Here is a 118608-nt window from a genome sequence, read left to right on the forward strand (position 1 = left end):
TTACATTATTAATAATATAGTTAAATAAATAAAGTTTTAATACAAAAATTAAATTATCAATATTGTTTTACATTTTCACTAAACTTAAATATTTTACATTTCTTGTTCATATAAAATCAAGAAATAGAAAATAGAAACTCTAAATTTGCATCTTCGTTTGTTCTTTTCTTTTATTTCATAGTTGATTATTTAGAATACTTCAAATAGGATATAAGGAGTATTTAGAAAATTTTCTTTAGATAAAACTATCTTCTTTCATTACGACTTTTGTGTGAATATACATTTGTCTATATAAATATGCATGAGTTATTTCTCTTAAGTTAAATTTTTATTTTAAACTCAAAATTTTAATATTAATAGAATAAACTATTTTTTGATAATGCAAATTAAAAAACCTTACACATGTGTTTACAAATATAGTTGTTGACTTATTAATTTTAAATTAAATTTATTGGTCTATTTAATTGTTAATACAAAATAAGTTTTTAAGTAAATTAATATACTAGGTCCATCTTTAAAAAAATGGATTAAACCTATAAAAAGAAACCTATGATAAATAATAGGTTAAACTTAAATTTTTAATTTCATAAAACAAACTCAACTTGTTTGCCAAAGCCTAACTTAATCTACCTATTTCCATTCCTAACTATGTTTAAGACAAGAGAAATCATAAGAGCTTTACGTAATAAAACCTAACTTAGATATGAATATTTTTGAAAAAAATAATAGAGATTGAATCATGCAATTTGATTAATAATTCACCAACTGAATCTTTAATTTACTGACTTAATATCTTAACCAATTAATAATCGATTTAATTTTTAAAACATTACTCTTAACTCTAGGTCTTGAATAGTGAACCCTATTAGTTAAGGGTGGTTATATCGATCGGTCATGCCTATTTAAGCTTGAAAAGCCTGCATTTTTAACAACTCAAATATTCGCTCTGTGTCATAAAATTAAATGATAAAACACCAATGGTCCCTGTTCGGTCGGTGAAAACCATGAAAAAGAAATATAAATGCATTCGTAACAAAATAAAATATTATAAATATAAAGATCAAAGCTTTAAATATATCAATGTTATATATTATAGCAAAAATATCAAAACTTTAATGTCTTAAAAATTTAAAAATTCAAATACACCAACAAAACATCAAAATCTTAATTAACATTCATATATTAAATACAAATGACTAGTTAAATATATAGTTAAAGAATTCTTAAAAAATTTTTTACCAAAAAACAAACTCTTAAAAGTTCTCGTGCAAGATAATTATTTAAGAATTAAATTTTAATATTTTTAAAATAATTTTTTAATAAATAAAAATAACCTTATACTATAATAAAAATTATTTATCATAAATTTAAAATATAATTTTTATGTTTAAAAATATCTATTTCAAAATTTAAATATAATTGATATATTCAAACATAATATTTATTTGTATACCTAATTTATTATACATTTTAGTTATATATAATGAATATTTACTCTTTATAAAAATATTAGTGCCTTGAAAATTTAAAAGGTCAAATATACCAATAAATATCAAAGTGTTAATATTTTACAAAGAAAAATGAAACATATTATTTTCAAGTAGACTAACTCATGGACTTTGTAGATTAAACCCACAAAATACACGAAATTCACAGTTTAAACAAGACAAAATCAATATGGTCAAATAGATTTAAGAATAAACGGGTCTGAATCTACGTGGGTCACGGGCTTAATGGGATAGTTCACAAATCTAGACGAATATCCACTCTTATTATTGAATTTGACACCTTTAAAGTGCAGATATTTCACTTTTAAAAAATAAAGTACAATAAAAATGATTAATTAAAAATTAACTATAAATATTATAATTAATTTTAAATTTTAATATATATAATTTTATCACAATTTTTAATCTTTAATTTTCTAATTAATAATGCGAATGTATTTTATTCTCTTTAGTTTCATGTTGGGAGAGAAATTGATTTTGGATACAAAATTTGTTGGCTAGTCTTGAAGGTAAGTAAGAGTTGGGGATTTAGCTCTTTAAATATACAAAATTTATTTAAAATCCTGTAGCCAAATATTTTAATGTGTTTGTTAATTATTTAATGCGAAATTAATCTAGCATTAAAATTAACTCAAAGACAACTATTAGTCATTGGAGATCCACATAAGAAGTGTTTAACCTATTTCCAACACACTAAGTAATTACTACTCACTTTCACGTCATTTACACAATTTAATGTGAATTTATAAATAACACTTTAATTAGTACTGTATCAAAGAAGATCCAAACGCGTCCTACATTGATTTTCCCAACATCTCATGTTGGTAATTATCTAAAGTAAATCTTCAATATAAAATTTGAACGAGGAATAAAAGAAATTCACCATTCATATTCATATAAATAAAAGGATGAAAAAATTTCATTTACTTATTTAGATAAATAAAAATAAATAGTGTTTTAAAATTATTCATACAAATTAAAAATAAATTTAACTTAAAATAACATTTTTTAAGCATTCAAACACTACAACTAAAAGAAATTTTAGCAATATTTAAAAAGATATTATCTAATTATGTATAAATATTATTAATTTATTTTTTGTGAAATATTATTAAATATTTCATATAGTTTATGTTACTCAATATTTTTAATAATATTTTATATTTTTTAAATGTTATCAAAGTGATATTTTAATAATATTACTAAATTTTATTTAAATTTATAAAATAATAATTAATTTTAATATAAATATTACTATCACTTATGCTTTACAACTCTTAATCTCCTGCTAGTCTTTAAAAATTGAAGACATCTTAAATAATTATTATCAAATCTATATTAAATATTAAAGATCATTTATCTTAATTATTATTCTATAATTATATATATTATTTATGTGATATTTATTTATTCAATATATACCTTTAATTTTAAAAATAATTAAAAAAATAATATTGATAATAACATATTTAATTTTTTTAAAATAATTTACTATTTAATCTAAAGTAATATTTTAATAAATGTAATAAGCAAATATTGATAAAGAAATAGAATGTAGTTGTGAAAAGAAATAAAATTTTATTTTTTATAGTCAACAAATAAATTAAATTTTCTTTATCTGGTCAGCAAATAAATTAAAATTTTGCAATGACGTTGCGGAAGGAGAGTCAAAGTGTTTTCCGTCCTCTTCATAGTACTATAAATGCCCTAGTCCACACCCTCACTCACTCCACTCCACTCCCTACAGCATTCAGTTTTCTCGTAAAACCAAATAACCCTAATTAACATATTCACTGACAGAGACAACCTGCACAGAAAAAGTAGCGAAAATCGACCCTCACTCGCAGGTTTCGGTTTCATCGTCTTCTCTTTTCTCTTTCTCTTTCTTTCTTTCTCTCTCTCTCTATTGTACTGTTAGTGTTAGGGTTTACTGTATTGTTTATTTCCTGTTTCTTGCGCTGCAATTTTCCTTTTCTTGATTTCAAGAAACCCTAATTTCGGTTCGATTCTTTTCGACCGTGGCTTTTTCTTTGAATTGTTTACCGCTTTGCGATTAAAGAACCGAAGCGATGTCGGTTGGACGGTGTTTGGTTGACTCCACGATGACGAGTCCAGTTTTTCAATTAATTTGTGGTTTGGTTAATTTAAAGCCAACCGTTACGATCGAGATTTAAAATGAAATCTTTGAATGCTGCATGTGCCTAGTTAAGAGTTTCTTTATCTGCGTTGAATGTAGTGAATGTTGATGGAATGTGAATCTGTTTCTGTGTTGCTTGTAGAATCTAGGGTTTTTCCTTTCTCTCTCTTTTTAGTTTGGTTAAAATGGAAGGAAATGGAATAAAGAGCAAGGTGTTGATTTAATTAAGACCGGAATTAGACTTAAATTGCTTTATTTATGGTTCTGTAACTGATTATTATTAATTGGACAATTTATATGCTGGGGTGGGGTGTTAATTAGTTTATTTATTGCATTTTAAAGTTTACGTGTTGTTGAAAGATATTTTTTTAAGATTTGTGATGATGCAACGTGTGGTATTGGATGGCGGAGGTTGAAGCTGGTGAGTTTTTTCGTGGGAAATGTGGAGTTGTTAACTGCATTACAATTTACACAGCCTCTGACATGGTAAATGTGGAGTTGGATAAGGATGAACCGGTGAATGATTTATTTATAGTTTGTAAAAGATTTTAGGGTATAGATTTCTTAGATGATATTGTGCAAAACTGCAAGTATAGAATGTTTTTTTGAAGGAAAAGAAAAATACACGGAGAGCTTCATATAATTCTTAGTGTAAGACTGAAGACAGGTTGATGAAGGTATTATTTTAAAAGTGGGGAGGGGGAGAGAATTTACAGAAACACTTTAAAAATGTTAAATAAATGTTTATTAGTATTATACTTGTAGAGCCGTGATCATTTTCACAGTAAACAGAAATGGTGGTGTCACTTTAGCTGGATAGAGTGAAAATATGTGTTTCAAAATCAAGGGAATTTTTTCTTCTTGCCCCACTTATAATGTTTTAAATAGAAGAGACAATCAGATAATTAAATGGGAAGGGAATGCTGCTCTTTATCAATTCCCGTCAATCTGTTAAAATAACGCTTGTTCAGGAGACAAAATGTTAGTCTTTAGCCGTTAGTTTTAAGTTACTGTATTAATCATGACAAGGAAGGGATAATTAATGTACTTTGAATCAATGGTGTGTGAAAGAAAGAAAGGAACCTCTATAAGTAAAATGAGCATTTTGAACATTGAAAAATAAATAGTATTTTATTGAAAGAGAATAGCATGCTGTGATCATAGTGACTTGTAATAGCTTACCTAAATGAAATCCATTGTTTTAATCGACTGCGTGAATTATTGTTAAAACTCGTTTGATTTTGAAAGTATTGTTTGATTAACAATTAGCTCTTTTTATATATCATTTACATACATGACACAGTACCAGGCTTTGTTGTACTATTCATAATTGATACTTGATTGAATTGGTTTGTCATGCTGTGCACTATTGACCTTTGTCTTTTAATACAATACAAGATTTGAAGATTTTGGTTCTCTAGCACATTCTTTTTCTTCCTTTCTGGTACTTGAATAATTTAAGAATTGACAATCCGTATTAGTGTAAACTGTCAGTAAATTGTACTTAGCAGCTAGAGTAACTTAACTTATTCCGAGGATTCACATTCACAGTTCACATGTCCTATATGTATCAGTGTCGAATAAAAACTCATTCTGCATTTCATGACCAGGCAATCATATATAGTCTAAACCGGAAGCAAATGATTAAAAACCCATTCTTTTAATGTAAAATAAAAAATGTGGAAAGCGCCTTCCTTCCTTTCTGCAGCTTGCATGGGACTACTACTCACCATTTATAAGAAGAGTTTGGAACTATAATAATTTTTCTTTAAATGATAATAATAATTTATATGCTAGAACATTCAAAGTTACATAATGATTCGTATGCTGGATTCTTGAAGGGTGTCACACAGATTAGGTAGTCATCTTAGATGTTATCATGTGTTGAATCATGAGTTTTTCTTTCTAAATTTTGACATTTGATAATCCAATTTTGTGTCTGTTTGGTTCATGCCGTTTGATGGATGTCTTTTTCGTTAAATTGTGATTTTTAGGCTATATTTTAATTGCTTTCTGTCTTCCTATTTTTAAATAAAAAAATGTATGTATGCATGCATTTTTTGTAACATTAATAATTTCTAATGGCTTATAGTGCTTGCAGAATAAATAGTTTCTGAAGTAACAAGATGTACGGCAAGGGTTCTAATCTCAGGAATACCTGCAAACAGTTACCAGGAAATTCTTCATCATTTGGTTCAAAACTTCCTTTGCAAACAGGTTTTGATTTAAGCCACCAATATAATACAAGGGATCAAGTAGGGGTCTTCCCAGACTGGCGTAAGAATATTGCAATCATTCATGAGCGTAATTTGATTAGAAATAAAATGTAAGTAATATAAATTTTTACATTAACCTGAACTTGCATAACTTTTATCTTTATAAAATACAAAAGAGGCTGAAATTATTTGTAGTGGTATAAAATTTTCATTGAACTGAGACTAACTAAATTTTATTTCAGTTTTGCAATATTCAGGTCCGGAATTCATTATAAAAAAGAACAGGCATTCGTTATTGCAAATGCTCTGGAAAACGAGCTATTTATCGAAGCTTCTTCACAGGTTTGTTTTTGGAACTGTGTCTATGCATATGAGATTTTCAATTGTTAACTAGACAATGAGAGGATCAAATGCACATTGAGTCCAAATCTTTTTAATTAAGCAACCTTTTATTTATTGATGAATTTTTTTCTACATATTTTGTAGGAAGAGTACATGAATGAGAATACATTGATAGAACGAATGGATAGTAAACTGAAAAAGTTAACAGAGACAAAATGCAGGGAACAAGCAGATAGTTATACTATTTATACATCCAAGACGCTGCCCCCTTCTGGTTTACCACAACCTGCTTTTCAGAAAGTGTACATCAATAAGTCACCTAACTTTTCTGTTTCTGCTTGGGTTAGCAATCTGGAAGCTAGGTCCAAATCAATTAATTACCATTCTCCACAGCAACAGCCAGATAATTGTACGTATATACTAGTCTTGTAATTTCTTAAGTTTCAATCCATAATACATGAGCTAGAATTATTATTATTATTATTATTATTATATAATGTATTATTTACAATTTGTAAGCAATATTTTGGTAAAATTTATATGGCCAAGCCTAATTCATGCTTTGTGAATCAAGGTGAAAATTACCATCAAATGTTGGAGCACAAAACATTGAAACAGCCAGAATATTTTACAAGAAGTCTCAATGTGGATAAACAGTTTACTTTAAGAAGCTCAGCAGCAGACCTTTTGGATTTAGATGGATCTGCTAATATGAATTCAGGCAGTAGTTCCATAGTTTCAGATACACAGAGGATCCTTCTTTTATATTTTTACTGCAACAATTTAAAAGATTTTTCACGGGATCTTGTCACGAAACATTTGCATTCAACAGTTTGTGGTGAAGGGACATGCACTTGTCAACAGTATAGAAAGCTGTTACTGCATTTTGATGACTGTCAAGATGATAACTGTCAAATTTGTTATTCCTGGAAATTGCGGGGCACTAATATTCAGAATAGCGTAATTAAGGATTATGTCGTAAGAAAAAATGTTTCTTCAAGTAGTTCTGAACACATGTTATCACCTGCTGTCAAACGAAGAAAAATAGAGTCTGCTTTTGATGTCTCTTTAATCGACAGTGCAAGTTGGGATATGTCGACTCACAAACTGGCTCAACATTATTCTTATGAAGCACTTTCAAATTTTCAGCAACAACCAGAATCTTCACTCCTGTTTAATTATTCTAATGTTTCAGAGTGCAATTTTAAACAATTTCCAATGCCTGATTCGATCAGTAATACTGAGATAAAGAACAATGTGATAGATGATGCATTTGGGAATATTTCTAAGGATGAAACAATTCTCTCTAAAGACTTAGACACTGATCACATGTCAGAAGAACCAGACCCCAAAATCAATGATGGGAAAGTCAGCAGAAACCTAGAGGAAACTGTCACTAGATCTCATTCCGTTGTGTATGCTCTCAAAGATCTTATGTCTGCAAATATAGAGGAAATTGTTCCCATTAGCGATCATGTGAAAGACATAAGAAACTTAGAGCAAGGGAAGGAAGATCATGTGAAAGACATCAGCAACTTAGAGCAAGGGAAGGAAGCGGAGTCCCCAAATCCAACAGTTAATACTGTTTCTCTAACTGATTTTTTTACATGTGATCAAATAATGGAACACATTGCAAGTCTGAGAAAGCAATTTAATCAGGTTAGTACGCCATTTTTGACTGTTTTCTGTTACCTTGATCCTGTTTTCTGTCAATAATTAAAGTTACATAATATTCTATAAAAGCACACTTGATAAAACGTTTAAGTGTTGAGGGTTGAGGCCGGATCAGTGTATGTCTTCTGTGTCCATTGCCTGTTTAAGTGTTGAAATGTACTACAATGTATAGGTGTGTTCATAAAACGTTTATAATACCTAGAGTTCTGACACTTATTTTTACTATGTATAATATTTTATTATGTAATGAAATGTATTACAATGTATTGTGCGTTCATAAAATCCAGAGCTCTAAGTGTAACCCTTATTTTTACTAATTATAATTTTAATTAAATAGGCACCAGATCATGAAATACTAATTATAATCCTAATTAAATAGGAACCAAATCATGAAATAAGAATATATGGCAATCAACTTAAGAGGTAATAAATAAATAACAAATTCTTAAGTATAATTCAAGATACGACATCGTATATTTTATATATTCAGCCAAGAAATTTCAATCACTAAACATGTCTTTCTTTTATTTAATCAAGTATTTCCTTTATTTTATATTATTTTTGTTTTAGTGAGTGCTTTAAAGGACCAACTCCCAAGTTAAATTACTAGGTGGAGGTCCTAATAATTTTCAGGTGTCTGATGTCCCCTAAATTTTTTTACCTATGATCAAATAGTCAAGAGTTCAATACTTGGTACCCTCATTCTTTATAATGAAATTAAATTTGAAGATATATCAAAGTATGTATGTGCATTGTTCATGCTTCAATTTCTAAGGGCTCTTGCATAAGGATATGTTTTTTTTGAATATTTGAATTTCTATATTTGCAAGTTTGTTTATGAATTTTTCCTGGCATATACAAATTGATAATTTTATAAACAGAGTGCAAAGATTGAAGAACAAGGAGTTGATGTTTACAAATGCCAGTTATGTGAAATTGGAACACTTCCTTTTGCCCCCGTGCCAATTTATTGCTTTTGTTGCGGCATCCGTATAAAGCGAAACTCATACTATTACTATAGAAGAGAAGAAGATGATACACAACCTTGCTTTTGCACTGTGTGTTATAGGAATTCTCGAGGGGGTAACATCACATTCAATGGGACGTCTGTTTCCAAGACAGATCTTGATAAAAAGACAAATAATGGAGAATTTGAAGAAGCAGTAAGTTTAATATCTCTCTACTATAATTGACCTTTATATAGAAAATTTAAACTCACCTTTTATGATTATTGTTTCTTCAGTGGGTTGAATGTAATAAATGCAAAAGTTGGCAGCATCAAATATGTGCACTCTATAACGATAAAAGAGATTTGGACAACAGTGTTGAGTATACGTGTCCTATATGCCGCTTAAAGGAAATTGAAAATGGAATGCATGTACCCTTACCAAAGAATGCTATGTTTGGTGCTAAGGACTTGCCAAGCACCATGCTAAGTGACCACATAGAGAGGCGACTTTTTAAGCGTCTCATGCAAGAGAGTGAAGATTGGGCAAAGGTCGAAGGGAATAAGAATCTTGACGAGGTAAGGCATACAATACAGTTCAATTAAAGATGTTGAATGCATATGTTTTTGCATTGGCATGAATGTGCATTAACTTTTTATCTTTTAACATATTCTTATCTTTTAAAATTGGATATTTTTTAGATATTAATTAAAAAGTTCATATTTTCTGATTTGACTTGTGTGACTCTAAATTGCTAGGTTTTATTAGCAGAAAATCTTTCTGTTAGAGTAGTGTTATCTGTCGAGAAACAATTGAAAGTGAAGAAACAGTTTCTGGACATATTTGTGGAGGAGAATTACCCAGCCGAGTTTCCTTATACATCAAAAGTAAGTCCAGAGGTTAATCATTGAAAATATATATATATATTTTAATTACTTGAGGAGTAAATCTCTGGCATTATATTCAGAAGTGACAGCTGTTCCATCTGTTTCAGGTTATTCTTCTGTTTCAGCAGATTGAAGGTGTAGATGTATGCCTTTTCGCAATGTATGTCCAGGAGTTTGGATCCGAATGTGGCAATCCAAATAAGCGTAGTGTGTATATTTCATATCTTGATTCTGTCAAGTATTTTCGGCCCCAAAGAGCGACCATGAATGGAGAAGCTCTTCGTACCTTCGTTTACCATGAGATATTGGTATGTTGCTTATATTTCCACTAGGGTTCATTTATTACATCAATTAACCGACACAATAAACACTTCAAACCTTCCGTTTCTTTTATTCATGTTTTTCCTTATCTATCCTCAGATTGGATATCTAGATTTTTGCAAGAAACGTGGTTTCAAAACTTGCTATATATGGGCCTGTCCACCTATAAAGGGGGAAGATTATATACTATATTGCCATCCTGACACTCAAAAAACTCCGAAGAATGATAAACTTCGGCACTGGTCTGTCTTTCTTTCTCTCCTTATATGTGTGTTTAGCTTTCATGTACTTCTATATATACATTTTGTTGGCTATATCCCAATACCGCGAGAGTACTGTACTGCTGTACAATTGTCATGTTATAGAAACAGTAATTGCTTCTTTTATTTATCATCCTTTCGCTTTGAGCACTGCCATCATGTAACCATAACCATCGAGTGTTTATATATATTGTTTGTTTAATTTATGCAGGTATCTTTCAATGCTAAGAAAGGCTGCCGAAGAAAATATCGTTGTTGGTTTAACTAACATATACGATAATTTCTTTGTTTCTACAAGAAATTGGAACTCCAAAGTAACAGCTGCTCATTTGCCTTACTTTGATGGAGACTTCTGGTCAGGTGCTGCTATGGATAAAGCCAGGATCATTGATCAAGAGTGTGGAGGAGATTATGAAAAGATGAAGAAACTAATGACGAAAAGAACTTTGAAGACTATGGGACATGTAAATCCTTCAAAAGGAACTGCCAAAGACATTCTAGTCATGCAAAAGGTATGTCTACCTTGTTTTTCACCTTCCTCCATTTGTTACATTTCTCAACCTGGGTTATATTCCTTTAGATAAATATTTAAAAGAAATGTTCCAATATTCTTATATATACGAGTTTAAGTTACGTACTTACGTTGATCCTTCATACTTATTAGGTGTTAGTTATCTAATCTTTCTGCTTTTTCTTTTTTCATGATGTTAATTAGCTGGGACAAACCATATTGCCATTCAAGGAAGATTTCATCGTAGTTCAATTACAGTATGTTTGCATGCACTGCCATGAAGTGATAATGTCTGGGAAGCGATGGTTTTGCACTGCCACTGAATGCAAGACATTTCAGGAGTGTCAAAGGTGATCATAACTTAAAAGTCAAATATTTGAACTATTTTTTCCCTCTCATGCTTTATATCTGCTTTAATTAGAATTTTGATAGTAAAACACTTTTCTTCTCTGTAGTTGGCACTTTGCACAATTTTTATGTCGTCTATGTTCTTGTAAATAGGTATAAAAAAACTGCCACTCATTCATCTGACATTTCTCTCGTTAAACAATTTATTCAAGTCATACCTTTCTCTCCTAATTTAACGCTTTCCAAACTTCAACATGTATATACCTTCCAAGTTAGGTTATACCTCTCTTTTATCTTATTTGTACACTTGAATATTTTTATCGGTCTATTTCTTCTTCTAATTTACTCTCTTATTTCTATCTTTAAATTGAATTGCAATATTTTTCTTAAGAAATTATTGATAGTTAAAAATAATTTTATATCAAAATTTAAAAAATGTTCTTATCAATCCAAACTCTAGTTTATATATTTAAATATATTTTTATTATGAATTTTAATTATAATATAACTTATATATTAAACATTATTTATTTATCATTTAAAATTTAATTTTAATTATATAAATTAAAAATTAATCTCTCGAGTATAATATAAAAATTAAAATAACACTCACATTCCTCTATATTTATTTCTTACCCTAGCTTTAGCATTTTTTTTTCTTTCCCTCTACCAAGATTTTTCCTTGTAAGATACATACGTCAAATAATTTTGATTATGAACCTCTTAATATCTTCTCTTAATATTATTCTTATTCTTTTGTGTTAATATTTCAGATGCCATACTGCTAACTCACACACCTCTCGCAACGGTGAGAAACATACACTTCGTCAGGTACCTTCCTAAACTTGAAGCTAAGTTCATATGATTTTTTGAAACTACATGCTTTAATTATTGTGTGCCTTTCCAGGTCTTCATGGATGATATCCTTTGTGATACAAAGGAGAATGATGTGATCCTTGACAATGGGTTATTTGACACCAGGCATAACCTTTTGAGTTTTTGTCAAAGGAATAGCTTACAGTTTGACTCACTCCGCCGAGCCAAGTATTCCTCAATGATGATCCTCTATTTTCTAAAGAATCCTAATTTGCTGAATGTTGGAACAATATGTCGCGTTTGCAATAAACAAAACGTATACCAGTGCCACTGGAAATGTCAGAATTGCCCAGAGTTCACTGTCTGCTCTGCATGCTATAACAAGAAAGGTGCTAATTGCCATGCACACACGTTGACTCAAACTTTTTCAACAGCACTGAGTCCTTCGGGGAATCAAGAGTTGAATCAGAACTCGGCACTGGTATGAACCTAGTTCCCACACTTGTATTGTTTTCATTCTACATTGTTTTAGTTTCTAGTAATAATATTCATGCATGCTTGCTCATGCAGATACAGGAACTGCAGGATGTTATAAAGCATGCATCTCAGTGTCACTCAACAAAAACTCAACCATGCACATATCCACATTGCCTTCAACTTAAAAAGCTGTTCTCTCATGCAAGTAGGTGCACCATTCGAGTTTCTGGGGGATGCCAATATTGTAAGAAGGTTTGGGTGGCACTATCTGTACACTCAAGGAATTGTAGAGACTCAGGATGTCAAATCCCCCGTTGCATGTATGTTACTTCATGAGCTTACAAGAACTAAAAAGTAAATTGCGTATAAATATTTATTCTTTCTTGATATATATATTTATCCAATTTGCAGGGATCTGAAGAAGCATGCAGAATGGATAGCAACGCAGTCTGAATCGCGGCGTAGAGCTGCAGTTTTGGAGGCGACAGCAAACTCTCACCCTCATTGAATAAGTTGTGAACTAGTTAATAATTTGTAAATTTATAAAGCTTTAAGGTATTGTACATACTATTTATAGAAATACATTTATAAGCTTTAAGGAATTGTATATATATTTTTATAGAAATACAATTGTGTATTTAATCCTCTTTGCTATGCAATTTTGTTCCATCTAATTGCATTACATGCATCTGGTTTCCCTAACTGTATAAATTAGGTCCATCATCTAATGTATTTTTTGGCTTGGTTGACAACTTAACATGCATTAGGAAAAACCTAAGCCCCACCTCAACAAGAGATAAAGACAAATAAAAAGTTTATAAGTGAGACATAATATTTACTTTACAAATTAATTTTATAGAGTTGAATTAAATCTATAACTTACCATTAAAATGGTATTAGAACTATCATTGGTCCTCTATTTATATATGCACTAAACTAAATAGAGTTTGACGTGTTCCACATCTATTAGAGATAAAATAAATAAAAATATTATAAGTGAGAAAACAACTCTCACCTTAAAAATTGATTTTGTAGAGTAGGTTTATATATAACTCACTATTCTAGGATAGTATTAGAGTTATCCTATATTCCCTAAAAGAGTTAACCACCATTTATACACGTATTTAGATTTTCATAAAAAAGTTATCTATCATTTATACACGTACCAAACTCAATAATATTGAGTGTGGGAGGATCCATTATGAAAAACTTCTCTCATCAACTAGATATAAGGCAAACAAAAAGTTTATATCCTAGATCATTAAAATGGGGTACTCTCCTTTTATTCAGATACAAAACCCAATAGTTCTGAATGTGAAGATGTGTACTAAGAAAAAAAATTCAAATGTCACATCGACTAGAGATAAAACAAATAAAATTTATATCCTTGATCATTAAAATGGGCTACTCACCATTTATTCACTCATCAAGCCAATAGTGTTGAATGTGAGTGAATGTATTAAGAAAAATCTAAGTCCTATATTGACTAGAGATAAGACAAACAAAAGGTTTAAAAATGAATGATAATCCTCATCTTACAATTGATTTAGTAAGATTGAATTAAACTCATAATTCACTATTTAAGAACATAAATATGGTTAATGAAATATGTAATGACACATGAGTTGCATCTATTGTAGCCATTGTTTGTCTCGTTGTAGGATTGAGAAATTTGTGAATGTGATTAGGGTTTGGAACTGGATTTTGTTCCAGAGATCCAAAAGGCTAATTGTTGGGATTCAAACAAGTCCCACATCAATAAAATAATACAACAAATAACAACTTATATAATACAAACATACTTCAATGATTAAGAGACCTTTTGGGTGATGACCAAAAACAAAACCGTGAGAGCTAAGGCCCAAAGCGGAAAATATCTCATCATTGTGGAGTATGTTTGTAATAAAATTATAAAAATAACACTCATAAAATATCCTCTCAGACGAGTACCATTAAATAACCCCATAAGTGGTATCAGAGCCGCAGGTTGGATTCAGTGACAACCAATAACCTTATAACCCCTCATAACTCATAAAATATAATGTACCATATAAAGACAGATTCCGTGGATTCAGTGACAACCAATAACCTTATAACCCCTCATAACTCATAAAATATAATGTACCATATAAAGACAGATTCCGCTGCATGAAAGGTTAGGTCCTTGTTTGAGAGGGGGATTGTTGGGATTCAAACAAGTCCCACATCGATAAAATAATACAACAAATAACAACTTATATAATACAAACATACTTCAATGATTAAGAGGCCTTTTAGGTGATGACCAAAAGCAAAACCGTGAGGGCTAAGGCCCAAAGCGGACAATATCTCATCATTGTGGAGTATGTTTGTAATAAAATTATAAAAATAACACTCATAAAATATCCTCTTAGACGAGTACCATTAAATAACCCCATAAGTGGTATCAGAGCCGTAGGTTGGATTCGGTGACAACCAATAATCCTATAACCCCTCATAACTCATAAAATATAATGTGCCATATAAAGACAGATTCCGCTGCATGAAAGGTTAGGTCCCTTGTTTGAGAGGAGGATTGTTGGGATTCAAACAAGTCCCACATCGATAAAATAATACAACAAATAACAACTTATATAATACAAACATACTTCAATGATTAAGAGGCCTTTTGGATGATGACCAAAAACAAAACCGTGAGGGCTAAGGCCCAAAGCGGACAATATCTCATCATTGTGGAGTATGTTTGTAATAAAATTATAAAAATAACACTCATAAAATATCCTCTCAGACGAGTACCATTAAATAACCCCATAAGCGTGTGTTGGGAATATGCCTAAATATCTTTAGAAGATTAAGTTAGTTTTTTATAAGAATATTTTATTTATATTTCAAATATTTAGATTTAATCAGTTATGATTATTTTAAGATTTATTTCCTTATTTTAGAATAGGATAATATCAAATATATTTGATTTTGTATAACAAATTTTCTCTATAAATAGAGACTCATGAATAAAATTATATTATGCTCCTCTGATAAAAAATAAGTCTTATTATAAAATATCCTCTCAAACAAATACCATAAAATAACCCCATCATTGGTATCTAGAGCTAAGGTTACGATCTTGGAGATGGAAGCAGAAACAAACTTTTCACAAATTTCCCCACCTATTTTTGATGGAGAAAGTTACGATCTTTGGGCAGTGAGAATGGAGGCATACCTAGAAGGTTTAGATCTCTGGGAAGCTGTAGAAGAAGATTATGATGTTTCCGCGTTGCCAGAAAATCCTACCGTAGCCTAAATGAAAATTCACAAGGAAAGGAAAATCAAGAAGGCAAAGGCAAAAAGTTGTCTCTTTGCCTGTGTTTCACAAAATGTTTTCACAAGGATCATGACTCTCAAATCGGCAAAAACAATTTGGGATTATCTAAAGGAAGAATATGCTGGAGATGAAAGGATTCAAAGCATGCAAATATTAAATTTAATGAGAGAATTTGAAATACAAAGAATGAAGGAGACAGAGACAATCAAACAATACTCTGACAAACTGCTTGGCATTGCTAATAAGGTACGATTACTAGGAACGCAATTTCTTGATTCTAGAATTGTTGAAAAAATTCTAGTAACTATACCTGAAAGATATGAAGCTTCAATAGCAGCTTTGGAAAACACAAAGGATCTGAGTAAGATCACTTTGGCAGAAGTGTTACATGCATTGCAAGCATTAGAACAAAGGAGGCTTATGAGAGAACAAGGATCCGTGGAGGGTGTATATTTAGCCAAATGGAAGAACAAAAATAGTGGCAAAAACAAGAAGAAGGAATTGTTTCAAGAAAACAATCAACATAATAAGACTCAAATTTTTTTCACCATGTCCTTATTGCAAAAAGACTAATCATCCACAACAAAGATGTTGGTGGAGACCTGATGTAAAATGTGACAATTATGGAAAATTAGGACACGTAAAACATGTATGCAAATCTCATGAGCAACAAGAAGAAGCCAACATTGTTGAAGATCAACATGAAGAGGGAGAAGAATAACTACTTTCAATGTCATGCTTTATGACCAAAAAACCCTCAAAAGCTTGGATTATTGATAGTGGTTGTACAAATCATATGACCTATGATCGAGAACTCTTCAAAGAACTCAACAAAACTGATATCTCTAAAGTTCAAATGGGGAATGGAGCACACCTTGCAGTAAAAGGCAAAGGAACACTTGCTATTAAGAGTCATTCAGGTTTTAAATTAATATATGATGTTTTATATGTTCCTGATATTAACCAAAATTTGTTGAGTGTTTCTCAATTATTAGGAAAAGGCTATAAAGTGTTATTTGAAGATAAAAATTGTGTGATTAAAGATATACACAACAAAGAAGTATTCAATGTTCATATGAAAGGCAAAAGTTTTGCTTTAAATTTGGAGGAGGAGCCAATTATAAATGAAGATACAAGTGAAGAACACAAAGATGCATGTCTTCAAAAGAAAGTTGATGATCAAGAGGAGAATGAAGATGATGAAAAATCACCTTCAAAAGAGAAGTTCGAGACAAATGTTAAAGTGGTCCCACTCAAGAAGAATTACAACAAAAATCACAAAAAGAAGAAACCAATCAAAAAGAGAAAAGGCAGATTTTGAAACTCAAATTAGGTGATAAAGATATTCAGTCAAGGAGGAGTGTTGGGAATATGCCTAAATATCTTTAGAAGATTAAGTTAGTTTTTTATAAGAATATTTTATTTATATTTCAAATATTTAGATTTAATCTGTTATGATTATTTTGAGATTTATTTCCTTATTTTAGAATAGGATAATATCAAATATATTTGATTTTGTATAACAAATTTTCTCTATAAATAGAGACTAATGAATAAAATTATATTATGCTCCTCTGATAAAAAATAAGTCTTATTATAAAATATCCTCTCAAACAAATACCATAAAATAAACACATCAAATATACAATACGTGTCTGGGTGAAGTGGAGTATACATCAAAGGATAGAACTTTGGCATAAATCATTGAGAGTGGAAGTTTCACTATCAAAGATATAGAATGCACCTCCCTAGATAATTGAGTGTGAGAGTTTCACTATCATAGGTATTGATTTTAGTTTATAGTATAAAAGGAAAGTTTTTATCTATAATTTGAGTGTGTTTATTATTTTTTTGAAAAAAAAAATAGAAGTCTATGTATTAACATATGTCAACAATCCTCTGCATATCACAATAACGTGATATGAATTTATAAATATAATTAATATATCAGAAAAAAATAACAACCAATGGAATAGTACTTATAATGACATATTTTAATTCAAATATCATACGAGATAGTTATTTTAAGGATTAAATATGTTTTTGATCTTCTCAAAATTAACTATTTAATTTTAGTCCCTAAAAAAATTCTTGATTATAGTCCTCTAAACTTGTATAATACTTATTTTTAATCATTTTTAAATACTATTAACTTTTTTAATTTAAAATATTAATTATTTTAAGATTGAGTTAAGATTTAGGATAAAAATTAATTTTACACTTAAAACTTTTACTATTCACTCTTGGACCTAGACATGAAGGTTGCAAAAGTACTCTATTTTAGTTTTTATTTTTCTATTTTTCTTTCACCGTCAAAGAGAAAGCCAAGAGTTTCTCATTTATGGAAGACAACACCTTGAAGTTTAGGGGGAGAGAAGAATGAGCGTTGTTTAGAATAATTAGTGTGTCGAGGGCTTTAAGATCTTCTTAAGGTGAAACTGTGTTGCTAAAAATTAGAAATTTGGAGCTTAGAAGGTTGCCAACGAAGGTGTGAAACTTGGCATTTATGGGCACGACAATAGTGAGAAAAAAAAAACTTTACTTTGAACTTGTGAGAAGATTTTATTAGAATTTGGTGAGAGACTCTTTATTCACGTAAAAAAGAAATTATTGAAACCTCCATACTTGTGTTTGAGAGTGAATAATGCCAAGTTTTAAGCGTAAAATTAGTCTTTATATTAAAACTTATTAACTTAATCCTTAAAAAATTAATATTTTAAATTAGAAATAATTTCATGTCAATAAAACTTATAGTGATTTGAATGCTGAGGTCACCTATTATACTAATAAAAGTTAACAATATTTAAAAAGTGATTAAAAATAAATATTATATAAATTTGAAGGACTAAAATCAAGAATTTTATTTTGAGGGACTAAAATCAAATAAAGTCAATTTTTAGAGAACCAAAACCATATTTAACCTTTATTATATATATATATACATACATGTATATATATATATACATACATACATATATATATACATACATATATATATATATATATATATTATATATATATGAGGGGTTATAATTACACCGGTGTAACTTTTACTAAGTATTACACCGCTCAATAATTTTATATTAATTGTGAATTTTGTAAATCCAACCGTTAGATTGAAAGTTTATATTATATATTTTGAATGATAATAAAGTGTTTCAAACCAAGTTTAATACTCACAATATTTTATATTTCAAAACAATTGAGGATGCATGCTAAGACGTCACTAAAGATTGTCAAGCACCACTAGCATTGTAAATTCTGTAATTTGAATGGATTGTTTTTCCCGTGGATAACAAACATGATTTGAAAATCATGGTAGAGTACAAAAATATATTTTTTTTATTGAAGAACTTAAAAGATCTGATGATGTTATGAAAATAAATATCGTTTAATACAACATTTATTTGAAGAAGAAATTTAAACAAAATTAAGAATAATCGTTATCAAAATATTTTCATGCTTTTTGTTTTAATGTAATAAAAATTTCTACTAATAAAAAGTATTTATTTTTGTTTGAGTAAACATTATTTTCAGCATATTCATTCACAATTATTTTAAGTATTAATTATATTCAACACTACATGTTGACACAGTTAAAACAATAGTACATGTTTTTGTAACAATATTTAGGTGGCGCGTTGCCGATTGCCATGTAGAAAGCTAGTAGCAATAAGCATTAATTTGTGGGTGTGTTGGGTACTTGTTATGTTATAAATTATTATAATACTTATTTGTTAAACTTTTTTTACAAAGATAAAAATGAAAATAAAAATATGTGACGAATATGCCCACCACACCCTCTTTCTTTTTATACAAATTTTGAAAGCTAACATTCGAGAAAAAAGTTTTCAAATGTAGTTTTTGAAAGAAAATTTGATTTGAAACTGGTGTAAAATTTTGTTATGAGATTTTAAAATATCTTTATTTTTAAATTGACTTTTAAATATGGGTGTCAAACCATTTTACATTCCAAAACCGATTCTTAATGTTTCAAAGCATTTTTAAACTGGTTTTAAAAATTAACAAACCGTATTTTTTTTCAAAAAAAATTAAGAGTTTGGGTCAAAGCCTAGCACACTTTCAATGCCTTTTATTTATTTATTTTATTTATATGGTAATCCAAACCATGCCCACCCCTACATCTCATGCTATTGGTTATAGATGATTTTTTATAGGAGAAATTAGTAAATTTTTTGTATTTAGTTTTTGCTCTACCCATGTTATTAAGTTCCTGGTCATTTGGTCACTGCATTAATCCTTAGTTTCAATATTAATTATCAGTTTAATTTCTCTTAAAAATTTCAACATAAAGAATTAATGAAATTACACTTATTTTAAATTAATATCATTGCAATAAAATACTTTGCACATACTAAATCTCTTCATTTTCACAGCTTATATCCATCTCTCAATCTGTAAATAAACTTAGGTTTCTCATAATAAATTTAGTTAACTAAACATATCCTCCACACCTTATTTAGAAATCAACAAAGGAACCCCATCAATGGGTTCCTATTAAATGCCTAACCCGAGTGAATCATTAATCCCAATTAAAAAATAAATGGATCCAAAACTTGAACATATTGAATTATATATCATTGTTCAAATATTGGAATTAATATGGCAAATTTAAAAGATTGGGGGAGGGGGGAATAAACGACCAGCCCATCACAGAGTGTCACGTCTTACGACTTATCATTTGCAACAACCTCGACATCTCACGCACACGCAAGGATTTCAAAAGTACAACAAGGTTGGTTTAGGCCATGCTTCTCAAGGATAAGGATTAAAGGAGTTAAAGGAAATTTCATCCATATTTGGAACGTGCTCATCCTTTCTTACATATCTTTACCACAGTTACCAACTAATAATAATTGATTCATTCGAAAATGACGACGACAAGAACAACTTTGTTATTCATTAGCTGTTATAACTTGCTAACGTTGCTATAAAACCCCCCACGTCTATTTCATCTAGGCAATAAAAAATATTGAATTTTCATACCTATTTGCAATGGGTTCCTCATCTTGGGTCGGGATTCTCTTGTTGAGCCTGGCAGCGTTACGCTCATGCTTTGCCACAGAGGTCACATATGATGCAAATGCTCTCATTATTAACGGGGAAAGGCGTCTTATTTTTTCTGGTTCTGTCCATTATCCACGAAGCACAGTGGAGATGTGGCCAGACATCATTCAAAAGGCCAAGGATGGAGGCCTTGATGCCATTGAAAGTTACGTATTTTGGGACCGTCATGAGCCTGTTCGACGTGAATACGATTTCTCAGGAAATTTGGATTTTATCAAATTTTTCAAGCTAGTCCAAGAGGCTGGTTTGTATGCCATTTTAAGGATTGGTCCTTATGTTTGTGCAGAATGGAACTATGGAGGTTTTCCATTGTGGCTCCACAATATGCCGGGGATTGAGCTAAGAACAGATAACTCGGTCTACAAGGACGAAATGCAAACCTTCACTACAAAGATTGTGGACATGATCAAAGAAGCAAATTTGTTTGCATCGCAAGGAGGACCCATTATTCTTGCTCAAATTGAGAATGAATACGGAAACATCATGTGGGGTTACGGAGATGCGGGGAAATCATATATCAAATGGTGTGCGCAAATGGCTGTAGCACAAAATATCGGTGTCCCATGGATCATGTGTCAACAACACGATGCTCCCCAACCTATGATCAATACTTGCAACGGGTACTACTGTGACAATTTTCAACCCAATAACCCCAAGAGTCCCAAAATGTTCACTGAAAATTGGATTGGATGGTTCCAAAAGTGGGGTGAGAGGGTCCCCCACAGAAGTGCTGAAGATTCAGCTTTCTCTGTTGCACGGTTCTTCCAAAATGGCGGTGTACTCAATAACTACTACATGTACCATGGAGGAACCAACTTTGGTCGCACAGCAGGAGGCCCATATATCACAACATCTTACGACTACGATGCACCACTTGATGAGTATGGGAATTTGAATCAACCCAAATGGGGACATCTTAAGCAACTTCATGCAGCAATAAAATTGGGGGAAAAAATCCTCACTAATGCAACAAGGATTGACAAGGATTTAGGAAATGCGGTCACACTGACAACATACACCGGTGCTGGCGGGGCAAGGTTTTGTTTCCTCAGCAATACAAACAGTAACACAGATGCAAATGTTGACTTACAACAGGATGGTAAATACTTTGTCCCTGCTTGGTCCGTGACCATTCTTGACGGTTGCAACAAAGAAGTTTTCAACACCGCAAAGGTTAACAGCCAGACCTCAGTAATGGTGAAAAAGAGTGATGATGCTTCTGGTAAGCTAACTTGGGGGTGGGCACCGGAGCGAAAGAAAGATGCCTTGCTTGGAAAGGGCAGTCTCAATGCAAACCAGCTTCTCGAGCAAAAGGACCTAACTTTGGATGCCAGTGACTACCTGTGGTACATGACCAACGTCGATATCAACGACACCTCCATTTGGAGCAATGCAACTCTTCGTGTGGACACCATGGGTCATACGCTCCATGCTTATGTTAATAGAAGGTATGCGGGATACAAATTTAGCCAGTGGGGAAGCAACTTCACGTACGAGAAACAAGTCTCTTTAAAGAAGGGAACAAACATCATAGCTTTGCTTAGTGCCACCGTGGGGCTTGCAAATTACGGGGCAGGGTTCGATAAGATAAAGACCGGTATAACAGGCGGTCCTGTTCAATTAATTGGGAAGAACAACGTGACTATGGATTTGTCAACCAACCTTTGGTCTTACAAGATTGGTTTGAACGGGGAAAGAAAACGTCTCTATGATCTGCAACCACACATCGGTGTATCATGGCACGCTAATTCATCCTATCCTGTTGGTAAACCCATGACTTGGTATAAAGCAGACTTTGAAGCTCCTTATGGAACAAACCCCGTGGTGGTGGACTTGCAAGGGTTGGGTAAAGGACATGCTTGGGTGAATGGTCATAGCATTGGTCGTTATTGGCCTTCTTGGATTACTGCTACCAATGGATGCACTGACACTTGTGACTACCGCGGAAGTTACGTAACAGAAAAGTGCAACACCAACTGTGGCAATCCATCACAAAGGTGGTACCATGTGCCAAGGTCGTTCTTAAACAGTGACAAGAACACATTGGTTTTGTTTGAAGAGATAGGTGGAAACCCTCAAAACGTTTCCTTCCAAACAGTCACAACAGGAACCATTTGTGCTCATGTCCATGAAGGTGCGTTGTTAGAGCTATCATGCCAAGGTGGACAAGTAATCTCACAAATCCAATTCGCTAGCTTTGGAAACCCAAAAGGAAAGTGTGGCTCTTTTGAGAAGGGCTCTTGGGAAGCTACTGATAGTCGGTCTGTGGTGGAAGCAGCGTGCATTGGAAAAAGTAGTTGCGGGTTTGCAGTGACAAAAGAAGCATTTGGTGTAGCTGGTGCTGACAACGGCCCGACTAGACTAGCCGTGCAAGCGACCTGTTGAGTCCATTTTTTTCTCTCAAGGCCAAGTTCAACCAGTCGAAACCCAAATAGGCTTACATTGCATTTATGTAACACGGACATACATTTACAATCGTCACATTTTCTGAGTCACAAATAAAAGTGTCATTAATTTCCATTCTTCCAATTCTATACAATAAAATCTACGTTATCCTGATTACAAAAAGAATTTATTCTATAGTCTAACAACATACAAGTATGGTAATTAAACCTTTGAATAAAATTAAAATTTAGAATAATGTTTGATTGTGCAGCCTAGTATATAATGTAATGTGGTCTTGGCAAGAATGTATGTTCAATTTAATTTCAGGCACACAACACCGAAATTTTAAATATTAAGAAAATATGACTACCAATGCAATAAGAATTCATTGGATCTACTCTAATTGCGTTCATAATAAGAAATAAAAAAGTGAGAAAAATAATAAATATGAAACCCTGTGGTTAAATGAGAAGAAAAAGGGAGGAAGTGTCTCAATGAGATAATAATTTTTATTTTATTATCAAAATATGTAGGATATATAAAGTACGTTACCATATAATAAGCATGCCCGCGTAAATGAAATCACATGTAGACTATACAATTATAATTTATAACACAAATATAATGCACATGCATTGTAGTTCGACTACTAACTAAATTTAAATTAAAGGCCCCAAAGGCAAAATTGAATGATAATAAAGTGTTTCAAACCAAGTTTAATACTCACAATATTTTATATTTCAAAACGATTGAGGATGCATGCTAAGACGTCACTAAAGATTGTCAAGCACCACTAGCATTGTAAATTCTGTAATTTGAATGGATTGTTTTTCCCGTGGATAACAAACATGATTTGAAAATCATGGTAGAGTACAAAAATATATTTTTTTATTGAAGAACTTAAAAGATCTGATGATGTTATGAAAATAAATATCGTTTAATACAACATTTATTAGAAGAAGAAATTTAAACAAAATTAAGAATAATCGTTATCAAAATATTTTCATGCTTTTTGTTTTAATGTAATAAAAATTTCTACTAATAAAAAGTATTTATTTTTGTTTGAGTAAACATTATTTTCAGCATATTCATTCACAATTATTTTAAGTATTAATTATATTCAACACTACATGTTGACACAGTTAAAACAATAGTACATGTTTTTGTAACAATATTTAGGTGGCGCGTTGCCGATTGCCATGTAGAAAGCTAGTAGCAATAAGCATTAATTTGTGGGTGTGTTGGGTACTTGTTATGTTATAAATTATTATAATACTTATTTGTTAAACTTTTTTTACAAAGATAAAAATGAAAATAAAAATATGTGACGAATATGCCCACCACACCCTCTTTCTTTTTATACAAATTTTGAAAGCTAACATTCGAGAAAAAAGTTTTCAAATGTAGTTTTTGAAAGAAAATTTGATTTGAAACTGGTGTAAAATTTTGTTATGAGATTTTAAAATATCTTTATTTTTAAATTGACTTTTAAATATGGGTGTCAAACCATTTTACATTCCAAAACCGATTCTTAATGTTTCAAAGCATTTTTAAACTGGTTTTAAAAATTAACAAACCGTATTTTTTTTCAAAAAAAATTAAGAGTTTGGGTCAAAGCCTAGCACACTTTCAATGCCTTTTATTTATTTATTTTATTTATATGGTAATCCAAACCATGCCCACCCCTACATCTCATGCTATTGGTTATAGATGATTTTTTATAGGAGAAATTAGTAAATTTTTTGTATTTAGTTTTTGCTCTACCCATGTTATTAAGTTCCTGGTCATTTGGTCACTGCATTAATCCTTAGTTTCAATATTAATTATCAGTTTAATTTCTCTTAAAAATTTCAACATAAAGAATTAATGAAATTACACTTATTTTAAATTAATATCATTGCAATAAAATACTTTGCACATACTAAATCTCTTCATTTTCACAGCTTATATCCATCTCTCAATCTGTAAATAAACTTAGGTTTCTCATAATAAATTTAGTTAACTAAACATATCCTCCACACCTTATTTAGAAATCAACAAAGGAACCCCATCAATGGGTTCCTATTAAATGCCTAACCCGAGTGAATCATTAATCCCAATTAAAAAATAAATGGATCCAAAACTTGAACATATTGAATTATATATCATTGTTCAAATATTGGAATTAATATGGCAAATTTAAAAGATTGGGGGAGGGGGGAATAAACGACCAGCCCATCACAGAGTGTCACGTCTTACGACTTATCATTTGCAACAACCTCGACATCTCACGCACACACAAGGATTTCAAAAGTACAACAAGGTTGGTTTAGGCCATGCTTCTCAAGGATAAGGATTAAAGGAGTTAAAGGAAATTTCATCCATATTTGGAACGTGCTCATCCTTTCTTACATATCTTTACCACAGTTACCAACTAATAATAGTTGATTCATTCGAAAATGACGACGACAAGAACAACTTTGTTATTCATTAGCTGTTATAACTTGCTAACGTTGCTATAAAACCCCCCACGTCTATTTCATCTAGGCAATAAAAAATATTGAATTTTCATACCTATTTGCAATGGGTTCCTCATCTTGGGTCGGGATTCTCTTGTTGAGCCTGGCAGCGTTACGCTCATGCTTTGCCACAGAGGTCACATATGATGCAAATGCTCTCATTATTAACGGGGAAAGGCGTCTTATTTTTTCTGGTTCTGTCCATTATCCACGAAGCACAGTGGAGATGTGGCCAGACATCATTCAAAAGGCCAAGGATGGAGGCCTTGATGCTATTGAAAGTTACGTATTTTGGGACCGTCATGAGCCTGTTCGACGTGAATACGATTTCTCAGGAAATTTGGATTTTATCAAATTTTTCAAGCTAGTCCAAGAGGCTGGTTTGTATGCCATTTTAAGGATTGGTCCTTATGTTTGTGCAGAATGGAACTATGGAGGTTTTCCATTGTGGCTCCACAATATGCCGGGGATTGAGCTAAGAACAGATAACTCGGTCTACAAGGACGAAATGCAAACCTTCACTACAAAGATTGTGGACATGATCAAAGAAGCAAATTTGTTTGCATCGCAAGGAGGACCCATTATTCTTGCTCAAATTGAGAATGAATACGGAAACATCATGTGGGGTTACGGAGATGCGGGGAAATCATATATCAAATGGTGTGCGCAAATGGCTGTAGCACAAAATATCGGTGTCCCATGGATCATGTGTCAACAACACGATGCTCCCCAGCCTATGATCAATACTTGCAACGGGTACTACTGTGACAATTTTCAACCCAATAACCCCAAGAGTCCCAAAATGTTCACTGAAAATTGGATTGGATGGTTCCAAAAGTGGGGTGAGAGGGTCCCCCACAGAAGTGCTGAAGATTCAGCTTTCTCTGTTGCACGGTTCTTCCAAAATGGCGGTGTACTCAATAACTACTACATGTACCATGGAGGAACCAACTTTGGTCGCACAGCAGGAGGCCCATATATCACAACATCTTACGACTACGATGCACCACTTGATGAGTATGGGAATTTGAATCAACCCAAATGGGGACATCTTAAGCAACTTCATGCAGCAATAAAATTGGGGGAAAAGATCCTCACTAATGCAACAAGGATTGACAAGGATTTAGGAAATGCGGTCACACTGACAACATACACCGGTGCTGGCGGGGCAAGGTTTTGTTTCCTCAGCAATACAAACAGTAACACAGATGCAAATGTTGACTTACAACAGGATGGTAAATACTTTGTCCCTGCTTGGTCCGTGACCATTCTTGACGGTTGCAACAAAGAAGTTTTCAACACCGCAAAGGTTAACAGCCAGACCTCAGTAATGGTGAAAAAGAGTGATGATGCTTCTGGTAAGCTAACTTGGGGGTGGGCACCGGAGCGAAAGAAAGATGCCTTGCTTGGAAAGGGCAGTCTCAATGCAAACCAGCTTCTCGAGCAAAAGGACCTAACTTTGGATGCCAGTGACTACCTGTGGTACATGACCAACGTCGATATCAACGACACCTCCATTTGGAGCAATGCAACTCTTCGTGTGGACACCATGGGTCATACGCTCCATGCTTATGTTAATAGAAGGTATGCGGGATACAAATTTAGCCAGTGGGGAAGCAACTTCACGTACGAGAAACAAGTCTCTTTAAAGAAGGGAACAAACATCATAGCTTTGCTTAGTGCCACCGTGGGGCTTGCAAATTACGGGGCAGGGTTCGATAAGATAAAGACCGGTATAACAGGCGGTCCTGTTCAATTAATTGGGAAGAACAACGTGACTATGGATTTGTCAACCAACCTTTGGTCTTACAAGATTGGTTTGAACGGGGAAAGAAAACGTCTCTATGATCTGCAACCACACATCGGTGTATCATGGCACGCTAATTCATCCTATCCTGTTGGTAAACCCATGACTTGGTATAAAGCAGACTTTGAAGCTCCTTATGGAACAAACCCCATGGTGGTGGACTTGCAAGGGTTGGGTAAAGGACATGCTTGGGTGAATGGTCATAGCATTGGTCGTTATTGGCCTTCTTGGATTACTGCTACCAATGGATGCACTGACACTTGTGACTACCGCGGAAGTTACGTAACAGAAAAGTGCAACACCAACTGTGGCAATCCATCACAAAGGTGGTACCATGTGCCAAGGTCGTTCTTAAACAGTGACAAGAACACATTGGTTTTGTTTGAAGAGATAGGTGGAAACCCTCAAAACGTTTCCTTCCAAACAGTCACAACAGGAACCATTTGTGCTCATGTCCATGAAGGTGCGTTGTTAGAGCTATCATGCCAAGGTGGACAAGTAATCTCACAAATCCAATTCGCTAGCTTTGGAAACCCAAAAGGAAAGTGTGGCTCTTTTGAGCAGGGCTCTTGGGAAGCTACTGATAGTCGGTCTGTGGTGGAAGCAGCGTGCATTGGAAAAAGTAGTTGCGGGTTTGCAGTGACAAAAGAAGCATTTGGTGTAGCTGGTGCTGACAACGGCCCGACTAGACTAGCCGTGCAAGCGACCTGTTGAGTCCATTTTTTTCTCTCAAGGCCAAGTTCAACCAGTCGAAACCCAAATAGGCTTACATTGCATTTATGTAACACGGACATACATTTACAATCGTCACATTTTCTGAGTCACAAATAAAAGTGTCATTAATTTCCATTCTTCCAATTCTATACAATAAAATCTACGTTATCCTGATTACAAAAAGAATTTATTCTATAGTCTAACAACATACAAGTATGGTAATTAAATTTTTGAATAAAATTAAAATTTAGAATAATGTTTGATTGTGCAGCCTAGTATATAATGTAATGTGGTCTTGGCAAGAATGTATGTTCAATTTAATTTCAGGCACACAACACCGAAATTTTAAATATTAAGAAAATATGACTACCAATGCAATAAGAATTCATTGGATCTACTCTAATTGCGTTCATAATAAGAAATAAAAAAGTGAGAAAAATAATAAATATGAAACCTTGTGGTTAAATGAGAAGAAAAAGGGAGGAAGTGTCTCAATGAGATAATAATTTTTATTTTATTATCAAAATATGTAGGATATATAAAGTACGTTACCATATAATAAGCATGCCCGCGTAAATGGAATCACATGTAGACTATACAATTATAATTTATAACACAAATATAATGCACATGCATTGTAGTTCGACTACTAACTAAATTTAAATTAAAGGCCCCAAAGGCAAAATTGAATGATAATAAAGTGTTTCAAACCAAGTTTAATACTCACAATATTTTATATTTCAAAACAATTGAGGATGCATGCTAAGACGTCACTAAAGATTGTCAAGCACCACTAGCATTGTAAATTCTGTAATTTGAATGGATTGTTTTTCCCGTGGATAACAAACATGATTTGAAAATCATGGTAGAGTACAAAAATATATTTTTTTATTGAAGAACTTAAAAGATCTGATGATGTTATGAAAATAAATATCGTTTAATACAACATTTATTAGAAGAAGAAATTTAAACAAAATTAAGAATAATCGTTATCAAAATATTTTCATGCTTTTTGTTTTAATGTAATAAAAATTTCTACTAATAAAAAGTATTTATTTTTGTTTGAGTAAACATTATTTTCAGCATATTCATTCACAATTATTTTAAGTATTAATTATATTCAACACTACATGTTGACACAGTTAAAACAATAGTACATGTTTTTGTAACAATATTTAGGTGGCGCGTTGCCGATTGCCATGTAGAAAGCTAGTAGCAATAAGCATTAATTTGTGGGTGTGTTGGGTACTTGTTATGTTATAAATTATTATAATACTTATTTGTTAAACTTTTTTTACAAAGATAAAAATGAAAATAAAAATATGTGACGAATATGCCCACCACACCCTCTTTCTTTTTATACAAATTTTGAAAGCTAACATTCGAGAAAAAAGTTTTCAAATGTAGTTTTTGAAAGAAAATTTGATTTGAAACTGGTGTAAAATTTTGTTATGAGATTTTAAAATATCTTTATTTTTAAATTGACTTTTAAATATGGGTGTCAAACCATTTTACATTCCAAAACCGATTCTTAATGTTTCAAAGCATTTTTAAACTGGTTTTAAAAATTAACAAACCGTATTTTTTTTCAAAAAAAATTAAGAGTTTGGGTCAAAGCCTAGCACACTTTCAATGCCTTTTATTTATTTATTTTATTTATATGGTAATCCAAACCATGCCCACCCCTACATCTCATGCTATTGGTTATAGATGATTTTGTATAGGAGAAATTAGTAAATTTTTTGTATTTAGTTTTTGCTCTACCCATGTTATTAAGTTCCTGGTCATTTGGTCACTGCATTAATCCTTAGTTTCAATATTAATTATCAGTTTAATTTCTCTTAAAAATTTCAACATAAAGAATTAATGAAATTACACTTATTTTAAATTAATATCATTGCAATAAAATACTTTGCACATACTAAATCTCTTCATTTTCACAGCTTATATCCATCTCTCAATCTGTAAATAAACTTAGGTTTCTCATAATAAATTTAGTTAACTAAACATATCCTCCACACCTTATTTAGAAATCAACAAAGGAACCCCATCAATGGGTTCCTATTAAATGCCTAACCCGAGTGAATCATTAATCCCAATTAAAAAATAAATGGATCCAAAACTTGAACATATTGAATTATATATCATTGTTCAAATATTGGAATTAATATGGAAAATTTAAAAGATTGGGGGGGGGGGGGGGGGGAATAAACGACCAGCCCATCACAGAGTGTCACGTCTTACGACTTATCATTTGCAACAACCTCGACATCTCACGCACACGCAAGGATTTCAAAAGTACAACAAGGTTGGTTTAGGCCATGCTTCTCAAGGATAAGGATTAAAGGAGTTAAAGGAAATTTCATCCATATTTGGAACGTGCTCATCCTTTCTTACATATCTTTACCACAGTTACCAACTAATAATAGTTGATTCATTCGAAAATGACGACGACAAGAACAACTTTGTTATTCATTAGCTGTTATAACTTGCTAACGTTGCTATAAAACCCCCCACGTCTATTTCATCTAGGCAATAAAAAATATTGAATTTTCATACCTATTTGCAATGGGTTCCTCATCTTGGGTCGGGATTCTCTTGTTGAGCCTGGCAGCGTTACGCTCATGCTTTGCCACAGAGGTCACATATGATGCAAATGCTCTCATTATTAACGGGGAAAGGCGTCTTATTTTTTCTGGTTCTGTCCATTATCCACGAAGCACAGTGGAGATGTGGCCAGACATCATTCAAAAGGCCAAGGATGGAGGCCTTGATGCCATTGAAAGTTACGTATTTTGGGACCGTCATGAGCCTGTTCGACGTGAATACGATTTCTCAGGAAATTTTGGATTTTATCAAATTTTTCAAGCTAGTCCAAGAGGCTGGTTTGTATGCCATTTTAAGGATTGGTCCTTATGTTTGTGCAGAATGGAACTATGGAGGTTTTCCATTGTGGCTCCACAATATGCCGGGGATTGAGCTAAGAACAGATAACTCGGTCTACAAGGACGAAATGCAAACCTTCACTACAAAGATTGTGGACATGATCAAAGAAGCAAATTTGTTTGCATCGCAAGGAGGACCCATTATTCTTGCTCAAATTGAGAATGAATACGGAAACATCATGTGGGGTTACGGAGATGCGGGGAAATCATATATCAAATGGTGTGCGCAAATGGCTGTAGCACAAAATATCGGTGTCCCATGGATCATGTGTCAACAACACGATGCTCCCCAACCTATGATCAATACTTGCAACGGGTACTACTGTGACAATTTTCAACCCAATAACCCCAAGAGTCCCAAAATGTTCACTGAAAATTGGATTGGATGGTTCCAAAAGTGGGGTGAGAGGGTCCCCCACAGAAGTGCTGAAGATTCAGCTTTCTCTGTTGCACGGTTCTTCCAAAATGGCGGTGTACTCAATAACTACTACATGTACCATGGAGGAACCAACTTTGGTCGCACAGCAGGAGGCCCATATATCACAACATCTTACGACTACGATGCACCACTTGATGAGTATGGGAATTTGAATCAACCCAAATGGGGACATCTTAAGCAACTTCATGCAGCAATAAAATTGGGGGAAAAGATCCTCACTAATGCAACAAGGATTGACAAGGATTTAGGAAATGCGGTCACACTGACAACATACACCGGTGCTGGCGGGGCAAGGTTTTGTTTCCTCAGCAATACAAACAGTAACACAGATGCAAATGTTGACTTACAACAGGATGGTAAATACTTTGTCCCTGCTTGGTCCGTGACCATTCTTGACGGTTGCAACAAAGAAGTTTTCAACACCGCAAAGGTTAACAGCCAGACCTCAGTAATGGTGAAAAAGAGTGATGATGCTTCTGGTAAGCTAACTTGGGGGTGGGCACCGGAGCGAAAGAAAGATGCCTTGCTTGGAAAGGGCAGTCTCAATGCAAACCAGCTTCTCGAGCAAAAGGACCTAACTTTGGATGCCAGTGACTACCTGTGGTACATGACCAACGTCGATATCAACGACACCTCCATTTGGAGCAATGCAACTCTTCGTGTGGACACCATGGGTCATACGCTCCATGCTTATGTTAATAGAAGGTATGCGGGATACAAATTTAGCCAGTGGGGAAGCAACTTCACGTACGAGAAACAAGTCTCTTTAAAGAAGGGAACAAACATCATAGCTTTGCTTAGTGCCACCGTGGGGCTTGCAAATTACGGGGCAGGGTTCGATAAGATAAAGACCGGTATAACAGGCGGTCCTGTTCAATTAATTGGGAAGAACAACGTGACTATGGATTTGTCAACCAACCTTTGGTCTTACAAGATTGGTTTGAACGGGGAAAGAAAACGTCTCTATGATCTGCAACCACACATCGGTGTATCATGGCACGCTAATTCATCCTATCCTGTTGGTAAACCCATGACTTGGTATAAAGCAGACTTTGAAGCTCCTTATGGAACAAACCCCGTGGTGGTGGACTTGCAAGGGTTGGGTAAAGGACATGCTTGGGTGAATGGTCATAGCATTGGTCGTTATTGGCCTTCTTGGATTACTGCTACCAATGGATGCACTGACACTTGTGACTACCGCGGAAGTTACGTAACAGAAAAGTGCAACACCAACTGTGGCAATCCATCACAAAGGTGGTACCATGTGCCAAGGTCGTTCTTAAACAGTGACAAGAACACATTGGTTTTGTTTGAAGAGATAGGTGGAAACCCTCAAAACGTTTCCTTCCAAACAGTCACAACAGGAACCATTTGTGCTCATGTCCATGAAGGTGCGTTGTTAGAGCTATCATGCCAAGGTGGACAAGTAATCTCACAAATCCAATTCGCTAGCTTTGGAAACCCAAAAGGAAAGTGTGGCTCTTTTGAGAAGGGCTCTTGGGAAGCTACTGATAGTCGGTCTGTGGTGGAAGCAGCGTGCATTGGAAAAAGTAGTTGCGGGTTTGCAGTGACAAAAGAAGCATTTGGTGTAGCTGGTGCTGACAACGGCCCGACTAGACTAGCCGTGCAAGCGACCTGTTGAGTCCATTTTTTTCTCTCAAGGCCAAGTTCAACCAGTCGAAACCCAAATAGGCTTACATTGCATTTATGTAACACGGACATACATTTACAATCGTCACATTTTCTGAGTCACAAATAAAAGTGTCATTAATTTCCATTCTTCCAATTCTATACAATAAAATCTACGTTATCCTGATTACAAAAAGAATTTATTCTATAGTCTAACAACATACAAGTATGGTAATTAAACCTTTGAATAAAATTAAAATTTAGAATAATGTTTGATTGTGCAGCCTAGTATATAATGTAATGTGGTCTTGGCAAGAATGTATGTTCAATTTAATTTCAGGCACACAACACCGAAATTTTAAATATTAAGAAAATATGACTACCAATGCAATAAGAATTCATTGGATCTACTCTAATTGCGTTCATAATAAGAAATAAAAAAGTGAGAAAAATAATAAATATGAAACCCTGTGGTTAAATGAGAAGAAAAAGGGAGGAAGTGTCTCAATGAGATAATAATTTTTATTTTATTATCAAAATATGTAGGATATATAAAGTACGTTACCATATAATAAGCATGCCCGCGTAAATGAAATCACATGTAGACTATACAATTATAATTTATAACACAAATATAATGCACATGCATTGTAGTTCGACTACTAACTAAATTTAAATTAAAGGCCCCAAAGGCAAAATTGAATGATAATAAAGTGTTTCAAACCAAGTTTAATACTCACAATATTTTATATTTCAAAACGATTGAGGATGCATGCTAAGACGTCACTAAAGATTGTCAAGCACCACTAGCATTGTAAATTCTGTAATTTGAATGGATTGTTTTTCCCGTGGATAACAAACATGATTTGAAAATCATGGTAGAGTACAAAAATATATTTTTTTATTGAAGAACTTAAAAGATCTGATGATGTTATGAAAATAAATATCGTTTAATACAACATTTATTAGAAGAAGAAATTTAAACAAAATTAAGAATAATCGTTATCAAAATATTTTCATGCTTTTTGTTTTAATGTAATAAAAATTTCTACTAATAAAAAGTATTTATTTTTGTTTGAGTAAACATTATTTTCAGCATATTCATTCACAATTATTTTAAGTATTAATTATATTCAACACTACATGTTGACACAGTTAAAACAATAGTACATGTTTTTGTAACAATATTTAGGTGGCGCGTTGCCGATTGCCATGTAGAAAGCTAGTAGCAATAAGCATTAATTTGTGGGTGTGTTGGGTACTTGTTATGTTATAAATTATTATAATACTTATTTGTTAAACTTTTTTTACAAAGATAAAAATGAAAATAAAAATATGTGACGAATATGCCCACCACACCCTCTTTCTTTTTATACAAATTTTGAAAGCTAACATTCGAGAAAAAAGTTTTCAAATGTAGTTTTTGAAAGAAAATTTGATTTGAAACTGGTGTAAAATTTTGTTATGAGATTTTAAAATATCTTTATTTTTAAATTGACTTTTAAATATGGGTGTCAAACCATTTTACATTCCAAAACCGATTCTTAATGTTTCAAAGCATTTTTAAACTGGTTTTAAAAATTAACAAACCGTATTTTTTTTCAAAAAAAATTAAGAGTTTGGGTCAAAGCCTAGCACACTTTCAATGCCTTTTATTTATTTATTTTATTTATATGGTAATCCAAACCATGCCCACCCCTACATCTCATGCTATTGGTTATAGATGATTTTTTATAGGAGAAATTAGTAAATTTTTTGTATTTAGTTTTTGCTCTACCCATGTTATTAAGTTCCTGGTCATTTGGTCACTGCATTAATCCTTAGTTTCAATATTAATTATCAGTTTAATTTCTCTTAAAAATTTCGACATAAAGAATTAATGAAATTACACTTATTTTAAATTAATATCATTGCAATAAAATACTTTGCACATACTAAATCTCTTCATTTTCACAGCTTATATCCATCTCTCAATCTGTAAATAAACTTAGGTTTCTCATAATAAATTTAGTTAACTAAACATATCCTCCACACCTTATTTAGAAATCAACAAAGGAACCCCATCAATGGGTTCCTATTAAATGCCTAACCCGAGTGAATCATTAATCCCAATTAAAAAATAAATGGATCCAAAACTTGAACATATTGAATTATATATCATTGTTCAAATATTGGAATTAATATGGCAAATTTAAAAGATTGGGGGAGGGGGGAATAAACGACCAGCCCATCACAGAGTGTCACGTCTTACGACTTATCATTTGCAACAACCTCGACATCTCACGCACACGCAAGGATTTCAAAAGTACAACAAGGTTGGTTTAGGCCATGCTTCTCAAGGATAAGGATTAAAGGAGTTAAAGGAAATTTCATCCATATTTGGAACGTGCTCATCCTTTCTTACATATCTTTACCACAGTTACCAACTAATAATAGTTGATTCATTCGAAAATGACGACGACAAGAACAACTTTGTTATTCATTAGCTGTTATAACTTGCTAACGTTGCTATAAAACCCCCCACGTCTATTTCATCTAGGCAATAAAAAATATTGAATTTTCATACCTATTTGCAATGGGTTCCTCATCTTGGGTCGGGATTCTCTTGTTGAGCCTGGCAGCGTTACGCTCATGCTTTGCCACAGAGGTCACATATGATGCAAATGCTCTCATTATTAACGGGGAAAGGCGTCTTATTTTTTCTGGTTCTGTCCATTATCCACGAAGCACAGTGGAGATGTGGCCAGACATCATTCAAAAGGCCAAGGATGGAGGCCTTGATGCCATTGAAAGTTACGTATTTTGGGACCGTCATGAGCCTGTTCGACGTGAATACGATTTCTCAGGAAATTTTGGATTTTATCAAATTTTTCAAGCTAGTCCAAGAGGCTGGTTTGTATGCCATTTTAAGGATTGGTCCTTATGTTTGTGCAGAATGGAACTATGGAGGTTTTCCATTGTGGCTCCACAATATGCCGGGGATTGAGCTAAGAACAGATAACTCGGTCTACAAGGACGAAATGCAAACCTTCACTACAAAGATTGTGGACATGATCAAAGAAGCAAATTTGTTTGCATCGCAAGGAGGACCCATTATTCTTGCTCAAATTGAGAATGAATACGGAAACATCATGTGGGGTTACGGAGATGCGGGGAAATCATATATCAAATGGTGTGCGCAAATGGCTGTAGCACAAAATATCGGTGTCCCATGGATCATGTGTCAACAACACGATGCTCCCCAACCTATGATCAATACTTGCAACGGGTACTACTGTGACAATTTTCAACCCAATAACCCCAAGAGTCCCAAAATGTTCACTGAAAATTGGATTGGATGGTTCCAAAAGTGGGGTGAGAGGGTCCCCCACAGAAGTGCTGAAGATTCAGCTTTCTCTGTTGCACGGTTCTTCCAAAATGGCGGTGTACTCAATAACTACTACATGTACCATGGAGGAACCAACTTTGGTCGCACAGCAGGAGGCCCATATATCACAACATCTTACGACTACGATGCACCACTTGATGAGTATGGGAATTTGAATCAACCCAAATGGGGACATCTTAAGCAACTTCATGCAGCAATAAAATTGGGGGAAAAGATCCTCACTAATGCAACAAGGATTGACAAGGATTTAGGAAATGCGGTCACACTGACAACATACACCGGTGCTGGCGGGGCAAGGTTTTGTTTCCTCAGCAATACAAACAGTAACACAGATGCAAATGTTGACTTACAACAGGATGGTAAATACTTTGTCCCTGCTTGGTCCGTGACCATTCTTGACGGTTGCAACAAAGAAGTTTTCAACACCGCAAAGGTTAACAGCCAGACCTCAGTAATGGTGAAAAAGAGTGATGATGCTTCTGGTAAGCTAACTTGGGGGTGGGCACCGGAGCGAAAGAAAGATGCCTTGCTTGGAAAGGGCAGTCTCAATGCAAACCAGCTTCTCGAGCAAAAGGACCTAACTTTGGATGCCAGTGACTACCTGTGGTACATGACCAACGTCGATATCAACGACACCTCCATTTGGAGCAATGCAACTCTTCGTGTGGACACCATGGGTCATACGCTCCATGCTTATGTTAATAGAAGGTATGCGGGATACAAATTTAGCCAGTGGGGAAGCAACTTCACGTACGAGAAACAAGTCTCTTTAAAGAAGGGAACAAACATCATAGCTTTGCTTAGTGCCACCGTGGGGCTTGCAAATTACGGGGCAGGGTTCGATAAGATAAAGACCGGTATAACAGGCGGTCCTGTTCAATTAATTGGGAAGAACAACGTGACTATGGATTTGTCAACCAACCTTTGGTCTTACAAGATTGGTTTGAACGGGGAAAGAAAACGTCTCTATGATCTGCAACCACACATCGGTGTATCATGGCACGCTAATTCATCCTATCCTGTTGGTAAACCCATGACTTGGTATAAAGCAGACTTTGAAGCTCCTTATGGAACAAACCCCGTGGTGGTGGACTTGCAAGGGTTGGGTAAAGGACATGCTTGGGTGAATGGTCATAGCATTGGTCGTTATTGGCCTTCTTGGATTACTGCTACCAATGGATGCACTGACACTTGTGACTACCGCGGAAGTTACGTAACAGAAAAGTGCAACACCAACTGTGGCAATCCATCACAAAGGTGGTACCATGTGCCAAGGTCGTTCTTAAACAGTGACAAGAACACATTGGTTTTGTTTGAAGAGATAGGTGGAAACCCTCAAAACGTTTCCTTCCAAACAGTCACAACAGGAACCATTTGTGCTCATGTCCATGAAGGTGCGTTGTTAGAGCTATCATGCCAAGGTGGACAAGTAATCTCACAAATCCAATTCGCTAGCTTTGGAAACCCAAAAGGAAAGTGTGGCTCTTTTGAGAAGGGCTCTTGGGAAGCTACTGATAGTCGGTCTGTGGTGGAAGCAGCGTGCATTGGAAAAAGTAGTTGCGGGTTTGCAGTGACAAAAGAAGCATTTGGTGTAGCTGGTGCTGACAACGGCCCGACTAGACTAGCCGTGCAAGCGACCTGTTGAGTCCATTTTTTTCTCTCAAGGCCAAGTTCAACCAGTCGAAACCCAAATAGGCTTACATTGCATTTATGTAACACGGACATACATTTACAATCGTCACATTTTCTGAGTCACAAATAAAAGTGTCATTAATTTCCATTCTTCCAATTCTATACAATAAAATCTACGTTATCCTGATTACAAAAAGAATTTATTCTATAGTCTAACAACATACAAGTATGGTAATTAAACCTTTGAATAAAATTAAAATTTAGAATAATGTTTGATTGTGCAGCCTAGTATATAATGTAATGTGGTCTTGGCAAGAATGTATGTTCAATTTAATTTCAGGCACACAACACCGAAATTTTAAATATTAAGAAAATATGACTACCAATGCAATAAGAATTCATTGGATCTACTCTAATTGCGTTCATAATAAGAAATAAAAAAGTGAGAAAAATAATAAATATGAAACCCTGTGGTTAAATGAGAAGAAAAAGGGAGGAAGTGTCTCAATGAGATAATAATTTTTATTTTATTATCAAAATATGTAGGATATATAAAGTACGTTACCATATAATAAGCATGCCCGCGTAAATGAAATCACATGTAGACTATACAATTATAATTTATAACACAAATATAATGCACATGCATTGTAGTTCGACTACTAACTAAATTTAAATTAAAGGCCCCAAAGGCAAAATTGAATGATAATAAAGTGTTTCAAACCAAGTTTAATACTCACAATATTTTATATTTCAAAACGATTGAGGATGCATGCTAAGACGTCACTAAAGATTGTCAAGCACCACTAGCATTGTAAATTCTGTAATTTGAATGGATTGTTTTTCCCGTGGATAACAAACATGATTTGAAAATCATGGTAGAGTACAAAAATATATTTTTTTATTGAAGAACTTAAAAGATCTGATGATGTTATGAAAATAAATATCGTTTAATACAACATTTATTAGAAGAAGAAATTTAAACAAAATTAAGAATAATCGTTATCAAAATATTTTCATGCTTTTTGTTTTAATGTAATAAAAATTTCTACTAATAAAAAGTATTTATTTTTGTTTGAGTAAACATTATTTTCAGCATATTCATTCACAATTATTTTAAGTATTAATTATATTCAACACTACATGTTGACACAGTTAAAACAATAGTACATGTTTTTGTAACAATATTTAGGTGGCGCGTTGCCGATTGCCATGTAGAAAGCTAGTAGCAATAAGCATTAATTTGTGGGTGTGTTGGGTACTTGTTATGTTATAAATTATTATAATACTTATTTGTTAAACTTTTTTTACAAAGATAAAAATGAAAATAAAAATATGTGACGAATATGCCCACCACACCCTCTTTCTTTTTATACAAATTTTGAAAGCTAACATTCGAGAAAAAAGTTTTCAAATGTAGTTTTTGAAAGAAAATTTGATTTGAAACTGGTGTAAAATTTTGTTATGAGATTTTAAAATATCTTTATTTTTAAATTGACTTTTAAATATGGGTGTCAAACCATTTTACATTCCAAAACCGATTCTTAATGTTTCAAAGCATTTTTAAACTGGTTTTAAAAATTAACAAACCGTATTTTTTTTCAAAAAAAATTAAGAGTTTGGGTCAAAGCCTAGCACACTTTCAATGCCTTTTATTTATTTATTTTATTTATATGGTAATCCAAACCATGCCCACCCCTACATCTCATGCTATTGGTTATAGATGATTTTTTATAGGAGAAATTAGTAAATTTTTTGTATTTAGTTTTTGCTCTACCCATGTTATTAAGTTCCTGGTCATTTGGTCACTGCATTAATCCTTAGTTTCAATATTAATTATCAGTTTAATTTCTCTTAAAAATTTCGACATAAAGAATTAATGAAATTACACTTATTTTAAATTAATATCATTGCAATAAAATACTTTGCACATACTAAATCTCTTCATTTTCACAGCTTATATCCATCTCTCAATCTGTAAATAAACTTAGGTTTCTCATAATAAATTTAGTTAACTAAACATATCCTCCACACCTTATTTAGAAATCAACAAAGGAACCCCATCAATGGGTTCCTATTAAATGCCTAACCCGAGTGAATCATTAATCCCAATTAAAAAATAAATGGATCCAAAACTTGAACATATTGAATTATATATCATTGTTCAAATATTGGAATTAATATGGCAAATTTAAAAGATTGGGGGAGGGGGGAATAAACGACCAGCCCATCACAGAGTGTCACGTCTTACGACTTATCATTTGCAACAACCTCGACATCTCACGCACACGCAAGGATTTCAAAAGTACAACAAGGTTGGTTTAGGCCATGCTTCTCAAGGATAAGGATTAAAGGAGTTAAAGGAAATTTCATCCATATTTGGAACGTGCTCATCCTTTCTTACATATCTTTACCACAGTTACCAACTAATAATAGTTGATTCATTCGAAAATGACGACGACAAGAACAACTTTGTTATTCATTAGCTGTTATAACTTGCTAACGTTGCTATAAAACCCCCCCACGTCTATTTCATCTAGGCAATAAAAAATATTGAATTTTCATACCTATTTGCAATGGGTTCCTCATCTTGGGTCGGGATTCTCTTGTTGAGCCTGGCAGCGTTACGCTCATGCTTTGCCACAGAGGTCACATATGATGCAAATGCTCTCATTATTAACGGGGAAAGGCGTCTTATTTTTTCTGGTTCTGTCCATTATCCACGAAGCACAGTGGAGATGTGGCCAGACATCATTCAAAAGGCCAAGGATGGAGGCCTTGATGCCATTGAAAGTTACGTATTTTGGGACCGTCATGAGCCTGTTCGACGTGAATACGATTTCTCAGGAAATTTGGATTTTATCAAATTTTTCAAGCTAGTCCAAGAGGCTAGTTTGTATGCCATTTTAAGGATTGGTCCTTATGTTTGTGCAGAATGGAACTATGGAGGTTTTCCATTGTGGCTCCACAATATGCCGGGGATTGAGCTAAGAACAGATAACTCGGTCTACAAGGACGAAATGCAAACCTTCACTACAAAGATTGTGGACATGATCAAAGAAGCAAATTTGTTTGCATCGCAAGGAGGACCCATTATTCTTGCTCAAATTGAGAATGAATACGGAAACATCATGTGGGGTTACGGAGATGCGGGGAAATCATATATCAAATGGTGTGCGCAAATGGCTGTAGCACAAAATATCGGTGTCCCATGGATCATGTGTCAACAACACGATGCTCCCCAACCTATGATCAATACTTGCAACGGGTACTACTGTGACAATTTTCAACCCAATAACCCCAAGAGTCCCAAAATGTTCACTGAAAATTGGATTGGATGGTTCCAAAAGTGGGGTGAGAGGGTCCCCCACAGAAGTGCTGAAGATTCAGCTTTCTCTGTTGCACGGTTCTTCCAAAATGGCGGTGTACTCAATAACTACTACATGTACCATGGAGGAACCAACTTTGGTCGCACAGCAGGAGGCCCATATATCACAACATCTTACGACTACGATGCACCACTTGATGAGTATGGGAATTTGAATCAACCCAAATGGGGACATCTTAAGCAACTTCATGCAGCAATAAAATTGGGGGAAAAGATCCTCACTAATGCAACAAGGATTGACAAGGATTTAGGAAATGCGGTCACACTGACAACATACACCGGTGCTGGCGGGGCAAGGTTTTGTTTCCTCAGCAATACAAACAGTAACACAGATGCAAATGTTGACTTACAACAGGATGGTAAATACTTTGTCCCTGCTTGGTCCGTGACCATTCTTGACGGTTGCAACAAAGAAGTTTTCAACACCGCAAAGGTTAACAGCCAGACCTCAGTAATGGTGAAAAAGAGTGATGATGCTTCTGGTAAGCTAACTTGGGGGTGGGCACCGGAGCGAAAGAAAGATGCCTTGCTTGGAAAGGGCAGTCTCAATGCAAACCAGCTTCTCGAGCAAAAGGACCTAACTTTGGATGCCAGTGACTACCTGTGGTACATGACCAACGTCGATATCAACGACACCTCCATTTGGAGCAATGCAACTCTTCGTGTGGACACCATGGGTCATACGCTCCATGCTTATGTTAATAGAAGGTATGCGGGATACAAATTTAGCCAGTGGGGAAGCAACTTCACGTACGAGAAACAAGTCTCTTTAAAGAAGGGAACAAACATCATAGCTTTGCTTAGTGCCACCGTGGGGCTTGCAAATTACGGGGCAGGGTTCGATAAGATAAAGACCGGTATAACAGGCGGTCCTGTTCAATTAATTGGGAAGAACAACGTGACTATGGATTTGTCAACCAACCTTTGGTCTTACAAGATTGGTTTGAACGGGGAAAGAAAACGTCTCTATGATCTGCAACCACACATCGGTGTATCATGGCACGCTAATTCATCCTATCCTGTTGGTAAACCCATGACTTGGTATAAAGCAGACTTTGAAGCTCCTTATGGAACAAACCCCGTGGTGGTGGACTTGCAAGGGTTGGGTAAAGGACATGCTTGGGTGAATGGTCATAGCATTGGTCGTTATTGGCCTTCTTGGATTACTGCTACCAATGGATGCACTGACACTTGTGACTACCGCGGAAGTTACGTAACAGAAAAGTGCAACACCAACTGTGGCAATCCATCACAAAGGTGGTACCATGTGCCAAGGTCGTTCTTAAACAGTGACAAGAACACATTGGTTTTGTTTGAAGAGATAGGTGGAAACCCTCAAAACGTTTCCTTCCAAACAGTCACAACAGGAACCATTTGTGCTCATGTCCATGAAGGTGCGTTGTTAGAGCTATCATGCCAAGGTGGACAAGTAATCTCACAAATCCAATTCGCTAGCTTTGGAAACCCAAAAGGAAAGTGTGGCTCTTTTGAGAAGGGCTCTTGGGAAGCTACTGATAGTCGGTCTGTGGTGGAAGCAGCGTGCATTGGAAAAAGTAGTTGCGGGTTTGCAGTGACAAAAGAAGCATTTGGTGTAGCTGGTGCTGACAACGGCCCGACTAGACTAGCCGTGCAAGCGACCTGTTGAGTCCATTTTTTTCTCTCAAGGCCAAGTTCAACCAGTCGAAACCCAAATAGGCTTACATTGCATTTATGTAACACGGACATACATTTACAATCGTCACATTTTCTGAGTCACAAATAAAAGTGTCATTAATTTCCATTCTTCCAATTCTATACAATAAAATCTACGTTATCCTGATTACAAAAAGAATTTATTCTATAGTCTAACAACATACAAGTATGGTAATTAAACCTTTGAATAAAATTAAAATTTAGAATAATGTTTGATTGTGCAGCCTAGTATATAATGTAATGTGGTCTTGGCAAGAATGTATGTTCAATTTAATTTCAGGCACACAACACCGAAATTTTAAATATTAAGAAAATATGACTACCAATGCAATAAGAATTCATTGGATCTACTCTAATTGCGTTCATAATAAGAAATAAAAAAGTGAGAAAAATAATAAATATGAAACCCTGTGGTTAAATGAGAAGAAAAAGGGAGGAAGTGTCTCAATGAGATAATAATTTTTATTTTATTATCAAAATATGTAGGATATATAAAGTACGTTACCATATAATAAGCATGCCCGCGTAAATGAAATCACATGTAGACTATACAATTATAATTTATAACACAAATATAATGCACATGCATTGTAGTTCGACTACTAACTAAATTTAAATTAAAGGCCCCAAAGGCAAAATTGAATGATAATAAAGTGTTTCAAACCAAGTTTAATACTCACAATATTTTATATTTCAAAACGATTGAGGATGCATGCTAAGACGTCACTAAAGATTGTCAAGCACCACTAGCATTGTAAATTCTGTAATTTGAATGGATTGTTTTTCCCGTGGATAACAAACATGATTTGAAAATCATGGTAGAGTACAAAAATATATTTTTTTATTGAAGAACTTAAAAGATCTGATGATGTTATGAAAATAAATATCGTTTAATACAACATTTATTAGAAGAAGAAATTTAAACAAAATTAAGAATAATCGTTATCAAAATATTTTCATGCTTTTTGTTTTAATGTAATAAAAATTTCTACTAATAAAAAGTATTTATTTTTGTTTGAGTAAACATTATTTTCAGCATATTCATTCACAATTATTTTAAGTATTAATTATATTCAACACTACATGTTGACACAGTTAAAACAATAGTACATGTTTTTGTAACAATATTTAGGTGGCGCGTTGCCGATTGCCATGTAGAAAGCTAGTAGCAATAAGCATTAATTTGTGGGTGTGTTGGGTACTTGTTATGTTATAAATTATTATAATACTTATTTGTTAAACTTTTTTTACAAAGATAAAAATGAAAATAAAAATATGTGACGAATATGCCCACCACACCCTCTTTCTTTTTATACAAATTTTGAAAGCTAACATTCGAGAAAAAAGTTTTCAAATGTAGTTTTTGAAAGAAAATTTGATTTGAAACTGGTGTAAAATTTTGTTATGAGATTTTAAAATATCTTTATTTTTAAATTGACTTTTAAATATGGGTGTCAAACCATTTTACATTCCAAAACCGATTCTTAATGTTTCAAAGCATTTTTAAACTGGTTTTAAAAATTAACAAACCGTATTTTTTTTCAAAAAAAATTAAGAGTTTGGGTCAAAGCCTAGCACACTTTCAATGCCTTTTATTTATTTATTTTATTTATATGGTAATCCAAACCATGCCCACCCCTACATCTCATGCTATTGGTTATAGATGATTTTTTATAGGAGAAATTAGTAAATTTTTTGTATTTAGTTTTTGCTCTACCCATGTTATTAAGTTCCTGGTCATTTGGTCACTGCATTAATCCTTAGTTTCAATATTAATTATCAGTTTAATTTCTCTTAAAAATTTCGACATAAAGAATTAATGAAATTACACTTATTTTAAATTAATATCATTGCAATAAAATACTTTGCACATACTAAATCTCTTCATTTTCACAGCTTATATCCATCTCTCAATCTGTAAATAAACTTAGGTTTCTCATAATAAATTTAGTTAACTAAACATATCCTCCACACCTTATTTAGAAATCAACAAAGGAACCCCATCAATGGGTTCCTATTAAATGCCTAACCCGAGTGAATCATTAATCCCAATTAAAAAATAAATGGATCCAAAACTTGAACATATTGAATTATATATCATTGTTCAAATATTGGAATTAATATGGCAAATTTAAAAGATTGGGGGAGGGGGGAATAAACGACCAGCCCATCACAGAGTGTCACGTCTTACGACTTATCATTTGCAACAACCTCGACATCTCACGCACACGCAAGGATTTCAAAAGTACAACAAGGTTGGTTTAGGCCATGCTTCTCAAGGATAAGGATTAAAGGAGTTAAAGGAAATTTCATCCATATTTGGAACGTGCTCATCCTTTCTTACATATCTTTACCACAGTTACCAACTAATAATAGTTGATTCATTCGAAAATGACGACGACAAGAACAACTTTGTTATTCATTAGCTGTTATAACTTGCTAACGTTGCTATAAAACCCCCCCACGTCTATTTCATCTAGGCAATAAAAAATATTGAATTTTCATACCTATTTGCAATGGGTTCCTCATCTTGGGTCGGGATTCTCTTGTTGAGCCTGGCAGCGTTACGCTCATGCTTTGCCACAGAGGTCACATATGATGCAAATGCTCTCATTATTAACGGGGAAAGGCGTCTTATTTTTTCTGGTTCTGTCCATTATCCACGAAGCACAGTGGAGATGTGGCCAGACATCATTCAAAAGGCCAAGGATGGAGGCCTTGATGCCATTGAAAGTTACGTATTTTGGGACCGTCATGAGCCTGTTCGACGTGAATACGATTTCTCAGGAAATTTGGATTTTATCAAATTTTTCAAGCTAGTCCAAGAGGCTGGTTTGTATGCCATTTTAAGGATTGGTCCTTATGTTTGTGCAGAATGGAACTATGGAGGTTTTCCATTGTGGCTCCACAATATGCCGGGGATTGAGCTAAGAACAGATAACTCGGTCTACAAGGACGAAATGCAAACCTTCACTACAAAGATTGTGGACATGATCAAAGAAGCAAATTTGTTTGCATCGCAAGGAGGACCCATTATTCTTGCTCAAATTGAGAATGAATACGGAAACATCATGTGGGGTTACGGAGATGCGGGGAAATCATATATCAAATGGTGTGCGCAAATGGCTGTAGCACAAAATATCGGTGTCCCATGGATCATGTGTCAACAACACGATGCTCCCCAACCTATGATCAATACTTGCAACGGGTACTACTGTGACAATTTTCAACCCAATAACCCCAAGAGTCCCAAAATGTTCACTGAAAATTGGATTGGATGGTTCCAAAAGTGGGGTGAGAGGGTCCCCCACAGAAGTGCTGAAGATTCAGCTTTCTCTGTTGCACGGTTCTTCCAAAATGGCGGTGTACTCAATAACTACTACATGTACCATGGAGGAACCAACTTTGGTCGCACAGCAGGAGGCCCATATATCACAACATCTTACGACTACGATGCACCACTTGATGAGTATGGGAATTTGAATCAACCCAAATGGGGACATCTTAAGCAACTTCATGCAGCAATAAAATTGGGGGAAAAGATCCTCACTAATGCAACAAGGATTGACAAGGATTTAGGAAATGCGGTCACACTGACAACATACACCGGTGCTGGCGGGGCAAGGTTTTGTTTCCTCAGCAATACAAACAGTAACACAGATGCAAATGTTGACTTACAACAGGATGGTAAATACTTTGTCCCTGCTTGGTCCGTGACCATTCTTGACGGTTGCAACAAAGAAGTTTTCAACACCGCAAAGGTTAACAGCCAGACCTCAGTAATGGTGAAAAAGAGTGATGATGCTTCTGGTAAGCTAACTTGGGGGTGGGCACCGGAGCGAAAGAAAGATGCCTTGCTTGGAAAGGGCAGTCTCAATGCAAACCAGCTTCTCGAGCAAAAGGACCTAACTTTGGATGCCAGTGACTACCTGTGGTACATGACCAACGTCGATATCAACGACACCTCCATTTGGAGCAATGCAACTCTTCGTGTGGACACCATGGGTCATACGCTCCATGCTTATGTTAATAGAAGGTATGCGGGATACAAATTTAGCCAGTGGGGAAGCAACTTCACGTACGAGAAACAAGTCTCTTTAAAGAAGGGAACAAACATCATAGCTTTGCTTAGTGCCACCGTGGGGCTTGCAAATTACGGGGCAGGGTTCGATAAGATAAAGACCGGTATAACAGGCGGTCCTGTTCAATTAATTGGGAAGAACAACGTGACTATGGATTTGTCAACCAACCTTTGGTCTTACAAGATTGGTTTGAACGGGGAAAGAAAACGTCTCTATGATCTGCAACCACACATCGGTGTATCATGGCACGCTAATTCATCCTATCCTGTTGGTAAACCCATGACTTGGTATAAAGCAGACTTTGAAGCTCCTTATGGAACAAACCCCGTGGTGGTGGACTTGCAAGGGTTGGGTAAAGGACATGCTTGGGTGAATGGTCATAGCATTGGTCGTTATTGGCCTTCTTGGATTACTGCTACCAATGGATGCACTGACACTTGTGACTACCGCGGAAGTTACGTAACAGAAAAGTGCAACACCAACTGTGGCAATCCATCACAAAGGTGGTACCATGTGCCAAGGTCGTTCTTAAACAGTGACAAGAACACATTGGTTTTGTTTGAAGAGATAGGTGGAAACCCTCAAAACGTTTCCTTCCAAACAGTCACAACAGGAACCATTTGTGCTCATGTCCATGAAGGTGCGTTGTTAGAGCTATCATGCCAAGGTGGACAAGTAATCTCACAAATCCAATTCGCTAGCTTTGGAAACCCAAAAGGAAAGTGTGGCTCTTTTGAGAAGGGCTCTTGGGAAGCTACTGATAGTCGGTCTGTGGTGGAAGCAGCGTGCATTGGAAAAAGTAGTTGCGGGTTTGCAGTGACAAAAGAAGCATTTGGTGTAGCTGGTGCTGACAACGGCCCGACTAGACTAGCCGTGCAAGCGACCTGTTGAGTCCATTTTTTTCTCTCAAGGCCAAGTTCAACCAGTCGAAACCCAAATAGGCTTACATTGCATTTATGTAACACGGACATACATTTACAATCGTCACATTTTCTGAGTCACAAATAAAAGTGTCATTAATTTCCATTCTTCCAATTCTATACAATAAAATCTACGTTATCCTGATTACAAAAAGAATTTATTCTATAGTCTAACAACATACAAGTATGGTAATTAAACCTTTGAATAAAATTAAAATTTAGAATAATGTTTGATTGTGCAGCCTAGTATATAATGTAATGTGGTCTTGGCAAGAATGTATGTTCAATTTAATTTCAGGCACACAACACCGAAATTTTAAATATTAAGAAAATATGACTACCAATGCAATAAGAATTCATTGGATCTACTCTAATTGCGTTCATAATAAGAAATAAAAAAGTGAGAAAAATAATAAATATGAAACCCTGTGGTTAAATGAGAAGAAAAAGGGAGGAAGTGTCTCAATGAGATAATAATTTTTATTTTATTATCAAAATATGTAGGATATATAAAGTACGTTACCATATAATAAGCATGCCCGCGTAAATGAAATCACATGTAGACTATACAATTATAATTTATAACACAAATATAATGCACATGCATTGTAGTTCGACTACTAACTAAATTTAAATTAAAGGCCCCAAAGGCAAAATTGAATGATAATAAAGTGTTTCAAACCAAGTTTAATACTCACAATATTTTATATTTCAAAACGATTGAGGATGCATGCTAAGACGTCACTAAAGATTGTCAAGCACCACTAGCATTGTAAATTCTGTAATTTGAATGGATTGTTTTTCCCGTGGATAACAAACATGATTTGAAAATCATGGTAGAGTACAAAAATATATTTTTTTATTGAAGAACTTAAAAGATCTGATGATGTTATGAAAATAAATATCGTTTAATACAACATTTATTAGAAGAAGAAATTTAAACAAAATTAAGAATAATCGTTATCAAAATATTTTCATGCTTTTTGTTTTAATGTAATAAAAATTTCTACTAATAAAAAGTATTTATTTTTGTTTGAGTAAACATTATTTTCAGCATATTCATTCACAATTATTTTAAGTATTAATTATATTCAACACTACATGTTGACACAGTTAAAACAATAGTACATGTTTTTGTAACAATATTTAGGTGGCGCGTTGCCGATTGCCATGTAGAAAGCTAGTAGCAATAAGCATTAATTTGTGGGTGTGTTGGGTACTTGTTATGTTATAAATTATTATAATACTTATTTGTTAAACTTTTTTTACAAAGATAAAAATGAAAATAAAAATATGTGACGAATATGCCCACCACACCCTCTTTCTTTTTATACAAATTTTGAAAGCTAACATTCGAGAAAAAAGTTTTCAAATGTAGTTTTTGAAAGAAAATTTGATTTGAAACTGGTGTAAAATTTTGTTATGAGATTTTAAAATATCTTTATTTTTAAATTGACTTTTAAATATGGGTGTCAAACCATTTTACATTCCAAAACCGATTCTTAATGTTTCAAAGCATTTTTAAACTGGTTTTAAAAATTAACAAACCGTATTTTTTTTCAAAAAAAATTAAGAGTTTGGGTCAAAGCCTAGCACACTTTCAATGCCTTTTATTTATTTATTTTATTTATATGGTAATCCAAACCATGCCCACCCCTACATCTCATGCTATTGGTTATAGATGATTTTTTATAGGAGAAATTAGTAAATTTTTTGTATTTAGTTTTTGCTCTACCCATGTTATTAAGTTCCTGGTCATTTGGTCACTGCATTAATCCTTAGTTTCAATATTAATTATCAGTTTAATTTCTCTTAAAAATTTCAACATAAAGAATTAATGAAATTACACTTATTTTAAATTAATATCATTGCAATAAAATACTTTGCACATACTAAATCTCTTCATTTTCACAGCTTATATCCATCTCTCAATCTGTAAATAAACTTAGGTTTCTCATAATAAATTTAGTTAACTAAACATATCCTCCACACCTTATTTAGAAATCAACAAAGGAACCCCATCAATGGGTTCCTATTAAATGCCTAACCCGAGTGAATCATTAATCCCAATTAAAAAATAAATGGATCCAAAACTTGAACATATTGAATTATATATCATTGTTCAAATATTGGAATTAATATGGCAAATTTAAAAGATTGGGGGAGGGGGGAATAAACGACCAGCCCATCACAGAGTGTCACGTCTTACGACTTATCATTTGCAACAACCTCGACATCTCACGCACACGCAAGGATTTCAAAAGTACAACAAGGTTGGTTTAGGCCATGCTTCTCAAGGATAAGGATTAAAGGAGTTAAAGGAAATTTCATCCATATTTGGAACGTGCTCATCCTTTCTTACATATCTTTACCACAGTTACCAACTAATAATAGTTGATTCATTCGAAAATGACGACGACAAGAACAACTTTGTTATTCATTAGCTGTTATAACTTGCTAACGTTGCTATAAAACCCCCCACGTCTATTTCATCTAGGCAATAAAAAATATTGAATTTTCATACCTATTTGCAATGGGTTCCTCATCTTGGGTCGGGATTCTCTTGTTGAGCCTGGCAGCGTTACGCTCATGCTTTGCCACAGAGGTCACATATGATGCAAATGCTCTCATTATTAACGGGGAAAGGCGTCTTATTTTTTCTGGTTCTGTCCATTATCCACGAAGCACAGTGGAGATGTGGCCAGACATCATTCAAAAGGCCAAGGATGGAGGCCTTGATGCCATTGAAAGTTACGTATTTTGGGACCGTCATGAGCCTGTTCGACGTGAATACGATTTCTCAGGAAATTTGGATTTTATCAAATTTTTCAAGCTAGTCCAAGAGGCTGGTTTGTATGCCATTTTAAGGATTGGTCCTTATGTTTGTGCAGAATGGAACTATGGAGGTTTTCCATTGTGGCTCCACAATATGCCGGGGATTGAGCTAAGAACAGATAACTCGGTCTACAAGGACGAAATGCAAACCTTCACTACAAAGATTGTGGACATGATCAAAGAAGCAAATTTGTTTGCATCGCAAGGAGGACCCATTATTCTTGCTCAAATTGAGAATGAATACGGAAACATCATGTGGGGTTACGGAGATGCGGGGAAATCATATATCAAATGGTGTGCGCAAATGGCTGTAGCACAAAATATCGGTGTCCCATGGATCATGTGTCAACAACACGATGCTCCCCAGCCTATGATCAATACTTGCAACGGGTACTACTGTGACAATTTTCAACCCAATAACCCCAAGAGTCCCAAAATGTTCACTGAAAATTGGATTGGATGGTTCCAAAAGTGGGGTGAGAGGGTCCCCCACAGAAGTGCTGAAGATTCAGCTTTCTCTGTTGCATGGTTCTTCCAAAATGGCGGTGTACTCAATAACTACTACATGTACCATGGAGGAACCAACTTTGGTCGCACAGCAGGAGGCCCATATATCACAACATCTTACGACTACGATGCACCACTTGATGAGTATGGGAATTTGAATCAACCCAAATGGGGACATCTTAAGCAACTTCATGCAGCAATAAAATTGGGGGAAAAGATCCTCACTAATGCAACAAGGATTGACAAGGATTTAGGAAATGCGGTCACACTGACAACATACACCGGTGCTGGCGGGGCAAGGTTTTGTTTCCTCAGCAATACAAACAGTAACACAGATGCAAATGTTGACTTACAACAGGATGGTAAATACTTTGTCCCTGCTTGGTCCGTGACCATTCTTGACGGTTGCAACAAAGAAGTTTTCAACACCGCAAAGGTTAACAGCCAGACCTCAGTAATGGTGAAAAAGAGTGATGATGCTTCTGGTAAGCTAACTTGGGGGTGGGCACCGGAGCGAAAGAAAGATGCCTTGCTTGGAAAGGGCAGTCTCAATGCAAACCAGCTTCTCGAGCAAAAGGACCTAACTTTGGATGCCAGTGACTACCTGTGGTACATGACCAACGTCGATATCAACGACACCTCCATTTGGAGCAATGCAACTCTTCGTGTGGACACCATGGGTCATACGCTCCATGCTTATGTTAATAGAAGGTATGCGGGATACAAATTTAGCCAGTGGGGAAGCAACTTCACGTACGAGAAACAAGTCTCTTTAAAGAAGGGAACAAACATCATAGCTTTGCTTAGTGCCACCGTGGGGCTTGCAAATTACGGGGCAGGGTTCGATAAGATAAAGACCGGTATAACAGGCGGTCCTGTTCAATTAATTGGGAAGAACAACGTGACTATGGATTTGTCAACCAACCTTTGGTCTTACAAGATTGGTTTGAACGGGGAAAGAAAACGTCTCTATGATCTGCAACCACACATCGGTGTATCATGGCACGCTAATTCATCCTATCCTGTTGGTAAACCCATGACTTGGTATAAAGCAGACTTTGAAGCTCCTTATGGAACAAACCCCGTGGTGGTGGACTTGCAAGGGTTGGGTAAAGGACATGCTTGGGTGAATGGTCATAGCATTGGTCGTTATTGGCCTTCTTGGATTACTGCTACCAATGGATGCACTGACACTTGTGACTACCGCGGAAGTTACGTAACAGAAAAGTGCAACACCAATTGTGGCAATCCATCACAAAGGTGGTACCATGTGCCAAGGTCGTTCTTAAACAGTGACAAGAACACATTGGTTTTGTTTGAAGAGATAGGTGGAAACCCTCAAAACGTTTCCTTCCAAACAGTCACAACAGGAACCATTTGTGCTCATGTCCATGAAGGTGCGTTGTTAGAGCTATCATGCCAAGGTGGACAAGTAATCTCACAAATCCAATTCGCTAGCTTTGGAAACCCAAAAGGAAAGTGTGGCTCTTTTGAGAAGGGCTCTTGGGAAGCTACTGATAGTCGGTCTGTGGTGGAAGCAGCGTGCATTGGAAAAAGTAGTTGCGGGTTTGCAGTGACAAAAGAAGCATTTGGTGTAGCTGGTGCTGACAACGGCCCGACTAGACTAGCCGTGCAAGCGACTTGTTGAGTCCATTTTTTTCTCTCAAGGCCAAGTTCAACCAGTCGAAACCCAAATAGGCTTACATTGCATTTATGTAACACGGACATACATTTACAATCGTCACATTTTCTGAGTCACAAATAAAAGTGTCATTAATTTCCATTCTTCCAATTCTATACAATAAAATCTACGTTATCCTGATTACAAAAAGAATTTATTCTATAGTCTAACAACATACAAGTATGGTAATTAAATTTTTGAATAAAATTAAAATTTAGAATAATGTTTGATTGTGCAGCCTAGTATATAATGTAATGTGGTCTTGGCAAGAATGTATGTTCAATTTAATTTCAGGCACACAACACCGAAATTTTAAATATTAAGAAAATATGACTACCAATGCAATAAGAATTCATTGGATCTACTCTAATTGCGTTCATAATAAGAAATAAAAAAGTGAGAAAAATAATAAATATGAAACCCTGTGGTTAAATGAGAAGAAAAAGGGAGGAAGTGTCTCAATGAGATAATAATTTTTATTTTATTATCAAAATATGTAGGATATATAAAGTACGTTACCATATAATAAGCATGCCCGCATAAATGAAATCACATGTAGACTATACAATTATAATTTATAACACAAATATAATGCACATGCATTGTAGTTCGACTACTAACTAAATTTAAATTAAAGGCCCCAAAGGCAAAATTGAATGATAATAAAGTGTTTCAAACCAAGTTTAATACTCACAATATTTTATATTTCAAAACAATTGAGGATGCATGCTAAGACGTCACTAAAGATTGTCAAGCACCACTAGCATTGTAAATTCTGTAATTTGAATGGATTGTTTTTCCCGTGGATAACAAACATGATTTGAAAATCATGGTAGAGTACAAAAATATATTTTTTTATTGAAGAACTTAAAAGATATGATGATGTTATGAAAATAAATATCGTTTAATACAACATTTATTAGAAGAAGAAATTTAAACAAAATTAAGAATAATCATTATCAAAATATTTTCATGCTTTTTGTTTTAATGTAATAAAAATTTCTACTAATAAAAAGTATTTATTTTTGTTTGAGTAAACATTATTTTCAGCATATTCATTCACAATTATTTTAAGTATTAATTATATTCAACACTACATGTTGACACAGTTAAAACAATAGTACATGTTTTTGTAACAATATTTAGGTGGCGCGTTGCCGATTGCCATGTAGAAAGCTAGTAGCAATAAGCATTAATTTGTGGGTGTGTTGGGTACTTGTTATGTTATAAATTATTATAATACTTATTTGTTAAACTTTTTTTACAAAGATAAAAATGAAAATAAAAATATGTGACGAATATGCCCACCACACCCTCTTTCTTTTTATACAAATTTTGAAAGCTAACATTCGAGAAAAAAGTTTTCAAATGTAGTTTTTGAAAGAAAATTTGATTTGAAACTGGTGTAAAATTTTGTTATGAGATTTTAAAATATCTTTATTTTTAAATTGACTTTTAAATATGGGTGTCAAACCATTTTACATTCCAAAACCGATTCTTAATGTTTCAAAGCATTTTTAAACTGGTTTTAAAAATTAACAAACCGTATTTTTTTTCAAAAAAAATTAAGAGTTTGGGTCAAAGCCTAGCACACTTTCAATGCCTTTTATTTATTTATTTTATTTATATGGTAATCCAAACCATGCCCACCCCTACATCTCATGCTATTGGTTATAGATGATTTTTTATAGGAGAAATTAGTAAATTTTTTGTATTTAGTTTTTGCTCTACCCATGTTATTAAGTTCCTGGTCATTTGGTCACTGCATTAATCCTTAGTTTCAATATTAATTATCAGTTTAATTTCTCTTAAAAATTTCAACATGAAGAATTAATGAAATTACACTTATTTTAAATTAATATCATTGCAATAAAATACTTTGCACATACTAAATCTCTTCATTTTCACAGCTTATATCCATCTCTCAATCTGTAAATAAACTTAGGTTTCTCATAATAAATTTAGTTAACTAAACATATCCTCCACACCTTATTTAGAAATCAACAAAGGAACCCCATCAATGGGTTCCTATTAAATGCCTAACCCGAGTGAATCATTAATCCCAATTAAAAAATAAATGGATCCAAAACTTGAACATATTGAATTATATATCATTGTTCAAATATTGGAATTAATATGGCAAATTTAAAAGATTGGGGGAGGGGGGAATAAACGACCAGCCCATCACAGAGTGTCACGTCTTACGACTTATCATTTGCAACAACCTCGACATCTCACGCACACGCAAGGATTTCAAAAGTACAACAAGGTTGGTTTAGGCCATGCTTCTCAAGGATAAGGATTAAAGGAGTTAAAGGAAATTTCATCCATATTTGGAACGTGCTCATCCTTTCTTACATATCTTTACCACAGTTACCAACTAATAATAGTTGATTCATTCGAAAATGACGACGACAAGAACAACTTTGTTATTCATTAGCTGTTATAACTTGCTAACGTTGCTATAAAACCCCCCACGTCTATTTCATCTAGGCAATAAAAAATATTGAATTTTCATACCTATTTGCAATGGGTTCCTCATCTTGGGTCGGGATTCTCTTGTTGAGCCTGGCAGCGTTACGCTCATGCTTTGCCACAGAGGTCACATATGATGCAAATGCTCTCATTATTAACGGGGAAAGGCGTCTTATTTTTTCTGGTTCTGTCCATTATCCACGAAGCACAGTGGATATGTGGCCAGACATCATTCAAAAGGCCAAGGATGGAGGCCTTGATGCCATTGAAAGTTACGTATTTTGGGACCGTCATGAGCCTGTTCGACATGAATACGATTTCTCAGGAAATTTGGATTTTATCAAATTTTTCAAGCTAGTCCAAGAGGCTGGTTTGTATGCCATTTTAAGGATTGGCCCTTATGTTTGTGCAGAATGGAACTATGGAGGTTTTCCATTGTGGCTCCACAATATGCCGGGGATTGAGCTAAGAACAGATAACTCGGTCTACAAGGACGAAATGCAAACCTTCACTACAAAGATTGTGGACATGATCAAAGAAGCAAATTTGTTTGCATCGCAAGGAGGACCCATTATTCTTGCTCAAATTCAGAATGAATACGGAAACATCATGTGGGGTTACGGAGATGCGGGGAAATCATATATCAAATGGTGTGCGCAAATGGCTGTAGCACAAAATATCGGTGTCCCATGGATCATGTGTCAACAACACGATGCTCCCCAGCCTATGATCAATACTTGCAACGGGTACTACTGTGACAATTTTCAACCCAATAACCCCAAGAGTCCCAAAATGTTCACTGAAAATTGGATTGGATGGTTCCAAAAGTGGGGTGAGAGGGTCCCCCACAGAAGTGCTGAAGATTCAGCTTTCTCTGTTGCACGATTCTTCCAAAATGGCGGTGTACTCAATAACTACTACATGTACCATGGAGGAACCAACTTTGGTCGCACAGCAGGAGGCCCATATATCACAACATCTTACGACTACGATGCACCACTTGATGAGTATGGGAATTTGAATCAACCCAAATGGGGACATCTTAAGCAACTTCATGCAGCAATAAAATTGGGGGAAAAGATCCTCACTAATGCAACAAGGATTGACAAGGATTTAGGAAATGCGGTCACACTGACAACATACACCGGTGCTGGCGGGGCAAGGTTTTGTTTCCTCAGCAATACAAACAGTAACACAGATGCAAATGTTGACTTACAACAGGATGGTAAATACTTTGTCCCTGCTTGGTCCGTGACCATTCTTGACGGTTGCAACAAAGAAGTTTTCAACACCGCAAAGGTTAACAGCCAGACCTCAGTAATGGTGAAAAAGAGTGATGATGCTTCTGGTAAGCTAACTTGGGGGTGGGCACCGGAGCGAAAGAAAGATGCCTTGCTTGGAAAGGGCAGTCTCAATGCAAACCAGCTTCTCGAGCAAAAGGACCTAACTTTGGATGCCAGTGACTACCTGTGGTACATGACCAACGTCGATATCAACGACACCTCCATTTGGAGCAATGCAACTCTTCGTGTGGACACCATGGGTCATACGCTCCATGCTTATGTTAATAGAAGGTATGCGGGATACAAATTTAGCTAGTGGGGAAGCAACTTCACGTACGAGAAACAAGTCTCTTTAAAGAAGGGAACAAACATCATAGCTTTGCTTAGTGCCACCGTGGGCTTGCAAATTACGGGGCAGGGTTCGATAAGATAAAGACCGGTATAACAGGCGGTCCTGTTCAATTAATTGGGAAGAACAACGTGACTATGGATTTGTCAACCAACCTTTGGTCTTACAAGATTGGTTTGAACGGGGAAAGAAAACGTCTCTATGATCTGCAACCACACATCGGTGTATCATGGCACGCTAATTCATCCTATCCTGTTGGTAAACCCATGACTTGGTATAAAGCAGACTTTGAAGCTCCTTATGGAACAAACCCCGTGGTGGTGGACTTGCAAGGGTTGGGTAAAGGACATGCTTGGGTGAATGGTCATAGCATTGGTCGTTATTGGCCTTCTTGGATTACTGCTACCAATGGATGCACTGACACTTGTGACTACCGCGGAAGTTACGTAACAGAAAAGTGCAACACCAACTGTGGCAATCCATCACAAAGGTGGTACCATGTGCCAAGGTCGTTCTTAAACAGTGACAAGAACACATTGGTTTTGTTTGAAGAGATAGGTGGAAACCCTCAAAACGTTTCCTTCCAAACAGTCACAACAGGAACCATTTGTGCTCATGTCCATGAAGGTGCGTTGTTAGAGCTATCATGCCAAGGTGGACAAGTAATCTCACAAATCCAATTCGCTAGCTTTGGAAACCCAAAAGGAAAGTGTGGCTCTTTTGAGAAGGGCTCTTGGGAAGCTACTGATAGTCGGTCTGTGGTGGAAGCAGCGTGCATTGGAAAAAGTAGTTGCGGGTTTGCAGTGACAAAAGAAGCATTTGGTGTAGCTGGTGCTGACAACGGCCCGACTAGACTAGCCGTGCAAGCGACCTGTTGAGTCCATTTTTTTCTCTCAAGGCCAAGTTCAACCAGTCGAAACCCAAATAGGCTTACATTGCATTTATGTAACACGGACATACATTTACAATCGTCACATTTTCTGAGTCACAAATAAAAGTGTCATTAATTTCCATTCTTCCAATTCTATACAATAAAATCTACGTTATCCTGATTACAAAAAGAATTTATTCTATAGTCTAACAACATACAAGTATGGTAATTAAATTTTTGAATAAAATTAAAATTTAGAATAATGTTTGATTGTGCAGCCTAGTATATAATGTAATGTGGTCTTGGCAAGAATGTATGTTCAATTTAATTTCAGGCACACAACACCGAAATTTTAAATATTAAGAAAATATGACTACCAATGCAATAAGAATTCATTGGATCTACTCTAATTGCGTTCATAATAAGAAATAAAAAAGTGAGAAAAATAATAAATATGAAACCCTGTGGTTAAATGAGAAGAAAAAGGGAGGAAGTGTCTCAATGAGATAATAATTTTTATTTTATTATCAAAATATGTAGGATATATAAAGTACGTTACCATATAATAAGCATGCCCGCATAAATGAAATCACATGTAGACTATACAATTATAATTTATAACACAAATATAATGCACATGCATTGTAGTTCGACTACTAACTAAATTTAAATTAAAGGCCCCAAAGGCAAAATTGAATGATAATAAAGTGTTTCAAACCAAGTTTAATACTCACAATATTTTATATTTCAAAACAATTGAGGATGCATGCTAAGACGTCACTAAAGATTGTCAAGCACCACTAGCATTGTAAATTCTGTAATTTGAATGGATTGTTTTTCCCGTGGATAACAAACATGATTTGAAAATCATGGTAGAGTACAAAAATATATTTTTTTATTGAAGAACTTAAAAGATCTGATGATGTTATGAAAATAAATATCGTTTAATACAACATTTATTAGAAGAAGAAATTTAAACAAAATTAAGAATAATCGTTATCAAAATATTTTCATGCTTTTTGTTTTAATGTAATAAAAATTTCTACTAATAAAAAGTATTTATTTTTGTTTGAGTAAACATTATTTTCAGCATATTCATTCACAATTATTTTAAGTATTAATTATATTCAACACTACATGTTGACACAGTTAAAACAATAGTACATGTTTTTGTAACAATATTTAGGTGGCGCGTTGCCGATTGCCATGTAGAAAGCTAGTAGCAATAAGCATTAATTTGTGGGTGTGTTGGGTACTTGTTATGTTATAAATTATTATAATACTTATTTGTTAAACTTTTTTTACAAAGATAAAAATGAAAATAAAAATATGTGACGAATATGCCCACCACACCCTCTTTCTTTTTATACAAATTTTGAAAGCTAACATTCGAGAAAAAAGTTTTCAAATGTAGTTTTTGAAAGAAAATTTGATTTGAAACTGGTGTAAAATTTTGTTATGAGATTTTAAAATATCTTTATTTTTAAATTGACTTTTAAATATGGGTGTCAAACCATTTTACATTCCAAAACCGATTCTTAATGTTTCAAAGCATTTTTAAACTGGTTTTAAAAATTAACAAACCGTATTTTTTTTCAAAAAAAATTAAGAGTTTGGGTCAAAGCCTAGCACACTTTCAATGCCTTTTATTTATTTATTTTATTTATATGGTAATCCAAACCATGCCCACCCCTACATCTCATGCTATTGGTTATAGATGATTTTTTATAGGAGAAATTAGTAAATTTTTTGTATTTAGTTTTTGCTCTACCCATGTTATTAAGTTCCTGGTCATTTGGTCACTGCATTAATCCTTAGTTTCAATATTAATTATCAGTTTAATTTCTCTTAAAAATTTCAACATAAAGAATTAATGAAATTACACTTATTTTAAATTAATATCATTGCAATAAAATACTTTGCACATACTAAATCTCTTCATTTTCACAGCTTATATCCATCTCTCAATCTGTAAATAAACTTAGGTTTCTCATAATAAATTTAGTTAACTAAACATATCCTCCACACCTTATTTAGAAATCAACAAAGGAACCCCATCAATGGGTTCCTATTAAATGCCTAACCCGAGTGAATCATTAATCCCAATTAAAAAATAAATGGATCCAAAACTTGAACATATTGAATTATATATCATTGTTCAAATATTGGAATTAATATGGCAAATTTAAAAGATTGGGGGAGGGGGGAATAAACGACCAGCCCATCACAGAGTGTCACGTCTTACGACTTATCATTTGCAACAACCTCGACATCTCACGCACACGCAAGGATTTCAAAAGTACAACAAGGTTGGTTTAGGCCATGCTTCTCAAGGATAAGGATTAAAGGAGTTAAAGGAAATTTCATCCATATTTGGAACGTGCTCATCCTTTCTTACATATCTTTACCACAGTTACCAACTAATAATAGTTGATTCATTCGAAAATGACGACGACAAGAACAACTTTGTTATTCATTAGCTGTTATAACTTGCTAACGTTGCTATAAAACCCCCCACGTCTATTTCATCTAGGCAATAAAAAATATTGAATTTTCATACCTATTTGCAATGGGTTCCTCATCTTGGGTCGGGATTCTCTTGTTGAGCCTGGCAGCGTTACGCTCATGCTTTGCCACAGAGGTCACATATGATGCAAATGCTCTCATTATTAACGGGGAAAGGCGTCTTATTTTTTCTGGTTCTGTCCATTATCCACGAAGCACAATGGAGATGTGGCCAGACATCATTCAAAAGGCCAAGGATGGAGGCCTTGATGCCATTGAAAGTTACGTATTTTGGGACCGTCATGAGCCTGTTCGACGTGAATACGATTTCTCAGGAAATTTGGATTTTATCAAATTTTTCAAGCTAGTCCAAGAGGCTGGTTTGTATGCCATTTTAAGGATTGGTCCTTATGTTTGTGCAGAATGGAACTATGGAGGTTTTCCATTGTGGCTCCACAATATGCCGGGGATTGAGCTAAGAACAGATAACTCGGTCTACAAGGACGAAATGCAAACCTTCACTACAAAGATTGTGGACATGATCAAAGAAGCAAATTTGTTTGCATCGCAAGGAGGACCCATTATTCTTGCTCAAATTGAGAATGAATACGGAAACATCATGTGGGGTTACGGAGATGCGGGGAAATCATATATCAAATGGTGTGCGCAAATGGCTGTAGCACAAAATATCGGTGTCCCATGGATCATGTGTCAACAACACGATGCTCCCCAGCCTATGATCAATACTTGCAACGGGTACTACTGTGACAATTTTCAACCCAATAACCCCAAGAGTCCCAAAATGTTCACTGAAAATTGGATTGGATGGTTCCAAAAGTGGGGTGAGAGGGTCCCCCACAGAAGTGCTGAAGATTCAGCTTTCTCTGTTGCACGGTTCTTCCAAAATGGCGGTGTACTCAATAACTACTACATGTACCATGGAGGAACCAACTTTGGTCGCACAGCAGGAGGCCCATATATCACAACATCTTACGACTACGATGCACCACTTGATGAGTATGGGAATTTGAATCAACCCAAATGGGGACATCTTAAGCAACTTCATGCAGCAATAAAATTGGGGGAAAAGATCCTCACTAATGCAACAAGGATTGACAAGGATTTAGGAAATGCGGTCACACTGACAACATACACCGGTGCTGGCGGGGCAAGGTTTTGTTTCCTCAGCAATACAAACAGTAACACAGATGCAAATGTTGACTTACAACAGGATGGTAAATACTTTGTCCCTGCTTGGTCCGTGACCATTCTTGACGGTTGCAACAAAGAAGTTTTCAACACCGCAAAGGTTAACAGCCAGACCTCAGTAATGGTGAAAAAGAGTGATGATGCTTCTGGTAAGCTAACTTGGGGGTGGGCACCGGAGCGAAAGAAAGATGCCTTGCTTGGAAAGGGCAGTCTCAATGCAAACCAGCTTCTCGAGCAAAAGGACCTAACTTTGGATGCCAGTGACTACCTGTGGTACATGACCAACGTCGATATCAACGACACCTCCATTTGGAGCAATGCAACTCTTCGTGTGGACACCATGGGTCATACGCTCCATGCTTATGTTAATAGAAGGTATGCGGGATACAAATTTAGCCAGTGGGGAAGCAACTTCACGTACGAGAAACAAGTCTCTTTAAAGAAGGGAACAAACATCATAGCTTTGCTTAGTGCCACCGTGGGGCTTGCAAATTACGGGGCAGGGTTCGATAAGATAAAGACCGGTATAACAGGCGGTCCTGTTCAATTAATTGGGAAGAACAACGTGACTATGGATTTGTCAACCAACCTTTGGTCTTACAAGATTGGTTTGAACGGGGAAAGAAAACGTCTCTATGATCTGCAACCACACATCGGTGTATCATGGCACGCTAATTCATCCTATCCTGTTGGTAAACCCATGACTTGGTATAAAGCAGACTTTGAAGCTCCTTATGGAACAAACCCCGTGGTGGTGGACTTGCAAGGGTTGGGTAAAGGACATGCTTGGGTGAATGGTCATAGCATTGGTCGTTATTGGCCTTCTTGGATTACTGCTACCAATGGATGCACTGACACTTGTGACTACCGCGGAAGTTACGTAACAGAAAAGTGCAACACCAACTGTGGCAATCCATCACAAAGGTGGTACCATGTGCCAAGGTCGTTCTTAAACAGTGACAAGAACACATTGGTTTTGTTTGAAGAGATAGGTGGAAACCCTCAAAACGTTTCCTTCCAAACAGTCACAACAGGAACCATTTGTGCTCATGTCCATGAAGGTGCGTTGTTAGAGCTATCATGCCAAGGTGGACAAGTAATCTCACAAATCCAATTCGCTAGCTTTGGAAACCCAAAAGGAAAGTGTGGCTCTTTTGAGAAGGGCTCTTGGGAAGCTACTGATAGTCGGTCTGTGGTGGAAGCAGCGTGCATTGGAAAAAGTAGTTGCGGGTTTGCAGTGACAAAAGAAGCATTTGGTGTAGCTGGTGCTGACAACGGCCCGACTAGACTAGCCGTGCAAGCGACCTGTTGAGTCCATTTTTTTCTCTCAAGGCCAAGTTCAACCAGTCGAAACCCAAATAGGCTTACATTGCATTTATGTAACACGGACATACATTTACAATCGTCACATTTTCTGAGTCACAAATAAAAGTGTCATTAATTTCCATTCTTCCAATTCTATACAATAAAATCTACGTTATCCTGATTACAAAAAGAATTTATTCTATAGTCTAACAACATACAAGTATGGTAATTAAATTTTTGAATAAAATTAAAATTTAGAATAATGTTTGATTGTGCAGCCTAGTATATAATGTAATGTGGTCTTGGCAAGAATGTATGTTCAATTTAATTTCAGGCACACAACACCGAAATTTTAAATATTAAGAAAATATGACTACCAATGCAATAAGAATTCATTGGATCTACTCTAATTGCGTTCATAATAAGAAATAAAAAAGTGAGAAAAATAATAAATATGAAACCCTGTGGTTAAATGAGAAGAAAAAGGGAGGAAGTGTCTCAATGAGATAATAATTTTTATTTTATTATCAAAATATGTAGGATATATAAAGTACGTTACCATATAATAAGCATGCCCGCGTAAATGAAATCACATGTAGACTATACAATTATAATTTATAACACAAATATAATGCACATGCATTGTAGTTCGACTACTAACTAAATTTAAATTAAAGGCCCCAAAGGCAAAATTGAATGATAATAAAGTGTTTCAAACCAAGTTTAATACTCACAATATTTTATATTTCAAAACAATTGAGGATGCATGCTAAGACGTCACTAAAGATTGTCAAGCACCACTAGCATTGTAAATTCTGTAATTTGAATGAATTGTTTTTCCCGTGGATAACAAACATGATTTGAAAATCATGGTAGAGTACAAAAATATATTTTTTTATTGAAGAACTTAAAAGATCTGATGATGTTATGAAAATAAATATCGTTTAATACAACATTTATTAGAAGAAGAAATTTAAAAAAAATTAAGAATAATCGTTATCAAAATATTTTCATGCTTTTTGTTTTAATGTAATAAAAATTTCTACTAATAAAAAGTATTTATTTTTGTTTGAGTAAACATTATTTTCAGCATATTCATTCACAATTATTTTAAGTATTAATTATATTCAACACTACATGTTGACACAGTTAAAACAATAGTACATGTTTTTGTAACAATATTTAGGTGGCGCGTTGCCGATTGCCATGTAGAAAGCTAGTAGCAATAAGCATTAATTTGTGGGTGTGTTGGGTACTTGTTATGTTATAAATTATTATAATACTTATTTGTTAAACTTTTTTTACAAAGATAAAAATGAAAATAAAAATATGTGACGAATATGCCCACCACACCCTCTTTCTTTTTATACAAATTTTGAAAGCTAACATTCGAGAAAAAAGTTTTCAAATGTAGTTTTTGAAAGAAAATTTGATTTGAAACTGGTGTAAAATTTTGTTATGAGATTTTAAAATATCTTTATTTTTAAATTGACTTTTAAATATGGGTGTCAAACCATTTTACATTCCAAAACCGATTCTTAATGTTTCAAAGCATTTTTAAACTGGTTTTAAAAATTAACAAACCGTATTTTTTTTCAAAAAAAATTAAGAGTTTGGGTCAAAGCCTAGCACACTTTCAATGCCTTTTATTTATTTATTTTATTTATATGGTAATCCAAACCATGCCCACCCCTACATCTCATGCTATTGGTTATAGATGATTTTTTATAGGAGAAATTAGTAAATTTTTTGTATTTAGTTTTTGCTCTACCCATGTTATTAAGTTCCTGGTCATTTGGTCACTGCATTAATCCTTAGTTTCAATATTAATTATCAGTTTAATTTCTCTTAAAAATTTCAACATAAAGAATTAATGAAATTACACTTATTTTAAATTAATATCATTGCAATAAAATACTTTGCACATACTAAATCTCTTCATTTTCACAGCTTATATCCATCTCTCAATCTGTAAATAAACTTAGGTTTCTCATAATAAATTTAGTTAACTAAACATATCCTCCACACCTTATTTAGAAATCAACAAAGGAACCCCATCAATGGGTTCCTATTAAATGCCTAACCCGAGTGAATCATTAATCCCAATTAAAAAATAAATGGATCCAAAACTTGAACATATTGAATTATATATCATTGTTCAAATATTGGAATTAATATGGCAAATTTAAAAGATTGGGGGAGGGGGGAATAAACGACCAGCCCATCACAGAGTGTCACGTCTTACGACTTATCATTTGCAACAACCTCGACATCTCACGCACACGCAAGGATTTCAAAAGTACAACAAGGTTGGTTTAGGCCATGCTTCTCAAGGATAAGGATTAAAGGAGTTAAAGGAAATTTCATCCATATTTGGAACGTGCTCATCCTTTCTTACATATCTTTACCACAGTTACCAATTAATAATAGTTGATTCATTCGAAAATGACGACGACAAGAACAACTTTGTTATTCATTAGCTGTTATAACTTGCTAACGTTGCTATAAAACCCCCCACGTCTATTTCATCTAGGCAATAAAAAATATTGAATTTTCATACCTATTTGCAATGGGTTCCTCATCTTGGGTCGGGATTCTCTTGTTGAGCCTGGCAGCGTTACGCTCATGCTTTGCCACAGAGGTCACATATGATGCAAATGCTCTCATTATTAACGGGGAAAGGCGTCTTATTTTTTCTGGTTCTGTCCATTATCCACGAAGCACAGTGGAGATGTGGCCAGACATCATTCAAAAGGCCAAGGATGGAGGCCTTGATGCCATTGAAAGTTACGTATTTTGGGACCGTCATGAGCCTGTTCGACGTGAATACGATTTCTCAGGAAATTTGGATTTTATCAAATTTTTCAAGCTAGTCCAAGAGGCTGGTTTGTATGCCATTTTAAGGATTGGTCCTTATGTTTGTGCAGAATGGAACTATGGAGGATTTCCATTGTGGCTCCACAATATGCCGGGGATTGAGCTAAGAACAGATAACTCGGTCTACAAGGACGAAATGCAAACCTTCACTACAAAGATTGTGGACATGATCAAAGAAGCAAATTTGTTTGCATCGCAAGGAGGACCCATTATTCTTGCTCAAATTGAGAATGAATACGGAAACATCATGTGGGGTTACGGAGATGCGGGGAAATCATATATCAAATGGTGTGCGCAAATGGCTGTAGCACAAAATATCGGTGTCCCATGGATCATGTGTCAACAACACGATGCTCCCCAGCCTATGATCAATACTTGCAACGGGTACTACTGTGACAATTTTCAACCCAATAACCCCAAGAGTCCCAAAATGTTCACTGAAAATTGGATTGGATGGTTCCAAAAGTGGGGTGAGAGGGTCCCCCACAGAAGTGCTGAAGATTCAGCTTTCTCTGTTGCACGATTCTTCCAAAATGGCGGTGTACTCAATAACTACTACATGTACCATGGAGGAACCAACTTTGGTCGCACAGCAGGAGGCCCATATATCACAACATCTTACGACTACGATGCACCACTTGATGAGTATGGGAATTTGAATCAACCCAAATGGGGACATCTTAAGCAACTTCATGCAGCAATAAAATTGGGGGAAAAGATCCTCACTAATGCAACAAGGATTGACAAGGATTTAGGAAATGCGGTCACACTGACAACATACACCGGTGCTGGCGGGGCAAGGTTTTGTTTCCTCAGCAATACAAACAGTAACACAGATGCAAATGTTGACTTACAACAGGATGGTAAATACTTTGTCCCTGCTTGGTCCGTGACCATTCTTGACGGTTGCAACAAAGAAGTTTTCAACACCGCAAAGGTTAACAGCCAGACCTCAGTAATGGTGAAAAAGAGTGATGATGCTTCTGGTAAGCTAACTTGGGGGTGGGCACCGGAGCGAAAGAAAGATGCCTTGCTTGGAAAGGGCAGTCTCAATGCAAACCAGCTTCTCGAGCAAAAGGACCTAACTTTGGATGCCAGTGACTACCTGTGGTACATGACCAACGTCGATATCAACGACACCTCCATTTGGAGCAATGCAACTCTTCGTGTGGACACCATGGGTCATACGCTCCATGCTTATGTTAATAGAAGGTATGCGGGATACAAATTTAGCCAGTGGGGAAGCAACTTCACGTACGAGAAACAAGTCTCTTTAAAGAAGGGAACAAACATCATAGCTTTGCTTAGTGCCACCGTGGGGCTTGCAAATTACGGGGCAGGGTTCGATAAGATAAAGACCGGTATAACAGGCGGTCCTGTTCAATTAATTGGGAAGAACAACGTGACTATGGATTTGTCAACCAACCTTTGGTCTTACAAGATTGGTTTGAACGGGGAAAGAAAACGTCTCTATGATCTGCAACCACACATCGGTGTATCATGGCACGCTAATTCATCCTATCCTGTTGGTAAACCCATGACTTGGTATAAAGCAGACTTTGAAGCTCCTTATGGAACAAACCCCGTGGTGGTGGACTTGCAAGGGTTGGGTAAAGGACATGCTTGGGTGAATGGTCATAGCATTGGTCGTTATTGGCCTTCTTGGATTACTGCTACCAATGGATGCACTGACACTTGTGACTACCGCGGAAGTTACGTAACAGAAAAGTGCAACACCAACTGTGGCAATCCATCACAAAGGTGGTACCATGTGCCAAGGTCGTTCTTAAACAGTGACAAGAACACATTGGTTTTGTTTGAAGAGATAGGTGGAAACCCTCAAAACGTTTCCTTCCAAACAGTCACAACAGGAACCATTTGTGCTCATGTCCATGAAGGTGCGTTGTTAGAGCTATCATGCCAAGGTGGACAAGTAATCTCACAAATCCAATTCGCTAGCTTTGGAAACCCAAAAGGAAAGTGTGGCTCTTTTGAGAAGGGCTCTTGGGAAGCTACTGATAGTCGGTCTGTGGTGGAAGCAGCGTGCATTGGAAAAAGTAGTTGCGGGTTTGCAGTGACAAAAGAAGCATTTGGTGTAGCTGGTGCTGACAACGGCCCGACTAGACTAGCCGTGCAAGCGACCTGTTGAGTCCATTTTTTTCTCTCAAGGCCAAGTTCAACCAGTCGAAACCCAAATAGGCTTACATTGCATTTATGTAACACGGACATACATTTACAATCGTCACATTTTCTGAGTCACAAATAAAAGTGTCATTAATTTCCATTCTTCCAATTCTATACAATAAAATCTACGTTATCCTGATTACAAAAAGAATTTATTCTATAGTCTAACAACATACAAGTATGGTAATTAAATTTTTGAATAAAATTAAAATTTAGAATAATGTTTGATTGTGCAGCCTAGTATATAATGTAATGTGGTCTTGGCAAGAATGTATGTTCAATTTAATTTCAGGCACACAACACCGAAATTTTAAATATTAAGAAAATATGACTACCAATGCAATAAGAATTCATTGGATCTACTCTAATTGCGTTCATAATAAGAAATAAAAAAGTGAGAAAAATAATAAATATGAAACCCTGTGGTTAAATGAGAAGAAAAAGGGAGGAAGTGTCTCAATGAGATAATAATTTTTATTTTATTATCAAAATATGTAGGATATATAAAGTACGTTACCATATAATAAGCATGCCCGCGTAAATGAAATCACATGTAGACTATACAATTATAATTTATAACACAAATATAATGCACATGCATTGTAGTTCGACTACTAACTAAATTTAAATTAAAGGCCCCAAAGGCAAAATTGAATGATAATAAAGTGTTTCAAACCAAGTTTAATACTCACAATATTTTATATTTCAAAACAATTGAGGATGCATGCTAAGACGTCACTAAAGATTGTCAAGCACCACTAGCATTGTAAATTCTGTAATTTGAATGGATTGTTTTTCCCGTGGATAACAAACATGATTTGAAAATCATGGTAGAGTACAAAAATATATTTTTTTTATTGAAGAACTTAAAAGATCTGATGATGTTATGAAAATAAATATCGTTTAATACAACATTTATTAGAAGAAGAAATTTAAACAAAATTAAGAATAATCGTTATCAAAATATTTTCATGCTTTTTGTTTTAATGTAATAAAAATTTCTACTAATAAAAAGTATTTATTTTTGTTTGAGTAAACATTATTTTCAGCATATTCATTCACAATTATTTTAAGTATTAATTATATTCAACACTACATGTTGACACAGTTAAAACAATAGTACATGTTTTTGTAACAATATTTAGGTGGCGCGTTGCCGATTACCATGTAGAAAGCTAGTAGCAATAAGCATTAATTTGTGGGTGTGTTGGGTACTTGTTATGTTATAAATTATTATAATACTTATTTGTTAAACTTTTTTTACAAAGATAAAAATGAAAATAAAAATATGTGACGAATATGCCCACCACACCCTCTTTCTTTTTATACAAATTTTGAAAGCTAACATTCGAGAAAAAAGTTTTCAAATGTAGTTTTTGAAAGAAAATTTGATTTGAAACTGGTGTAAAATTTTGTTATGAGATTTTAACATATCTTTATTTTTAAATTGACTTTTAAATATGGGTGTCAAACCATTTTACATTCCAAAACCGATTCTTAATGTTTCAAAGCATTTTTAAACTGGTTTTAAAAATTAACAAACCGTATTTTTTTTCAAAAAAAATTAAGAGTTTGGGTCAAAGCCTAGCACACTTTCAATGCCTTTTATTTATTTATTTTATTTATATGGTAATCCAAACCATGCCCACCCCTACATCTCATGTTATTGGTTATAGATGATTTTGTATAGGAGAAATTAGTAAATTTTTTGTATTTAGTTTTTGCTCTACCCATGTTATTAAGTTCCTGGTCATTTGGTCACTGCATTAATCCTTAGTTTCAATATTAATTATCAGTTTAATTTCTCTTAAAAATTTCAACATAAAGAATTAATGAAATTACACTTATTTTAAATTAATATCATTGCAATAAAATACTTTGCACATACTAAATCTCTTCATTTTCACAGCTTATATCCATCTCTCAATCTGTAAATAAACTTAGGTTTCTCATAATAAATTTAGTTAACTAAACATATCCTCCACACCTTATTTAGAAATCAACAAAGGAACCCCATCAATGGGTTCCTATTAAATGCCTAACCCGAGTGAATCATTAATCCCAATTAAAAAATAAATGGATCCAAAACTTGAACATATTGAATTATATATCATTGTTCAAATATTGGAATTAATATGGAAAATTTAAAAGATTGGGGGGGGGGGGGAATAAACGACCAGCCCATCACAGAGTGTCACGTCTTACGACTTATCATTTGCAACAACCTCGACATCTCACGCACACGCAAGGATTTCAAAAGTACAACAAGGTTGGTTTAGGCCATGCTTCTCAAGGATAAGGATTAAAGGAGTTAAAGGAAATTTCATCCATATTTGGAACGTGCTCATCCTTTCTTACATATCTTTACCACAGTTACCAACTAATAATAGTTGATTCATTCGAAAATGACGACGACAAGAACAACTTTGTTATTCATTAGCTGTTATAACTTGCTAACGTTGCTATAAAACCCCCCACGTCTATTTCATCTAGGCAATAAAAAATATTGAATTTTCATACCTATTTGCAATGGGTTCCTCATCTTGGGTCGGGATTCTCTTGTTGAGCCTGGCAGCGTTACGCTCATGCTTTGCCACAGAGGTCACATATGATGCAAATGCTCTCATTATTAACAGGGAAAGGCGTCTTATTTTTTCTGGTTCTGTCCATTATCCACGAAGCACAGTGGAGATGTGGCCAGACATCATTCAAAAGGCCAAGGATGGAGGCCTTGATGCCATTGAAAGTTACGTATTTTGGGACCGTCATGAGCCTGTTCGACGTGAATACGATTTCTCAGGAAATTTGGATTTTATCAAATTTTTCAAGCTAGTCCAAGAGGCTGGTTTGTATGCCATTTTAAGGATTGGTCCTTATGTTTGTGCAGAATGGAACTATGGAGGTTTTCCATTGTGGCTCCACAATATGCCGGGGATTGAGCTAAGAACAGATAACTCGGTCTACAAGGACGAAATGCAAACCTTCACTACAAAGATTGTGGACATGATCAAAGAAGCAAATTTGTTTGCATCGCAAGGAGGACCCATTATTCTTGCTCAAATTGAGAATGAATATGGAAACATCATGTGGGGTTACGGAGATGCGGGGAAATCATATATCAAATGGTGTGCGCAAATGGCTGTAGCACAAAATATCGGTGTCCCATGGATCATGTGTCAACAACACGATGCTCCCCAGCCTATGATCAATACTTGCAACGGGTACTACTGTGACAATTTTCAACCCAATAACCCCAAGAGTCCCAAAATGTTCACTGAAAATTGGATTGGATGGTTCCAAAAGTGGGGTGAGAGGGTCCCCCACAGAAGTGCTGAAGATTCAGCTTTCTCTGTTGCACGGTTCTTCCAAAATGGCGGTGTACTCAATAACTACTACATGTACCATGGAGGAACCAACTTTGGTCGCACAGCAGGAGGCCCATATATCACAACATCTTACGACTACGATGCACCACTTGATGAGTATGGGAATTTTAATCAACCCAAATGGGGACATCTTAAGCAACTTCATGCAGCAATAAAATTGGGGGAAAAGATCCTCACTAATGCAACAAGGATTGGCAAGGATTTAGGAAATGCGGTCACACTGACAACATACATCGGTGCTGGCGGGGCAAGGTTTTGTTTCCTCAGCAATACAAACAGTAACACAGATGCAAATGTTGACTTACAACATGATGGTAAATACTTTGTCCCTGCTTGGTCCGTGACCATTCTTGACGGTTGCAACAAAGAAGTTTTCAACACCGCAAAGGTTAACAGCCAGACCTCAGTAATGGTGAAAAAGAGTGATGATGCTTCTGGTAAGCTAACTTGGGGGTGGGCACCGGAGCGAAAGAAAGATGCCTTGCTTGGAAAGGGCAGTCTCAATGCAAACCAGCTTCTCGAGCAAAAGGACCTAACTTTGGATGCCAGTGACTACCTGTGGTACATGACCAACGTCGATATCAACGACACCTCCATTTGGAGCAATGCAACTCTTCGTGTGGACACCATGGGTCATACGCTCCATGCTTAATTTAATAGAAGGTATGCGGGATACAAATTTAGCCAGTGGGGAAGCAACTTCACGTACGAGAAACAAGTCTCTTTAAAGAAGGGAACAAACATCATAGCTTTGCTTAGTGCCACCGTGGGGCTTGCAAATTACGGGGCAGGGTTCGGTAAGATAAAGACCGGTATAACAGGCGGTCCTGTTCAATTAATTGGGAAGAACAACGTGACTATGGATTTGTCAACCAACCTTTGGTCTTACAAGATTGGTTTGAACGGGGAAAGAAAACGTCTCTATGATCTGCAACCACACATCGGTGTATCATGGCACGCTAATTGATCCTATCCTGTTGGTAAACCCATGACTTGGTATAAAGCAGACTTTGAAGCTCCTTATGGAACAAACCCCGTGGTGGTGGACTTGCAAGGGTTGGGTAAAGGACATGCTTGGGTGAATGGTCATAGCATTGGTCGTTATTGGCCTTCTTGGATTACTGCTACCAATGGATGCACTGACACTTGTGACTACCGCGGAAGTTACGTAACAGAAAAGTGCAACACCAACTGTAGCAATCCATCACAAAGGTGGTACCATGTGCCAAGGTCGTTCTTAAACAGTGACAAGAACACATTGGTTTTGTTTGAAGAGATAGGTGGAAACCCTCAAAAAGTTTCCTTCCAAACAGTCACAACAGGAACCATTTGTGCTCATGTCCATGAAGGTGCGTTGTTAGAGCTATCATGCCAAGGTGGACAAGTAATCTCACAAATCCAATTCGCTAGCTTTGGAAACCCAAAAGGAAAGTGTGGCTCTTTTGAGCAGGGCTCTTGGGAAGCTACTGATAGTCGGTCTTTGGTGGAAGCAAAGTGCATTGGAAAAAGTAGTTGCGGGTTTGCAGTGACAAAAGAAGCATTTGGTGTAGCTGGTGCTGACAACGGCCCGACTAGACTAGCCGTGCAAGCGACCTGTTGAGTCCATTTTTTTCTCTCAAGGCCAAGTTCAACCAGTCGAAACCCAAATAGGCTTATATTGCATTTATGTAACACGGACATACATTTACAATCGTCACATTTTCTGAGTCACAAATAAAAGTGTCATTAATTTCCATTCTTCCAATTCTATACAATAAAATCTACGTTATCCTGATTACAAAAAGAATTTATTCTATAGTCTAACAACATACAAGTATGGTAATTAAATTTTTGAATAAAATTAAAATTTAGAATAATGTTTGATTGTGCAGCCTAGTATATAATGTAATGTGGTCTTGGCAAGAATGTATGTTCAATTTAATTTCAGGCACACAACACCGAAATTTTAAATATTAAGAAAATATGACTACCAATGCAATAAGAATTCATTGGATCTACTCTAATTGCGTTCATAATAAGAAATAAAAAAGTGAGAAAAATAATAAATATGAAACCCTGTGGTTAAATGAGAAGAAAAAGGGAGGAAGTGTCTCAATGAGATAATAATTTTTATTTTATTATCAAAATATGTAGGATATATAAAGTACATTACCATATAATAAGCATGCCCGCGTAAATGAAATCACATGTAGACTATACAATTATAATTTATAACACAAATATAATGCACATGCATTGTAGTTCGACTGCTAACTAAATTTAAATTAAAGGCCCCAAAGGCAAAATTGAATGATAATAAAGTGTTTCAAACCAAGTTTAATACTCACAATATTTTATATTTCAAAACAATTGAGGATGCAAGCTAAGACGTCACTAAAGATTGTCAAGCACCACTAGCATTGTAAATTCTGTAATTTGAATGGATTGTTTTTCCCGTGGATAACAAACATGATTTGAAAATCATGGTAGAGTACAAAAATATATTTTTTTATTGAAGAACTTAAAAGATCTGATGATGTTATGAAAATAAATATCGTTTAATACAACATTTATTAGAAGAAGAAATTTAAACAAAATTAAGAATAATCGTTATCAAAATATTTTCATGCTTTTTGTTTTAATGTAATAAAAATTTCTACTAATAAAAAGTATTTATTTTTGTTTGAGTAAACATTATTTTCAGCATATTCATTCACAATTATTTTAAGTATTAATTATATTCAACACTACATGTTGACACAGTTAAAACAATAGTACATGTTTTTGTAACAATATTTAGGTGGCGTGTTGCCGATTGCCATGTAGAAAGCTAGTAGCAATAAGCATTAATTTGTGGGTGTGTTGGGTACTTGTTATGTTATAAATTATTATAATACTTATTTGTTAAACTTTTTTTACAAAGATAAAAATGAAAATAAAAATATGTGACGAATATGCCCACCACACCCTCTTTCTTTTTATACAAATTTTGAAAGCTAACATTCGAGAAAAAAGTTTTCAAATGTAGTTTTTGAAAGAAAATTTGATTTGAAACTGGTGTAAAATTTTGTTATGAGATTTTAAAATATCTTTATTTTTAAATTGACTTTTAAATATGGGTGTCAAACCATTTTACATTCCAAAACCGATTCTTAATGTTTCAAAGCATTTTTAAACTGGTTTTAAAAATTAACAAACCGTATTTTTTTTCAAAAAAAATTAAGAGTTTGGGTCAAAGCCTAGCACACTTTCAATGCCTTTTATTTATTTATTTTATTTATATGGTAATCCAAACCATGCCCACCCCTACATCTCATGCTATTGGTTATAGATGATTTTGTATAGGAGAAATTAGTAAATTTTTTGTATTTAGTTTTTGCTCTACCCATGTTATTAAGTTCCTGGTCATTTGGTCACTGCATTAATCCTTAGTTTCAATATTAATTATCAGTTTAATTTCTCTTAAAAATTTCAACATAAAGAATTAATGAAATTACACTTATTTTAAATTAATATCATTGCAATAAAATACTTTGCACATACTAAATCTCTTCATTTTCACAGCTTATATCCATCTCTCAATCTGTAAATAAACTTAGGTTTCTCATAATAAATTTAGTTAACTAAACATATCCTCCACACCTTATTTAGAAATCAACAAAGGAACCCCATCAATGGGTTCCTATTAAATGCCTAACCCGAGTGAATCATTAATCCCAATTAAAAAATAAATGGATCCAAAACTTGAACATATTGAATTATATATCATTGTTCAAATATTGGAATTAATATGGAAAATTTAAAAGATTGGGGGGGGGGGGGGAATAAACGACCAGCCCATCACAGAGTGTCACGTCTTACGACTTATCATTTGCAACAACCTCGACATCTCACGCACACGCAAGGATTTCAAAAGTACAACAAGGTTGGTTTAGGCCATGCTTCTCAAGGATAAGGATTAAAGGAGTTAAAGGAAATTTCATCCATATTTGGAACGTGCTCATCCTTTCTTACATATCTTTACCACAGTTACCAACTAATAATAGTTGATTCATTCGAAAATGACGACGACAAGAACAACTTTGTTATTCATTAGCTGTTATAACTTGCTAACGTTGCTATAAAACCCCCCACGTCTATTTCATCTAGGCAATAAAAAATATTGAATTTTCATACCTATTTGCAATGGGTTCCTCATCTTGGGTCGGGATTCTCTTGTTGAGCCTGGCAGCGTTACGCTCATGCTTTGCCACAGAGGTCACATATGATGCAAATGCTCTCATTATTAACGGGGAAAGGCGTCTTATTTTTTCTGGTTCTGTCCATTATCCACGAAGCACAGTGGAGATGTGGCCAGACATCATTCAAAAGGCCAAGGATGGAGGCCTTGATGCCATTGAAAGTTACGTATTTTGGGACCGTCATGAGCCTGTTCGACGTGAATACGATTTCTCAGGAAATTTGGATTTTATCAAATTTTTCAAGCTAGTCCAAGAGGCTGGTTTGTATGCCATTTTAAGGATTGGTCCTTATGTTTGTGCAGAATGGAACTATGGAGGTTTTCCATTGTGGCTCCACAATATGCCGGGGATTGAGCTAAGAACAGATAACTCGGTCTACAAGGACGAAATGCAAACCTTCACTACAAAGATTGTGGACATGATCAAAGAAGCAAATTTGTTTGCATCGCAAGGAGGACCCATTATTCTTGCTCAAATTGAGAATGAATACGGAAACATCATGTGGGGTTACGGAGATGCAGGGAAATCATATATCAAATGGTGTGCGCAAATGGCTGTAGCACAAAATATCGGTGTCCCATGGATCATGTGTCAACAACACGATGCTCCCCAGCCTATGATCAATACTTGCAACGGGTACTACTGTGACAATTTTCAACCCAATAACCCCAAGAGTCCCAAAATGTTCACTGAAAATTGGATTGGATGGTTCCAAAAGTGGGGTGAGAGGGTCCCCCACAGAAGTGCTGAAGATTCAGCTTTCTCTGTTGCACGGTTCTTCCAAAATGGCGGTGTACTCAATAACTACTACATGTACCATGGAGGAACCAACTTTGGTCGCACAGCAGGAGGCCCATATATCACAACATCTTACGACTACGATGCACCACTTGATGAGTATGGGAATTTGAATCAACCCAAATGGGGACATCTTAAGCAACTTCATGCAGCAATAAAATTAGGGGAAAAGATCCTCACTAATGCAACAAGGATTGACAAGGATTTAGGAAATGCGGTCACACTGACAACATACACCGGTGCTGGCGGGGCAAGGTTTTGTTTCCTCAGCAATACAAACAGTAACACAGATGCAAATGTTGACTTACAACAGGATGGTAAATACTTTGTCCCTGCTTGGTCCGTGACCATTCTTGACGGTTGCAACAAAGAAGTTTTCAACACCGCAAAGGTTAACAGCCAGACCTCAGTAATGGTGAAAAAGAGTGATGATGCTTCTGGTAAGCTAACTTGGGGGTGGGCACCGGAGCGAAAGAAAGATGCCTTGCTTGGAAAGGGCAGTCTCAATGCAAACCAGCTTCTCGAGCAAAAGGACCTAACTTTGGATGCCAGTGACTACCTGTGGTACATGACCAACGTCGATATCAACGACACCTCCATTTGGAGCAATGCAACTCTTCGTGTGGACACCATGGGTCATACGCTCCATGCTTATGTTAATAGAAGGTATGCGGGATACAAATTTAGCCAGTGGGGAAGCAACTTCACGTACGAGAAACAAGTCTCTTTAAAGAAGGGAACAAACATCATAGCTTTGCTTAGTGCCACCATGGGGCTTGCAAATTACGGGGCAGGGTTCGATAAGATAAAGACCGGTATAACAGGCGGTCCTGTTCAATTAATTGGGAAGAACAACGTGACTATGGATTTGTCAACCAACCTTTGGTCTTACAAGATTGGTTTGAACGGGGAAAGAAAACGTCTCTATGATCTGCAACCACACATCGGTGTATCATGGCACGCTAATTCATCCTATCCTGTTGGTAAACCCATGACTTGGTATAAAGCAGACTTTGAAGCTCCTTATGGAACAAACCCCGTGGTGGTGGACTTGCAAGGGTTGGGTAAAGGACATGCTTGGGTGAATGGTCATAGCATTGGTCGTTATTGGCCTTCTTGGATTACTGCTACCAATGGATGCACTGACACTTGTGACTACCGCGGAAGTTACGTAACAGAAAAGTGCAACACCAACTGTGGCAATCCATCACAAAGGTGGTACCATGTGCCAAGGTCGTTCTTAAACAGTGACAAGAACACATTGGTTTTGTTTGAAGAGATAGGTGGAAACCCTCAAAACGTTTCCTTCCAAACAGTCACAACAGGAACCATTTGTGCTCATGTCCATGAAGGTGCGTTGTTAGAGCTATCATGCCAAGGTGGACAAGTAATCTCACAAATCCAATTCGCTAGCTTTGGAAACCCAAAAGGAAAGTGTGGCTCTTTTGAGAAGGGCTCTTGGGAAGCTACTGATAGTCGGTCTGTGGTGGAAGCAGCGTGCATTGGAAAAAGTAGTTGCGGGTTTGCAGTGACAAAAGAAGCATTTGGTGTAGCTGGTGCTGACAACGGCCCGACTAGACTAGCCGTGCAAGCGACCTGTTGAGTCCATTTTTTTCTCTCAAGGCCAAGTTCAACCAGTCGAAACCCAAATAGGCTTACATTGCATTTATGTAACACGGACATACATTTACAATCGTCACATTTTCTGAGTCACAAATAAAAGTGTCATTAATTTCCATTCTTCCAATTCTATACAATAAAATCTACGTTATCCTGATTACAAAAAGAATTTATTCTATAGTCTAACAACATACAAGTATGGTAATTAAATTTTTGAATAAAATTAAAATTTAGAATAATGTTTGATTGTGCAGCCTAGTATATAATGTAATGTGGTCTTGGCAAGAATGTATGTTCAATTTAATTTCAGGCACACAACACCGAAATTTTAAATATTAAGAAAATATGACTACCAATGCAATAAGAATTCATTGGATCTACTCTAATTGCGTTCATAATATGAAATAAAAAAGTGAGAAAAATAATAAATATGAAACCCTGTGGTTAAATGAGAAGAAAAAGGGAGGAAGTGTCTCAATGAGATAATAATTTTTATTTTATTATCAAAATATGTAGGGTATATAAAGTACGTTACCATATAATAAGCATGCCCGCGTAAATGAAATCACATGTAGACTATACAATTATAATTTATAACACAAATATAATGCACATGCATTGTAGTTCGACTACTAACTAAATTTAAATTAAAGGCCCCAAAGGCAAAATTGAATGATAATAAAGTGTTTCAAACCAAGTTTAATACTCACAATATTTTATATTTCAAAACAATTGAGGATGCATGCTAAGACGTCACTAAAGATTGTCAAGCACCACTAGCATTGTAAATTCTGTAATTTGAATGGATTGTTTTTCCCGTGGATAACAAACATGATTTGAAAATCATGGTAGAGTACAAAAATATATTTTTTTATTGAAGAACTTAAAAGATATGATGATGTTATGAAAATAAATATCGTTTAATACAACATTTATTAGAAGAAGAAATTTAAACAAAATTAAGAATAATCATTATCAAAATATTTTCATGCTTTTTGTTTTAATGTAATAAAAATTTCTACTAATAAAAAGTATTTATTTTTGTTTGAGTAAACATTATTTTCAGCATATTCATTCACAATTATTTTAAGTATTAATTATATTCAACACTACATGTTGACACAGTTAAAACAATAGTACATGTTTTTGTAACAATATTTAGGTGGCGCGTTGCCGATTGCCATGTAGAAAGCTAGTAGCAATAAGCATTAATTTGTGGGTGTGTTGGGTACTTGTTATGTTATAAATTATTATAATACTTATTTGTTAAACTTTTTTTACAAAGATAAAAATGAAAATAAAAATATGTGACGAATATGCCCACCACACCCTCTTTCTTTTTATACAAATTTTGAAAGCTAACATTCGAGAAAAAAGTTTTCAAATGTAGTTTTTGAAAGAAAATTTGATTTGAAACTGGTGTAAAATTTTGTTATGAGATTTTAAAATATCTTTATTTTTAAATTGACTTTTAAATATGGGTGTCAAACCATTTTACATTCCAAAACCGATTCTTAATGTTTCAAAGCATTTTTAAACTGGTTTTAAAAATTAACAAACCGTATTTTTTTTCAAAAAAAATTAAGAGTTTGGGTCAAAGCCTAGCACACTTTCAATGCCTTTTATTTATTTATTTTATTTATATGGTAATCCAAACCATGCCCACCCCTACATCTCATGCTATTGGTTATAGATGATTTTGTATAGGAGAAATTAGTAAATTTTTTGTATTTAGTTTTTGCTCTACCCATGTTATTAAGTTCCTGGTCATTTGGTCACTGCATTAATCCTTAGTTTCAATATTAATTATCAGTTTAATTTCTCTTAAAAATTTCAACATAAAGAATTAATGAAATTACACTTATTTTAAATTAATATCATTGCAATAAAATACTTTGCACATACTAAATCTCTTCATTTTCACAGCTTATATCCATCTCTCAATCTGTAAATAAACTTAGGTTTCTCATAATAAATTTAGTTAACTAAACATATCCTCCACACCTTATTTAGAAATCAACAAAGGAACCCCATCAATGGGTTCCTATTAAATGCCTAACCCGAGTGAATCATTAATCCCAATTAAAAAATAAATGGATCCAAAACTTGAACATATTGAATTATATATCATTGTTCAAATATTGGAATTAATATGGAAAATTTAAAAGATTGGGGGGGGGGGGGGGAATAAACGACCAGCCCATCACAGAGTGTCACGTCTTACGACTTATCATTTGCAACAACCTCGACATCTCACGCACACGCAAGGATTTCAAAAGTACAACAAGGTTGGTTTAGGCCATGCTTCTCAAGGATAAGGATTAAAGGAGTTAAAGGAAATTTCATCCATATTTGGAACGTGCTCATCCTTTCTTACATATCTTTACCACAGTTACCAACTAATAATAGTTGATTCATTCGAAAATGACGACGACAAGAACAACTTTGTTATTCATTAGCTGTTATAACTTGCTAACGTTGCTATAAAACCCCCCACGTCTATTTCATCTAGGCAATAAAAAATATTGAATTTTCATACCTATTTGCAATGGGTTCCTCATCTTGGGTCGGGATTCTCTTGTTGAGCCTGGCAGCGTTACGCTCATGCTTTGCCACAGAGGTCACATATGATGCAAATGCTCTCATTATTAACGGGGAAAGGCGTCTTATTTTTTCTGGTTCTGTCCATTATCCACGAAGCACAGTGGAGATGTGGCCAGACATCATTCAAAAGGCCAAGGATGGAGGCCTTGATGCCATTGAAAGTTACGTATTTTGGGACCGTCATGAGCCTGTTCGACGTGAATACGATTTCTCAGGAAATTTGGATTTTATCAAATTTTTCAAGCTAGTCCAAGAGGCTGGTTTGTATGCCATTTTAAGGATTGGTCCTTATGTTTGTGCAGAATGGAACTATGGAGGTTTTCCATTGTGGCTCCACAATATGCCGGGGATTGAGCTAAGAACAGATAACTCGGTCTACAAGGACGAAATGCAAACCTTCACTACAAAGATTGTGGACATGATCAAAGAAGCAAATTTGTTTGCATCGCAAGGAGGACCCATTATTCTTGCTCAAATTGAGAATGAATACGGAAACATCATGTGGGGTTACGGAGATGCGGGGAAATCATATATCAAATGGTGTGCGCAAATGGCTGTAGCACAAAATATCGGTGTCCCATGGATCATGTGTCAACAACACGATGCTCCCCAGCCTATGATCAATACTTGCAACGGGTACTACTGTGACAATTTTCAACCCAATAACTCCAAGAGTCCCAAAATGTTCACTGAAAATTGGATTGGATGGTTCCAAAAGTGGGGTGAGAGGGTCCCCCACAGAAGTGCTGAAGATTCAGCTTTCTCTGTTGCACGATTCTTCCAAAATGGCGGTGTACTCAATAACTACTACATGTACCATGGAGGAACCAACTTTGGTCGCACAGCAGGAGGCCCATATATCACAACATCTTACGACTACGATGCACCACTTGATGAGTATGGGAATTTGAATCAACCCAAATGGGGACATCTTAAGCAACTTCATGCAGCAATAAAATTGGGGGAAAAGATCCTCACTAATGCAACAAGGATTGACAAGGATTTAGGAAATGCGGTCACACTGACAACATACACCGGTGCTGGCGGGGCAAGGTTTTGTTTCCTCAGCAATACAAACAGTAACACAGATGCAAATGTTGACTTACAACAGGATGGTAAATACTTTGTCCCTGCTTGGTCCGTGACCATTCTTGACGGTTGCAACAAAGAAGTTTTCAACACCGCAAAGGTTAACAGCCAGACCTCAGTAATGGTGAAAAAGAGTGATGATGCTTCTGGTAAGCTAACTTGGGGGTGGGCACCGGAGCGAAAGAAAGATGCCTTGCTTGGAAAGGGCAGTCTCAATGCAAACCAGCTTCTCGAGCAAAAGGACCTAACTTTGGATGCCAGTGACTACCTGTGGTACATGACCAACGTCGATATCAACGACACCTCCATTTGGAGCAATGCAACTCTTCGTGTGGACACCATGGGTCATACGCTCCATGCTTATGTTAATAGAAGGTATGCGGGATACAAATTTAGCCAGTGGGGAAGCAACTTCACGTACGAGAAACAAGTCTCTTTAAAGAAGGGAACAAACATCATAGCTTTGCTTAGTGCCACCGTGGGGCTTGCAAATTACGGGGCAGGGTTCGATAAGATAAAGACCGGTATAACAGGCGGTCCTGTTCAATTAATTGGGAAGAACAACGTGACTATGGATTTGTCAACCAACCTTTGGTCTTACAAGATTGGTTTGAACGGGGAAAGAAAACGTCTCTATGATCTGCAACCACACATCGGTGTATCATGGCACGCTAATTCATCCTATCCTGTTGGTAAACCCATGACTTGGTATAAAGCAGACTTTGAAGCTCCTTATGGAACAAACCCCGTGGTGGTGGACTTGCAAGGGTTGGGTAAAGGACATGCTTGGGTGAATGGTCATAGCATTGGTCGTTATTGGCCTTCTTGGATTACTGCTACCAATGGATGCACTGACACTTGTGACTACCGCGGAAGTTACATAACAGAAAAGTGCAACACCAACTGTGGCAATCCATCACAAAGGTGGTACCATGTGCCAAGGTCGTTCTTAAACAGTGACAAGAACACATTGGTTTTGTTTGAAGAGATAGGTGGAAACCCTCAAAACGTTTCCTTCCAAACAGTCACAACAGGAACCATTTGTGCTCATGTCCATGAAGGTGCGTTGTTAGAGCTATCATGCCAAGGTGGACAAGTAATCTCACAAATCCAATTCGCTAGCTTTGGAAACCCAAAAGGAAAGTGTGGCTCTTTTGAGAAGGGCTCTTGGGAAGCTACTGATAGTCGGTCTGTGGTGGAAGCAGCGTGCATTGGAAAAAGTAGTTGCGGGTTTGCAGTGACAAAAGAAGCATTTGGTGTAGCTGGTGCTGACAACGGCCCGACTAGACTAGCCGTGCAAGCGACCTGTTGAGTCCATTTTTTTCTCTCAAGGCCAAGTTCAACCAGTCGAAACCCAAATAGGCTTACATTGCATTTATGTAACACGGACATACATTTACAATCGTCACATTTTCTGAGTCACAAATAAAAGTGTCATTAATTTCCATTCTTCCAATTCTATACAATAAAATCTACGTTATCCTGATTACAAAAAGAATTTATTCTATAGTCTAACAACATACAAGTATGGTAATTAAATTTTTGAATAAAATTAAAATTTAGAATAATGTTTGATTGTGCAGCCTAGTATATAATGTAATGTGGTCTTGGCAAGAATGTATGTTCAATTTAATTTCAGGCACACAACACCGAAATTTTAAATATTAAGAAAATATGACTACCAATGCAATAAGAATTCATTGGATCTACTCTAATTGCGTTCATAATATGAAATAAAAAAGTGAGAAAAATAATAAATATGAAACCCTGTGGTTAAATGAGAAGAAAAAGGGAGGAAGTGTCTCAATGAGATAATAATTTTTATTTTATTATCAAAATATGTAGGGTATATAAAGTACGTTACCATATAATAAGCATGCCCGCGTAAATGAAATCACATGTAGACTATACAATTATAATTTATAACACAAATATAATGCACATGCATTGTAGTTCGACTACTAACTAAATTTAAATTAAAGGCCCCAAAGGCAAAATTGAATGATAATAAAGTGTTTCAAACCAAGTTTAATACTCACAATATTTTATATTTCAAAACAATTGAGGATGCATGCTAAGACGTCACTAAAGATTGTCAAGCACCACTAGCATTGTAAATTCTGTAATTTGAATGGATTGTTTTTCCCGTGGATAACAAACATGATTTGAAAATCATGGTAGAGTACAAAAATATATTTTTTTATTGAAGAACTTAAAAGATATGATGATGTTATGAAAATAAATATCGTTTAATACAACATTTATTAGAAGAAGAAATTTAAACAAAATTAAGAATAATCATTATCAAAATATTTTCATGCTTTTTGTTTTAATGTAATAAAAATTTCTACTAATAAAAAGTATTTATTTTTGTTTGAGTAAACATTATTTTCAGCATATTCATTCACAATTATTTTAAGTATTAATTATATTCAACACTACATGTTGACACAGTTAAAACAATAGTACATGTTTTTGTAACAATATTTAGGTGGCGCGTTGCCGATTGCCATGTAGAAAGCTAGTAGCAATAAGCATTAATTTGTGGGTGTGTTGGGTACTTGTTATGTTATAAATTATTATAATACTTATTTGTTAAACTTTTTTTACAAAGATAAAAATGAAAATAAAAATATGTGACGAATATGCCCACCACACCCTCTTTCTTTTTATACAAATTTTGAAAGCTAACATTCGAGAAAAAAGTTTTCAAATGTAGTTTTTGAAAGAAAATTTGATTTGAAACTGGTGTAAAATTTTGTTATGAGATTTTAAAATATCTTTATTTTTAAATTGACTTTTAAATATGGGTGTCAAACCATTTTACATTCCAAAACCGATTCTTAATGTTTCAAAGCATTTTTAAACTGGTTTTAAAAATTAACAAACCGTATTTTTTTTCAAAAAAAATTAAGAGTTTGGGTCAAAGCCTAGCACACTTTCAATGCCTTTTATTTATTTATTTTATTTATATGGTAATCCAAACCATGCCCACCCCTACATCTCATGCTATTGGTTATAGATGATTTTGTATAGGAGAAATTAGTAAATTTTTTGTATTTAGTTTTTGCTCTACCCATGTTATTAAGTTCCTGGTCATTTGGTCACTGCATTAATCCTTAGTTTCAATATTAATTATCAGTTTAATTTCTCTTAAAAATTTCAACATAAAGAATTAATGAAATTACACTTATTTTAAATTAATATCATTGCAATAAAATACTTTGCACATACTAAATCTCTTCATTTTCACAGCTTATATCCATCTCTCAATCTGTAAATAAACTTAGGTTTCTCATAATAAATTTAGTTAACTAAACATATCCTCCACACCTTATTTAGAAATCAACAAAGGAACCCCATCAATGGGTTCCTATTAAATGCCTAACCCGAGTGAATCATTAATCCCAATTAAAAAATAAATGGATCCAAAACTTGAACATATTGAATTATATATCATTGTTCAAATATTGGAATTAATATGGAAAATTTAAAAGATTGGGGGGGGGGGAATAAACGACCAGCCCATCACAGAGTGTCACGTCTTACGACTTATCATTTGCAACAACCTCGACATCTCACGCACACGCAAGGATTTCAAAAGTACAACAAGGTTGGTTTAGGCCATGCTTCTCAAGGATAAGGATTAAAGGAGTTAAAGAAAATTTCATCCATATTTGGAACGTGCTCATCCTTTCTTACATATCTTTACCACAGTTACCAACTAATAATAGTTGATTCATTCGAAAATGACGACGACAAGAACAACTTTGTTATTCATTAGCTGTTATAACTTGCTAACGTTGCTATAAAACCCCCCACGTCTATTTCATCTAGGCAATAAAAAATATTGAATTTTCATACCTATTTGCAATGGGTTCCTCATCTTGGGTTGGGATTCTCTTGTTGAGCCTGGCAGCGTTACGCTCATGCTTTGCCACAGAGGTCACATATGATGCAAATGCTCTCATTATTAACGGGGAAAGGCGTCTTATTTTTTCTGGTTCTGTCCATTATCCACGAAGCACAGTGGAGATGTGGCCAGACATCATTCAAAAGGCCAAGGATGGAGGCCTTGATGCCATTGAAAGTTACGTATTTTGGGACCGTCATGAGCCTGTTCGACGTGAATACGATTTCTCAGGAAATTTGGATTTTATCAAATTTTTCAAGCTAGTCCAAGAGGCTGGTTTGTATGCCATTTTAAGGATTGGTCCTTATGTTTGTGCAGAATGGAACTATGGAGGTTTTCCATTGTGGCTCCACAATATGCCGGGGATTGAGCTAAGAACAGATAACTCGGTCTACAAGGACGAAATGCAAACCTTCACTACAAAGATTGTGGACATGATCAAAGAAGCAAATTTGTTTGCATCGCAAGGAGGACCCATTATTCTTGCTCAAATTGAGAATGAATACGGAAACATCATGTGGGGTTACGGAGATGCGGGGAAATCATATATCAAATGGTGTGCGCAAATGGCTGTAGCACAAAATATCGGTGTCCCATGGATCATGTGTCAACAACACGATGCTCCCCAGCCTATGATCAATACTTGCAACGGGTACTACTGTGACAATTTTCAACCCAATAACCCCAAGAGTCCCAAAATGTTCACTGAAAATTGGATTGGATGGTTCCAAAAGTGGGGTGAGAGGGTCCCCCACAGAAGTGCTGAAGATTCAGCTTTCTCTGTTGCACGGTTCTTCCAAAATGGCGGTGTACTCAATAACTACTACATGTACCATGGAGGAACCAACTTTGGTCGCACAGCAGGAGGCCCATATATCACAACATCTTACGACTACGATGCACCACTTGATGAGTATGGGAATTTGAATCAACCCAAATGGGGACATCTTAAGCAACTTCATGCAGCAATAAAATTGGGGGAAAAGATCCTCACTAATGCAACAAGGATTGACAAGGATTTAGGAAATGCGGTCACACTGACAACATACACCGGTGCTGGCAGGGCAAGGTTTTGTTTCCTCAGCAATACAAACAGTAACACAGATGCAAATGTTGACTTACAACAGGATGGTAAATACTTTGTCCCTGCTTGGTCCGTGACCATTCTTGACGGTTGCAACAAAGAAGTTTTCAACACCGCAAAGGTTAACAGCCAGACCTCAGTAATGGTGAAAAAGAGTGATGATGCTTCTGGTAAGCTAACTTGGGGGTGGGCACCGGAGCGAAAGAAAGATGCCTTGCTTGGAAAGGGCAGTCTCAATGCAAACCAGCTTCTCGAGCAAAAGGACCTAACTTTGGATGCCAGTGACTACCTGTGGTACATGACCAACGTCGATATCAACGACACCTCCATTTGGAGCAATGCAACTCTTCGTGTGGACACCATGGGTCATACGCTCCATGCTTATGTTAATAGAAGGTATGCGGGATACAAATTTAGCTAGTGGGGAAGCAACTTCACGTACGATAAACAAGTCTCTTTAAAGAAGGGAACAAACATCATAGCTTTGCTTAGTGCCACCGTGGGGCTTGCAAATTACGGGGCAGGGTTCGATAAGATAAAGACCGGTATAACAGGCGGTCCTGTTCAATTAATTGGGAAGAACAACGTGACTATGGATTTGTCAACCAACCTTTGGTCTTACAAGATTGGTTTGAACGGGGAAAGAAAACGTCTCTATGATCTGCAACCACACATCGGTGTATCATGGCACGCTAATTCATCCTATCCTGTTGGTAAACCCATGACTTGGTATAAAGCAGACTTTGAAGCTCCTTATGGAACAAACCCCGTGGTGGTGGACTTGCAAGGGTTGGGTAAAGGACATGCTTGGGTGAATGGTCATAGCATTGGTCGTTATTGGCCTTCTTGGATTACTGCTACCAATGGATGCACTGACACTTGTGACTACCGCGGAAGTTACGTAACAGAAAAGTGCAACACCAACTGTGGCAATCCATCACAAAGGTGGTACCATGTGCCAAGGTCGTTCTTAAACAGTGACAAGAACACATTGGTTTTGTTTGAAGAGATAGGTGGAAACCCTCAAAACGTTTCCTTCCAAACAGTCACAACAGGAACCATTTGTGCTCATGTCCATGAAGGTGCGTTGTTAGAGCTATCATGCCAAGGTGGACAAGTAATCTCACAAATCCAATTCGCTAGCTTTGGAAACCCAAATGGAAAGTGTGGCTCTTTTGAGCAGGGCTCTTGGGAAGCTACTGATAGTCGGTCTGTGGTGGAAGCAGCGTGCATTGGAAAAAGTAGTTGCGGGTTTGCAGTGACAAAAGAAGCATTTGGTGTAGCTGGTGCTGACAACGGCCCTACTAGACTAGCCGTGCAAGCGACCTGTTGAGTCCATTTTTTTCTCTCAAGGCCAAGTTCAACCAGTCGAAACCCAAATAGGCTTACATTGCATTTATGTAACACGGACATACATTTACAATCGTCACATTTTCTGAGTCACAAATAAAAGTGTCATTAATTTCCATTCTTCCAATTCTATACAATAAAATCTACGTTATCCTGATTACAAAAAGAATTTATTCTATAGTCTAACAACATACAAGTATGGTAATTAAATTTTTGAATAAAATTAAAATTTAGAATAATGTTTGATTGTGCAGCCTAGTATATAATGTAATGTGGTCTTGGCAAGAATGTATGTTCAATTTAATTTCAGGCACACAACACCGAAATTTTAAATATTAAGAAAATATGACTACCAATGCAATAAGAATTCATTGGATCTACTCTAATTGCGTTCATAATATGAAATAAAAAAGTGAGAAAAATAATAAATATGAAACCCTGTGGTTAAATGAGAAGAAAAAGGGAGGAAGTGTCTCAATGAGATAATAATTTTTATTTTATTATCAAAATATGTAGGATATATAAAGTACGTTACCATATAATAAGCATGCCCGCGTAAATGAAATCACATGTAGACTATACAATTATAATTTATAACACAAATATAATGCACATGCATTGTAGTTCGACTACTAACTAAATTTAAATTAAAGGCCCCAAAGGCAAAATTGAATGATAATAAAGTGTTTCAAACCAAGTTTAATACTCACAATATTTTATATTTCAAAACAATTGAGGATGCATGCTAAGACGTCACTAAAGATTGTCAAGCACCACTAGCATTGTAAATTCTGTAATTTGAATGGATTGTTTTTCCCGTGGATAACAAACATGATTTGAAAATCATGGTAGAGTACAAAAATATATTTTTTTATTGAAGAACTTAAAAGATATGATGATGTTATGAAAATAAATATCGTTTAATACAACATTTATTAGAAGAAGAAATTTAAACAAAATTAAGAATAATCATTATCAAAATATTTTCATGCTTTTTGTTTTAATGTAATAAAAATTTCTACTAATAAAAAGTATTTATTTTTGTTTGAGTAAACATTATTTTCAGCATATTCATTCACAATTATTTTAAGTATTAATTATATTCAACACTACATGTTGACACAGTTAAAACAATAGTACATGTTTTTGTAACAATATTTAGGTGGCGCGTTGCCGATTGCCATGTAGAAAGCTAGTAGCAATAAGCATTAATTTGTGGGTGTGTTGGGTACTTGTTATGTTATAAATTATTATAATACTTATTTGTTAAACTTTTTTTACAAAGATAAAAATGAAAATAAAAATATGTGACGAATATGCCCACCACACCCTCTTTCTTTTTATACAAATTTTGAAAGCTAACATTCGAGAAAAAAGTTTTCAAATGTAGTTTTTGAAAGAAAATTTGATTTGAAACTGGTGTAAAATTTTGTTATGAGATTTTAAAATATCTTTATTTTTAAATTGACTTTTAAATATGGGTGTCAAACCATTTTACATTCCAAAACCGATTCTTAATGTTTCAAAGCATTTTTAAACTGGTTTTAAAAATTAACAAACCGTATTTTTTTTCAAAAAAAATTAAGAGTTTGGGTCAAAGCCTAGCACACTTTCAATGCCTTTTATTTATTTATTTTATTTATATGGTAATCCAAACCATGCCCACCCCTACATCTCATGCTATTGGTTATAGATGATTTTGTATAGGAGAAATTAGTAAATTTTTTGTATTTAGTTTTTGCTCTACCCATGTTATTAAGTTCCTGGTCATTTGGTCACTGCATTAATCCTTAGTTTCAATATTAATTATCAGTTTAATTTCTCTTAAAAATTTCAACATAAAGAATTAATGAAATTACACTTATTTTAAATTAATATCATTGCAATAAAATACTTTGCACATACTAAATCTCTTCATTTTCACAGCTTATATCCATCTCTCAATCTGTAAATAAACTTAGGTTTCTCATAATAAATTTAGTTAACTAAACATATCCTCCACACCTTATTTAGAAATCAACAAAGGAACCCCATCAATGGGTTCCTATTAAATGCCTAACCCGAGTGAATCATTAATCCCAATTAAAAAATAAATGGATCCAAAACTTGAACATATTGAATTATATATCATTGTTCAAATATTGGAATTAATATGGAAAATTTAAAAGATTGGGGGGGGGAATAAACGACCAGCCCATCACAGAGTGTCACGTCTTACGACTTATCATTTGCAACAACCTCGACATCTCACGCACACGCAAGGATTTCAAAAGTACAACAAGGTTGGTTTAGGCCATGCTTCTCAAGGATAAGGATTAAAGGAGTTAAAGAAAATTTCATCCATATTTGGAACGTGCTCATCCTTTCTTACATATCTTTACCACAGTTACCAACTAATAATAGTTGATTCATTCGAAAATGACGACGACAAGAACAACTTTGTTATTCATTAGCTGTTATAACTTGCTAACGTTGCTATAAAACCCCCCACTTCTATTTCATCTAGGCAATAAAAAATATTGAATTTTCATACCTATTTGCAATGGGTTCCTCATCTTGGGTCGGGATTCTCTTGTTGAGCCTGGCAGCGTTACGCTCATGCTTTGCCACAGAGGTCACATATGATGCAAATGCTCTCATTATTAACGGGGAAAGGCGTCTTATTTTTTCTGGTTCTGTCCATTATCCACGAAGCACAGTGGAGATGTGGCCAGACATCATTCAAAAGGCCAAGGATGGAGGCCTTGATGCCATTGAAAGTTACGTATTTTGGGACCGTCATGAGCCTGTTCGACGTGAATACGATTTCTCAGGAAATTTGGATTTTATCAAATTTTTCAAGCTAGTCCAAGAGGCTGGTTTGTATGCCATTTTAAGGATTGGTCCTTATGTTTGTGCAGAATGGAACTATGGAGGTTTTCCATTGTGGCTCCACAATATGCCGGGGATTGAGCTAAGAACAGATAACTCGGTCTACAAGGACGAAATGCAAACCTTCACTACAAAGATTGTGGACATGATCAAAGAAGCAAATTTGTTTGCATCGCAAGGAGGACCCATTATTCTTGCTCAAATTGAGAATGAATACGGAAACATCATGTGGGGTTACGGAGATGCGGGGAAATCATATATCAAATGGTGTGCGCAAATGGCTGTAGCACAAAATATCGGTGTCCCATGGATCATGTGTCAACAACACGATGCTCCCCAGCCTATGATCAATACTTGCAACGGGTACTACTGTGACAATTTTCAACCCAATAACCCCAAGAGTCCCAAAATGTTCACTGAAAATTGGATTGGATGGTTCCAAAAGTGGGGTGAGAGGGTCCCCCACAGAAGTGCTGAAGATTCAGCTTTCTCTGTTGCACGGTTCTTCCAAAATGGCGGTGTACTCAATAACTACTACATGTACCATGGAGGAACCAACTTTGGTCGCACAGCAGGAGGCCCATATATCACAACATCTTACGACTACGATGCACCACTTGATGAGTATGGGAATTTGAATCAACCCAAATGGGGACATCTTAAGCAACTTCATGCAGCAATAAAATTGGGGGAAAAGATCCTCACTAATGCAACAAGGATTGACAAGGATTTAGGAAATGCGGTCACACTGACAACATACACCGGTGCTGGCAGGGCAAGGTTTTGTTTCCTCAGCAATACAAACAGTAACACAGATGCAAATGTTGACTTACAACAGGATGGTAAATACTTTGTCCCTGCTTGGTCCGTGACCATTCTTGACGGTTGCAACAAAGAAGTTTTCAACACCGCAAAGGTTAACAGCCAGACCTCAGTAATGGTGAAAAAGAGTGATGATGCTTCTGGTAAGCTAACTTGGGGGTGGGCACCGGAGCGAAAGAAAGATGCCTTGCTTGGAAAGGGCAGTCTCAATGCAAACCAGCTTCTCGAGCAAAAGGACCTAACTTTGGATGCCAGTGACTACCTGTGGTACATGACCAACGTCGATATCAACGACACCTCCATTTGGAGCAATGCAACTCTTCGTGTGGACACCATGGGTCATACGCTCCATGCTTATGTTAATAGAAGGTATGCGGGATACAAATTTAGCTAGTGGGGAAGCAACTTCACGTACGATAAACAAGTCTCTTTAAAGAAGGGAACAAACATCATAGCTTTGCTTAGTGCCACCGTGGGGCTTGCAAATTACGGGGCAGGGTTCGATAAGATAAAGACCGGTATAACAGGCGGTCCTGTTCAATTAATTGGGAAGAACAACGTGACTATGGATTTGTCAACCAACCTTTGGTCTTACAAGATTGGTTTGAACGGGGAAAGAAAACGTCTCTATGATCTGCAACCACACATCGGTGTATCATGGCACGCTAATTCATCCTATCCTGTTGGTAAACCCATGACTTGGTATAAAGCAGACTTTGAAGCTCCTTATGGAACAAACCCCGTGGTGGTGGACTTGCAAGGGTTGGGTAAAGGACATGCTTGGGTGAATGGTCATAGCATTGGTCGTTATTGGCCTTCTTGGATTACTGCTACCAATGGATGCACTGACACTTGTGACTACCGCGGAAGTTACGTAACAGAAAAGTGCAACACCAACTGTGGCAATCCATCACAAAGGTGGTACCATGTGCCAAGGTCGTTCTTAAACAGTGACAAGAACACATTGGTTTTGTTTGAAGAGATAGGTGGAAACCCTCAAAACGTTTCCTTCCAAACAGTCACAACAGGAACCATTTGTGCTCATGTCCATGAAGGTGCGTTGTTAGAGCTATCATGCCAAGGTGGACAAGTAATCTCACAAATCCAATTCGCTAGCTTTGGAAACCCAAATGGAAAGTGTGGCTCTTTTGAGCAGGGCTCTTGGGAAGCTACTGATAGTCGGTCTGTGGTGGAAGCAGCGTGCATTGGAAAAAGTAGTTGCGGGTTTGCAGTGACAAAAGAAGCATTTGGTGTAGCTGGTGCTGACAACGGCCCTACTAGACTAGTCGTGCAAGCGACCTGTTGAGTCCATTTTTTTCTCTCAAGGCCAAGTTCAACCAGTCGAAACCCAAATAGGCTTACATTGCATTTATGTAACACGGACATACATTTACAATCGTCACATTTTCTGAGTCACAAATAAAAGTGTCATTAATTTCCATTCTTCCAATTCTATACAATAAAATCTACGTTATCCTGATTACAAAAAGAATTTATTCTATAGTCTAACAACATACAAGTATGGTAATTAAATTTTTGAATAAAATTAAAATTTAGAATAATGTTTGATTGTGCAGCCTAGTATATAATGTAATGTGGTCTTGGCAAGAATGTATGTTCAATTTAATTTCAGGCACACAACACCGAAATTTTAAATATTAAGAAAATATGACTACCAATGCAATAAGAATTCATTGGATCTACTCTAATTGCGTTCATAATATGAAATAAAAAAGTGAGAAAAATAATAAATATGAAACCCTGTGGTTAAATGAGAAGAAAAAGGGAGGAAGTGTCTCAATGAGATAATAATTTTTATTTTATTATCAAAATATGTAGGATATATAAAGTACGTTACCATATAATAAGCATGCCCGCGTAAATGAAATCACATGTAGACTATACAATTATAATTTATAACACAAATATAATGCACATGCATTGTAGTTCGACTACTAACTAAATTTAAATTAAAGGCCCCAAAGGCAAAATTGAATGATAATAAAGTGTTTCAAACCAAGTTTAATACTCACAATATTTTATATTTCAAAACAATTGAGGATGCATGCTAAGACGTCACTAAAGATTGTCAAGCACCACTAGCATTGTAAATTCTGTAATTTGAATGGATTGTTTTTCCCGTGGATAACAAACATGATTTGAAAATCATGGTAGAGTACAAAAATATATTTTTTTATTGAAGAACTTAAAAGATATGATGATCTTATGAAAATAAATATCGTTTAATACAACATTTATTAGAATAAGAAATTTAAACAAAATTAAGAATAATCGTTATCAAAATATTTTCATGCTTTTTGTTTTAATGTAATAAAAATTTCTACTAATAAAAAGTATTTATTTTTGTTTGAGTAAACATTATTTTCAGCATATTCATTCACAATTATTTTAAGTATTAATTATATTCAAAACTACATGTTGACACAGTTAAAACAATAGTACATGTTTTTGTAACAATATTTAGGTGGCGCGTTGCCGATTGCCATGTAGAAAGCTAGTAGCAATAAGCATTAATTTGTGGGTGTGTTGGGTACTTGTTATGTTATAAATTATTATAATACTTATTTGTTAAACTTTTTTTACAAAGATAAAAATGAAAATAAAAATATGTGACGAATATGCCCACCACACCCTCTTTCTTTTTATACAAATTTTGAAAGCTAACATTCGAGAAAAAAGTTTTCAAATGTAGTTTTTGAAAGAAAATTTGATTTGAAACTGGTGTAAAATTTTGTTATGAGATTTTAAAATATCTTTATTTTTAAATTGACTTTTAAATATGGGTGTCAAACCAATTTACATTCCAAAACCGATTCTTAATGTTTCAAAGCATTTTTAAACTGGTTTTAAAAATTAAACCGTATTTTTTTTCAAAAAAAATTAAGAGTTTGGGTCAAAGCCTAGCACACTTTCAATGCCTTTTATTTATTTATTTTATTTATATGGTAATCCAAACCATGCCCACCCCTACATCTCATGCTATTGGTTATAGATGATTTCGTATAGTAGAAATTAGTAAATTTTTTGTATTTAGTTTTTGCTCTACCCATGTTATTAAGTTCCTGGTCATTTGGTCACTGCATTAATCCTTAGTTTCAACATTAATTATCAGTTTAATTTCTCTTAAAAATTTCAACATAAAGAATTAATGAAATTACACTTATTTTAAATTAATATCATTGCAATAAAATACTTTGCACATACTAAATCTCTTCATTTTCACAGCTTATATCCATCTCTCAATCTGTAAATAAACTTAGGTTTCTCATAATAAATTTAGTTAACTAAACATTTCCTCCACACCTTATTTAGAAATCAACAAAGGAACCCCATCAATGGGTTCCTATTAAATGCCTAACCCGAGTGAATCATTAATCCCAATTAAAAAATAAATGGATCCAAAACTTGAACATATTGAATTATATATCATTGTTCAAATATTGGAATTAATATGGCAAATTTAAAAGATTGGGGGGGGGGGGGGAATAAACGACCATCGCATCACAGAGTGTCACGTCTTACGACTTATCATTTGCAACAACCTCGACATCTCACGCACACGCAAGGATTTCAAAAGTACAACAAGGTTGGTTTAGGCCATGCTTCTCAAGGATAAGGATTAAAGGAGTTAAAGGAAATTTCATCCATATTTGGAACGTGCTCATCCTTTCTTACATATCTTTACCACAGTTACCAACTAATAATAGTTGATTCATTCGAAAATGACGACGACAAGAACAACTTTGTTATTCATTAGCTGTTATAACTTGCTAACGTTGCTATAAAACCCCCCACGTCTATTTCATCTAGGCAATAAAAAATATTGAATTTTCATACCTATTTGCAATGGGTTTCTCATCTTGGGTCGGGATTCTCTTGTTGAGCCTGGCAGCGTTACGCTCATGCTTTGCCACAGAGGTCACATATGATGCAAATGCTCTCATTATTAACGGGGAAAGGCGTCTTATTTTTTCTGGTTCTGTCCATTATCCACGAAGCACAGTGGAGATGTGGCCAGACATCATTCAAAAGGCCAAGGATGGAGGCCTTGATGCCATTGAAAGTTACGTATTTTGGGACCGTCATGAGCCTGTTCGACGTGAATACGATTTCTCAGGAAATTTGGATTTTATCAAATTTTTCAAGCTAGTCCAAGAGGCTGGTTTGTATGCCATTTTAAGGATTGGTCCTTATGTTTGTGCAGAATGGAACTATGGAGGTTTTCCATTGTGGCTCCACAATATGCCGGGGATTGAGCTAAGAACAGATAACTCGGTCTACAAGGACGAAATGCAAACCTTCACTACAAAGATTGTGGACATGATCAAAGAAGCAAATTTGTTTGCATCGCAAGGAGGACCCATTATTCTTGCTCAAATTGAGAATGAATACGGAAACATCATGTGGGGTTACGGAGATGCGGGGAAATCATATATCAAATGGTGTGCGCAAATGGCTGTAGCACAAAATATCGGTGTCCCATGGATCATGTGTCAACAACACGATGCTCCCCAGCCTATGATCAATACTTGCAACGGGTAATACTGTGACAATTTTCAACCCAATAACCCCAAGAGTCCCAAAATGTTCACTGAAAATTGGATTGGATGGTTCCAAAAGTGGGGTGAGAGGGTCCCCCACAGAAGTGCTGAAGATTCAGCTTTCTCTGTTGCACGGTTCTTCCAAAATGGCGGTGTACTCAATAACTACTACATGTACCATGGAGGAACCAACTTTGGTCGCACAGCAGGAGGCCCATATATCACAACATCTTACGACTACGATGCACCACTTGATGAGTATGGGAATTTGAATCAACCCAAATGGGGACATCTTAAGCAACTTGATGCAGCAATAAAATTGGGGGAAAAGATCCTCACTAATGCAACAAGGATTGACAAGGATTTAGGAAATGCGGTCACACTGACAACATACACCGGTGCTGGCGGGGCAAGGTTTTGTTTCCTCAGCAATACAAACAGTAACACAGATGCAAATGTTGACTTACAACAGGATGGTAAATACTTTGTCCCTGCTTGGTCCGTGACCATTCTTGACGGTTGCAACAAAGAAGTTTTCAACACCGCAAAGGTTAACAGCCAGACCTCAGTAATGGTGAAAAAGAGTGATGATGCTTCTGGTAAGCTAACTTGGGGGTGGGCACCGGAGCGAAAGAAAGATGCCTTGCTTGGAAAGGGCAGTCTCAATGCAAACCAGCTTCTCGAGCAAAAGGACCTAACTTTGGATGCCAGTGACTACCTGTGGTACATGACCAACGTCGATATCAACGACACCTCCATTTGGAGCAATGCAACTCTTCGTGTGGACACCATGGGTCATACGCTCCATGCTTATGTTAATAGAAGGTATGTTGGATACAAATTTAGCCAGTGGGGAAGCAACTTCACGTACGAGAAACAAGTCTCTTTAAAGAAGGGAACAAACATCATAGCTTTGCTTAGTGCCACCGTGGGGCTTGCAAATTACGGGGCAGGGTTCGATAAGATAAAGATCGGTATAACAGGCGGTCCTGTTCAATTAATTGGGAAGAACAACGTGACTATGGATTTGTCAACCAACCTTTGGTCTTACAAGATTGGTTTGAACGGGGAAAGAAAACGTCTCTATGATCTGCAACCACACATCGGTGTATCATGGCACGCTAATTCATCCTATCCTGTTGGTAAACCCATGACTTGGTATAAAGCAGACTTTGAAGCTCCTTATGGAACAAACCCCGTGGTGGTGGACTTGTAAGGCTTGGGTAAAGGACATGCTTGGGTGAATGGTCATAGCATTGGTCGTTATTGGCCTTCTTGGATTACTGCTACCAATGGATGCACTGACACTTGTGACTACCGCGGAAGTTACGTAACAGAAAAGTGCAACACCAACTGTGGCAATCCATCACAAAGGTGGTACCATGTGCCAAGGTCGTTCTTAAACAGTGACAAGAACGCATTGGTTTTGTTTGAAGAGATAGGTGGAAACCCTCAAAACGTTTCCTTCCAAACAGTCACAACAGGAACCATTTGTGCTCATGTCCATGAAGGTGCGTTGTTAGAGCTATCATGCCAAGGTGGACAAGTAATCTCACAAATCCAATTCGCTAGCTTTGGAAACCCAAAAGGAAAGTGTGGCTCTTTTGAGCAGGGCTCTTGGGAAGCTACTGATAGTCGGTCTGTGGTGGAAGCAGCGTGCGTTGGAAAAAGTAGTTGCGGGTTTGCAGTGACAAAAGAAGCATTTGGTGTAGCTGGTGCTGACAACGGCCCGACTAGATTAGCCGTGCAAGCGACCTGTTGAGTCCATTTTTTTCTCTCAAGGCCAAGTTCAACCAGTCGAAACCCAAATAGGCTTACATTGCATTTATGTAACACGGACATACATTTACAATCGTCACATTTTCTGAGTCACAAATAAAAGTGTCATGAATTTCCATTCTTCCAATTCTATACACTAAAATCTACGTTATCCTGATTACAAAAAGAATTTATTCTATAGTCTAACAACATACAAGTATGGTAATTAAATTTTTGAATAAAATTAAAATTTAGAATAATGTTTGATTGTGCAGCCTAGTATATAATGTAATGTGGTCTTGGCAAGAATGTATGTTCAATTTAATTTCAGGCACACAACACCGAAATTTTAAATATTAAGAAAATATGACTACCAATGCAATAACAATTCATTGGATCTACTCTAATTGCGTTCATAATAAGAAATAAAAAAGTGAGAAAAATAATAAATATGAAACCATGTGGTTAAATGAGAAGAAAAAGGGAGGAAGTGTCTCAATGAGATAATAATTTTTATTTTATTATCAAAATATGTAGGATATATAAAGTACGTTACCATATAATAAGCATGCCTGCGTAAATGAAATCACATGTAGACTATACAATTATAATTTATAACACAAATATATTGCACATGCGTTGTAGTTCGACTACTAACTAAATTTAAATTAAAGGCCCCAAAGGAAAAATTGAATGATAATAAAGTGTTTAACCAAGTTTAAAACTCACAATATTTTATATTTCAAAACAATTGAGGATGCATGCTAAGACGTCACTAAAGATTGTCAAGCACCACTAGCATTGTAAATTCTGTAATTTGAATGGATTGTTTTTCCTGTGGATAACAAACATGATTTGAAAATCATGGTAGAGTACAAAAATATATTTTTTTATTAAAGAACTTAAAAGATCTGATGATGTTCTGAAAATAAATATTGTTTAATACAACATTTATTAGAAGAAGAAATTTAAACAAAATTAAGAATAATCGTTATCAAAATATTTTCATGCTTTTTGTTTTAATGTAATAAAAATTTCTACTAATAAAAAGTATTTATTTTTGTTTGAGTAAACATTATTTTCAGCATATTCATTCACAATTATTTTAAGTATTAATTATATTCAACACTACATGTTGACACAGTTAAAACAATAGTATATGTTTTTGTAACAATATTTAGGTGGCGCGTTGCCGATTGCCATGTAGAAAGCTAGTAGCAATAAGCATTAATTTGTGGGTGTGTTGGGTACTTGTTATGTTATAAATTATTATAATACTTATTTGTTAAACTTGTTTTACAAAGATAAAAATAAAAATAAAAATATGTGACGAATATGTCCACCACAACCTCTTTCTTTTTATACAAATTTTGAAAGCTAACATTCGAGAAAAAAGTTTTCAAATGTAGTTTTTGAAAGAAAATTTGATTTGAAACTGGTGTAAAATTTTGTTATGAGATTTTAAAATATCTTTATTTTTAAATTGACTTTTAAATATGGGTGTCAAACCATTTTACATTCCAAAACCGATTCTTAATGTTTCAAAGCATTTTTAAACTGGTTTTAAAAATTAACAAACTGTATTTTTTTTCAAAAAAAATTAAGAGTTTGGGTCAAAGCCTAGCACATTTTCAATGCCTTTTATTTATTTATTTTATTTATATGGTAATCCAAACCATGCCCACCCCTACATCTCATGCTATTGGTTATAGATGATTTTGTATAGGAGAAATTAGTAAATTTTTTGTATTTAGTTTTTTCTCTACCCATGTTATTAAGTTCCTGGTCATTTGGTCACTGCATTAATCCTTAGTTTCAACATTAATTATCAGTTTAATTTCTCTTAAAAATTTCAACATAAAGAATTAATGAAATTACACTTATTTTTAATTAATATCATTGCAATAAAATACTTTGCACATAGTAAATCTCTTCATTTTCACAGCTTATATCCATCTCTCAATCTGTAAATAAACTTAGGTTTCTCATAATAAATTTAGTTAACTAAACATATCCTCCACACCTTATTTAGAAATCAACAAAGGAACCCCATCAATGGGTTCCTATTAAATGCCTAACCCGAGTGAATCATTAATCCCAATTAAAAATTAAATGGATCCAAAACTTGAACATATTGAATTATATATCATTGTTCAAATATTGGAATTAATATGGCAAATTTAAAAGATTGGGGGGGGGGAATAAACGACCAGCCCATCACAGAGTGTCACGTCTTACGACTTATCATTTGCAACAACCTCGACATCTCACGCACACGCAAGGATTTCAAAAGTACAACAAGGTTGGTTTAGGCCATGCTTCTCAAGGATAAGTATTAAAGGAGTTAAAGGAAATTTCATCCATATTTGGAACGTGCTCATCCTTTCTTACATATCTTTACCACAGTTACCAACTAATAATAGTTACATCGAAATTTTAAATATTAAGAAAATATGACTACCAATGCAATAAGAATTCATTGGATCTACTCTAATTGCGTTCATAATAAGAAGTAAAAAAGTGAGAAAAATAATAAATATGAAACCCTGTGGTTAAATGAGAAGAAAAAGGGAGGAAGTGTCTCAATGAGATAATAATTTTTATTTTGTTATCAAAATATGTAGGATATATAAAGTACGTCACCATATAATAAGCATGCCCAGGTAAATGAAATCATATGTAGACTATACAATTATAATTTATAACACAAATATATTGTACATGCGTTGTAGTTCGACTACTAACTAAATTTAAATTAGAGGCCCCAAAGGCAAAATTGAATGATAATAAAGTGTTTCAAACCAAGTTTAATACTCACAATATTTTAATTTCAAAACAATTGAGGATGCATGCTAAGACATCACCAAAGATTGTCAAGCATAGCATTGTAAATTCTGTTTGAATGGATTGTTTTTCGCGTGGATAACAAACATGATTTGAAAATCATGGTAGAGTACAAAAATATATTTTTTTTATTGAAGAACTTAAAAAAATGATGATGTTATGAAAATTAATATTGTTTAAGACAAAATTTATTAGAGTATGAAATTTAAATAATAATAAGTATAATCGTTATCAAAATATTTTCATGCTCTTTGTTTTAATGTAATAAACATTTCTACTTATAAAAAGTATTTATTTTTGTTTGAGTAAACATTATTTTCAGTACATATGTTTGTAACAATATTTAGGTGGCGTGTTGCCGATTTCCATGTAGACTGCTGTTACCAATTAGCATTTGTGGGTATGTTGGGTACTTGTTATGTTTTAAATTATTATAATTCTTATTTTTTTAACTTTTTTTATGAAGTTAAAAATGAAAATAAAAATATGTGACGAATATACCCACCACATGCACCCTCATTCTTTTTAAACAAATTTCAAAAACTAAAATTGGAGAAAAAGATTTCAAATCTTGTTTTTGAAAGAAAATTTGATTTGAAACTGGTGTTAAATTTTGTTATGAGATTTGAAAATATCTTTATTTTTAATTTGACTTTAAGTATGGGTGTTAAACCATTTTACATTCCAAAACCGATTCTTAAGGTTTCAAAGCAGTTTTAAACTTGTTTTAAAAATTCACAAACCTTATTTTTTTTCTAAATAGTTAGGAGTTGGGGTCAAATCCTAGCCCACAAACCATATTTTTCAAAATGTAAGAATAATTATTTAAAATATATAAAATAATTATTTAAATGTACAAAATAATTATTTTATTAATTATCTTTTCCTCCTCCCAACTTGTCGTACACATCAAACACGTCAACTTAAGAATTCAGTTGATTAAGATAATTGAATCACACTTAATAAACCTCATAGTAACATCGATTCATCACAATTTATCCTAAACCCTCAAAATTTATGCATAACCACCCTAACCCTCGAAACACACAATTTAAATATCAATTTAATCATCCAAGAATGAAGAATCAGAACTTAAACAACAATATACACTACAAGAAAGCATTGAAATATCTACGAAAAATAAGCATCGGCCAATATCTGACGCAAATACCGTCAGTCAATCTAAGATGTAGTGTCGACTTTTTTGATACTAAATTTAAATTGTTTAGTGTCGGGAAAGCCAACACTATTATTTAAATATAGTGTCAACTTTTCAAACACTAAACTTAATTTATATTAGTATCAGAAAAGTTGAGGCTATATCTTAAAAAAATTGTGTCGGATTAAGTTTAGTGGCGAAAAGGACGATGCTATTTCTTTAGATATAGCGTCAAATTTTCTCACACTAACTTAAATTAAGTTTAATGTCGAAAAAGTGAATACTATTTTTTAAGATAAGCATCAACTTTTCTGACACTAAACTTAATATAAGTTAGTATTAGAAAAGCCGATATTATTTCTTTAAATATAGTGTCACTATTAAAAGAAGTAACATCGACTTTTTTTGACATTGACTTAAATTAAGTTTAGTGTCAAAAATATCTACGCTATTTCTTTTGTTATAGCGTCAACTTTTCTAATACGAACTTCAATTAAGTTTAGTGTCGAAAAAATAGACCCTATATCTAAAGAATAATGTTAGTTTTTTTGACGCTATACATGCTTTGAGAGAGATAAAGATAATTTTGTTCAATCTTATATAAGCATAATGTGTCATGGTACAATTGGTTATCAAGTTAGCTTAACACATTAAGGGTCTAGGTTCATGTGACACCCATTCTACCCCAACATATAATATAATATAATAATAAAGAATAATTCCTTCAACACGGGTAAAATGGTTCACATACCAAAATACTTTCAACTGTCCAAATAATTTTAAACAAAAATTAGAAAATATAAGTTTGTAAACTCAACTATCAAAGAAATATAAAATCCAATTACAATAAAATGAATAATCTAAAATTCGTTGCCCTGATGTCACATTATCAAAGCAATCCCATGACTCAACTATTGACACCTTGAATGCCACTCATGTCCAGATCTTCCTCACCTAAAAACAACCATGAAGCGTACGGTGAGAAAAGAAGACATCTATATGAAAAGCACAATAGGAAATTTCCACAAAACAATCTCAATTTACAATAATGTAATAACATGATATTCATCATTCAAACATGCTCAATGTCATCAACTAAATCAATCCATTTCACTATCTCATCACAAATCATATATCCACCGTGTCACACATCCAGCACCGTATCACGCACATGCCCCTATTGATGCATCACACATCCAACATTGTGTCATGCACATGACTGTGCCAATGCATTCCACTACCAGTGTTGTATCACGCACACAACCATACCGACACATCACACATCTAATACCGTGTCACGCATATGATCGTGCCCAAATATCACATAACTAGCACGGTATCACGCACACGCCTGTGTCAACGCATCTCACGTCCAGCACCGTGTTACGCATACGATTGTGCCAAAGCATTACACAACCAACACCGTATCACGCATATGCTTGTGCTGATGCATCACACGTCCAGCACTGTGTCATGCACATGACTGTGCCAAAGAATCATACACAACATTCTCAATTTATCTCAATGCGACACACACACACCAATATTCCCATATAAACTAATGGATCATAAGCAGATCATGCACAACATCCTCATACACATCAATTTTGTAATTCACATTTAATTACATAACATCCAACAGTCACCAAATATATATATATATATATATATATATATATCAACACATAATCAATCAACAAACATTTCATCTCAGCACAATTCCATTTCTGACTCATGCCCGGCGAGATTATAATTTCACCCAACGCTAACCTCAATCCAAGAGCTCTTGTTCTCGCCCCTGCCTGGTGTCAAGATATACCACCTGACGTTAAGGCCTGGCAGAGACCACTTTAAAGAATTACGCCTGACAAAATTACATTTTCCCTCGGTGCAAACCTTTTGGGTTCCACCTTCATCTCCATGAAGGTGCGCCCAACGCAAGGAACTAAGTCCGACGTCAACGCAATTTTCTGCAACCTAGAAACACGAACAAGATTTACAAACATTCATCAATCAATAAATAAACCATATTTTCACGTTCTAATCGGTCAAAATTCATCATTTTCATGCACGAATACATTACATAGCCTCAATTTCCCAAAAACATATATCATTTAACAAAATCCCAATTCCCTTGAACCCTAACTTACATGGTCATTTAATTGATCCAATCCATCATTCAGAACCGCAATTTTATTAATTTAACACTATAAAAACCAATATAAATCCATACAGAAATTGTTATTATTATCAAACATGCAAATAGAAAACATCATAAAATTACTAATAATCTTAGAGAGCTCTCACTCTACCTATTCCCTCCTGTGACTACGCATATGGAAATCCCCTTTTCTCTCGTACCTTGTTGCATTATTCCAAATAATTCTGATGCAATTGGAAATGGTTCCTAAGTACTCCTCTTCAAAGCTCTTTATTTTTCCTCTCCTCTTCTCTTACTCCTTCAAAATGTCAAAATGAGACCCCAAAAATGAGGGTTAATATGCTAACCCCTTCTTAGCATTCCCTCGGGTGTGGTCAATCTAACTCATTTCATAACCTGACCCATTTATCTTTTTCCCCAAATAATCAAATAAATAAATATAATATGAAATATTTTTTCCTCAACATTAATAAAATATTTCTGACCCAAAATATAATAATATAATTTTTATATCAAAATATCCTATAAAATCAACCTTTTAAATTTTATAATAAAATATACGATTAATTTAATTATAATCTTCACTCCTAAATTGTCCCTTAAAACATATAAATAATTATTTAAAATGCTAATAAAAATACTTGTTTAATACATACAAAATAATTATTTAAGACATACAAAATAATATTTCCCTATAATAATAAAAATAATTTTGACCAAATACCATATGATTGTGATAACCTTACTACCCCAACACATATATTGTAATAATGTAAATAAGCTAAAGAATAAATTTTTCAACGTTGGTAAAATGGTTCACATAAAACCTTCATAATTGTTCTTCAATATCCAAAATAATTGAAAATAAAACTTGGAAAGTAAAACTTGAGAGTTTACAAATTGTTTTCAAAATAATAAATACAATTCCAAATCCATATAAAAAATCCATGCCCTAGAAATCTTCTTCCCCGATGTCACAATATCATAGCATACCCATAATTCAACTGTTGGCATTCTAGATGTCACTCATAGCTGGATCTTCCTCACCTAAAACATTCACAAATTATACGGTGAGAGAAGAAAACATCTATATGTAAAGTACATAAGGAAAACACAACACTATCTCATCATAACCCATCACTTAATGAAATATTTACAATCATCTCTATATATCCTATTTCTATCAATCATGCATCAACTTCACATCACAATTTCACAATCACACCAATCCATCACAAATCTTGCAATTAACATTATGTCAAGGTCACGCTACCCTTGCGGCAGCCTAGGGTCGTGCTCACCCCTGACATAACACTGTGCCAAGGTCACGCTACCCTTTTAGCAACCTAGGGTCGTGCTCACCCCTAGACATAACACTGTGCCAAGGTCACGCTACCCTTTTAGCAGCCTAGTGCTCACCCTTGACATAACACTATGCCAAGGTCACGCTACCCTTTTAGCAGTCTAGGGTCGTGCTCACCGCTGGTCATCAGTATGAGTATCCACAATCACATCTCATTCACATTCCACACTGTCGCAACCCGAAAATTTTCGATCTCGCGACCTATGATTTAGACATCCTTTTTAAGATCTCATCAATTAAGAAATGCTCGGATACCAGACTAATCCCTAATTAATGATTTTGAAAATGGTTCATGGAGTCGCCACCAATGTTTTACTCAAAACATTAGGAAAAGAAAAGGTTTTTAAAGATCCAATAATGACCTTGATAACCAAAATTGGGTTCGGGGTCAATTACGTGTAGGGAAGGTATTAAGCACCCCTACAATGTCCTTAATCGGTACCCTATGATAAAGATAACGTAATAAGAATTAATAGTTTAAATATTTAATCCCCTTTATACATAAAATTTAAATTACACGATAAACTCTAAGATGTCTACATGATTGCGTTTATTATAGCAATATTTGAAATAAAAGAAGAGAAAGATGAAACAAGAGATTGATGAGTAATACCTCGTAGCAAGTTTTATTAGATCTTCAACTATGGAGATTTTAGGTGCTTTATGGCAACCTTTCACACTATACAAATATCTCACAAATATCAAGAAATACAATAGGAGAGAGAGAGAGAGAAATTTCAAGCTCTAAGGAGTCTTGGACGAAATTTTGAGGCCCTGAGAACTATGCCCAAGCTGTCTATTTATAGGCATCAGAAGGGTGCCAGAACGGCCCGTTCCAAATTTAGAACGGCCCTTATGGATCTGAACGTTATGTGTTAAATTCTTACCCTGGAACGACTTGTTCTAAAACCAGAATGGCCCGTTCTAGGGTTGAGATTAACACAAAAATGCATTGCTAGAATGACTCGTTCCAAACTAAGTTTTTTTAGGCTAATTAGCGGTTTGGAACGACCCGTTCTAGTTTAGGAATGGCCCGTTCCAGCCTAAAATTTTTAGACCTTTTGCCTGGTTTGGAACAACCCGTTCTGTTTTGGAACGGCCCGTTCCGATTTTGGAACAGCCCATTCTGGGCCACTAAAACCAATTTATTTGGGTTTTAGGCCTTCTGATGTCCTGTCCTGTTGTTTGCATGCTTCGGGAGCTCCTTCCCTTCATAACAGAGGTCCATTTCCTTGTTTGTATGCCCCCAGACGAAATTGGGTGTCTACACACATCTCATTTCATGTCAACATACTCACATCATATTATCAATTCAATAATAAGACAGTAGATATAATGTATATACGAAGGCATCACACCACATTCCATATCTAGATCATCAATTTTACTAAATAATATAACAATCATATTTATAAATTAATATAAAACTCGATGAAATCATTAATTTAGTAGAATTTTAACTCAAATAGTAAAACCCCCAATTTTTCCAAAACTAACTCACAAGCACTTTTCTACAATTTCGTTCTCTCTCCCAGATCATCATTTTTGCAAATTAAATATATATTTCTAATCCTCAATACATACAGAATCTAATGGGATCATCAATTCCTCAAACAAAAACAATTATAAAATTACCCATAATTCTAAGGGACTCTTTCTCTACCCAATTCTCTTATGTAACTTTGCATACAAATAATCCCTTTTTTTCCCGTACCTCGATAAGCAGTAGTTGAAACTCGAGCAGGATCTGGTTGGTCTCCTCCTCTGGGTTCCCCTCGGTCTTTAGAGAATGTAGAAGGAAAAGAAGTCATAACTGAAAGAAGTCAGAACTGAAAGGTGTGCTTTTTGGGAGTGCTAGAGCGCTCTATTTATAGGCATTAGGCGTCGCTAGAACAGCCCATTTCAAATCCAGAACGGCCAGTTCTGGACTCTGACAGCATGTGTAAAATTCACATCCAGAACGGTCTGTTCTCAAACTAGAACGGACCGTTCTGGAGTTGCATTTAGCCCATAATGGCTATATTTGGAACGCCCCATTCTAAACTAGGGTTACAAGCCTTTTTAGTAGTTTAGAACGGCCCGTTCTAATTTGGGAACGGCCCATTCTAGGCTACCAAAAATAAGTCTTTTTAGTAGTTTGGAACGGCCCGTTCTAGGCTACTAAATCACCCATATTAGGCTTTTCGGCCTTCGCACAATCTGTGAAAATCGGGCTGTTACAATTCTCCTCTCCTTTTAGAAATTTCGTCCCCGAAATTCCCTTGAAAACAGAAATAGGTAGGCTCCTCGCATCTTGCTTGCTAAATCGTAAGTCATACTCTCTAGTCCCCTTTCAGAAACTCTACTAGTAGGAAAATTCATATAACCTCACTACCCCACTAATGTACATCTCTATCAATCTCTCTAAAGAATATCTAATATCAATAAGGGTAAGGTGAGCCACCTTGGTGAGTCTATCCACTAACCAAATAAGATCAAATTTCTTAAGCATATCAAGCAAAACTACAACTAAGTCCATAGATATAAAATCTCACTTCCAAACTAGAACGTCTAAAGGCTATAAAAATCTTAAAGACTTCTAGTGTTCCACCTTAGACTTCTGGCATACTACACATGAGTACACAAATTCCTCTACTCCTCTCTTCATCTTAGGCCACCACGCTTCCGCTGCGCCACTCTGATACATCTTAGTAGCTCTTAAATGAATACTAAGAATACTCTTATGTCCTCCCTCTAAGATCATCTTCCTAAATTCAAGATTTCTAGGCACATAGATCCTATCATAGAACCCCAAAACACCATCAACTTCCACTCGTAAAGGGCTATCTATATCCCTACCAATCTTCTCCACTTGGTTCACTAAGAAAGGATCTAACTCCTAGTCTCCCTAATCTCATCAATTAATCTATTAGTCCTTTCTAATTTGGGAACGACCCGTTCTGGGCTACCAAAAATAGGTCTTTTTAGTAGTTTGAAACGGCCCGTTCCAGTTTGGGAACGATCCTTTCTGGGCTACTAAATAACCCATATTGGGCTTTTGGGCCTTCGCACAATCTGTGAAAATCGGGTTGTTACAATGATAATAATAGCATTTTGAAAAATGGGGTGTTATAGTTCAAGTATGGGTAATGCTAAGTTTAGGTGAATATTAAATGGTAAGTTAAAAAAAATGTGAATGCCTAAATGGTAAGTTGGAAAAAAATTTAGGAGAAAATAAAATAAATTTTGTGTCAGTTAGGCCAACAATAAAAAGATTAAAATAAATAAAATTATTAAGCTAGTGTCAACTTAGTGTCGGCTAGATCGATAATAAAAAATTAAAATAAATAAAATTATCATGCTAGTGTTAACTTAGTGTTGGCTACACCGACAATAAAAAAAATTAAAATAAATAAAATTATTATATTAGTGTTGACTTAGTGTCAACTAGATCAACAATAAAAAAATTAAATTAAATAAAATTATTAAGTTAGTGTTGGCTACACTGACAACAAAAAAAATAAATAAATAAAATTATTATGTTAGTGTTGACTTAGTGTCAACTAGATTGACAATAAAAGAATTAAAATAAATAAAAATATTAAGTTAGTGTTGGCTACACCGACAATAAAAAAATTAAAATAAATAAAATATTAAGTTAGTGTCGACTATACTGAGGATGTTCCTAAGACTGCCTTTGGGACCCGCTATGGACACTATGAGTATTTAGTTATGCCTTTTGGTGTGACTAATGCGCCTGGAGTTTCTATGGACTACATGAATAGGATCTTTCACCCTTACTTGGATAGATTTGTAGTGGTCTTCATAGATGATATCCTAGTGTATTCTAAGACCAGAGAGGAGCATGTTGAGCACCTTAGGATTGTCCTCCAAACTCTTAAGCAGAAGCATTTGTATGCTAAATTTTCAAAATGTGAGTTTTGGTTGGATAGTGTAAACTTTCTAGGACATGTGATATCTGAGGGTGGGATAGTTGTAGATCCTGCTAAGGTAGAAGCTGTGTTAGAATAGAGTGCACCTAGATTAGTATTTGAGATTAGGAGCTTTCTAGGACTAGTTGGTTACTATAGAAGGTTCATAGAGAATTTTTCTAGGCTAACCCTTCCAATGACTAGGTTGACTAAGAAGGACCAACCCTTTGTCTGGGATTCTAGGTGTGAGGAAAGTTTTTAAGAGCTTAAGAGGAGATTAACTTGTGCCCCTATGTTAGTGTTACCTGACCCTAGTAAGACCTTTGAGGTATTTTGTGATGCCTCTAAATTGAGTTTAGGAGGAGTGCTTATGCTGGAAGGTAAGGTAGTAGCCTATGCTTCCATCCCCAAACCGATGGCCAAACTCAAAGAACCATATAGTCCTTGGAAGATTTGTTAAGGGCTTGCATCTTAGAGCATAGGGGTAGTTGGGATAGTTTCCTACCTTTGATAGAGTTTACCTACAATAATAGCTACCATTCTAGTATTGGGATGGCACCCTATGAGGCTTTGTATGGTAGAAGATGTAGGACACCCTTATGTTGGTAGAGCCTGGGGAGAATGCCATATTAAGACCTGAGATCGTTCAACAAACTACCAAACAGGTTAGGATGATCCAAGAGAGGATGAGAGCAACCCAGAGTAGACAAAAGAGCTATAGTGACAAGAGAAGGAAAGACCTTGAGTTTAAAGAAGGTGATCATGTATTCCTTAAAGTCACTCCTTGGACTGGAGTAGGTAGAGCACTGAAATCCCGTAAGCTTACTCCACGTTTCATTGGTCCTTACCAATAAATTCTTAAAAGGATTAGTGAAGTGGCCTATCAAATTGCTTTACCTCCATCTCTTTCAAATCTCCATAGTGTCTTCCATGTTTCCCAACTCAGAAAGTATGTTCATGATCCTTCCCACATCATTGAGTCTGACAACATTCAGTTGAAAGATAATCTCACCTATATGAAATGGTCCCTTTGAGGACTGATGACAAGAGGGTAAAACAACTGAGAGGAAAGGAAATCCCTTTGGTTAAGGTCATTTGGGGAGGAAATATTGAAGAAAGTGCTACATGGGAATTAGAAAGCAAGATGCGAGGAGCCTACCCTTTTCTGTTTTCAGGTAAATTTCGGGGACGAAATTTTTAAAAGGAGGGGAGAATTGTAACATCCCAAATTTTCTACTAATACAATGGTTAATTATTATTTACTTTTATATTTATGGAGATTATTTTCTTATAATTATTTTAATTAATTAAATGGGTTTTATAGAATATTTTAGAGATTTTTAATAATAAATATTTACAAAAATTATTTTTTAATATTTTAAATTTTAGTAGCCCAAAACGGGCTGTTTCGAAATTGGAACGGGCCGTTCCAAACTACTAAAATACCCTATAACCCTAGTTGAGAAAGGGCTGTTCCAAATATGGTCGTTGTGGGTTAGAATGCAATCCTAGAACGGGCTGTTCTGGTTTAAGAATGGGCCATTCTGGATGTGAATTTTGAATATGACGCACGAGTCCATAACGGGCCATTTTGGATTTGAAACGGGCCGTTCTGGCCACTTTTGAAGTCTATAAATAGCAAACTCTGACACTCCCAAAAGCACACTTTTCATTTCTAACTTCTTTTTCTTCTACACTCTCTGAAGAGCAAGGGGAGCCTAGAGGAAGAGACCAGCAAGATCTAGCTTTAGCGTCATCTTCTGCTTATTCGGGTAAAGGGGGAGTGAGAAACCTCACTCGGGGGTGTGGGAATAATTGTTGGGTAGTAGGATTGGCCCCCAATCCCTTGCTTGATGCATGCTTCTAGGAACAGATAAAATATGAATGTTTTCTATTTTGATTTCTGATTCTTTTGCTGTATTCCTTGTTGAATGAGATGTATGAATATGTGATTAATTTCGGAAATAGATAAGTTTTGATATGAATTAGAGTGCTCTGTGGGGTTCCTGAGAGAACTCTATGAGAAACAGGCAAAATATGAACGTTTTCTATTTTGATTTTTGATTCTTATTCTGTTGTATTCCTTGTTGAATGAGATGTATGAATATGTGATTAATTTTGGAAATAGATAAGTTTTGATATAAATTAGAGTGCTCTATGGGTTCTTGTAGGATACCCTATGAAGAAAAATTAGGAATATGATTTGTGGATGATTTGAGACATTGTATGTAAAGTTGATGATGGCTTCATGTTTTGGATAAGTTCTTGGTATGATTTATGTACTATTTTGATGTATATAATTATTAGAAGTTTCTTGTATGAGACCATGTGAATATGATGTGAGAATGTGAAAGGTGAACATATGATCTGTGATATGACATTGTTAAATAACAAGGTGTACCTTGGGTCACTAGTGATGAAATGATGAGGAATGAGATTATGAGACACGTGACTGGCGCCACATGCATTTATGAGTCGAGTCTATGAGATCATTCCATGATGAATGACTGTACATGTGTTATTGTTGTATGTATTTGTACTTAAATAATGTGTAGCTATGATTGTGTTTGTATGATTTGTGTGTGTTGCCTAACTGTTATTTCTACATTTGGAACCGAGTGAGATGTTTCTCACTCTCTTGTTGTCCTTTGTATGTGTTTAAAATTTGTGTTGCAGGTGATCATCAACATGGGGATGTTGGTGATGAGGCTTAGGCTTTAGTTGGGCATGCTCTAATAGGATATGTGACATCGGGGCATAGTTAGGCGTAATTAGGATTTCATTATTGAATTTTGTTTTGGAAGAACTCATGTTTCATTTTTCCGCATTTGATCATGTTTTAAGTTGATGAATGTGAATTCTCTACTCTCATGTTATTGGAATTGTTATTTTAATTCTAAAGATTTTATTTAACCCAATAAGATATTTCTTTTAATTATTATATATTTATGCTAGGGTAGAGGGTGTCACACCAAACTATGTTTTCCTCAACGACCTCCTCTTCTCCTCTTGTGAACTCTTAGAATTTCAGAAAGATGCATAATTTGACCTAAACTATCTAACGCCGCTTATTTGAATTGGGCTCCTAGTTGGGCCTAAAGTCTGGCCTAAATGTTTCTTATGAGTTCTCACTTTTTATTTTATTGAAAAATATTTCTCTCTGTATTCTAATAATTCTATTTTATAATTTATTTATGTTAAAAAAAAATAAGATGTTACATTGTTGATTGTAACATCTCGAATTTTTCTACTAATACTACGAATAATTATTATTTATTTTTGTATTTATGAAGATTATTTCCTTATAATTATTTTGATTAATTAAATGAGTTTGATTGAATTTTTAAAGGTTTTTAATAATCATTTATGAAAATTATTTTGTATAATATTATTAATTATGATATTTTGTTATAATTATTATTTGAAGAAAATCATGTTTTAAATTGTATTGATATTTTATTTTAATTTGATATATATATATATATATATATATATATATATATATATGTTATTTATTTATTTATTAATTTGTAATTTCGGATTTTCATAGCCCCGGAACGGGCCGTTCCACTTTGGGAACAGGCCGTTCTAACTCGAGCAGCATGGGTAAAATTTCAACCCAGAACGGGCCGTTCCGAATGTGGTTTTAAAGAACAAAGTATTGACTCAGAACGTGCCGTTCTGGTTTTGGAACAAGTCATTCTGGGAGAGGCTTTTGTACATGTTCTATAGGCCCAGAACGGGCCGTTCCGGATTCGGAACGGGACGTTCCGGATTCAGAACGGGACGTTCCAGATTCGGAACGGGCCGTTCTGGCCAAATCCTGATGCCTATAAATGCGTTCTGGCACTCCAGAAAAAACACATTTTTCACTTTTGACCCTTTTTCTTCTACACTTTCTGGAGACCAAGGGGAACCCGGAGGAGGAGATCCTACTTCAGTTTCAACCCCTGTTTATCGAGGTAAGGGGGGAGTGAGAAACCTCGCTCTAGGTGTGGGATTGTATGCTGGGTAGTGGGATTGGCCCCCAATCCTGTGTTTGTTGTATGTCATATTTTTCTTGTATGTTCCAATTACTTAATTAATATGTGTGTATGAATAGAAACTTTGTTTAGGCTATGATTGTGGAATTTGGTGCTCCTATGGGTTCCTACGAGAAACCCTAAGGGTGTGCATTGGTGCTTGTATGAGTAAATTAATTGTGATAATAATTATATACGTGAATTGTCTTATTTTAAATGTTTATTGCATAAATTGGAACGCTCTATGAGTTCTTGAGAGAACCCTATAAGCAACAGGAAAAATAAGAATATTTCTGTTTTGCCTTCTGTCTATTCCGTTATATTCCCTATTAAAAGAGATGTGTGAATATGTGTTTAATTTTGAAAATAAATAAGTTTTGATATGAATTAGAGTGCTCTGTGGGTTCTTGAGAAAACCCTACGAGAAATAGACATTTTCAATAATTTCTGTTTTACCTTCTGATTATTCTGTTGTACTCCTTGCTGTATAAGATGTATAAATGTGTATTTAATAAAGTGCTCTGTGAAGATTGTGAATGAAATGTGATGATGAAATGTGATGACGAAATGTGATGATGCGATATGACCATGGGAAATGACAATGTGATATGAGAATGCATAGAGTCTTGATTGACATGCATCATTTGCATAAATGTTTTAAGGGTATGATATGGAATACACCGCCAGAGAAGGCCCCCTAGTGTAAAAGCTTTGGAGATTAGTTCTTGGGGATAACTCGGTTTGAAAGTCTCAGTCTCGCCCATTGTGTGCATGGGATGTATCTTGCGCGGCTTAGCTATCCCGACGAGACTCTGGTAGTATATCCTTCTAGTGAGAATGCGCAGAGGGTGTAACCCGGCATGTACTCCTAGACTACTCTTCATGTATTGCTAGCGGCAATATGCCATGTGATGTTTTACTGGCGCCACATGCATGATAATATGTAGTCCGTGTCCATGCATGTGCATTCTTATTATTAAATACTGATAAATTACTATTTGTATGACTTGGATGATTGGATAAGCTATTGTTGTTGATTGATCTATGAGGTAACTGTATTATTTGTGTTTGGCTATCCGGTGTGCGTTCCTACATCGTGAGCCAGAGTGAGATGTTTCTCACTCCCTTCTTTTGTGTTGTTTCTCTTGTTTGATATACAGGAGACCATCAGCAGCATGAGGCTGAGGATGTGGACGATGGAGCTTAGACTTCTATGTGAGATTTTGCTCTGATAGAACATGTGACATCGGGACATAGATAGAATTAGAATATGATGTTGTTTATGTTTTATTAAAGCATATATTTTGGAAAATTCAATTTTTATTCTTTGTAATTTTATTTGCTATTTGGATTAAGTACATGAATGTGAATTCTCTACTCACATGATTATTGGAATCATCTTTTCAATTTTAAATATTTTTTTTATCCAATAAGATATTTCTTTTTATTATATATATATATATATATATATATATATATATATATATATATGTTGGGGTAGAGGGTGTCACATTGATGATTATGGATGTTCATGGAGTGATTGATATTATTGAGATGAGTGTGCCTTAAATGTTGGATATAAATGTAAATGCATGATGTTTAATTATGATACATGTCTTGTTAGTGCTATCCTATGCCTCACACGTGTTGTACATGAATGAGATATATTTTTACTCCCTATGTTTGTTTGGGCTGATCACAATTGTAGGAGTAGACCAAGTATAGAAGGAAGAGTTTGATGGAAATGATAAATAACACTTCATTTATTGTTCGGCACTTTAGTGTGACATCAGGATGGATAATTTATGGTTTTATAGTTGTACTTAGAGTTAGGTGTTATTTTATGACATTTTGTGTTTATGTTGGAAGTTATTAGGTGTTATTTTATGACATTTTGTGTTTATGTTGGAAGTTATGTAAAAGGCAATTTGTGCTTTAATTTGAACTTATGTTGTTATTTGATTATCTTTGCATTAAAGAGTCTTTTTTTAAAAGTAGGATAAATTACACTTTTGGTCCTTCTATTTTTGTCGATTTGTAATTTTGGTCCCCCTATTTTAAAATAAAGACATTTAATCTCCTATTTATAAAAACATGAAATTTTGGGTCTTCTATTAATTTATTGTTTATTGATTGTTAAATTTTAACATTTTTCATGTTCTTATTTCTTGAGTGACATGATATTCAGTAAGGTAATATGTAAGAATAAAAGTTTTTTATAAAAAAAAATAACATACAAAAGATCTTCATTTGTATATATTTTAATAAGTGATTGATATTTATTTTGTTAATAAATCTTATTTGTACTAATTTGTTAAATTGTGTGGTGGTGTGATGCATGGAGTTATTTGAATTTTTTTTAAATGATTGCAAATCTTATTTTGATAAAGAGTGAATTAGGAAGGAAAGAGATTTGAAAAATGTAAATAGAATAGAAATGTGTAGTGTAGATGAATAGAAAATACAAAAGGAAAAAAAGAGATACTTTTTTCCTACTTTTTGGATGAGTGGAAAAGAGAGTACAAATAGATAAATGTTATAAAACTTTTTATTATAAAAAAATTAAATATAATTTTAAAAATATGATATTTTTATTGTTATTTTTTCTGAAATTTTTATTCAAGTTATAAATAGAGTAATTTGTTTTAAAAACATTTTAAACAAAAATAAAAATTTAACAAACATATCTCCTCTCGTTTCATAGGTCTAATTTGGTTGGTTGTGGGCCCTAAATTTTTCCTTTCGTTTCATAATTATTACTATTTCATTATGTACAAAGTAAAATACATTACAATATATACAATTACTTCAATTATACTATAGTTATACATAAATAATATTAAAATAGGAAATATTTAATTAATATGTATAATGAAATGATTATATCTGATTAAGAAAGAACAATTAGAGACTTTCATATATTTTATAGTATTAAGATAAGTATGTTTGACAGAAAAATTAAGATTTAATGAAAAAGAGAAAAATGTAGAAAAGTGAAGAATTTGTGTCCATAAAGTCTTTGGGATTTTTTATTTCTTTAAAGTATCTACATTCCATGATTACATAATTTCTAATGCCAATAAAAATTGTCATATAGATTGTCAAAATTTTCATAATTAATAAGAAAAATATTATAATTTAGATGCACATTTCTTATAATCATACAAATTGAATGTGAATTTGAATGTTGATGATCAAAAAACCATTATATTCCTAGCAATTAGTAAAGAATTATTTGTGTGTTTAATTAGTGTGTTTAAATTTATTAAATGTTAATAAATATGTTTGTAATTAATAGAAAATGTTTGAATTTAATATTTATAATGACATGATTATTCTTATAAAAGAGGGGAAAAATTGGAGGCTATCCTAGATTTAGTAGTATTAAGATTAATGATGTCTTTAAATGGGGATTTTAATCGAGTAATTCAATTTTTTTGAGAATTTCAAATGCTTTGATGTAAAATGTTATGTTAAGATTGAGACTTTACAAAGAATTTAAAAGTCAAGCATTTTTAAAATCTTTAAAATTGTAAAATTTTAAATTCTCCCCAAAAAATAAGAATTTGAAATTATTCTTTATCTTTTTTTCTTACCTCCCTCTTCTCTCTTTCAAAGTAGACATAAAAAATAGACTAAAATTTACTTTTAATCCTTTTATTTTCATCAATCCACAATTTTAGTCTTTCTATTTTAGAATAGGGACATTTAGTCCCTTTAATTTTAAAATACAAAATTTTGGTCCACTTGTCAAATTGATACCTTCTAATCTTTAGGTTTAATATTTATTTATACTTAAGTGATATGACATTTAGTAACAATACATTTAGAAATAAAAAAAAAAACTATAAAATGCAAAGAAGATTTTTATTAATCAAATAAATACTAATCACTTGTAAAAATAGTTACAAATAAAGATCTTTTTTAATATGCAAATTTTTTACTTTTATCATTATATGTCAAGTAACTAAATATCACATTAATTAAGTGGTGACAAATCATTGAACACTGCCAAAATTTAATAATTAACCAATATGAAATTAACGAGAGAACCAAAATTTTAAATTTTTTAAAATAAAGGGACTAAATGTCTTTATTTTAAAATAGAAGGACCAAAATTATAGATCAACAAAAATAAAGGGATCAAAAGTGCAGTTTAACCTAAATAATATGAATTTTTTAATTATTGAATATTCAAAATTAGTTTTAAATTATTAAATATTATCTAATATTATTTTCTGAAAAATTAAATATTTAAAAATGAGATAATATTTAGTTTTATAAAATTATATCTTAAGATTTTGATATATATATATATATATATAGTTAAATTCAATTTTATTCATGGTGAATATTAAATTTTCCTATCCAAATTAAAAATTTAAAATTAAAATTTTTTGAATTGATTTTTCCAAGACATTAAAAAAATGATGAGAATTAAAATTAAAGTAATTCAAATTTTAAGAATTTTAAATTTCTTAAATTTTTAAAATTATTCATCCATATAGACCGTTATAAGTATTGTGAACCTTTTTATAATGTTGAGTATTTTATAATATTTTTATTTTTATTTTTATTTTAAAAATATTTACTTATTATGCTTTGGGTTGAGGTAGAAAGGTGCCACAAAGTTTTTCT

The 118608-nt window shown here is 34.6% G+C and overlaps 1 protein-coding gene and 16 pseudogenes across 1 annotated transcript; all 17 read left to right on the forward strand.

Moving 5' to 3' along the window:
• Window positions 1-3249: 3249 nt before the first annotated feature.
• LOC109804918 (histone acetyltransferase HAC12) lies at window positions 3250-13073 on the forward strand. The gene is made up of 16 exons (XM_083067940.1): window positions 3250-3355; window positions 5747-5971; window positions 6104-6203; window positions 6348-6612; window positions 6778-7862; window positions 8759-9040; window positions 9121-9402; window positions 9583-9711; window positions 9819-10019; window positions 10132-10274; window positions 10504-10804; window positions 11008-11153; window positions 11925-11982; window positions 12059-12448; window positions 12538-12764; window positions 12856-13073. The coding sequence occupies exons 2-16, from the start codon at window positions 5772-5774 to the stop codon at window positions 12950-12952; spliced, it is 3906 nt and encodes a 1301-aa protein (XP_082924066.1). The 5' UTR covers window positions 3250-3355; window positions 5747-5771; the 3' UTR covers window positions 12953-13073.
• A 7557-nt stretch (window positions 13074-20630) lies between these two features.
• On the forward strand, window positions 20631-23432 carry LOC145954164 (beta-galactosidase 7 pseudogene; annotated as a pseudogene).
• Window positions 23433-25526: 2094 nt separating this feature from the next.
• On the forward strand, window positions 25527-28651 carry LOC145954165 (beta-galactosidase 7 pseudogene; annotated as a pseudogene).
• Window positions 28652-30459: 1808 nt separating this feature from the next.
• LOC145954166 (beta-galactosidase 7 pseudogene) lies at window positions 30460-33477 on the forward strand (annotated as a pseudogene).
• Window positions 33478-35479: 2002 nt separating this feature from the next.
• Window positions 35480-38497, forward strand: LOC145954167 (beta-galactosidase 7 pseudogene; annotated as a pseudogene).
• A 2313-nt stretch (window positions 38498-40810) lies between these two features.
• Window positions 40811-43517, forward strand: LOC145954168 (beta-galactosidase 7 pseudogene; annotated as a pseudogene).
• A 2313-nt stretch (window positions 43518-45830) lies between these two features.
• On the forward strand, window positions 45831-48537 carry LOC145954169 (beta-galactosidase 7 pseudogene; annotated as a pseudogene).
• Window positions 48538-50539: 2002 nt separating this feature from the next.
• Window positions 50540-53342, forward strand: LOC145954739 (beta-galactosidase 7 pseudogene; annotated as a pseudogene).
• Window positions 53343-55558: 2216 nt separating this feature from the next.
• On the forward strand, window positions 55559-58904 carry LOC145954170 (beta-galactosidase 7 pseudogene; annotated as a pseudogene).
• Window positions 58905-60576: 1672 nt separating this feature from the next.
• On the forward strand, window positions 60577-64174 carry LOC145954171 (beta-galactosidase 7 pseudogene; annotated as a pseudogene).
• A 1635-nt stretch (window positions 64175-65809) lies between these two features.
• On the forward strand, window positions 65810-69194 carry LOC145954172 (beta-galactosidase 7 pseudogene; annotated as a pseudogene).
• A 1416-nt stretch (window positions 69195-70610) lies between these two features.
• On the forward strand, window positions 70611-73419 carry LOC145954740 (beta-galactosidase 7 pseudogene; annotated as a pseudogene).
• Window positions 73420-75637: 2218 nt separating this feature from the next.
• On the forward strand, window positions 75638-78839 carry LOC145954173 (beta-galactosidase 7 pseudogene; annotated as a pseudogene).
• Window positions 78840-80659: 1820 nt separating this feature from the next.
• On the forward strand, window positions 80660-83861 carry LOC145954174 (beta-galactosidase 7 pseudogene; annotated as a pseudogene).
• Window positions 83862-86056: 2195 nt separating this feature from the next.
• On the forward strand, window positions 86057-88882 carry LOC145954175 (beta-galactosidase 7 pseudogene; annotated as a pseudogene).
• A 2120-nt stretch (window positions 88883-91002) lies between these two features.
• Window positions 91003-93496, forward strand: LOC145954741 (beta-galactosidase pseudogene; annotated as a pseudogene).
• Window positions 93497-96076: 2580 nt separating this feature from the next.
• Window positions 96077-98619, forward strand: LOC145955252 (beta-galactosidase 7 pseudogene; annotated as a pseudogene).
• Window positions 98620-118608: the final 19989 nt, after the last annotated feature.

This window comes from Cajanus cajan, chromosome 2, assembly GCF_000230855.2.
Source record: "Cajanus cajan strain Asha chromosome 2, NIPB_CcT2T_4, whole genome shotgun sequence".
NCBI classification, from domain to species: Eukaryota; Viridiplantae; Streptophyta; class Magnoliopsida; order Fabales; family Fabaceae; genus Cajanus; species Cajanus cajan.

Excerpts from the sequence above, each read along its gene's own strand:
- LOC109804918 (XM_083067940.1), top strand. The coding sequence starts at position 5,772 with ATGTACGGCAAGGGTTCTAATCTCAGGAATACCTGCAAACAGTTACCA. Across the intron at positions 10,020-10,131 it reads TCGTTTACCATGAGATATTG|ATTGGATATCTAGATTTTTG; the intron begins GTATGTTGCTTA and ends ATCTATCCTCAG. Across the intron at positions 12,449-12,537 it reads TGAATCAGAACTCGGCACTG|ATACAGGAACTGCAGGATGT; the intron begins GTATGAACCTAG and ends TTGCTCATGCAG.